This window comes from Lampetra fluviatilis, chromosome 2 (genome assembly GCF_964198595.1).
Source record: "Lampetra fluviatilis chromosome 2, kcLamFluv1.1, whole genome shotgun sequence".
Taxonomy (NCBI): Eukaryota; Metazoa; Chordata; class Hyperoartia; order Petromyzontiformes; family Petromyzontidae; genus Lampetra; species Lampetra fluviatilis.
In genome coordinates, this window is record NC_136276.1 from 29056814 (window position 1) to 29200992 (window position 144179).

Below are 144179 nucleotides of genomic sequence, written 5' to 3' on the forward strand. Positions count from 1 at the left end.
AAGTTATTGAATTTTGATGTTGAAACAACTATTATATGTGTACTTTGTTGAATTTATATTTCTCCCATCTTACCTGGTCAGGTGACACTGCAGTTTAAGCTCTCACAACTCGCAATACAAAGTCTGCAAGATAAATCCTCCGTGGGGAATTGACCCATCAAACACAATTCCAGGATATACAAAACAAATTCCACGTTTCTAGAAGGCAGCAGTGAATATCCGAAGATTAACCGGTTCCCACTGTGTGAACGTCTAATCTTGACCACTGGCTCAGGACAATCACTGGGGATAAGCAGCGGTGCCCAATGAATTGTTAGAATAACTTAACAGAAGGCTAAATGTGAGAAAACAGACCGTGAACAGATTCGCTAACTGATTGGAGATATCTGTCGGAGAGACACAAGTGGGAAACACAGTAGCATGTGTACATCTAACAACTACTGAAGATGGGCCAGAGCCAACATGATTAGAGGCAAATGAGAGCAGGTTTGAGTGCTTTAGGAAATCCGAATAGCATTCGGAAAAGCCGAATAGCAGTATGCCCCAAGAATAACGTTTCGTCAACATTGCGTCCTACTACATTAGCAAATGACCGTGGAAAAGTGCGTAAACAATTCGGGGAGAGATGCACGCTTGGAATGACATTAAAATACAAAAAGAAGAACGCATGGATTAGGGGCCGTCCATAAATGACGTCACGCACCTAGGGGGGAGGAGGCAGACATTTGTGACGATGTGTGACGAGGGGGGGGGTGAGAAATGTGACGTCACATCAAAATGCGCAGCTTTAAATAAATATAGACAACACGTTAGACTTAATTAAATAGACTTTTTAATAAATGTTTGCTCCTACAACATCAGAGTGCAGCGCCACATTAATACGCACTACAATGGCAATAGTTTAAAGCGATTTGAAGCATGTTATATTTTTGGGGGGGGGGGCAGAGCTTTGTGACGTCATATGAGGGGGGGGTCTGACTTTTTGTGACGCCGTGTGGCGAAGGGGGGGGGGTTCAAAAATCGTCCAAAATCGCGTGACGTCATTTATGGACGGATCCTTAGGAAACATACGCATGTGAGTTAGTGGCATCTTGCTTTACTGGAAAGAAGAGCTCGTGGGCTTAGGCAGGAGGCGTGGCTGCAAGGAGAGATAACCGATGGTCACGAAGGGTGACCAGGGAGGCAGCCAAGGAATGGAACGCGTCTGAGAGCACTCCCATAGAGGAGATGGAGCGATGCAATCCGCTCGTGTGCAGGTGCTTAGCGACTCGTTGAATCGTTGGTGATCGTGGCAGCCTAGGGAGGGCCTTCATCGAGCAGTGGATTTCAGCGTTACTGATGATGATGGTGGTGGTGGACACCAGCTCAGTTGCTCCTGTTTAATTAATTTAAACTGGACGCACTGTGGAATTACACAGGCGAGGGCAACCATTCCTAACAACAGCTCCCTTTCCAGGGGAATATCGCATGCTCAAAGCCAGAGTTTGATTAATTGTGCAACCGCCCTCACATTAATAACCTTCAGCCGTGTGCGCGAACATAGGAACACTGCTTATTGACACATTTCCCGAGCGATGACATTTATATTACAAGATACGCTGCTGGTTTTGGGTTGGTTTTTTTTCTGTTTGCTTTCTTACAAGGTGTTTTCCAACTATGCAGTTAATCGTGTCGCGAGACGAAGATATTTAAAGTCGGAATTCCCGCAGAGAAGCAGCGCATCGTATTTTGTGTCGGAGAATGGCCGCGGTGGTGACGTCACAATGGGCTTCTTGAACCGCGCTTAAAGGCACGCCGTGTAAGATGCCCTGCAAAAACCTGTTCGTCACATAGCAATCAAAATAATGTTGGGTTTTTTCATCTGCGATTACTAACAACTAAGTGACAACGAATGATTTAATAAGATTGGTGACTGGGCTGAAATCATCAATTTGCTGGAGACTGTACACTGAGAGCCTGATATAAGAAGCATGGCTGCCCCCAACTTAAAACTCAGGATCTGAACACTGCAAACTCGGTTTGCCAAACCACCGTCAGACCCCACACGCAGCACTCAGCACCTCCCGGCTGCCTACATTTATATGATTTCTCTGGAAGCATTTGGTGTCAGAGACGAAAGACAGAAAAAAAACACATTTAGTGTGTGTGTGTACGCGCCCGTTTGGTTATCATAAACGTCACGCATCTTTAGAACGCGTCCCTCGCAACTCAAATGTAATAGCATGGCCGCACTGACCACACGCAACGAACCGACATACGGAGTTCGTGTTGCATTCTCCGACGAGTCCACGTTGAAGCAAAACATATTTGAACGCTGTGCAACAAACATACAGCGGGCAACACGGCGGTGAACGAAGCGAGAGACTCTGCAAGCGTCGGATGCTCTAGCGACCACGTGCTGCTCACGTCAGGGCAATGTCGAGTCTCATCGAGAGGAAGAGCCGCGTGGAGGTAGAGCGATGATAGAGGCTGCGTACGGTGCGAGATTGACATCGTGTGGTGCGAAAGACGTTCAACAGATCTACGTACGTACCGCGCACCCTTTGATTATACACTGTGTAACACGTTTTTTTTGTTTCTGGGTTAGTAAGTGTTATTTTCTAATTGCTTATGCCTCAAAAGTACAGAAAATGGCTTCTTCCCCACAAACTTTGCTTTTGTGATCTGGACACAAAAGCAAAGTTAATAATTCACTCCATTCATAACGCTGTGTAACACATTTATTTCTTTTTTGTTCCTGGGTAGTAAGTGTTATTTCCTAATTGCTTATACCTTAAAAGTACAGAAAATGGCTATTATACCCCACAAACTTTGCTTTTGTGACCAGGACAGTGATATTTTGAAATGTACGTATTTTCAATAATAAAACTGGCGAATTTGTGTCTTTTCGTTCACAAAGTCAGAAGAAAAAAAACATACGAATCAAAATTAACATTTATTTATAAAAAAAATTACTACGAAAGATTTAGACACCAAGGCGCACTACCACAGGTGGGACTGGCCACAGCGGGCCGAGTTCTCCGTGGAAAAGAACAAATCTTTTGCAGTCATTTTTGTATTACTTTAGTATCGATACATTGACGATTTTTTATGCTATTGGTAGCATTTATACCATTCCTGAACCTGGTTCAGAGCGCAAAATTTGACTCCCGTCGTCGGTGACAAATCGGTATCTTCGCCATCCGGCACTGATCAGCGTGTGGCGGCGAAGTACGATCATCCAACATTCGTGGGGGAGGCCTTAATTCAGCCGTGGATTCGCAAAGGCCTGCTGAAGATGCATTGCGACTTTAAACTGTCACGATGCTCTCCGTTGCACTACCCCGAGTAACGTGACCTCAAGTCTCCAGAGACTAATCTTGGCCCGGCAGTCCCCCCCCCACCTCACCCAGCACAGACCCCCCCCCCTCTCTCCACGCTCGCTCTCATTCCCCAACTAACAAAACAAAGATCCCCCGTATAGCCTTAACAGACTGTTGGGTCAAGTGCGTGTTAGCGAGCACCTATGAAGGCCGCGATGGCACACGAAGGGGTGGGTGGCCAGCACCACGCCCGGCCGCCTTTATCTCCCTAGTACCGATCTTTACACAACGCACTAGGTACTTATTTGAGGCCGAGTAGACCTAGCGGAGGCCCAGCACCGGTTCAAAAAACAATAATCGGTCACTGCCGTTGATCGTGGGCGGTAATCGAACTCGAGCCCGCCAGGTTTCGTAGCGCAGTGGGGGCTGGCGGGTACACGACCGCTCCCCGAACGACACGCACCCCCCCCCCCCCACAGTTACATTGACATCACAGGCTTTGCTGTCCAATAAGGGTGCCCCCCCCTCTCCCTCCCCCCACTTACGCTCAGTGCAGAGCACGATCACGCGCAGAGGAGCACGCGAGGCTCGTCGGAACAGTTGACGGGACGGGCCACAGCACTGCAAGCAAAGCGACGGTGCAGCACGCAGACCCTCTGGTGTGTGTGGGGGTTGGGGGTTATGCAATATTTTGCTGTCTTTTCTTGGATTTTCTGTTTGCACATAGTCACTTTAAGATGTTTTCTTGTTCATGTTTTAGTTTTTTGGTTTGTTGCGGTTGCACCCGATTCAAGAGCCGAATGGCTCATAGGGCTATACCTAATACATGAAACTTGAAGTAGCAGCAGCTAAGGGAGGTCCCTCTCTGCGGAGAAATGTCTGTCAATAATTGACTCTTCATTTTCCTCACTCCACTTGCTCTATTGCATTTCACTTTACCTCCCCCCGCCCCCCTTTCTGGATGCTATGAACACGTTTGCTATTCGCGTACGTACACGCGTGCGCATACCTTCAAAGGCATTTTAAACTCTTTGAATTGCTTACATTTGATTTCTTGCATCGATTCTGCTTTCGGTGTTGCGGTGCTTGAAGAATCTACACTGGTATTAACATGCAACATATTTGATTCACGAATCGATGCGTACTTCTATACGCTGTGAAGTATTCGGGAAACTATAATCGATTGGTATTACATGCAGTTGTATTGCATGTATTTTGAGCAAAACAATCAATGTAAACCAATAAATGACCTCTTGTATCCCTAACATTGTATGTAAACAGTACGTGAGCTTAGAACATCTGAATCTAGAGCAGATGTGACGAAATAGCCGTGTTAAAAAAGTGTTGGATTTTCGGCCAAGTTTGGTTGACTGAAGAATAACATTCATTTACAGCCCCTTCATGGGTCTACTGCTGGATACAGACCTCTCCACGCAAGTGTCATTCATGGGGCTTGTTTAACCATACTTCACCATTCTAGTCAGCGCGCGAGCTGGTGAATGGTTGGCAAAGGCACCGGTTCACATATCCGCCTGCCACTGATGTTAACTGCGCCTGAAAATCAAAGTCAGGTCGATGCGATAACCCATCCCGTGCCGAGAATTTTTTTTTTTTAAACTCGAACTTACGACGTTAGTATTAAAGTGGTGTTTCATGCAGAGGCATTTGCGCTGCAGTAATGCTGGGGTACATTGACTGGGCACAATGAGTGTTGAAATGTATTATTAAATATTGCTACGGTATTGTTTTCCCTTGCCCTGTGACAGAACGAGGAGGGGGGGGGGGTGCTGCCCTCTTCTTAGTGGACCAGGCCACTCGAATGGTCCTCAGAAGTAGCTCTGTAATATCCTCTTTCAAAGGGTTGCACTGCTCTGGAGACATCCGAATGAGTAGTTCGTCAGATGCAATTCACTGCTTTGGGGAGGCAAGGGTTGGTGAATAATGCAGAGATGTGTGAACCTCCCAAACCCACGGGGCTGTTAGGTGACCAGGCGGTTACAGTACAGCAAGTGCATCTGTGAACCTGTTTGTGTGGACATTTGAGTGTTACTCCCTCGCACGTGCGAGCTTTCTCCAGGTACTCCAGTTCCGTCCCATATGCAAAAAACACTCGCCAATGGAATTGGCCAAACATCTCTACGCAGCAGGAGCCTCTTGCACAGTGGAGTCTCGAGACACAGTGATACTTCGTACCTTTCTATAGCTGTGGACAAAATAATGGCTGATAGCAAATATTCTTTTATGTGCATGATTATGTATTACTTACCCCCCCCCTTCCCTTCAGGAGGGGCCCCCCGCAAATTCGTGAACGATCGGAATTATCTTGACATTTGTGGTAAATTTTGTGGGCAGAGCAGGAGAGCCGATGTCGGACGTTTGGGGTGGGATAGATCGTAAGTAACGGGTGGGAGGAGGGGGCGGTGATGAGAGTCGTGGGCGAGTGGCAGAGGTCGCAACCGGGTACCCGATACCCGTACCCTACCCGATACCCGGCTACCCGTACCCGACCAGGTACGGGTACCCGTTGCGACCCTGGTGCGGCCGGGTACGGGTAGACCGTGAGTCACTGGTGAGTCACCGTTTGGCACTGATTTCGGGTAGGGTACGGGTACGGGTAGGGAACGAGTACCCGTAACCGGCCGGGTACCCATTTGCAACCCTGGTGCGGCCGGGTACGGGTACGGGTAAGGAATCATAACCCGTTTGCGACCTCGGGCGAGTGGACGGGTTGGAGGGGCGGTGGGGGAGACCGTGGGTTGGAGGGGCGGTGGGGGAGGCCGTGGGTTGGAGGGGCGGTGGGGGAGGCCGTGGGTTGGAGGGGCGGTGGGGGAGGCCGTGGGTTGGAGGGGCGGTGGGGGAGACCGTGGGTTGGAGGGGCGGTGGGGGAGGCCGTGGGTTGGAGGGGCGGTGGGGGAGGCCGTGGGTTGGAGGGGCGGTGGGGGAGGCCGTGGGTTGGAGGGGCGGTGGGGGAGGCCGTGGGTTGGAGGGGCGGTGGGGGAGGCCGTGGGTTGGAGGGGCGGTGGGGGAGGCCGTGGGTTGGAGGGGCGGTGGGGGAGGCCGTGGGTTGGAGGGGCGGTGGGGGAGGCCGTGGGTTGGAGGGGCGGTGGGGGAGGCCGTGGGTTGGAGGGGCGGTGGGGGAGGCCGTGGGTTGGAGGGGCGGTGGGGGAGACCGTGGGTTGGAGGGGCGGTGGGGGAGGCCGTGGGTTGGAGGGGCGGTGGGGGAGGCCGTGGGTTGGAGGGGCGGTGGGGGAGGCCGTGGGTTGGAGGGGCGGTGGGGGAGGCCGTGGGTTGGAGGGGCGGTGGGGGAGGCCGTGGGTTGGAGGGGCGGTGGGGGAGGCCGTGGGTTGGAGGGGCGGTGGGGGAGGCCGTGGGTTGGAGGGGCGGTGGGGGAGGCCGTGGGTTGGAGGGGCGGTGGGGGAGGCCGTGGGTTGGAGGGGCGGTGGGGGAGGCCGTGGGTTGGAGGGGCGGTGGGGGAGGCCGTGGGTTGTGGCGCGCACATGAGAGCGGGCGACGGGACGCGTTTTCCCAGAGCGAGAGGAGGGCTGCTGCCTAATAACGATGCCTCGAGGCCACGCTTCACTCTGCCTGGGCCAAAAAGCATTGGTGGGAAATGAGGTGGCATTAGCACACGGGACTTCTTACTCCAAACACTTTAACCGAGCTGGGCAACACGTAAAAATAACACAGCTGTTTAATAGTGGAGAGAGGGGGGGGGTGTCATTGAAATATATTTGTTTTGCACGTATTACTTTGTTTCTGTTCAACATCTTCAATACATACTGAACAATTTGCCATGCAGCTGTTGGCAATTTAAAATCGATTTTGGTCATTGCGTTGAAACTTTTGCACCGTTTTCAAGAGTGCAACAGCCTGAGCTTTGTTTTGAGAAATTCACTCGGAAGCTGTATTACTGCTGCTGTTGTTTTTGTGACGAACCAAGGCCATTGTGGACTTGTTTGGCATCAACGGATTAAACATTTATCAAGAGCAGCTTAAGATGTGCAACTTATTTTGAGCCGGTTAATTTCGTACCGTACTGTTGCCAGAATGCAACAGACACATTAATAGTTTGACATGCTTTTTTATTTTCGTGATAATAAATCGCTCTATTTAGACAGAGACATGTTTTGGTTGCTTTGTGGTGCGTATGTAATCATCGTGCCCGAGTCGAGAAACTCCACACATGTAAAGAGGTGATAACACCCAAACGTTTAAAACACATTATTCTAAGTCTGTACAATTCTGTCTCTGCTGCCCTTAGGTGACCACCTTGTAGCCAAGCAGGTTGTGAATCTTGCAGCATGCGATGTGATTTCTGTGCGACGATGGCTGAGAATAGAACTCAGGTCGCTGGCAGTGTGCCAACCAGAGGCAGAGTTTGACTTATATATACAGTACTAGCTGTACTACCCGGCTTCGCCCGGGACTTGGATCCACCACGCCCGGCCGCCTTTGTCTCCCCAGTGGCGATGTTCACACACCACACCAGTTACTCGTTTGAGGCTGAGTCGACCTAGGGGAGGCCCAGGACCGGTTCAAATAATCGTCACCGGTGGTGGCCGTGAGCGGGAATCGAATTCGGGTCACCGGGTTCGTAGCGCAGCGTAGCGTTAACCACTACACGACAATGCGTTACGCTTCCACATGCGCGGGTCACGTGACAGATATGACGTCACAGCTCACTTGCCGTGCAAAAAATATATGCATTATTGAGCTCCCCCCCCTAAAAAAAACTAAAGTGTATTTTTAAAAATTTGCATGGTGTACAGTCTGGAAAGTACCCACATGGCAAATTTCCAGTTTGTTGCATGTCGGGAAGTACGATAAACATTTTGAACAGACACACATTCACAACTTTGCCTTTTATATATATGGAGATTTGGGGGGACGGGGCAGGGGTTTGCTTCATCCCTCACATTAGTGCATATACCAGATTTTGTTTTATTTCAATTGTAAACTACTAAAAATGTATGAAGGTGTCCAGGTTGGGGGCGATTCCCACCCCCCCCCCCGTGCAACCCCCCAAACTCCGCCCATGGTGCCAACCACTTTACTGCAGCTCATTTAAGTTCTGTATGGTTTTACTTTTTCTTGAACACAGGGCGGCCAAGCGAGTAAAGGGTCAGGGCAATTAGTTGGCACTGTTGAGGTCCTATGTTCGAATTACCTGTGATTAATCTGGGTTCTCAAGTGTAGCGAGTGGTTCGTCTCAACTTGGTCACCAACGTCTGCACAAAAACACGAGTGTTTTTTTCCCACCTACATTAAAAGGTTGGCTCGGATTCTGAAAATAATATCTGTGTGCCAAGTGACAGATTTTTTTTTCTGGAGCAGGGCATGCTAATGTTTTCAGAAGTAGTTCTGCAATATCTCCTTCTGCGGACTGTTCTCTAACACTGCTTTGCGAGAGTTGCACATTAAATGGGGGGAGGAGGAGGTTGTTTCTCATGCCACGATGCTGAGATTATCATTGAAATGGGAAAGAAAAACATTAAACACTTATAAAACCGAAATAAATTTATAGCAATGTTTGAAAGAGATTCATTGTAACATTTAACCAGGGTAATAATGGCAATGTAGCAAATAAATAAACTAAAGAATTCAACTTTACTCAAATAAAACACCAAATTATGCTGGGGAAAAATATATTGCTGTTGGAACTGCCAACAACGTTATTACAAAGAAATTGGGAACAGTGTTGCTTTTCCTGAGGAGGCAATTACAAAACGCTTCAAGCACCATTGAAAAGAAGTGGGGGGGGGGGTTAAGCTAACCGGGAGTTCTGGGAGAGGCGTAACATTCTCGCTTTCCCTCCCGGGATTTCACCCGGCGTGATTGCGTCGTTTCCTCCACATACGTTTTACTTTCTGAAAGGGTCTTTATTAAGAGCTTTCAGCCTCTCTTCCGATGGTCGTGAAATTCAAAACACTTTTGGGGTAATGGGCGAGTGCGGCGGACGGAAGAAAAAGTTATGGCGGTGTGGCGGCGTGGGGGGCGGGGGGCGGGGAAATATCCCTCAAGGAAAAGTCAACTTCCCCTTGAACCCAACTTTAACAAGTGCCTTGTGACCCAGCTCAGATCTGAACACTTAAAGGCAATTGTTTTGCTATGCACGCATGGAAAAGTTCAAATGAATTTTCAGGGGAAATTAAGATGACTGTGGGAGGTTTTGGTGGGGGGGGGGGAAATGGTGAAAGTTGTAGACAAATGAGAAGTTGGGCCAGACTTTACTGGCGTTGAAGTTGAGAAGCTTTTGGCTGTTTTTTTTATTCAGATTCCGTGGACATTAGAAGCGATTTTTCACAGCTGAATGAATGCATTTATTAAACGATTGGCCAGCAATTTTATCAGCATACAAAAATCCAGGATATGAATAACTATTAAAGTATTCTCACAATGTTAGCCCGTTCAGTTTGACCTTTTTGAACGAGACAATTTACTCTTATAATGCGAGTTTGTGAATGCATACGAACAGTAACCATAACAAGGAACGCATTTTAATTCAGCCAATTGAAAATTGTGTTTTTGACGACATGACATTAAACCGCTCGTGTTATTTAACTTCCCATTACAGCATGCGATCACTCCGAAGGTACGTGATCAATGGTTTCAACCACATATCGCAATTCCAAACCTAAATGCATACACTTGAGGTGTTGTATGGATTTTGTTAATGATTTCCCTTGGATGTCACGTGCCCTGCGGATTGTGTGATCTCCCGCTTGTTTGGGTTTTGTCTCTTCCGTATTTTATTACATTTATTAGTATTATTATTAGAATAAAGGTGTTAATCCCATCAGAAAACAAATCTTCATCCTGCACCATGCCGTGAATCGTGGCCTTAGTTCCTTTGATGCGTGATAAGGATGACCGATTATAGTTTGCAGTATTGAGTGTGCATTTTTAATTGCAAATATTAAATTGTAAATCTTTATTTACACAATCTAACCCAAAAAACTCTATTATGTAAGTGTATAGTTCTTTATTATTAAGCGTTAATTAAATGAGTTGGTTCCTAACTCCAATATACCGAGAATGAAATTGTCAGCTCTGTGTAATTGTGATGTTTACTTCAGCTATGACGTATTATTAAATGATTCACAGTCTGCTGGACTTCCCTCATAACCAGAAAGAATCCATCCGCCTAAAAACGAGTCCAGCTTCGAGGCATTTTGCGGCACGTGCCTTTTGAGTGTCATCCTCATGCCTCAGCTTACTCGCCTCCCAAAAAAATCCTCCTTTCAAAATAAAAAAGGAATTTGATAACAAAGACACGCACCTCTAAAAAATTAGTCGAGACTGTGATCCGTTCCTGAATATACAAACGTAAATCGCATTGCTAGTATAATTCCATCAATAACCTTGCCTTCATTCCGATTGCCACGAGTCAATAAAACGGGCACCACTGTTTGGGAAGTTAACGGTGGTCATCCTTTGCGCCGTAGACAGTCCACCATCAGAGGGGCACGGGGCGTCGACAGCCGGCATCGTGGTTGCCAACACGGCGAGATGTTCCACATCGCCGACGTGGACAGAAAACCAGCTACAATTATTGCTTTTATTCTAAAAACACAAAATGCACGCGCACTTGCGCAGGCAAAGGTTGTATAACAATGCCACCCGCTCGACGACCCAGGCCCACCCCTTGAAAATTAGGCTCTATCCTGGTTTCTTCACTTGATCCTTATGGCGGTAGCCCGGGGTACCAAATAATGCAAAATGGGCGAGGCAATTACAGATTTTATTTCTGGGACACAATTTTTTCCAGGGGTGTACTCAACTCCGCGAAATCAGTGCTACTCTGCGATGTCGAAAAGCCAAACATTAGCATAAAAAATCCGGTATCGAAAATTTTAACTTTGAAAAGTGCATCGTGAGTACAGCTCGTCGAGATGAGTCGATTGTTGATGGTCGGCGATGCGGCAGACTAAAATTTACTGCATCACGGGGTACCGCCATAAAGGTTCAATTCTCACCTGGCTAAAGCAAATAAACTTGACTCGACTTGACCCTTAAATGCCGAGGCCACGCGATGGGTTGCTGGGAACACGGGTTGATGGAAAGATGGGTCCATTCTTCTTTACTGTAGCTTAGTCGAGTAACCCGATGCACGGTTTTTTTGTGTGTGTCCCAGCAGGCAGAGTGAGCGAGTGTCGTGCGGCACGGAAGTTCAGGAAGCACCCTCCTTTGGAGTGGATTTCCCCTGCAGTCGTGTTTACACATGCCCAAGGACAGCACTTCCCCCCCCCTCCTCCCGCCTAACAAATTAAAAGGCGCTTCCTGCTGTCGAACCGCTGCATGCGCACTCTGCGAGGTGGCAATCTAACCGCAAATCTGGCCGCCTGGAAACTGGAGAATCTGACTATTGTGGTGGTGTGGAATGCATGGTATTATACAAAAAAATCCGTCCTGCAATTATTATTGTTATGGCATTTGCGCTCTTGGCGTCCATGTCATAGAAAATAAGATGTGTTCACATTTTCGCAACTCTCGCAGTAAGTAGCGAACCACCTTGTGGCTAGAGAATGGCCTCTGGAAGATGGCAACATAGAAGCATATTTATTATTGGTTCTTTCGGTAAAGCCACGTAGAAGGGAAACAATGCAATCAAATAAAAAATATTGTTTTATATAAAATATTGTTTTATATTTTTATTATTTTATTGTTTCCCTTCTACGTGACTTTACCGAAAGAACTAATAATATTGATCCCTGCAGTCACGAAAGCTTTAAATCAAAACATGGAACCACTTCGGAACTGCCTTTAGAATTGCCTCTGGCACGCTCGCTGGTACACCGTCTGCTCGGAGAGATGATTGGAGCTGGGATTGGCAAATCAACTGGAAAAAAAGTGAATAATTATGGGGTATCTGTGCAGGAACCGATGAATGGGCTGAAACCATTGACTTGCTGCACTCCAAAACCCCGATGAAATCATGGGCGACTTAAACCAAGATTCGACCCCAGCATTCGGTGGTGCCAGCTTAATGTGCTAACTCTGTTTCAGCTCCTTTAAACACTCAACTGGCTCAAAACGTGCGTCAAAGTGGGGACGCATGGAGCAGGCATCAGGCGATGTAATTCCAATGTTGCCCCCATCTCCTGCCACAAAAGCACAGCAGTGATTTTTTTTGGGACAAAAGCTGTCAGACCCTCCCAAAGTGTTAGAAGCAAAGCTGTTTAAAATGAGGATAAGTTGAACTTACATGTTAAAAACTAAGCTACATCATCTATTTACATTACATGTTTTTGCTGGACTCATGGCCATACAAGTGTATTTGTATAATTTATAACACTTGAGATGCCAGCATGATGAGAACATGAATGCATGTAAAAGTAGCCAAATACTACACTTTAAAACTAGAACAAATATCTATTAAAAAAATCTCCAGATTACCAAATTGGCCTTGCATTAAACCCAGTGCTATTCTATCCAAATGTTACCACGCTTGGTGTGCTATTCATTTAAAAGTCATTACAGATTACAAAAGCAAAATATACACACGAGAAATAATAATAAAGCACTATTGATGCAATTTTAGGATTATTAGCAGAGGCCCAGTGCAATATCGTGGACGGAGACCAGTGTATCTATTGGACGTTGTCGAGTGGCTCAGGCTATCCCTGTCAGTGCACAGGACCACCAGAGCTCGATAACCTGGGTTCAACTCTGGGTTGCAGCCGCATGCGATTAAACGAGTTTCTCAAGGTGGGATGACATGCACAAAATACAATCTGGCTAAAGTGAATTTGTTTGTTTGGCACACGTCAGCTCTGAGAAATAAACATTTCATTCTAGATTTGAAGCTTTCGTGACTGCAAGGATTCATATTCTTAGGTTTTTTCGGTAAAGTCACGTAGGTCAAAAATGTAAATTAATAAAAGTAAAATAAAATAAAAATCACGACGTTTCGGAGGCAACACAAGCTTCCGATGTGACTGTTCCACCTGAAGACGGAAGCTTGTGTTGCCTCCGAAACGTCGTGATTTTATTTTAATTTTACTTTTATTAATTTAAATTTTTTTACCTACGTGACTTTACCAAACATTTCATTGTCATTGCTATGCGACCGACTCTTTCCAGGGCGTATAAAAAGCGTGACAGCTAGGTGTGGACAAGAGGCAAACTGAAGAAGTTCTATTCATCTTCTTTGGGTCTGTCGGTAAAGCCACGTAGATAGAAAAAATAATAACAATCACGACGTTTCGATCGCAACACAAGCAATCGTCTTCAGGTGAAAAAAGAGGGGGAAATCTGCCGAGGCAGACTGTTTAGAAAGACTTAGAGATGGGTGGGGCAGCTAATGTTAATGTAGGAGAGGTCTCCGTAACGATTGCTTGTGTTGCGATCGAAACGTCGTGATTTTGTTATTATTTTTTCTATCTACGTGGCTTTACCGCAAGACCCAAAGAATATCAATTCCTGCAGTCACGAAAGCTTGAAGTCAAGATTGAAGTCGTTCTGTGAAACATTATCTTCTGAGCTCATGATTCGAAACAAGGTGATGCAAAGCTCGCCTTCAGGTTTCCCCAATGGAAATTTTGGTCCCGTGGCACAAAATGACAACCACACAATTCTAAAATAAATTGGGATGGGAACAATAAAAACAATAACATGGAAAGGGAACAACAGTCCATGCATTCCTAGCTGGGCTTACCCTGCAAAACAGCACCGTTCGCTCACTCCTGGAATGCGTTCGACGGCGGGAAAGCTGCGACGGTCGTAATAGTTGGAAGCAAACCAAAAATCAACAAACGGAACAGGGGGGCAACACCCGTCTGGGTGCCAAGCCAGCCCCTAAGGATATTGACCGGTTCATTTCCCTCGGGTGTGCCATGCGCTTGTGTAGACATCCACGGGTAAGCAGTGGAATGGGGAGCAGGCACCCTTGCTTGGGAGATGACGAATCGTGGAAGCCAGGGAGGGCAATAGAAACAAAGACGGAATGAGGGCGGAATGGCTGGGAGCTTGAAAGGTCACATTAACCTTTCTCCATAATTCATAACTTCCCAATGAAAACGGGACCATTCTCCAAAATGGAGTGCGTGGAGTCTTCTACACCCCGTTTATGCAGACCCCACCCCCACCTTACAGCTGGTAAAGATGCTCCAAAACATAGCGAACAGGCAGGTGTGGCGTGGGATGCGAATGCTTGGTTGGGTGAGCTGGTGAGACATCGAGACGTGGAGAGCACAGAGGCAGGTGTTGGGTTAAAAAGTTTGGGGTCTGGAACAACACCGGTACACAGTTCACTTTCATTTGGCGACTCGGTTGAGTAACGTTCGGCCATCGACTGCTCTGCGAGACCAGGATAGTCTCATTTTCCAGTGGCGTAAGTCACCAAAATAACACTTCACCATGTTGGTCAGGGTGGGCTGGTGAAGGGTGGAGCATGGGACTGGCTCAGATATCGCTCGCTACAAATATTAGCCACAGCCAGGCGACCTACTGCACGAGTGTTCCTTTCCCCATCAGTTGTTTTTAAATCCTTTATATTAAGTTCGCTTGCTTGCGCGCTTACGACCGTGCAAATCTTTCAGTCGTTTTTTAACCCACTTCCCGTGATCCAATCGAGCTGACATTTTGCACACAGACTCGTTGTGCGTGACAATTTATTTTCCTGAAAAAAAATTTTCCCAAATTTTCCACTTTTTAGGAAAAATGTTTTTTCATATTTAATTTAAAATACCAATGTGATAAAAATGAAAGTCTTACTCAAGAAAAACAGAAATGAGTAATAAAATAAAACCGATGCCACGCATATAAAGGATTTATAGTGAAAAACTTTGTTTTTACGGGTGAATTTTTTTAATGTATGTAGACGTAAAAAAATAGCAATTGCTGACTTGGCAAGTGCATGACAACACTTCAAAATATGAATTTATCCAGCCACAATAGCCTGGATAGTGTAGAGTTAATAAGAGCGTTTGTTATTTAATTCTAATTTTGCTCCGGATTAAGAAACGGTGCATTTCCTAAAGCCACGTGGTAATTTCTACATGGAATTGTTAAAGTGTGTTATTTGCTGTGAGGGACCGTTGAATGGCAAAAAAAAAACGTTAATCATCGGTGTAAATTAAAATTAGGAGTGTGCGCTCATATAAAAAACTATTTTTGAAGTCAACATCGGCTCCAATCCACAATTCAGGGTCACGATTCGATTCAAAAATATTTGTTTTCTATTTTTCTCCGGTGAACGTAGTGCGTGTAGTGGCTGCAATGGTCCCATTACCCCATTACAAGCAACATGTATACGAACCAATGATTCAACGCATATGCTGTTAGCGTTACAAGTTATTTTAATTGACGAATCAATGCATCATTACATGCCTACTAGTCATATACACCCTTACTAAATGTGCAAAAAATTCCAGCTGAAGGTCAATTCTTCCATTTTCACTCATCATCTCGACTCCACACCAAAATAAATTTCCCCTCTTCGTATTCAACACATCCCTCCCTCCGAACAGCAGCGTCCTGAGGCAGTAGTATTTAGAAGGTTGTTTAAACCCACATTGGATTGAAATGTATTGTAATAATCGCACTGAAAATGCTTAACCATTCGAAGGGAGCGGGTGCAGGAAGGTAGGTGCGGGGGGGCATAGAGCCACGTGGGGGAGTGCCTAGGGTCACGTGTGGGAGTGCCTAGGGTCACGTGTGGGAGTGCCTAGGACCACGTGGGGGTGTGCCTAGGACCACGTGGGGGAGGTGGGGGCGTGCCTATGACCACGTGGGGGTGTGCCTAGGACCACGAGGCGGGGGGGGGTGCAAAAGGGCCTCGAGGGTGGAGTGGTGGCTGTGGAATTCAGGAAGGGCGGGAAGGCCCCAATCTCTGCAAGGCAAACGGACAACAAAGGCGACGTTTTCCTATTGCATTATGTGGCCCTCTCGACGTGGGTGCCAAAATTAAGTGTCCACTGTTCTGTCGACCCCGATCCTCATTACTCCCTTTTGATGTAAAGGTCAACGGCTGCACCTGAAGCAAAATAAACCGCATACATTTTTGCATTCCATCTACAGTCAAATTTAAAGTCTATTTATCCGGTAAAGTGGTCCGATAGCTCCTGCCCTTGGCTAATTACTAGGGCAATAATAATTGGTGATAAAGATTGTTTTTTCTAGGCAAGTCACTGATAAAACGGAGACTGCCGTACTCAAAATTCCTCATGCATGTAAAACACGAGATATGGCACTGGTTAGATTGCTCGACTCGCTATGAAGGCTGCCAGTAAAAATCCTCGTCTGGGTTAACTCAGGCAATGATCCCTGCGGGTTGGTAAAATTGGTGCAATTGTGTCGGAAGCTACAGTGGTCAGATTATGGAGAGACTGGCTCCCACCATGACAATGTGGAATTTACACTACTGGCTCAGTCCCATTAGTGTAGATAAGAGTTGCTCCATTGCTCGTTTGAGCAGTTGCATGCTTTGTTTTCCTTCTGTCGTCTTTGCTAACTCTTTTTTTTAATATTCTTTTTTGCTTTGCTCTCTAAATTCTATTCCAATGTTGCAATCGGTGTCTAGGTCACGAGATAGATGCATTTCCACTCGTATATCTCACAAGGAAAAGTTTATCACCTCTGTTCAGAGAAGTCCCCCAAAACCACAGAACAGAACTAGTAGAAAATTAATAGATCACGGCGTTTCGATTGCAACACAAGCAACCATCATGAGGTGAAATAAACAGCAGGAGAACTGCTGACGTGGGAGAAAGAGCTGCTGCAACAAGAGGTTATATAGGCTTTTGGTGGGCCCAACTCGATTAACAGATGAGATCAAATCACGGATTTTGTGTACTGTGTTCAAACGAACCTGGATCTTGTGTTTAAAATTTTTGAACAAAAAATTGGCCACCCCTGCTATGTATTGAAAGTTGATGTTTTTGATTGGGTCCTCAGATGGTTGTCTCCCCATCGCTGGAGAGACAGCTTTGTGGATTGTATGGTCAGGTGTACGTGCTCCAGCTCGCTAGCTAGGTGGTGCTGGTCAGAGATGCAATGGGCCCTATGGTAGTGTTTTGATGAGGGAATCCTTCTGGGCTGGATGGTGGTGGGAGTCAGGCTTTAGATAGGCATCTGTGTGGGTGGCTTTCCTGTAGACAGAATGTCCCAACGAGCCACCAGGTCTCTTCTCGATCAAAACATATAGGAATGGTAACTTGCCATCCTTTTCCACTTCCATAGTGAATTTGACGGCTGGGTGTATGGAATTTATGTAGTTGAAGGATTGGTTTAGTGCTGGCTGGCCATGAGGCCAGATGACTAACGTGTCACCTACGCATCTCTTCCACAAGGAAGGACGTAGGGTGGATGTCTGGATGGCATCCGTCTCAAATTTCTCCATGAAAACATTCACTAACGCTGGCGATAAGGGAAACCCCATTGGGGTACCTTCCTCTTGTTTGTAAAATGTACCATTCCAGGTGAAGTAAGTGTTGGTAAGGCAGTGCCTCACCAAAGTTGGCACGTCAGAAATCAGTCCCTGTTGGACCAAGTCTTCAATGATTGCAATGGTGTCAGACACAAGTACCTTGGTGAACAGAGAGACTATATAGAAACTGACAAGCAAATCATCTGGAGACATTGAGATGTCCTTGAGTAGAGAAACCAAGTGAGCCGAGTTAAGTACAGCTGAGGTGGTCTTGCCAGTGAATGGAAGCAGGGTCTCAGACAGAAATCGTGCCAGTTTGTAGGTGGGCGAGTTAATGGTGGAGACGATGGGACGGAGCGGTGTACCTTCTTCATAGATTTTTGGAAGGCCATAAAATCTGGGTGGTCTAGCAGCAGAAGGTTTTAGAGAGAGCGGTTTGGTTGGTTCGATTAGAGAAGTCGAGTTAGCGATGATATTGTTGGTTTTCATAACCGGGCAGTTGGTCGGATCTCTATTACCGCCCACTTACCCTTGGGTTGGGCCCACCAAAAGCCTATATAAAACCTCGTGTTGCAGCAGCTCTTTCTCCTACGTCAGCAGTTCTCCTGCTGTTTGTTTCACCTGATGGCGGTTGCTTGTGTTGCGATCGAAACGTCGTGATCTATTAATTTTTTTTATCTACGTGACTTTACCGAAAGAACCGAAGAGTATGGATTTCTGCAGTCACGAAAGCTTCAAATCAAGATGGAACTGTAGTAATTCTGTATTTCCTTGTATATTATACACTTCTTAATCGATCTGATCTAAAACACCGATTAGCTCACCTGCTGGTTACTAAAGCATACGGCTATGAGGGACAAAGCTGCTCGAGAGATTCTAACGATTCGCAAGTCAATCAGAAGGGCTCTGCTTTTGAATAAAATATCACTTCGAAGGGTCCTTGATCCAGTAAAGCCCCCACTGCATAAAGCCTTTTCCAAGAGTGCTTCGGGGTTTCCATTTCCCCCGACCGTCACATTTCCCAATTGTATTCCAACTGTGCCATCAGCATTGGAGCCTTAAACGCAGTATCCGTGCAGAACTATCACAAAGCAGCACGACAACCGTGTGTGTGTGTTAGAAAGCAGCCCACAGAAGCGGGTAGCACAGTTTTATTTTAGATGTCCCTGCAAGTGAGCTTGTACATTAGCAGACTGCTATAGGATGCAATGCCTTTTTACACATACCTTTCTGCAGAGAAATCTTAACTACATGGCAGTAAACCCCGTATTTATACTTTGCAAGATTAATATAATTAGTGACTCGGCTATGACCAGTTTCAGTACAGTTGGGATCCCAGTTTAACCATGGATAACCAAAACCCGCATTCACACCCAGAATCTGAACAGGATGTTTGTGATACCAGTCCAGGTCTCAGACACTTTGGAAAATTCAAAACGTTTAAAATACTCTTTGGTTCTTTCGGTAAAGTCACGTAGATAGAAAAAATAACTAAAATGTTCTTTATTTATCTATGGAAGTCTCATTGAAATATTTGTTAAATTCCTTTTTAAGCAGTGTATTGGATGGCCAGCTTTTCCAAGACCAGAAATTTAATTATGGAGAACACATCTTATTTACAGGGGCACTCTTTCCGTGTGTGCGTATGTACATAGATAATACTGCATCGAATGTATATACTGTGGGGAGCAGCGATGCAGCGATTACCACACAACGCTGAAAACCGACAACCCAAGTTGGATTTCTGACCACGGCCAACATCATTGGCGCGTGATAATCGAACCTGACCTGGGCCTCTCCTCTAGATATACTTAACGTTAAAATGAGAAGCTAGCGCAGCGCGTAAACATTCGCCCTGGGGAGACAATGGTGGTGGGACATGGTGCTGACCATACCACCCCATACTGGTCTTTATTGTCATTCTCGAAACAAACTTGCCCCAACAGGCTATACAGGTTAGGAGGGGGGGGGGGTCGTTGTATTTTTACGATACATATTTAAAAACAAAGATTATAATGGTCGAGAGGAAAACGTTTCTTTCTTTCTCCCTAGAGGGGAAAGAAAATAAAAGTTAACGTAACCGGTCATAAATGCCACCTCGGTGGGGAAGCCAAGTAGGAACTGCCTGGAACACACCTTGTTTAATTTGCAATTGTTAAAGCAGGAACCGAAATCCCAGCGAGCAGCGGTGACCCCAAAGCTCCTGCAGGAATCTATTTTTTTTTAAATAACAATAATAAATAAAAATTGAACTACAAATCAAAACGCTTGGGGAAAAACAATTCGGCAAACTTTTCAGTGTGCGTGGTGCAAGCATGTCTACGCTGTATATTTCGCTCATCAGCGTGCATCCTTTGTTAATATCGAAGTGTCCCTTGCCTCCGAAAAATCAAACATTTAGGATTTTTTTTTATTTGTTGTTGTACTTTCCCTCCTTTGTACACTCCCTTTCCTGCCAAAAACTCCCCGCCCCCCACATTAAAAACAAACCGTAATAACAAAACTATGTAACTGTGAAAAAACATGAACAAAGAGAGTCAATGAACGAACAAATTACACATGTTGTCAGCCAACTCAATATTGTTCGCGAGCACGCACACAGAACGCTGGGTGATAAATATCACACAACTATTCAGATCCAGCTGCACGAGACCCTGTTAGAACCACACGCGCAGACCTACTAGGACGAATGTACCTATTTATCAATGGTTTAACTCTAAGAATTAAACCAAATACATGAATATTGTTTGATTCTTTCGGTAAAGTCACGTAGAATAAAAAATATTTTATTTTTAATATTTTTATTCTACGTGACTTTACCGAAATAAACCAAAAGAATATAAATTCCTACAGTCATATTAACAAAAGGAGATCCAGATCACCAGATAAAATGTCAGCCATGCTAATTGCGCTTTCAGCACAAGGGTTAAATGCTTTATACGTTAGCGTGCCTCATGCAAGAGCAATGCCTAAAGGAAATACCCGTGAAGTGTGCATGCGTAGTTGCGTATACAATGGTGAACAATCCTGGTACATTCCAAGAATGGAAAAGAAACTTTGCTTACGTAAAAAATATATATCGGGGGGGGGGGGGGAGGTGGGATTTTTGTATATTCTGAATAGTTCCTATATACGTATAACAAGTATTAAAAAACACTATATATACAAATAATCCCAATCATAGCCTCAGACATGTTAGGGCGAGTATAGTTAGTGAGCGCCGATAAAGGCTGGCACGGTACACGATGACACATGTGGCCCACACCACGCCAAGCCTCCTTTGTCTTCCCAGTGCAGATGTTAACATACTACACCCCCCCAGAGTAGTTATTTTAGGCCGAGTCGACCTAGAGGAGGCACAGAACAGTTTCACATACCACGTTAGCAGTTTTGGTTTCAGCTGGAAAGCGAATTCGAAATTCTAATTTCATAGCGCAGCGAGCGATAAAACTGTACGGTCGCTCTCCCCTTTTTATCATCTCCTCGAGACACACACACGTCAACTTGCCATACACGAGGGGGTAGCCAAGTAGAGATAAGTCAGAAGCATACTTGTTGGACAATCTCTTTACAAAACACACCACCTGCTGCGCCGTCGTTAGGCGACTCGTGAGCATAACGCTTGACATCTCTTCATCCACCAACTCCACGTCGCCGAAATAGTTTTAATAGATTGCCAAACGTTGGAACCTCCTTTGCCAGTAGCAAAATATGATAATTGTATTTTTTTACCCTTTATCATATTTTGCTACTGGCAAAGGAGGTTCCAATGGTGTAAATGCTTACCCCGAGCTCTCATACTCTGATGGTGCATTGTCTTTGAGTTGTGCGCCTTTTGGCGTCATCTGGTCCAACACCATGTGAGACTAGGCTCTAAGGAAAGCTGTCTCGGGTGTGGACCAATCAATTTCAAGGACAGTGCATACATTATCAGAGTTGTGTTTTTTTTTGCATTCCGACTGCAGGTATTGTGTTCAATGCAAACGTGACTCCTTGTAAAAAAAGGTGTCAGTTTTGTTGCCAGATAAAAGGATAAAAAAAACAATTATCGCCAAACGTGGCTAGAATCTACATACAAGTGATATTGTAATATTATAATGTAGTACATCGATCCATTAATTTGTAGATATATTTACTTGTATAACCACCGTGTCGATGCACGTGCTTAAGTTATTATTATTAGTGCACCACTGCCTACAGTTCAGTATCACCGAATCATGTCTCACTTAAATGGAGATTTTTCGATTTAAAGCTTTCGTGACTGCAGGGATTCATCTTCTTGGTTCTTTCGGTAAAGTCACGTAGAAGGGAAATAATAAAATAATAAAAATAAAACATAATAAAGTAATTCTCACGACGTTTCGGCCACAACGCAAGCAGCCGTCCTCAGGTGAAGAACAAGTCTGTCGGAAAGACAGCGTCTGAATGAAACACCACCAGGCTTGGAGCGTATATTTAAGCTGGGTTGGAGGGGGAAGAGCGCCTTGCCTTCAACCCAGCTTAAATATACGCTCCAAGCTTAAATATACGCTCCAAGCCAGGTGGTGTTTCATTCAGACGCTGTCTTTCCGACAGACCTGTTCTTCACCTGAGGACGGCTGCTTGCGTTGTGGCCGAAACGTCGTGAGAATTATTTTATTATGTTTATTTTTATTATTTTATTATTTCCCTTCTACGTGACTTTACCGAAAGAACCAATTAGATAAATGGAGATTCTTCTGGCGATACATTGAGTGGAGTCGCCAGAGTCAAATGTATTTCATTCGATGTTATCTATTTAAGAAAACGAACATGTACACAATTATCTCAGCAATTGACGATGTCTGGGTCGGAGGAACGCATTTGGATGAAAAGAAACAGCAGAAAATGTGAACCTTGGATAGCTGTTGAAGGTGGGCCAGAATCAAAACATTGAAATTCAAGACGCGGTTTGAGAGATTTTGAGAAACAACCCCATAATGAAAAGTACCAAAGCAATATGGGGCTAAAATAGAACTTTTTAAATCGGTTTGAACTACTGTACCTCCTATGACATTAGGTACTGAAACAGGTCATTAACAGAAAATACTAAAACAAAAAAATTATAAGTGCACAAATCGTGGACAGATGCATGATTGGAATTGACATAACTGAATGCCAGCGAACAAATGTAACGTGCGTTCAACCAAAGAACACGTGGAGATGGAGCGATTAAATTGTGTCCACACATCTAATTAGATTATTCCATTGCAGCATCACGCGGTGGTTTTGGGAGGCCTTCATTCAACAGTGGATTGACAATAGGGCTTCGGAGGTATAATAATAATGATGGTGCTAGAATGGGTTCATGTGACCCTTCAAGCCCAACTGCTACATTCATTGCAATGTTAATAAAATAATTGATTATTGAAACAATTCAGGATCTTGAATTGCACCAATGTCTACAGTACCATTGTTTACACAGTGGTACACTCGATTATATGGCTATTGGCCCAGTGAATGAAACAGTTTTAAACATAACATAATTAACAAACAACATGAAAAGACCCATCAAGAACATTCAATTTTAAGGGCATTAGCTACAACATTGTGGTAGCAAACACAATAAACAAACAGTTGTCGTTAAGAATTTCAAAGCACTTGAAGTTCTGATTGTTACGATAAATAACTTTTACCCTGCAGGAGAAAACCTGCGTCAACGGAGGAGAGATTACGATTAAAACACCAGCGTAACAAACTCGCGAAAAAATGCATATACCGGCATAAAAAATAAAAAATATTGTTTTCCTCGTGACAGATTGTAACTTTGATAAAAGCTGTTCCTTTTTTTTCTAAATAAACACATATATAAAAGATTGTAAAATAAAAATGCGTTGTGCCCCAAGGCCAGGACACAATCCTTTTGGGAGGAAATCCCAGGCTCGGAGTCAAGGGTGGACCCGGCGTTTATAAAAGCATTGCGTCAGCCGTGGGTCTGGAAGCAATTTGGGCTGGCGTGTGCGCGCGTGTGCTCGTGTGTGCGTGTGCGCGCGTGGAAATGTGTGGCAGTTAGCACACCACGTTATGATCGCAATGACCCAGGTTCAATTCCTCCCCACCCACATCAGCGGTAATTATTGCCAGTACCGAATGTGAGCCCCTCTTCCAGGTCGGTTGGAACTAAAATAGATTTACCCAGGCTATAATAAAAGTAGACCTATGTGCGTGTGCTCGTAAGCACGTGCGTATGTATGTGCGTTTGAAGAATGAGGAGCGGTAGTGTTACGGTTAGCGCGCTGCGCTACGAACCCGGCGATCCGGGTTTGATTCCCACTCACGGTCAACACCAATGATGATCATCTCCCTAGTACATGGTGCGGTGTGTAAACATCGCCACTAGGGAGATAAAGGCGGCCGGGTGTGGTGCTGGCCACCCACACCCTCGTGAACTGTGCCGGCCTTCATTAGGAGGCGTTGCTCGATAACAGCACTTGCCCCAACAGTCTGTTAAGGCTATACACGGGGAACATTTGCCTTTGCGTTTGGTGATCAGAGAAAATGTACAGCCATACAACACCCCGGAGCCTGACTTCTGGCCACAGACACACCGAAAATTGTAATTATTATTCTGCATAACGCTTCGGGCTCATCCTGGTTGGCACGGTTTTAAAGGAGTACCTGGTGCAGTGTACGAACGCCTATTTATCCTACAGCGAGGTTCTGGCCATACGAACGCTTCTTGTGCCATGATGGCCCATATAGGTGCCCTCCTAACAGCAATTACCCAACGGTGTGCATGAATGTACAGCAGCTTTATATATGTGTGAGTATGCGCGTGAGTGTGTGCGTGCGCGTGCTTTCATGTCCAAGTGCGCATTGTGAAATTTGAATTTTGAAATCTGGTTAAAAAACAAAAAAATTGCACACGAGTGTTAAAAGTACTGCAAATTTAAAGCCAAGGCAGACATTCAAAAATCGTGTGCATGGAGGCATCTTAGGAAACGGACGTGTTGACACAAGGACAGCCAATTTAGCAGCAAATGTAAATCACCAAATTTGCACGCATCAGCCTTTCAAGCAGTGATAAGCATCTTCAAAACATCCAGAGGGAACAAAGTAATTAATTGTTCGAGAAAAATAAATTTTAAAAAGGTAATTGATGTGAACATTTCTCATACGTGCGTCTTCAACGTGCATTTCATTTACCTTCAGCGCTGCAATTCTGAAAAAAAAATCCATTTTCCGATAATGATAGAAAGGGAAACTTTAGATGGCGTTAAAGAGCCCAAAACAAGACACACATGACTGTATGTGCTCCCTGGCACATTTATTGAGAGGACATCGCATGCTACAACAAGGCATTCTTCGCACAGCACGTCTTTGGAAGGTTTTCCCACTACTTTTCAAATCTCAGACAACTTAATTTAGCATGAATGTTGGAGCCTTGGGCATATACACCGAAACGTAAGACATGTAAAAAAAACATGGTCTGGCGTGCCTTGCAGCAACTTACAAGTTTTAAATATGCAGGTTGCAGGCACTGTATTTATATTCGTTATCTTAGAACACGGTATGCGTTGTATAATCCTCATGCAGTGCACGATCTGTCGCACAGCCTCATCACGTGACTTGCATATTGCCATTTTAGATTTGTATGTATATCAAGCTGGATTTTTTTTGTAATTTGAGATAAACGACATGCAATTGATTTTGAATTCGCATCTAGAGGAAAGGATTTCCGTTTTATGTAAACCCCATGCCTGAATAAATAAGTAGTAACACATTAAACTTGCAACGCACACAGTATCCACTCACTTATTCTCGAAAAGACAGAATGACCCAGAGGCTTGAGGTGAAACCACAGATAAGCAGTCACGTGGTAAGCTGGCACCACTAATCACAGGTACCCAAGCTCTGCAGTCCTTTATATGTTAAGGCGTTTTCAGGAAATTAATGAGCGTTCCCATGTGGGAGGAAACTAGAGCAACTGGAGAAAATCCACAGGTGTGAGGGGGAAACACTATCCCATTCTAGATTTGACGTTTTCGTGACTGCAAGGATTCATACTTTGTTTTTTTTCGGTAAAGTCACGTAGGTAAAACATTTTAATAAATTAACTCACGACGTTTCGGAAGCAACACAAGCCTCCGTCATCAGGTGTAACTGCTCCAGAAATTTTACTGGAGCAGTTACACCTGATGACGGAGGTTTGTGTTGCTTCCGAAACGTCGTGAGTTTATTTATTAATTTTTTTTACCTACGTGACTTTACCGAAAAAACCAAAGAGTACTTTATCCCATACAGATGGAACAGGTTGCATCTACATTTTGTTTGCTCTACTTTATTCCCCTGGGCAGCCAGGGTTATTGGGGCATGTGGACACCCACGGGAAGTGAATTTCCGAAAGTTTGTGCGATCCACCGACCCTCGTTCGATGCCTCCACCGTGCTGGATTAGGGGGCATGCAGAGTAACTGTTGGGGGAGTCTCTCGTCTGTGGAAGAAAGTCAAAGTTATATTTTGAAAATCGGTTTGAGCGGCATTAAAATCGGCCTACCCAAAGTGCTTCTCTATTCACCAAGCTTTTATAACATGAATTGCATTATATTTTTTTCATCATTTGGTTGCCTGTTCCCCCTTGGGGAATGTTAATTCAGTTTTATGATCAGGGACCAGGATTGACCACTTAAGGTTTGTCGTACAATAATTGCCCTCAGGGGAGTCAGAAATTACTGTAAATTTCCCTTCTCTCTATTTATTTTATGAAGACTAAATTGAAATCATTTTAAAACACTTCAGACATGCGATTGTGGGCAATCAGTCAATTTGTGGACGGGATAAATTCTAGATGGCTTAATAGTTATGACTTAAATTTGTATGGTTAAACAACCCTCCCTGTGTTAACATTCTTAGAACTTGTATTTTACGACAGAAGATAATGTGCACACCATTTACAAATTTAACCCATCTGCTGGCAACCAGATAGCATATACAGTAGTCAAAGATTTGAGTTGTGAAGTCACCGATTATAATTTGCACCATTTCTGATGAATGCCGCTTGCTGAAGGTAGGCCTTTCAATATCTTCATAATTGTTATCAGGAGGAAGCTGGAGTCGTAGCTATAATAGCACACACACAACAAATGCAGGACAAATCACAACGCTAGCTTGTGCAACGTAACCAAAAGCTTAAGCTTTCCCATTGCAAGGAGAGATTATAGATCTCTCTTCTTGGTTCTTTCGGTAAAGTCATCACGTAGAAGGGAAATAATAAAATTAAAATAATAAAATAATAAAATAATTCTCACGACGTTTCGGCCACAACGCAAGCAGCAGTCCTCAGGTGAAGAACAGGTCTGTCGGACGCTGTCGGGAACAGACCTGTCTTCCCGACAGACCTGTTCTTCACCTGAGGACGGCTGCTTGCGTTGTGGCCGAAACGTCGTGAGAATAATTTTATTATGTTTTATTTCTATTATTTTATTATTTCCCTTCTACGTGACTTTACCGAAAGAACCAAGAAGATGAATCCCTGCAGTCACGAAAGCTTTAAATCGAGATTATAGATCTCCAAAGAAAAACCAAAACGTCCTGGGGAGAGAGTGTCCCTCCGTGGAGCAGGGTGGCCTGTGTGTGCACGCGTGTGTGCACGTGCGGCCCCTGCGTGAGTGCGTGTGCCAGCTTGTAAACAAACATGGGTTGCGGTTGGCGTCTCGGGGCAGTTTGGCAAGCGGGCGTAATGACTGAAGGAAGGAACACCATGGAAGTTTCAACCCGGCCTTAAAGGGCGTTTTTGCAGTATAGTGTGCCCTATCATCTAACGTGGGGGCAATCTGTTTTTTGTATTTTGATGATCAGTACTTTTTTTATGTACTTCTAGATGCGTCACTATGCTAGAGCCACCGCTTCCAGTGTTGTGCATCTGCAATTTCACTGTGCCATCTCCTTTCTGGCCACCTTCTCCATCTGCCACTCTACACTACCACAGTGTCCATTTATCACGTGTAGTTACACCACTAGCTTCTACGACATCTTGGGTCCCATCTCACTGCCACAACCAAGCCTGCACATCTGTAAAAAATAGCTTTATAGCTCATCGAATTCCTTCGGTATAAATACATATTCCGATTCGGATTCTGTCTGCAGATGACGTGTTCACTGCGATGGATGGATGAGTGTGCAAAGCCCGCTTTATCTCCACCCTTGTACAAACATGTATGGCCACACGCCTGAGTATTTTCATAATATCTACGATCTTGAGACTCGCATATGGCAGTGAGGTGGTGATGCCCGAGCTGTTATCATCCTCGTATTGATTTTAATTCTAAGGTTTCATTGGAAAAGTGAACCGCTATTTAAATGCTATTACCATTGTGCAATAGGTAACGGGCCTTCAAATGAGAACTCTGTCGCAGGGCAGTTCTGAGATATCCACAGAAGTGGATGTGACAGAACAACTTCTTAAATCCCTTCAAGTGACCTCGGATTCACACTAGGGGGCAGCACTTTTACACATGCCCTGAAATAAGTAAATGTTTATTGCATGACATTCACAAACCAACGTTCCCCCCCCCCCACTCAGAGCTGGAAACTTAACCAACTTAAGTGCAGAACTAAATTTAATACTATGGGATTTTTTTATCTAGATCTTAAGTTTTCGTGAATGCAATGATCCATACTCTTTAGTTCTTTCGGTAAAGTCACGTAGGTATAAAATAACATGAATTAAAAATAAAACAAATTAAAAATAAATCAAATCACGACGTTTCGGAAGCAACACAAGCTTCCGTCATCAGGTGGGACAGCCACAGCAAGAAACAAATTGCTGTAGTGGGCACAAAAAGCAGATATTTAAAAAAGAGTATTTATTTTATACCTACGTGACTTTACCGAAAGAACTAAAGAGTTTGGGATTTTTGTTTTCACTGCCGACAAATCTAAGACCATGAATTTGCTACTCTTGTAAACCCAGTTTAAATCACAGTAACAGATCAGATTCAAACTTAGAACACGTGTCATAATAAATCAATATTAGTATGAAAATAATTGCATTATTTAAATGAATTTCAATTCGTTTAAGACCAAGTAAGTGCCTATTCAGGTTGTAGTTGTTTTTCAAGGAATACACAGAGTTAAATGCAATGATCATTGACCTCTCCAACTTTAGCCATCCATGAATGGCTTATTTTTAGACTCAGTCACGTCAATAATTAAGTGTTTTTTTAATCTACTCATGAGTCTTAAGAATTATGTATAGGGTGCTGGTTTGAGACATTTGTCCATTTTCTACTCTAAAACATCTGTTCTTATTCTGTAAATTCAGATCTAGGCTCCATGTCCCAGGGGTGTTTGAAGCTTCATTAAAAATGGGAAAAGGAGGCGTTAAAAATGAATGTGTTGTTTCACATTCACGTATAACTCATCATATTCTGATTGCCATTTACTATATTTACCAAACGGATTGTGGCTCTTAACATCTTTAAATGGTTAGGAAGGACTCATTCCACAACACCCCATAAAGGCTCCCATTATGGTACCACTCAAAATTCAAGTTTGTTGTTTTCTGAATTTGCCTGTTACACCGAAGCAGTGCAAGTGTAAATGTAATCCCTCAATAGTAACTGGTTGCTCAACGCAGTTGAAAATTTTATTCGTGGGTACAGAGGAATACCATGGCCATAGACGCAGAGAAGAGGAGCGTATGCAATGCTGAGCAACCGGTCTATTTTTCCAACACACGGCTTAAACCATAAAAAGTAAGAGGAGGGTGTAATTCTAGAAAATTGAAACCTCGATTTTCCCCAAATGATTACTTACTTAGGGAGCCAGCACCATCACACCACCCCCACCCCCCGAGTTCGATTCCCGCTCACGGCCATCACCAGTGACGATCATTTCAACTGATCCTCGGCCTCCCCAAGGTCAACCTCATCCTCAAATGAGTACCTAGTGCGGTGTGTAAATATCTCCAACGGGAAGACAAAGGTGGTCGTGCGTGGTGCCGACCACCCACCCCCTCGTGTGCCATGCCGGCCTTCATTAGGTGCTCGCTAACATCACTTGCCCCAACAGTCTTTAAAAGGCTATGGGCGGGGGGTCTTTTTAAATCCTTTTATTAAGTTCACTTGCTTGCGCGCTTACGACCGTGCAAATCTTTCGATCGTTTTTTAACCCACTTCCCGTGATCCAATCGAGCTCACATTTTGCACACAGACTCGTTGTGCGTGACAATTTGTCGTGAAAATTTTTTTCCAAAATTTTACACTTTTTAGGAAAAAAATAATTTCATATTTAATTTAAAATACCAATGTGATAAAAATGAAACTCTTACTCAAGAAAACCAGAAATGAATAATAAAATAAAACCGATGCCATGCATATAAAGGATTTAGTGAAAAACTTTGTTTTTACGGGTTAATTTTTTATATTTGAGTTTCCACCACTTAGAGGGGGCGGGGGGGGGGGAAATCAGGGAGTTCGGGATCACGAGGCTCCCTGTAGCCTCTCACGGAGCCACGGTGGCGCTACACACGTGCCTCATCGGCAAGGGTAGATTTTAACAAAACAATGTTGGCAGCTGGCATTGGCGCCGTCCGGGCATGGCATTTAATCCGACGACACAGAGGTCATCCTGGCAGTTGGTGACGGAGGAGGAGGAGGGGTGGTGGTGGTGGTTTGTGCCAGAACACGTTCGACCGAAATATACAGCGATAACATCAACAACAACAACGCAATGAGAATGTGCTCCGTGCCATCACCCATAGAGATGAACCGGCCATCTTGTGCCCTTGAGACACCGAGCATTGTGTTTCCACTTGCCTTTTCTAATCATAGTTGCTATAAACATCGGCCGAAAGGTCTATGGTGCATAGCTACCGGAAAATAAGGAGCACTAGATGATAACGTGCAGAAAATAAGAACAAAGCAAAAAACATCGTCTGATTATAGCAAGGCGACATGTGTTTCTACATATTTTGCCAATATTGAAATCCAGAACAAAGAGTGTATACCGTATTGATACGTTTTTGCGGCCATGGAAAAGCATAGCTGACCCGTGCCGTGCCAAGCCTTTACTAGGCCTGACCCGCCATGGACCTTGTCTTGTCCCAACGCTTCAAAGGCCCAAGTGGCTTCATGTTGATCTCGGACCCCTCCTGCTCCATCATCTCCGTTTGTTGAACTTCTTTCGCACCGTACGTAGCCAACCGTGCTAACATCGGAGATCCACCATCAGCTTTCTTTCCCTCGGCAGCCAGAGGAAACCGATAACAATCTATAAAATGTAATTTTCCGCAGTTTTTTTTTTATACAAAAACACAGCCTTTAAAACAACTTCTTGCCACGTTGACCCTATGACGTCATGACTGGTACCTCGTGTCGGCCCAGGCAGTTCCTTTGAGGGAGCCACGTGGCTACTGACGACGACACTAAAATGCGTCTATGGACGGTGGCAGGTTTTAAATGTTGACTTTTGTTTTGTACATTGTTCAGGCACAAAGTTGTTTTTCACATTAGTTATCATGAAAGACCTGACAAACTGCGCACACGTGTGTTTGTGTGTAATTTGTGTTTTGTTTAGCCGCACAGACTAAAAACGATTGCTCAGCCTCTCGGCGTGAAACATGGGCGGGCATTGCAGGTGGACGCCAGCGTCAGGTGTCTAAAAAAATATATTTTTTTAAAACACGGAGAGTCGGAAAGCAAGCGCACAAATAAATAATTACTGGAAGCAGAATTTTTCAACAACACGGCACTCGAAATAATTCGACTAAATCCGCTCACAAGGGCTAATGGATATTAAATCTAGCCCCTGCTCAAGGCAGGAACATGTGCGCGTCGGTCAGCGCCGAGGCCCTCCACGTTGCACTTTCATTTTATATTCCGAGCTGTATAGCTGCAACTCTTACTGGTAGGAACCTCCTAGTTACACCAGCCCACAGGGGATTATTGTGTCCGTCTGTCCGTCGTGCATCCAAAAATGGGAGGGGTGGGGCTGGGTGGAGAGGGGCTGGGTGGAGAGGGGCTGGTCACCCCGTGGTGCCCTTATTAAAACTCAACGTTTAACCTTCTCACGCCGGCTTGTACCCGCCCTCGCAGTCGGGCATATTTGCAGAATACACCACGCCGCCGTTGACCCTGGCCATTGACAGGGCAACCCGACGTTCCTACCAGCTCCCTCCGCAGGAATGTGTTGTGCCGTCTTCAAGCGACTGGGTGGTTCTATCTGGGCATTGGGGGGTTAACAGGTCGGATTCAAGTGGTCGCGAGTCTTAAATGAGATGCAAAAAAAATGGGTTGACGACAAAGATGATTATCCTAAATATTGGAACTTGCTGGATGTTCCTTAACTTGCTCGACATAGTTTAAAGCAAAAAGTCGATTATCCAATCACCAAGTCTGGTTGAGAATATTTCAACCTCACCGGCGAACTGAAACGACACTAATAATTTCCGCTTTAATGCGTACGACGAGCGACAATTTAAATGTGGCTATGTTTGGTTGGTGGAGGCTCCTGCAACTGCAATTTGTCCAGATCATTTGCGTGCACCAATCAAATCAATTGTGAAGCAAAGTATTGCCTGCGAAAATCGAGGTGTTCAGAAGAAAATGACAATGTGCATGTGGAGATGCTGATGGAGGAGGATTTTATTTTGTACCGGGCTAAAGAAAAACTCTCCAGGTTCCTGGTTTCCCCCCCCCCCTCCAAATTTATAAAACGTGCGTTTAGAGTATCTGGGCGCTATACAACTCAACGCAATAAGCAACTTTGTTGGGCTATCATTTGTGGCCAGGTCGCTTCTGAAAAAGAGCTATATAGCTCAGGTGGGCGGGCTTTACCTGATAAAAAAAATTAGTTTATTAGGGTTTTTTCACAAATCAATGCGATTTATAAAAAGAGTCGGTCATGTGTAGAGAAAACCAAAACACATGACAGTCTTGATCCTGGACTTGCACATGATTTGTGAACATGTGATTGCTTGCTCATATGATCCACGCAGCGGTGCTCACCTCTCATTTATAGCACTGAGTCAGTGGTGGAAATTCCAAATTCCCATCATGCGGACGATTCTATTTATAGCACAACCGATGTTGAGTATAATAATAAACACACGCATGTGGATAATGACGTGTAGCTGATGCATAGCAAGTATGCATCATCGTAGTTGATTGTGATGAAGATGATGATGAGTCGGTGCTGATGAATGACAATGACACGAGTGGATTATAATGATGCTGGAGACGCATGTGCGTGGGTACTGACAAATGGGAATTCATATCAAATCGGCATTACGGGCCAACGCAGTGGAGACACCCCTGCCTTGTACACAGCGCGGCGAATTGTGGGGGTTTTAAAAATATTTTTGATAATGGGCGGTGGGGTTTATAGATGGCCGTGACGTCATTAAAGTATGCAAAACATTTGACCGCCAAGACTCAAGAGGTGGATTAAATAAGGCAACATAACAACCCAGATACTGTCAAATTGGTATGGATTTTTAACAGTTATCCCCTCTTATACATCGGGCTTTCTCTGGGTGTTTCAATTTTCTTTTGGGTGCCAACTACAAAATATGCATCATACTTGCGATTAGTACGGTTGGCTACGTACGGTGCGAAAAGAAGTTCACACCATGGCACATACATAGAATTGACCAAATATCTCAATCCTTGCGAGTCCTGCAAGAAAGGTTCTCAATGCAAACCCTTTATTGGGTAAATAAATATTATAATTATTATTATTATGGAGATATCGGAGGGTCCCGTTCAAACCGACACAGTCCCAGAAAAAGAATGTGTGAACGGCCCCGGCATTCTTACACGCGCGCGTTTGCGCATGTACACGTGGGGCGTGTGTACGCGAGCATGGCTGTGTACGTGCGCGTGCTCCATCAGTAATACGGCACACTGGCCTGACAACGGGGCTAAAATAAGCCGTGGGTACGTGCGGACGAACGTTTCCACGTGGTTGAATTTTTCCCGCAAGAGTCACATTTCTGGCTGGCATTAAATGAACGAGGGTGCCTTTAACCACCATGCTGTACGGCGATCAGCTTTGTGGCCTATCATGTGCAGGGAAGCAGAGTGGGAGTGCTCTCTAGCTGTATGCTTGGTGGGGTGGGGGCGATTTTCATCTCCAACTTACTAAAAATGTCAATAGAGGAATTGGCCAATCTGGCCAAATAATCCCAGTGCAGCGCCTTGTATTGAAAACTAGTTATCAAAACTTAAAAAATTATTCTTTGGTAACACTTTGCCAAGTTGTTGGTGCAGCGGTTAGTGCATTGCAGCGTTCGACTCCAGGCCACGGCAAATATTGGGTGGCAAGAATTATACGAACCGATCCTTCACTCCCCCCCCCCCCACGGTCAGTAACCTTCAAAATAGCCAGCGTGGTGAAGTACGGTCAAAATAGTGCCTGTGACTGAAAGACGCGAGGGGGCCCTTCATCTACCAGTGGATTAAAAAAAGATGGCAAAATGCAAACATCGGGAATAATAAGCTAACCGAACATCCCACCTAACCATCAGGAAGCTCACCGACCCTTCTATCCCCCACCCCCACCCCGTATCCGAACCGGCCACTGCAGGTGCAGCTACCTCCTCCACGAATGGAGATGAAGGGAAATCGCCCGAATGTGACCGTGACCTCGCAACAACAAACTGTGGAGCGCGTCGTGATCTCGTGTCCACTGCGAGCGTTATCTGAGGGCACGAGGAGCTCCTCGCTCGCTATGCTCCGAAGCCAGCAGCTGGAGTCACAACTCGGACGTTGATTTATACAGCACAGCATTCCCTCGTTATTCACGAACGGTGCGCTATCTGCGATTTTGGCTATCCGCGAAATTGCATCTGGAATTCTACACGACTGCATCGAGAGAAAAAAAATTAACCCTTAAAAACAAAGTTTTTCACTATAAATCCTTTATATGCGTGGCGGCTAGAGTCCTCTCGTCCTCTGGCTTGAGATGTCTGCCACCTATGGGTCAGATGAATGGCTGCCACCATTAAGCAATTGGTAATTAAATATAATTTATTTTTCCTAAAAAGTGTCAAATTTTGGAGAAAATTTTTTTCACGAAAATACATTGTCACGCACAACGAGTTTGTGTGCAAAATGTCAGCCCGATTGGATCACGGGAAGTGGGTTAAAAAACGACCGAAAGATTTGCACGGTCGTAAGCAAGCAAGCAAGTGAACTTAATATAAAGGATTTAATAAAAGTGATGAGAGAGAAAGTGATGAGATAAAGAGAAGCATCTGCAGATGTTGCACGCACGATATTCGGTGGCAAATATAATGATCCGCGAAATTTTCCATTCGCTAGCATCTCCGGAACATATCGCTCGCGAGTAACGAGGGAATAATGTACTTGCTACACAATTCAAGTCCATACGAAAGAGAGAGCGAGGGACCGTAGTGATATCACCCCCATATATTTTTTTATGTCAATTCAAGGTCGCCACTGTTGTGCCTTGACGGAGCACCTGGCCACGCTTTTAAAGAGTCTTTAATCTCAATGAAACTCCAACGGCGTCGGTCGGGCAGCCCAGGTACATATCTACAAAAGCTCCTTGTTTTCCTATTAAATTGGTGACGATACATGAAACAATAATCTATATTGACCCACTTGACATTCTAAAAATAAAAAAAAATATCTTGAACCTAAATATTCCAGTGAACAAATCCTGTGGTATCCCATGTTAAAGTAGCTCCCCGATGGAGTGTTTCCTCACCTCCATTGCTGGACCCGAGCGAGTTGTGGGAATATGCAGTGGAACTTCCCACATCATAGTACTCATTTTATCGACTCCGGATGGCCGATGGGATGACCAGGATTAGAACTCTTAACCCTCCAATCGCTGCGCTCTGAACCACAACACCACCCAGGCGGATATCCTTTCCAGAAGGGGGGGGGTGAGGAGGAAATTTGAAATAAATCCTCATTGCACCCTAAAGGAATGCTACGTTCCTCTGAGGTCCAACAGGACATGTCTGAAAATCCTACATGATCGCTTTGTTAGGGGGCAATGGTTAGGGGGTGGTCGTGGAGACAGGCAAGGTGGGGCCTGTAGCAGCAGCAGCAATGAGCATATATCCACAAGCATGGGCTTTCCTGAACTTCCTAAATTTATCTCGTGCAAGGCCACAGGATGTCGGGAAGTTTTGCCCTTTTTTGCCCTCCCCATCCCACCCCTGCTCGCCTTTACCTCCTTCCCTTCCCCCGGATTTCAAAGCGAGGCGCAGAGGCAGACTGGGCGGCTAGTGAATGGCTGATGCCAGCAAAATGTATTTCTGTTCTGCTCGTGAGCACCGGCAAAAATCGACGGGAAATAATCTCGCGGAGACGAGACGGGCAGGGCGCCTGGAGGGTTTGGGGCGAGGCACGCGTGCGACACGGGCTGGCTACGCACGAGCCCGGCTGGATCTGATAATCCGCGATTGTATTATCACATGAATTAGGCATGTAACAATTCAGCCCCCCCCCGCCTAGCAATCCCCCAACAACGCGAAGCATCGTCTTAATTTTGGGAGTGCAGTTCAGTTCAGGAATAATTAGATTAAAAACTTTGAACTGGCCTTTTGTACGATTTGTCATTTTGCACAGTTGTGTTCACTCCATTTGCCCACACATAACATCGGTGTACAATTTGAATATAATTTGCATACATCGTAAATGGACAAAAACTCCCATGCACATATCATGAGCATATTAGTCAATCGGGATTAATTGTGGAGACTAATGCCCGTTTGTGCAGGCCAGGTGCAGTCACATTGTGGCCACAGGGACAGCTGCGACTGAGGGTGCCCTTTCAAATATCCGAGATGAAAGTCGCGTATTGCTTGGAAAGCACGCGGACACATCCTGGCATAGAGGACGCTGTATCAAAAACAAATAATAATCTTCTTTATATTTAGCATATTCATCCATATGCAAATCAAACTCCCATGACAAAGCCGCGAGGGATGGTCATCAGCCAACAAATGAATCGATAAATGGCCTTACATTGTTAATATATAAAACAGAGGACTGCAGTGGTGTTGTGCATTCCAGGGGGCGACTTAATGCTTAGACCAAGATGCACGATCCTTGCGACGTCTTCCGTAGTCCACTTCAGCAAAGTATTCTGCATCGCACATGGAGTCTTTCCGACTTTAAATATTCCCACCGCGGCAAAACAAAACAGCCTCCCCTCCACCTGTTCCACAGCCGAACCTTATACCCTGTAGGCAATTCTAACCAGACCACGCCTCCTTGTCAATTGGACCAGGGAGTGGGGGAGTGTGGCCTGATGTGATTGTTCCACTTATAGCCCAACACGCAAAACGCACAAACACAAAGTGCCGCGCACGCCGGCGCGGTCACAATCATCCGTGGTGGCTCCCCACGTGCCCGCTCCTATTCCCACAGCCATGGACGCTCCTGCAAACAAAGGTACAGATAAAGATCCCCCGTATAGCCCGGGCAGACTGTTTAGGCAAGTGCTGTTTGCGAGAACCTATTAAGGCCCGCAGAGCACGCGACGGGGTGAGTGGCTAGCACCACACCCGGCCGCCTTCGTCTCCCTCTCCCTAGTGGCAATGTTTACACACTGCACCAGGTACTCATGAGGCCGAGTCGACCTAGGGTAGGCCCAGGATCGGTTCAAATACTCCTCACCTGGTGTTGGCCTTGAGCGGGAATTGAACTCGGGTCACGGGGTTCAAAGCGCAAAAACACACACATACACACAGGCTTGGTGCTGCGAATTTTGTGAAACCTGCCCAGCACGCGACAAACAAGCAGCCTGCATTCGTCCCACCGGGCATTCCGATGCGTCAAAAATAATGACAGCCCATTCTCAATCCATTGCTGTAAATGGGCCTTCCCCCTCCACCCAACATGCCGTGAGTCAGACCATACTTCAACAGGCTGGTTTGTGTGGGTTCGTTCAGGAGGGAGATTCTGGACCAGTTCAGATAATCACTCACGACCGATGTTATCCCTAGCAGGAAATTAAACTGAGATTGCTCGGTTCATTGCCCAATGTGCTAACCGCTGAATTCACCACTTGCGGCTCATGCAATAATTGTTGAATTGTGTTAACGCTGCCGAGTGACATTCATAAATGCATTAAACTATGAAGAACATCCTCTTATCTTAAAACCGATTATTCATCCTTCCCGTTATCTGCACACACCAAGTGGGCCTTATTAAACCGAGCCTGGTGTGGATAAGACACGTTAACCAAGAAGTATCGGAAAGTTTATTCCTATAATAAAGACGGAGCACAAATCACCTGGAAGTGATGTCCCGAAATCACAGCCTTCTCCCTGCGCTTTCGCGCCAATGAGAGATTTGGAAGTGGTAAATTCACCCTATTATTGCATGCGCTTAGCCTTGCTTTGCCACTCGCAGAAAATGAACGAAATGCAGATATTAAGTACAGATAACGGGAACCACCTATTACACCCCTACACATAAAATAGCATGCGAGGATTTTAACTGGAATAAAATGGTACGTGTTACTACTCACGGCAATGGCTGTTATGAGCACACCTTCCACCTCCACCAGCCACACGTGACTTTACAAGAACAGGACCACCGAGGAAAGCCCAGTGGTCATTCCATGAGTGACAAGCCCAATCCCTGCCACGGTAAAAAGCGTCATTTCAACCACCGGCTCCGTGACCTTCAGCGGAGTTACCGAGCCTACCCCAGTCACTGAGGAATTGTTGCAGGCAAATTAGGCAAGAGGCGGTGGCTACCAATGAAGGAGCGTGATCTTTCGGCGGGGGGGGGGGGAGACGTTAACCCCCCTCCCACAATGTCACGGGATCACCACGAGTCTCAGGTGGAGGGAGCGGTCGTGGGCGGGCGCGAGGTGTTTACGAGAGGGCTGCTTGACGCCTAGACAAAAAGGGGGGGGGGGGGCGGCTCACTTAGCCCAAGCTCTGGTGGAGAAAGGCGACGTGTACCTATGGGACGACGGGCAGCCGAGGCTGGGGTGGCACAAGGAGGTAATTTGTCTTGCGCGCGGATCGTATCCCGTTTCATCGCGCCCAGTATGGCTCGGAAATAGTTGCAAGCACGTATTAGTATTTCTACCCCCCACCCACCCCCCACCCCACACGCGTTTCCCACATTGTAAATATGGACACTTGTGTCCCAGCTGGTTTAAGATAATGTGGGATTCATGTTTTGGGAGCCAAGCGTGCATGGCCGCATCGCTCTCGGGCCGACTGCAGCTGCTGCCAAAACTTGGGCGGAGCCAAAGGTGTCATTTCCACAACTGCTCAGCAATTATCGCAGCGGGTTACCAAAAGGATGCGAAACAAAATCATTGTTGTGCATCATCAAGGGAGGCACCGTGTTCCCCAATGGCATGGCCAATTATTTTTTTGGTCGATTGACGTGGAACTATTCATTCCACATTTCCACAGGAAAGAGAGGTAGTGAATATCTATTGCATCTCACCTGATGAAATAAAGGATGCCGATTTCTAACACTCATGAGTTTAAATAATAATAGTAAATTGTTGAACAATCTCATTACATCTGCTTGGTTCTTTCGGTAAAGTCACGTAGAATGGAAATAAAATAATAATAATAAAACATAATAAAGTAATATAACATTTTATTATTGTATTTTATATAATCTTGTTATGTTTTATTTTTATTATTTTATTATTTCCATTGTACGTGACTTTACCGAAAGAACCAAGAAGATGAATCCCTGCAGTCACGAAAGAAGCTTTAAATCGAAATCTCATTACACCCCTCGGACAACAATTTCGCCGGACAGCAGTGGGGTAACTGTTGGAGGGACACAACTAGAGGACACGGCAGGGCCTTGTATACGTCTGGAGGCGAACGAGGATTTTAAAAACACAAATTAGAAAATAAGGAGGCAAATCAAAAGCATGTTGGAGTCGTTTTTGGAAATGTAATACCTACTCGAATCAGCCAGGAATGACCTTAACGCTCGTGACGTCACTCCACATCGACCAGCCCCCCCTCATTAATATTCATGGCCAGGTGACGTCCTCCAAATGCATACCCTCCCCACTCCTCATTAATGAGCTGGTGACGTCACTCAATACGGAGTACTCCCCCCCCCCTAATAATCATGAGCATGTGACATCACTCCACATCGAACAGCCCCCCTCATTAATATTCATGGTGAGGTGACGTCCTCCAAATGGACACCCACCCCCCCCCCATTCATAATAATTAGCGGATGACGTCACTCCACATGGGGGGGCGAGGCGCCTCCTCCCCCCCTCTTCAGCGTCAACTTACAACCCTCACTACAAAGGCAGAACCCTCACGTCACGCGATCTACGTAACGCTACTGAGACATCGAAGTAAAAAGGACGTCGTGATGAACAAGGGATTATAACCTTTAAATGAAATAGGTCTGTGTCACCGCGCCCTTACAAATTGGACACGCATTCGTGCAATGAATATCACGTCGTGGTCTTCTTTTCACTTGCCAGTTTCAGATTTACTGCGGCCGCTCGAAGGCAACACTCGGGATGAGCCGTATCTCCCACGTGAACAGCGTCGCGCCCATTACGGCGAGCACGCTATGTAGGACTTCTTTCGCACCGTACGTAGCCAACCGTGCGAATGGGAGGTGCTCCGCAAAAAAAAAACACTCGTTCGTCAGCCCATCGAACACGTGTTCTGCAGCGGCACGGTCGTTCCAAAACAGCTTAGGGTCTAAAAATAGCGGCAGCAGCAGCCTCGCTACGATACACGGCGTACACCAGGATCACGTGTTCACTCCTCCCCACGCCGGTCACAGGCGGTGGCCGCGTATACAGCAAACGTCGTGATGTTGTAGGCAATTTGTCGGCGTGTATTACGAGTGCGTAAGATAAATAAGCGTAACGCTAAAAAGGCCACGCGCAGCGAGTTCACGAAATAAAATCAAAATATTTCGTTGAAAGGGACGCAACTGGAAAAACGCATCACAACTTCTGTGTACCTACGAGGGAGAGTTTACTGCAGGTTGACCGGGATGACAATGGTGAAATTAAGAGGCGAACCGGTAAAGCATGCAACGTTGCGCCGACCTTGGCCAAACAGTAAAGCATGTTTAGGGGGAAGCGAGGGCAGATTGGGCGAGTTTTTGAAAATTGTACTTTGAGCATGCAAAGCCACACTACCCCACTGTGCATTTAAATAAAACACGATTTCAATTCGTGCCGATGAATGAAATATCATTGTACAAGTACAAAGAGAAAACAACTGTTTATGAAGTAGCCGGCTGGCTAACAGACTAACACATGGACTTGCTGACAAGAACAGAGGCGGGTCAGATGGTCAGACAAGAGATCGGTTATTTCGACGACCACTTGTGTTGCGATCGAAACGTCGTGATTTGTTCGATTTTATTTCCAACTACCAAAGAGTAAAGAGACCGACAGACACGGATTACCGACAGACAGCTACACAAACTGGACGGACACACGCAGATAGTTTCACACACACGTGACCGATTTTTTGTTGTTGTTTAAACTCGGTACACCTTCACCAAGTCACGCGTTTGCAACTTTAAATTAATTGGTGCACACACACTCGGGGTGTAAACACCACGACCGCACACCCACAGCTCTTGATCTTTACACAACACAGCACGGGAGGGGGGGGGTCCCCGGTGTGGCCTCAATTCTCTCCCAGGGCGTCCCACCACCCCAACCACCGCTCCACCCCGGCCAATGAGCCATGACCACGCACACACCTCAAAAACGGAATTATCCTGGCGTCCAAACCCCCCCCAACCCAACCCCGGCTTGCGCTTGTCACTCAAAGTGGTCAATCGGAATGCGTCGCTCGGGATCACATGTAGCCAGCCGCGCGGCCACTCCGGCCCCCAGTACTGGAATGGATTCGCTCGCGATCGCAAGAGGACACCGCGAGCCGTGCTGCCCACACGCCGCCGTGAGTTCGAGCTGCGGCCCAACGTCCGCGAACGGACGCGGTTCGCGCGTGTCGCCAAATCCACCGCATCGACCAGGCATCTTCCGCTATCCACCGTTAGACACCTGATAAAAACACGACCCGCTGTTCGCTCCCGTCGAGATGTATTTCCGTTAATGGACCTGTTGAGATTGCATGGAACTCCTAACAAGGCTGCATTCACTTTTACGGAGCTCGATTTTGTTGACGGACCTGTTGAGATGTCAGACATCTGCTAACACGAATGCTGTTGACTACTATTGATTACCTCGAAAGTTTTGGTTCGGGTAATTGCAATCGTGACAATGCAATGGAGTTTAATTGTTCGTGAAAGCGAGTAGCTTATTTTTGACTGATAGTTAATTAAGATGACTGCAATAAAACGTATGTATAAGGAGTGAAGGTGGGTTGCTTGAATCCATACGTCTCTAAAGTGGAGAATAGCAGTGACTTGAGTCGATTCTCCATGAATGTGAATTGCTAACAGAGATCTCTATGAAAGTGAATGGTGGTCAATAAAATCAACCGACTATTTTAAGAGCATTGTTTGTGATGATGTTAATGTTATGCACAATGGATAGTGGTCGATATAAGAATGCCTATTAACGTGAATGCAGTTGCTGTTGCCCGGATTGGGTCACGTGTTGAGCATTTGTTTCTCTCTCTCTCTGAAGCACGACTAACCGCGGGCAATTTCACACGAGTTGAAGTCTCGAGAGAAAATGCTCGATAACCCAGAAATCCGCACGTAGATTCCAAGCGGCCGCAAAACGCTTGCATGTTTAAAAAAAATTAGTGGATAAAAAAATTATGTTAATATCGCGTACTCCAGGTCGTAACGTATTTATTCCATTGCTCACGTTTCTTTAAAATGTTAACATTCGGTAAGACGAAAAAGCTGAATATTATGGTCATGGGGCGTGGGACTGAAACCGCATCATTCTAATATTTATCACATGCAATGTGGCAATGCTACGTTAGATTACAAACCGTTGAACCGATTAATACATCGTACAAAACCTTGGTCCTAGACCCAAGGAAGCCGATAGAAAAATTTGTTTTTAAATTATTTTATCCTTTGAAGAACGGTTTTTTTTCGAATAGAAAAAACCCTCACAAGACACTACGGTTTCGCGGTACAGATGCACATCCTCTCACGAGCCCGAAGATCACAGGACCCGAGATCCTTCGCCACACGAGCTCGGGAGACGTGCAGCAAACGTTCTCCGCGTACTGTGATTATGTCTAACAATTACATTCTAAAAGAGACGGCGCAAATACAGCAATGCATCGGTTTTTTTGTTGTATGCATAAGCAAAAAAAAGCACGGTGGGTTTCGCAGCTCATGTGCGGCTCTGGACGGGCAGGACGGAGGTCAACGTGGGTTACTGTGACAGACATTGGAATGGCACCGAGAGCTCAGTGACCCCATCGGCAGATGGCCAGATACTGTAGGATACTGTATAGAGCTGACCTCTGGGAGGTCAGACGCCGGACTGTGCAACAGCTGAGAAGTCGAGCAGAAGAAGGAAGTGGTGCTTAGATGTAGGTGGCACCAGCGGTATCAGCCATAACGACCTCTTTTTCCCCACGACCTTAACTTTTGTTTTGCATGCGTGAGTGTGGGTCAGGCTGAAACAATGTACTTATCTTCCAAGAAAAGGCAGGGCCAAACAAAACGTTAGGAGGGCGTCTTGCCAAATGACTTCATGAGCCGATTAGATACCGCCCGGGTGTTCGGAAACGAAAATGTCACCTTCCACGCCCAGTCGGGCTCCGTAAAATTCCTGAACAGCCAACAGTAGCAGGAGTGGCCATCGTCTGAAGAATTAGGGGTGGTGGGGTCTGGTACAGGCGGTGGGGGGTGGGGACCCCCCCAGCGTGACAGCTTTTATTGTCCAGAAACAACAGCGCCGGTTGAGTAGCGCCGTGCGGATCGATTGCCGCGCTGTGAAAATAAAAATCTCATTCGCCGTTTAAAACGGGCGTAGTGAGCGCGCAATGGCTTGCATGCACAGTACAATGGCTTGCATACACAGTACACGCAATTGGATGAAAACGGCTTGCGTTTCAGCTTAGGTGCAATTGAAAAAAATATGACCTGACAGAAGCGAGTGGTACCATAATTTAAAAAAAAGATATGCAGTTCAAAGTGCATATTGTATTCTCTGCAAATTTAAGACCAAAAGATTAACTTAATGGTGGAGTGGAGGCACGGTGATAAGCACACTGCGCAATGAACCCGGCAACCCGAGGTCCATTCCCAGCCACGGCTAACAGAATCAGAAGTTTATTTCCCAAGTGAAACCCAAAGGTCTGTTCAAGGACGACCCTGCCAGCACACAACATTGTCGCGAGTGCTCCTCGAACCGGTCCTGGGCCACACACCCTTTACCATCAACCCGCACTGAGCAGGCATTGTGAAATATGGTTAAAAATTTGATGAAATCCAGAAATATCTGAGGAAAACCCCACACTCGTAAGAACTGGCTCCAAGTGACCTCCACATGTTTCCAGAGCTAAGGAAAGCAATTTTTTTTTCTGGCAACTGTAGTGCAACGTGTGCTGTGAATCGAGTGGTTTGAGAATCAAGACCGGGTGTAAGCCACGTGTTGGCCAATGTTCCTTTTCGTCGTATTTTGGCAATAACGTGCCAACGTCTGCATTAACAATAATGGGGCCCAACCACCAAGGGTGATGCGTTTCGACCTTTCCATCTCGATGTGAACCCAGCTAAGTAAATACAAAAGGGTTCTCTCCCGGCAGGGAAGATTCTATGAGATTGGTGGTGAGATACTAAAGCGCCTGGTATAAAGGTGGTGGTGGGGTTCGATTCCGACTTTAAACTTGTATATTTGGAGTTTGCATGTTCTCCCCGTGGTCGCGTGGATTTTTCTCCTGGTCCTCCGGTTTTCCCTCCACATGTTAGAAACGTGCGTTTCGAGTATACTGAATTTGGCTGCAAAAAAATCCCACACAAGCCACTTAATTGGGCTATAATTTGTGGCTAGGTCGCTTCTGAAAAAAAAGCTATATCACACACTCAGTGGGTGTTACCTGGTGAAATGAAATGAAACATTGTTTAGTTTTAGAATAGTGTCGCGTTTCAACAAGGTCACTCGCTGCAGTCTACGTCAGACGACTGCTCTTTCCATTTGCCCCGTGCACAACTCCTTCATTAATGCCATCCGACCAATGCGGATCGTAAAGCCCTCCGTGCAGCATTACGTGGCTATTTAATTTGTTATCCTCAATAATCTCCTCTCTGGCCAGGTGGCTCGGTGCTTGAGCGAGCGGCTCGCAACTAGGTCACGAATTCAGATCTTTATTGGGGGGGGGGGGGTTAAATACCACTTTGTGAGGAAGTAAACATTGGCTGTACTATGGATATACTCACCCCCACCATAGGAATGTGGAATTGAAACCACGGACTGAGGGCTCTTAACAGGAGATGAGCACCATCTCAATGCTCATTTGAACACGGCACCAATTTTGAATCGTTGACTTAACCAGCATTGACCCTTGAGATTGACATGACATTGCTAAGGAGGTCTAAGGGCAGCCAGCCGTTCAACACCACAATCTTTAGACGTTAAAAAAACACAAGCAACATTCTTGAAAAATCTAATTCAGTGAAAGCGAGTAACTAAGTGGAGACCACTGCTCGGCACTTAACTTTGTAGCGACATTTTTTCACCTTTTCGATACGACTCTTATCAGGCGTGTTACCAATCCCAATATTAGACTGAATGAGATTACTCTTTTGGAATAACGTTTACACGAACGCATGCGAAGAGTTGATACCCCCCCTCCCACTCCAGCAACCCCGAACCCTCGGAAGCTGAACTGGCAACAAGCGAAGGTGCTGCCCAGGTGCCGTCCGTCTCTTTTTATTGGCGCGATTTTGTTTTTCCGATTTTTTGGGGGGTTTTTGTTTTATCCCCGGTCGCGTGTTGGCAGACGCTCCTTTTCATCCGATGATGAGCAAAAGCGTTGAAACATCCCCAGGACAAAGGGTGGAGGAAACCCACAGCGCCTCGTGAGGATGTGAACCCGGCCATTTCACGTTCTGACAAATGCCATTGCCAGAAGCATCGTCTGCAATGTGTGAAGAATGCAGTAAAGCATACATTCAACATTTATAGGATTCATACTCTTAGTTTTTTCGGTAAAGTCACGTAAGTAAAAAATTTAATTAAAATTAATAAAAGTAATAATATAAATAAAATAATTTATTATTATTTCTTTTATTAATTTTAATTTCATATTTCACCTACGTGACTTTACCGAAAAAACTAAGAGGATGAATCCTTGCAGTCACGAAAGCTTCAAATCTAGAATTTATAGGATTACTTTACATTTTTATAAACTTGTACACACGTATGCACTATTACCGTATTTTCCCGCATACACATATACCCCGCAAAAATTTGCGTTGTGTAAAAAAATTTCAGATAGCCCGCACCTCCATATACCCCGCATGCATTCATATATTTAACGTCGTTACCGCAGCTTAACTCCATCATATTAATACGAAGTTTACATTTGTAATACAGTCCACTATCAATTGTTAACATTCAAATCATAACGTGCACAAAGAAAACAAACTAACCGGAAACGAGTGAACTTCAAACAGTAAAGTAACAAAAGTAAATATCCAATAAATAAGTAACACATAACTATTAATAATAATTAACATGATTATTTCCATTATTTTTATTATTTATTTTTTACTTTTTCCTACGTGACTTTACCGAAAAAACCTAAGAGTATGAATCCTTGCAGTCACAAAAGCTTCAAATCTAGAACACACAACTGGTAGATAAGTACAGTTTTAGCACTGGTAGATTGCGCACTGCGAAGATAATAGCGGCACTACGGTAACGCCATTGCCTCGCCCCCCACCTCTCTCTCCCCGCAGGGTCTTGTTTTGTTTGCAAAAAGTGGTATACCCCGCGGGTTATGTGCAGGGAAATATGGTAAATGCATGTAAAGAACATACACCAACTTGCAACATTTTGACGAAGGCTATACTTAACAGGTGCAATAAACGGGCAATATCCAGAATACAAAACAGCATTTGTGAAAGTTAACGTAGATGTGTGTAGCCAAAACTGTAATCGGATCCAAAATAGATTGTTGGGTTAGGCCACGTACCGATCTTAACATGGTCGGATTAATGTGTTTATCTGCATCCTGTGTCGAGGGGTTTCACCCTCGCATATCTGGCCAGATCATCTGCACGACTCAAACTAAAAAATAAGTTAAATCGAGCAATCATTAAATTAAATCTTAGAAAACAACCCCACAGGAACAGTGAACGTTTCAACGAATCGACGATGTCCCCTGGCTACACCACTGACAACTACTACGGGGGCTGCTTGTCCAAGTGTCAAGAATTACCCCGCGTGTCCCGTGGGCTTTTATAGCCACTGCCCCTGGGGTATTCACAGGAGAGGCCTGGCCCCAAAAATAATCCCGGTGCGAACACGTGCCACACCACGCCATAATGGTCACATCACAACACGATGCCATTCCTCTCCATGATGCGAGACCACGTAATGCGGCTGCCGATACACCACAATGGAGAGAGAGAGGCTTGGCTCGAGACTCGACAACATACATCGTAGCGGGGACAAAAAAAAGTTCTTGCTACAACAAAACAATACAACCGCACAGTTTCAAAAAAATCACGAGAACAGGTGCTCTTGCTGTTGGGTCCCCGCACCTTTCCACACACACACATTCGAAAATTAAAATTAAAATCTGCCAGGGGTTGCGGCCCCGGGGGTCGAGATGGGATGGAGGGTGGGAGCAGAAGCTCCCCCCCCCCACACACCACAGTACCGAGGAGTTCGCGTCACTTGCAAATCAAAACAAAAGGCGGAAATGTTTGGGAGCAGGCCGGGATGGCGTACAGCCATGCGGGAAAGGCATCCGAGCATGCCATTTGGCCGGAGAGCCATTTCCTGCGTGCACACACACACACAACTCGAGAAGGGGGTAAAGATAGCTCCTGCACGAGAGGAGGGAGACCGGGAGAGACCCCCCTCCCCACCACCACCACCACATCACCTCCCACACCGGTTCGCCCTTCCTCCCCACGCGTATAAAGAAGAGGGGGGTGCGGAGTGGCTCGATCATTCGGCGCGTGCGTTTAAATCTCACAGCGTGCACACCGGAGGGGTGCCACCACCAACTTCAACCTGAGCCACCACCAACTCCAACCTGAGCCAACACTAAAGCTGCCAACGCGAGCCCGCTCGTCATTGCCGCCAAGCGTCACGCAGGGAGCTCTTTTTTTTTAAAAGGTGTGTCCTGTTTAACGGTGGAGATTGTCCGTAACTTTGATTCCCCCCCCCCACCACCAAACTTTCACCTGTCTTGACTTGTATATGTCGGAGTGCTACGCGTCTACTATATATATGAAAACATGCATGCGTATCTAAAAATAAATCGGTGCTCGCGTTCATTGGAAAACCCCAGAGAGCAGTGGTGAACAATTCCACGTTGCTATGGCGGGGATCAGTCGCCATTAGAGGGAACCGCTTTTGTTGACTTCCCACAAAATTATTCAAAGTTTATCTAACGGAAACTTATAGTTCATTTACGTAACAAGGAACGCAGAATTTTACTGCAGCTGTGCAATTGACGTTGCTGAAATAGTTTTGCGCGACGAGTTATCCGAAGTTAGTTTGATAGTCGCCTCGTGTTAAATCGCAACATTCTTATCACAATATTGTTTTATATAATTTAACCATTTATCAACATGCGGTGTGTAATGGGTTGACGATGCTGGGCCGAGCTGAACCCCGACCGGGATGTGAACTTGTGAACCTTTCGATTGCGAGACAAAATGTGCCGACCATCGCTCCAACATGCTGGATTAATTTTTTTTTTATGAAAGTATTTTTCCAGCCAGGCGGTTCCATCATCCCTCCAGCGTCAATAAAACCGAGGATCGTGTTTTTTGTAGGGAAGGCAACGGTGACAGTCACCCTTGCAGATAGTCACCCCTGCCCATAGGAATGTGGAATGTATGCCACCGAATCAAGGCTTTAACACAGGAGATAAGCACCGCCTTGATGCTCATTTGAGTGGGAAATCAGTTGACCTTTTTTATGTATACGGAGTACTGTGTCAATCCACTGCTGGATGAAGGCCTCCCCACAGATGTCGGTCGGCACGGTTGGCTACGTACGGTGCGAAAGAAGTTTACCGTACATACAAGTCCGCATTGTTTTGCCAGTTTGTACATATTACATAAATAATTGTGTCATTGCATTAAGTTATTGTTATTCTGTTGTCATGCATGGCGCAAACTCACTGGGGATAATTATTTCGTAGTGAATGTACACATCGTATATTCTTCATCCCCAGTCATTCTATTCTTACTTTGTAGACACACGGCCAGTCTTAAAATAAACACCGAGCGTGACTGTGCTAAATGCAGGAAATTGTCGCTCCAGATATTCTTCCAATGCAAACGCCAGTTCACCACAGTTAAGTAGTCCACATCCTCGGTCACTTGACTCCCTGACCATCCCAGCACAATCCATCTTGACACAAACGAGATCCAGTCACTGCTCTAAATTCTAAGCCATTGTCATGCCCCCCCCCACCTCGACCGGCTTAGCAAAGCCGTTTGAGTTTAGCAACGTATAACGTCTTTCACACCGCACGTTGCTAAACCGTGCTAATCGGGGGTGGGGGTGCGGGGAAATAACAAACTAAACACAACAAGCAGTTCCAAAGAAACGAGTTTCCAAGCGAGATGTAAAAGTGCATAGCTCCAGTGGCGTCCTAAAGCTTCGGCATGACCCTTCTTGGTTCTTTCGGTAAAGTCACGTAGAAGGGAAATAATAAAAATATAACATAATAAAAAATATTATTTTATGTTTTATTTTATTATGTTTCATTTTTATTATTTTACTATTTCCCTTCTACGTGACTTTACCGAAAGAACCAATAAGATGAATCCCTGCAGTCACAAAAGCTTTAAATCGAAACTTCGGCATGACATGAGGATTTGCATTCGTTCGGCGCTTTGCGTACAACACGCGGCAACTTCAAAAGCGTTGCAGTAAACAAAACCACGAAAATACACTAACGTGACCGCTGTCACGGAGCTCCACTCGCACATGACATGCAAGACACATTGCGCACTCTACACCTCACGCGGCATGGCCGTTTGTGAAGAACTGTAAATAACAACGTTCGCGTGACGTGTGCTTCCAGGAAAAGCACTGGGATGTTTAGACAGTTACATTTCATAAAGAGGTGGTTTTATTTTCTCTCAAGGAGCAGCAAACATTGTCTCGTATTTTTTTAAAGCGATGATTCTCGCTTTTTTGTATTTTTTTCTGAAAAGTATGCATTTGCAGCTGCGTCATTAACACAATTGCTGGAGGATTGTTCTTCAGGTGTTTGTACCTGTTGCCATCAAGATGGTGTTGTTTTAAGGCTTTGGACACCACATTTTCTCATCTAAATGGGGAGGTCTTTAGACAAAACATTGACAGTTCGGTTTTTGATTGGGTCCTTAGATGATTGATATACGGACCGATCTCCGATGGAGCCTCTTAAAAAAAATGTGACGAACACTGGTCCTTCTAGACACAATGCACTGCATATCGCACCATCGAAAAGGAGGGCTTTGTGGTTTTGCTTTGAATGCCACGTGTAATCACGGGAGGTCACACACCGTCCAGTGGCCTCACACCACCTTGCACCCAGTTGCAAGGCCTTGCATGACATTTGCTGAACAAATGCTTTGAACGGTTTAAGAGTGAGGCGATGGAGACTGGGGGAGGAACGAGACGGAACAGAAAAACACAGTGACCGCAAGAGCCAAAAATAAAATGATGCATTTGGCAAGGCACGGCCATTACCACGAGGCTCAGCAATTAGATGACAGTTCAGGTGTTGGGTTTCCTGTACTGCCTTGAAGGGCAGTTTGTATAAAGGTCTGGGGGAAATCTTAAGGTCCTGGCTACAACGCTTCGACCCAGATCGTTCTGAAAGCAAAAACAAAAAAGGTCAGCTTTATTAGCAATATTAATAATAATTTCAACTTGTAAAAAAGGCACCGCACACAGTATTTGCTCGCTCTCGAAGAGAGAGAATGTATTTGGGACGCATGCTAAACTTCAGAGCCACTTGCAATTCATGTTCCTCCGTCTCCCCCCCCCCCTCTGTGAATCATCCGAGCCTCTGCCCCCCCCACGTCTAATCATTAAGGGTGTGACTCAGCGAAGGCTTAATGGGAACCAGTGGCGCGTGCAGACGCGGAGGGCGCGTGCGCGCTCGCCGCCGCCTCCTGTAACGGATCCATTGTCAACAGCGAAACTGACGCGTGATTGATGCCTGGACGAGAGTCTAGATTTGAAGCTTTCGTGACTGCAAGGAATCATATTCTTAGGTTTTTTCGGTAAAGTCACGTAGGTAAAACATCGAAATTAATGAAAATAAAATAAAATAAAACAAAAATCACGACGTTTCGGAGGCAACACAAGTCTCCGAAACGTCGTGATTTTTGTTTTATTTTATTTTATTTTCATTAATTTTGATGTTTTTCCTACGTGACTTTACCGAAAAAACCTAAGAATATGGACGAGAGTCATTTGTGTGGCCCTATTGTTGTTACAGAGAGGGTCACCCCAGCTGCCCCAAAAATAATTCGCTCTACCCAGGACTTGTCCAACGCGTGTGTGTGGGGGGGGGCTGCGACGTAGTGGTTAGCGCTACACGCTGCGCTACGAACACGGCGACCCGAGTTTGATTCCCGCTCGCGGCCAACACCAGTGGCGATTATCTCAACCGATACTGGGCCTCACCGAGGTTGACTCGGCCTCAAATGGAGTACCTGGTGCAATGTGTAAACATCGCCGCTCGGGAGACTAAGATGCGTGGCGTTGGCCACCCACCCCCTCGTGTGCAGTGCCGGCCTGCATGAAGCGCTCGCTAGCAGCACTTGCCCCTACTGTCTGTTAAGGCTATACGGAGGGGGGAGGGGGTAATATTTGTATTTTTTGTGTGCTGACTAATAGCTTTCACCTATGAAAAAATATCAATTACCCATAAAAAACCAAGCTGTACTCTTAAGTATAGTTGTTCATGAGGGTGCTGTATGGGGATATTTGGCTAATTCCATAAATGATCGGTTGGCCTCATGTGCAAGAAGACCGGAGAACCCAGTGAAAGTCCAGAACTGCCATATCCTTGGCCACCTCGCAGCCCATTTCGCTTGAGATTTGCGGGCTTTCGAACACAATGCAAGGCATTTTGCACAAGCAATCTTTCGGGTAAATGGAATAAGTCTCGTATGCGTCTAGCAAGCAAAGTGTAGTTTTTTTTGTAAATTATACAACAGTGCTTTGGTGCCCACGAGGGCAACATCGCCATTACGAAACGGCAACATATTAAACAATGATAGTCTGGTTATTATTTCCATTGGTCGAAATGGAAACGTAGTAGTGAGGGTACGAATGTTATTCAAAATCAACCTCAAAGCCCACGTTCACCGCCGCACGCCGCTCTGCGAAAACGTCGCAGTACAGGGGACAGGACTCGAGTCCTAGGAAAAGTGCCAGCACACACGGTTTGGTTTCACTCCAAGCACTGGCGTCATGTGGCATAGCATCATCCAAATACCGCTACGTTTCGACCGCTAATCATTCATCTTCGCTTTGCAATTTGTCCACTCGTGGCAGGAGCAGAGGAGTGGCGCCTGCGCTACCGTCGACGGCTGCGCGTGCATGGCCACGCGGTCCGGACGAGGCGACCTCTGCCAGGCGCAACACACCTGAGCCCCCCCCCCCCCCCCTACGAGCCCCCACAGAACGCGCCTTCCCCACCCTCCTTCCCCCGCCACGTCCCGCTCACGCGCCTGCCACCGCCGCAGTCGGAGGGGGCGGCCAGAGAAACAAAAAACGGCCCGCAAGTAAAATGGAAGAGCTCGTCATTTAGGCGCTCGCCGCTCTTCATCGCCGTTGACAACCTCGAGCGCAGATCGCTCGCCTTCAATGTATCGGCAACTCGAGCGAACGAGCAAAGCCGGCGGGAACGAGCGCCGCTTTGTTTGCCCGGGCGACCGGAGAATGGTTGCAAAGTGACGGGCCCCGACACCCTACACTTCTTCGTGGACGAAACGGAAACGGAAAGGGCGCCGTTCCGTACTTTCGCGGCGCTGTGGGTGAATTCGGCTCGGAGGTGCGGAGCTGCGCCAGGAGAAGGGGAGGGTGGTTGCGCAATGTGAGCACGGCCAGGATCGCCGGCTAGGTCGAAGCGAAGCAGCTGCTCTTTGGAGGCTACGGGTGGGGTGGAGGTGGGGGGCAAGGGAAAGTTCAAATCAAGCCGAGACCGATCGAGACACCACGCCGATTACGTAAATGTGAACTTGAAAATGTTGCGGGCACTGAAAGTGACGTCTTGAAGTCTACGCGAACAGGTTTCTGAAGTTGCAATTTCAATCGGAGTGAAGCACATTATATATTCATTACGAAGATACCATACACCGAGTTTATAAAATATCATTTGATTTATTGACATAATAATAAAAAGAAGAAGACAATGGCAAGAATGAATCGACCAGCACCGGTGGAGGTCACGTACAGGGAGATGAGGTTTCTCATTACCCACAACCCCAACAATACCACGCTCAACAAGTTCATAGAGGTGAGCATACCAGACCATAATAACAACAACCGCCATTCGCCACTAAGTGGCGGTGACGTCACCACGACGCTTGTGCCAGGCCATGTGCACCTTGAGGCCACGTGAAATGTCGAACGCCCGCTGGCAGGATATAATAATAAAAAACACACACACACGCCCTTACCGAGGACATCACCACAGAGCCTCCATACTATTTTCTAATGGAGAGTTCTGCGCATGTGACGTTCTGTCCATTGCCCTTTACAGACCGTGCTGCAAGTAGGAGGCAACCAGAGTAGCTGCAGAAAACCGAAGCTGATAAATAAAACAAGTAAACCCGTAAAAACAAAGTTTTTCACTATAAATCCTTTATATGCGTGGCATCGGGGCGGCTACAGTCCTCTCGTCCTCTGGCTTGAGATGGCTGCCACCTATGGGTCAGATGATTGTCTGCCACAATTAAGCAATTGGTAATTAAATATTTAAATTTGTTTTCCCTAAACAGTGTAAAATTTTGGATTTTTTTTCATGAAAATTAATTGTCACGCACAACGAGTCTCTGTGCAAAATGTCAGCTCGATTGGATCACGGGAAGTGGGTTAAAAAACGACCGAAAGATTTGCACGGTCCTAAGCAAGCAAGCAAGCGAACTTAATATAAAGGATTTAAAAAGGGGATAACACCCCAAATGGCCCACACAGAGGGGTCAAACCCATTTTCGCTCTAGCACCATCACCAGGCCGTCTTGTAACCCCACGGCGAGTCCAACAGCGCACGGCAATCCGTGGTGTCCACAGACCCTGCCGCCTAAAACACTGGATTACAGGAGAGCGGGAAACTGGGTAATGTACGGGAATTACCAGTCGCGTAATGGATTTTCTCCCCAGCCAAACCCCCTCCATCTTGCATCACTCGGAGAATTGTAAAAGTTCAGGGTCACGAATCATTTCGAGAATATTCTAATTTGTTCCATCTCATTTTGTAAAGTCACACTCCACGGGCCCAACAGATGACACGAGCATACAATCCGCAAACAGTTCATTTGCGCGATTAGAAACCGTATTATGATTATTATATTATTGTATTTTATTTCATTATTTTATTATATTAGTTTATTATATAATTTAATTTTTATTATTTTATTATTTCCCTTCTACGTGACTTTACCGAAAGAACCAAGAAGATTAATCCCTGCAGTCACGAAAGCTTTAAATCGAAATTTAGAAACCGTCAAGCTCGGTCACGTACAAACTGTTGCACGTAGTTACGGCGTAAGAATCGATGACAATCGTCGCGATGAGTTGTCGTTTATGATTTCACTCAAACCAACGGCATCGTTTTTGTGCGACTCCTGTGCAGGAACTGAAGCAGTACAGCGTGACGACCGTGGTGCGCGTCTGTGAAGTGACTTACGACAAGAGTCCGCTGGAACGGGAAGGCATAAGCGTCATAGTAAGTCGAGCCAAGACCACAAACACTCATCGCGACACTCGCCATACCACACCTATCGAAGAAGGCCGGGCACAGCGCAGAGGGGGGATGGGTGGCCAACACCACGCCCAGGTTGCCTTTGTCTCCACAGTGATGATGTTAAACACATCACACCAGTTACTCGTTTTTTTAAGGTCGAGTCGACCACTCAGGCAGGCTCAGAACTAATTCAGATGTGACTCACTGCCAGGTTTGTCGCGCAGTGTGCCAACAACCACTTACTCTACCGCTTCCCACCAAGAGACACTCACCGTGAGACACTCACCGTGAGACACTCACCGCACACGTTCCCCTTTCCTGCACCAAAAGAACCGAGTTGGCCAAAATTATCTCCAAGTTGAACCCTCCTTAAATTATTATAAAAAAATCAGTGTGGTTTTCCCGGGTACACAAATACATTCCTAAAGTAATTGGACGTGCACATGAGCAGGTGGATTAAGGTGCCAATTCGCTGTGAGAGCGCCAAGCCAACATTGCCGAGCCTCTGCGTTTAAATCTGCGTTCCAGCCACCCACTACTAAACCGGGTTCTTAATTGTAGCAAGATGGGTCTGAGCCTGGTCTCCAACGGCTGCATAAAAAAAAACTCACCGGTTTATATTTCGATCCTTGCTTATTCCTGCTCTGAGGATTTACACGTCAACGTGGCTGTTAGGCACACGAGGTGGCCCACCAACCCGTGTGGATGAGGCACTTTCGAAGGGAGACTACACACGTAGTCCTGCTCACCTTGAGAACGCCTATTACCACAACTGGAATAGAAATGGGGAGAAAATAAATATGACGCTTCAAAATTGCAACTGGGATATTCAGGCAACGGGGTACAACTTTGGTTAGCAACTGCAGTAAATGAACAATAAACCATGCCTGAGCCAAAGCCACCTGAAGACGGAGACTTGTATTGCCTCCGAAACGTCGTGATTTAATAGAGTTATTTTCATTTATTTATTTTTTACCTACGTGACTTTACCGAAAAAAACCCTAAGAGTACCAAAGCCACATTGCAATCCACTACGAGCCCTCTAGAAGCAGCTATTATTTCATTAGAATAAACTCAGGCTAACGGCGCACACACACACACACACGCGCGCACTTGGTCAAACAAGTGTGACGAGTGCGCATGCGTGTGTTTTGCTCTGGCAAAACAGCCAACTCGTAAAAATTTACACAAAAAATCCCAACACTCTCTCCAACACAGTTTTGCGCCGCACCCAACTACAATGACCGATGGATGCACTGTGGTGGTGGTGGTGTTGTGGGGGCTTCATCGCCCCCCCCCCAACCCTCTTCTTCAACTGCGATTGAGGCTTTGACAGCGAGCAAAGCACAAAGTAACCGCAATTCAATATTGGCAGACAGGGCCTGTGATGTAAGGCAATATGTAAATTATCGCGGTGGCTTTTATTATACGGGCCGCCTCGTTCCACTGCCTTGGGCAGTTTGGTGCAATGACGCAGAAGTGGCCTTTATCGGGGCCAGTGATCCGACCCGCGCTGCGTGTTCATTCTTTCGCTCGTAACGGCAGCTCCAAGTATAGTGTTGTTTCTTTGTGCGGCAAAAGCCTAATAATTTATATAGTTAATTCTTTGTTTACCCGGGACAGTTTCAGCGAGCCTCAACAGCCTGTTTTCGGAGGGTCCTGCGTTGGAATGTTTGGGAAATGTTTCATTGGGAAAAAAAAATCATCATTTAAAGAAGGGGGAAACCAGAGTACCCGAGAGAAAACTCGCACATGACGGGGAATTGAGAAAAATGCTCCAAACCCTACAAACCTACTTGCCGTGCTGCTGGTTTACCGAAGCTGCCCTCTAAGCTGGGGCTCCATCTCTGTGCGATCCGCCAACCCGACTCGCGTGTGCTACCACAACACTCGGTGAAAATGCTGTTGGCTTTCTTTCCAAGCTTTTTATTTGCTTCTTGTACCCTGGGCACAGATTGACGGCTTTAGAGGAGAGGGTTCGTCGCGATTACGAGTCAAGATTGAATGTTTTTGCATCGTTTTCACCATTGTATTATTTCACTTTTTTCCCCCCATCTCATCACGACAATTTGTTTCACTATCGGCCTAAATATAACCTTAGCTACTCTTTGTTTACCGACGACAATTCTGCATTGTACAAGACACGGGTTCTGTATCCTACGAGATGAGTATTCTTATTGGATGAGTTGAGAGTTCTGTATCGAATGAGCGACAACGATTGCATTAGTCGCCTTAGCCATGTGGCATGGGCTGGTATTAGTGGTGTATTGATGCATGGATTAATTCACCTTGATGCTTAACCTCCTGTTACATTGTATGAGAAGTCAGACCACCGTCCCATCATGTATGTTGTCTGAATTGGCTTCAGACTCATGCAGCAGGGAGAGGGCACTACATTCACCGCAATCCAATTTAATAAATCGACGTTTCATTCAATTATGACCCTGAATTTGCAATAATTCGAGTCGCTGGGTTGGTTAACCATTACACACCTAGCAAGACACAATTTCAGCACACGTTGGATTTTTAATGACGGAATCGAACTTTGCTCGTATCGAAGGAGACTTTAAAACAAACTGTTTAACGATTCGGGGTATGGTCGAGTGGTAGTGCGTTCACCCCTCGTTGCAGAGGTTCACGGCACGAGCACGGAGGCTGCCCTGGTTAATACTGCGAGCATATTATCCGCAGGCACGCGCCGTCTGCTTCAGAGCGGCCATTAAGGATCTCGCGATGTCATTTGAAGGAGAGTATGCCATGTGTGCCGGTGTCCTGGTTCAAGTTTTCCAAATTTGAACAAAAAGTCTTGCAAATTTCCAGATTGAGCAAAGTTACACATGGTAACATCACATAATAATAATAATCAACACTTGTTAAAGGGTATTTCACCCGGAGGTCACAAGGTGCTGTATAGACAAATAACAATGTGGAGGTCTGCTAGCCACGACGAGAGGATGACTACAGGAGAAAGTTAGTGTCGTTTTGCTATTTCACCTTTGAAGGAGCGCAGGCTCCGGGTGTTTGCTACTTTTGTCGTCCGTTAGCCTTCTCGCGGTGGCCCACCTGTGACGCGTCTTCACGTTACCTCACCGCAACCAACACCGTACAATATCCAGGCGAAAATGGACGCCATTACTTTGAATGCAGGTGCGGGCACGCCCATTAAAATATGTTTGTGAGTACGGTTGGCTACGTACGGTGCGAAAGAAGTTAAACGTAAATTACACGTGGGAGTGCCATTATTCTAGAACCAATGCCATCCCATTGCTCATTTAAAAGAGGAAACGGGGAAGGGTTTTGGGCTTTCAAATGCTGTTTTCTTACCTAATTTTATATGACGAGACGAAGTTTTACATTTGGGTACTCTCCCAGAGCAGAGCATCGCCCTCTGCATTAGGAGGGAATGGCTGGCAGAATACCATATTACGGACTTGTTTTGGGAGAATCCTTGAAGTGACCTCCTTTATCCACACTTTCAGGTACTTCACTTTCCACCCGTGTGTGCTTGAATTGGAGAAACATTCATTGCACTTTTTTTTTGCATTTTTAATTCTCAGGAGCTGGAAATCTAAACCAGTGAAAACTAAAAACCTACGCTTTAGTTTTAATGTGTTTTAGGGGGCGAGGTTGAGTCACTGGCGACTTGGCATAGACGAGAACCTCGCTTAGATCACAGGAAAAGACGACATGTTCACCATGCCAAGTCACACCGAGCTGGTCACACCGTCTTACGAAGCGATGCATTTCACGCAAATTAAAACTGGTTTCAAGTTGTCGACTCCATATCCTCGGATGCCAAAATCTGTCAAACTCAGAACATGTGGGACAAATGCTCAGTGCAACGGAGCTCTGGCTCATCTCTTCTTTGTCCGCATTTGAACTTCGGTCGGTGCGCTCGTGGGCATGTGCATGGGGTGGGGGGGGAGTGGAATCATGCCATAGTGGTTTGCGCGCTGCGCTAAAAAGATCTTGGCCACCCAAGACCAACTCCTAACCGGGGATAAACATCAATACCGAGTGATATCTGAACACGTTGTACGAGCCCCCCCTTAAGTTGACTCAGCCTTTTCGAAAAGGAGTAACTCGTGCTGTAGGTGTGTGACACAATCAACTGGGGAGACGAAGGTAGCCCAGGGTGCTTTACTGGCCACAGCAACGCATTGTGTGCTTTGCCAACTCTAACGGGTTCACTAACAGCACTATCCCTAGCAGTCAGAGAGAAGAAATTTGAGGCAGTGGGTGGGTCATTGTCTAAGCCTATATACAAATGACCCTGAACGCACCCAGTCTCGTCAGATCACGGATTAGCCTGGTTAGTAATTGGATAGGAGACTGCCTGGGAGGACGTTGTATTGTGAACTCGATGTCTGAATGTATCTGTAACCAGGTTTTTGACTGTCATATCCTCCCCTATGCATCGGGTTTCTCCCACAACAAAGCCAAACGCTCGTTATTTGGAATTGTAAAAATATCACAATGCAAGGTACCGCTGAAAACGAGTCTTGGAGACCGATTTCAGACTTTTCCGAAGTGCAATTCTAACAAAGAGCATTATTGTTATTCCTGGGGAGGGGACGTTTATTGGTTAGACAGTCAATCTCACACCAGTTTAAATTAAATTTCGATTTAAAGCTTTCGTGACTGCAGGGATTCATCTTCTTGGTTCTTTCGGTAAAGTAACGTAGAAGGGAAGTAATACAATAATAAAAATAAATAATTTTATTATGTTTTATTTTTATTATTTTATTACGTCTCTTCTACGTGACTTTACCGAAATAACCAAGAACAGTTTAAATTAGTTTTAACTTTTCCGAGGACTCAAAAAACGTGATGTTATCGCGTTTGGAGACCTGTGTCAAATCCAGATGCACTGTCCGGCAGGCACTTTGATGCAACGCAGCGTTACAGCGTTTGTTCAGGGGGGGGGAGGAGGGGGAGCTGCCTCTGGGGAGAGCGCCTATTTTGGAGGGTGGCCCGCACGTGGGATTTATTTACCACATCGAGGGAGGTGAAAAAGTTCAATGCACGCCCTTTTACATCCTTCCTCCCCACCCAGTGAGAGCGCCTTCTTCCCCACATCTGTCTGGCCTCGGCGTTTAAAAAAAAAAACAGACTCAAGCTGCACGGCCAGGCCCTCTGGCCTGCCCGGCCTTCGCCATCGTACGTAAAGATGAGGAGGGCGTGCAAGAGGCAGACAGAGGGGCGGGCGGGCGGGGGGGGGGGGCACAGTCGGGGCCTATAAATCTTCACCCTCGGCACCTGCGTATTGTTACAGCTGGAAAAATATTAAATGCCTTAATGACAATGGGAAAACAGTAGCGCGTGTGTAAATATTAGATTGTGGAATGTTAGGATCCACATTTTTGGGTCACCCCGTCTGTCTGCGAGCCCAAAAAATGAGGTCAAATGTCTGAATGTGTTTTTTTTTGTGTGTAATCAGCAAACTCCCCAAAAAACTGCCAAATAAAATGTTGTAGCTTTGGCCTATTAAGAGCATCGGTTTAACAAAAAAAACGTTGTTATCAACTCCATTGCTCACGCAAGCCACAATCAACTGTATGAAATGTGCCGTTCAACGAGTTGGCCACCCTCTCCCCGATTCGCCAACGACTCGGCACAAAATACGCGATCGATCACGTCATATTTGATATTAGCATTTAAATCTGCCTAAATTCAACCTATTATTTAAAATCTCCTTTTTACCGTGCTGTGACAAATCTCAATCAGAGACTGTGGGAAATACGACCCCTACTGTGTTAAAGGGTGAAAGGTACATTTAGAGGGGTTTTTCATAAATCCTGTGAAACATCTAGTTCTGATAAACGGGTGTGCCACACTGAGATTTCCCTATGGATTATTGGTCTCTTGGCATATTCTGACATCACGGTTGGAATCAATTGGGCTGGTGGACAGTTTTAGTTTGAAACCCAGAACAGAAAACTCCACTTGTTACTCAAACTTGACATCAGAGGCCCCCTTAAACTTATATTGCAGATCAATGTTACACGTTAAATTTACTTAACAAATTCAAATAAAGTTACATCGTTTCATTTGCATAAGCAAAACGCTCGCTTGGTTCAAAATGGGATTTAATTCGCACTTATCACCGATTTAGTTTAAACGGTACTCCCACGGTTGTGTGAATGAGATTCCGCATCTGGTGCCTCGAACACTCCCCCCCCCACTCCTCACAGTGGGGCCCCCACGCTGCCTTGAACACACACGTTGTGCCAGTTACACAAAAACGACAGAAAATTGTAACCAACACTGCGAACCCCAGCAGGGTACACCCACGTTGGGCGATTTCGTTTGTTGCAAAGCGGTAGAAGGCACCGCCACTTAGTGGCGTACGGCAGTTGTTGTTGTTGATGATGATGGCAACATGAGTGCATGCAAAACGCGTCCTTTAAATTGTGAGCAGAAGTGAACGTTGTCATCACCGCCCACTCAATATTCTCCACAGTGGTCCGGATACATCTCCGTTGTTACGGCAGCAAATGTGCTCGGCCATGAAATCACAGGTTCAAGTTCCAGCCGGTGTTCAACACGGCCCCATCAATAATCACAATCATCATCAATGATCACCATCATAATCGTGAGAACCTAAAATGTACTAGTCTAGTCAGACCCGCATTTGTAACGGAAATCGCATACACAGGACATTGTATGCGTGCTGTGCATATTATTTGCTCCACGTAGGCATGGAAAAGATGCATAGAAGAATTACGTCTGAGGCAGATAATTCACCATCTGTAGAAATCCAAGGCTCAAGTTATGTTTAAGCTCAATGAGTGACCAAAATCGTACAAACGAGACAATCCAAATAAAATGGGGGGGGGTCAAAAATATTGTATTTATGAATTCAATTGTACAGTAAACTGCCAGATGTTTATAGTTAATAAGGCCCCATATCTAAGAGGGTCCTTTGTCTATAAACATCTGGCAGTTTCACTATCATTGGTTCAAGCAAGGCCCGATTCTGCATGTTGTTGAAACCGCCTCAGAGTTTGCGTGTATTAAACCAATGTTCCCGAAAAAAACGGTCAAAGCCTTCTGGGATGTGTAAAAAAAACTCTCATTTAGGTGGAGAAACAAATATGGGAAGGAAGCATCCGATCAACTTATTTTGTATCATTCCCATGTTCCCCACAACAACGCTAATGTTGTGTCCAACTAGGTTTAATCAAGCTTGACTGCTGATGAGACACTTAATATCAAAACCAGTCGAGAGTGTGCTTTTATTAAACCAATGCTGCAATAACAACAAAAAACACGTACGAATCGAGGATTCAATGAAAGGGGTCGTGAGTTTAAGTATTGATTTTAAATCGATGAATCAATGCAACATTACATGCCCACTGTTCATATATACCTTCCAAAATATGCTAATAATCCCAGATGGGGTGGGGAGGGAATTCATCTCTCCCATTCCTCCACAGTCGCCAAAAACCAGAACCCACTTTGTGTGGGAAGCCGACAGTGGTTGTCCCCCTATGCACAGTGGCCATTGGAACGGAAATGTTGAATTTCCATCGCCAGCTCAGGTAGACAGGTAGCGAGAGAGGGTAGCGCCGCGGTTCGCTCCGAGTGGAGCGGTGGTCTCCGAGGGGCAAGCCCAGCGAGGTCGCTTTGGCAGCGACACAGCTGTGAAAGCAAAGTCGCTCTTCCTGTTCTAGGGCCCTGCCTGGAATACGAGCAGCAGGCTTCCTCTGAGAAGAAGCCAAACCGTGCGCAAAGACCAAAATAAAATAAAAAAACACCGCGACCTTGGAACACGGGCGCAAAACTAGCCGTGTAGAATTAGATGGGGGAAAAAAACTGGTGAAAATGTTTGACTAAATAAAAAGCGCCACCACATTTGACGCTATTTTTTTATTTGCCAGCATGCAAGGTGGCTTTTTTTAAAGTGTTTGGCCATTGCGGGGGGGGGGAAAACACCGGGTCGTGTTTCGTCTGTAAAGTCCCGGCTCGTATAATATAATGAGAAGAGTTTAAAATGACAGTGCGCCCCCCATTTACCAGAGTGGCTTTGAGAGGGTTTTTCCCTTCGCAGATCTTAGCACAGAACAAAGGAGCGGAGCCGGTTTGAGGATGGGACCGCTGAGCATTTTGCACACTTGATTCATCTTCTTTGTTCTTTCGGTAAAGTCACGTAGAAGGGAAGTGATGAAATAATAAAAATAAAACATAATAAAATAATTCTCACGACGTTTCGGCCACAACGCAAGCAGCCGTCCTCAGGTGAAGAAACAGGTCTGTCGAGAAGACAGCGTCTGAATGACACGCCCCAGGCTTGGAGTGTCTATTTGAGCTGGGTTGGAGCGGGAAGGTGCGCCTTAACAAAATAATTTGCATATCAATAGGAATTTAGCATATTTATGGGAAATGCAGATATGCCACTTGATTTGTATTCGGGCGGCTTTAGATAATGGTGCATTGTGGGGGTTAAATGATTTGTTTACGTGGACGCAGCCCTTGTTTCGTTCAATTCAATAAGCAAACGGTGTGTAGGTCAAATTTCGATTTAAAGCTTTCGTGACTGCAGGGATTCATCTTCTTGGTTCTTTCGGTAAAGTCACGTAGAAGGGAAATAATAAAATAATACAAATAAATCATCATAAAATACAATTCTCACGACGTTTCGGTCACAACGCAAGCAGCCGTCCTCAGGTGAAGAACAAGCGTCCTCAGGTGAAGAACAGGTCTGTCGGAAAGAACGCGTCTTTCTTTCCGACAGACCTGTTCTTCACCCGAGGACGGCTGCTTGCGTTGTGGCCGAAACGTCGTGAGAATTGTATTTTATGATGTTCTATTTTTATTATTTCCCTTTTACGTTACTTTACCGAAAGAACCAATAAGGTGTGTGTAGGTTACCAAGAAAAGTGGAGTTGAAGAGAGTTGTCACCCTTTCGCGATTCAATGAATTGGCACAATTCAGGGCCAAGGATTCAACTGTAATATCCATTTTTTTTTTAAACCCATAATTCATGAGCAAGTGCACTTAGCCCTTAAACTACACTTGCACCCGTATTATTTTTTTATAGTGCATTTGCTGGCTGCATAACCTATGCCGACGAATGGATGCAAAGTTGTCTATAAATCAACGGCTACGGCTCTCAACACGTAGGTCGTGCCGCTCTGGGAGCTCGCGATAACCTTAGCATTACAAAGGTGGAGAATCAGTCCTACTTGGTTTTCATTTCCCGCCCCCCCCCCGATTTAACCGAAGTTTTGCCACAACGGCTGCCAGCACACATGAGACTAAAGTAAATATTGTAGGGGGGCGTTGTTACGCCGGGTTTGGAGAAGCTCAGCGGTATGGGGGTGGGTGGGTGATGTGGCGGATTGGGGGGCAGAGAGCTGAGTGTGAAGTGGAGGAATGGGCTCCGGTGAAGGCATGATCTCTCCACCACTCTCACCTTGCATACATTGATCTCTTGTTTATGCTTCCGAACCGCGGTCGGTCACCTGGATCAGAGCAGCACGGCGAACCACGAGCACACGTACGCGCAAGTCACCCCCATTCGAGGCAGACTCACGCAGAGCAGGGAACCCCCTCTGTGAAGAAGGCCCGAAGCCTACGCCCACAGAGGGGTGCCTCTGTGGGGTTTTTTTAATGTCAGCCAGTTGCAGCTGTGTTTTCTCAGAGAAGGGTCTGCCCTTGTTGTATAAGGCTGGCAGTGATAATAGTTTTTTTTGCCCTTCTATCTGGCAACAAAACTGACACTTTTTTTATATAGACCACAATACCTGCAGCCATAATGCAAACAAAAAACACAACTCTGATAATGTATGCACTGTCCTTGAAGTTGATTGGTCCACACCCGAGACAGCTTTCCTTAGAGCCTAGTCTCACATGGGTTGGACCAGATGACGCCAAAAGGCGCACAACTCAAAGACAATGGACCATCAGAGTATGAGAGCTCGGGGTAAGCATTTAACACATTGGAAACCTCATTTGCCAGTAAAAAATAAAAATAAAAGGTGTCAGTTTTGTTGCCAGATAGAAGGGTAAAAAAACCAATTATCATATTTTTTACTGGCAAATGAGGTTCCAATGGTGTAAAGGCTAGCAGTGCTACAGTAACAAAACGGCCTGTGGCTGAAACACGACGAGCCTTTTTATCCGACCGCTCACAGGTCCAGTGGGAAGACGGCAACGGAGAGACATTCACTCTCACTGCTAACCTCACCAGGTGAGGCCAGAATTCCAAGCCTCCGCGGTCAGTTACCCAGAGCCCTGGTGATACCCACTGTTGTGGAGTCTCGTCAACTTAGCGCAAACTCATTTACAGTCATTATTTCACGGACAAAACCTTGTATTTTTAACCACACTATCCGGTAAATGTTACCTCGCCAAAAATGGGATTCTTTCCATTATCAGTATGCGGGGGGGGGGGGCATGCATTGGTCAGTCCTCGTCGATAAGAATGTTCATTTGGGACGATGGTGTGGCCCAGCGGCAGCTTATAGAAGAGGTTCCGATTCAAATACAGCAGGCTGCCCTGGTTAATATCTGTGGGTGTATTAACCACAACATATATATACGCGCTGTCAGCTTCACAGTGGCCGTTAAAGATCCCTCCCCCCGATGCCATTTGTAACGAGCGAGACACTCGTATATCAGTTGTGATCACGTGACGCTCGGCAGACAAAGCGTATACACGTACTACTCGTATTGCAAGACCTCGCTCGTTTATTAAAATAGTATTTAATTACAATTTGTGCTCGTCTTGCAAAACACTCGCAGACCAAGTTACTCGCAATCCAAGGTTTTACTGTATTTAATATGATAGGGCACATAAATTACGAGAATGTTTATGGAATTGGATTTTTTATCGAATGAAATATTATCATTCTGTCTCTGCCGGTGTTTGTATTTGCCCTTGTAACCTAGGTCTCCTTTTTAAAAGTCACCTGGGTCATAAATATTCTGCTTGTGTATCTGGTGGAGACAATTCCCGTTTTCTAACACAACAGGAAAATAATTCTGCAATTGTGGATACATACAACCCCTAACGCACATGAAAGAGGGAATGTGGATATTCAAAGTAGCCCGTTTTTACCCCTCTGCGCGCAGATTATAAAAAAATCAACCCAGCACTCCCCCCAATATAAACACAGCATCGCCAGCATTATTACCCCGCTCAGATAAAGACACGCAGACGCGCCCGTCCTCATCGGCAGAACACGGAGCTGTGACATTTAAAGGGCAGGTAAGGCCAAGAAATACCAAGACCATAATTAGAATGAGTTTAAATACCCACGTGGCCCCTGCCCAATGTGCACATCTGCCAAAGTGGTTTATCTGCGTTCACCCGCGCGGCGATTTACAGCGAAGTAAGACGACTCTCTCGCACGTGGTGACGAGATAATACATTTCTTGGTTCTGTAGGGGTCTTACGGAGGGAATATGCGTCGAGCTGATATGTATGGGATCCAACGGGAAACTAGCACAGTGGGCGGGGCTACGTCAGTGCACGGGCAGGTGCCCTCTACGACGTCCGCGCTTCGGACGTTACGATCCCCCGGGGCCCCACCCCTCAGGGAGGGGGATGTATAAAAGGGGAATGTATCGGGGGGCTAGAGAGAGTTGGGTTAGCTAAGAAGAGAAGACGGAAGACGTCCCAGATAGAGCCCTGGTCTCCCCCTGCTACGCCGTCCTTGTCAGGACCGCGCAGGCTCGAGCCAGTGGCGTGGTGCCAGAGCCAGAGCCAGTGTTGGTCTGGACTCTGAGTACCGGGCCCGACTGACCAGTGTCGGGCCAAGATAGCCTCCCCTAGTCCACGAGAGGAGGACTCTGAGGCAGGCTAGGGTTAGCTAGGAGGTGTGTCCCCAGAAAGACGGGTGAGGGGGCCGATACCCCCTCAAGTGTGTATGTCACGACGGTTGTTGTAATAAAACTCAGTGTGCCTCAACCCCGGGTGTCGACCTGTATTCGACGGTACTACATCTGGCGTCAGAAGTAAACAACAACGAACATGGACACGCGCCGAACAGCTCGGGCCGGGGTGCAGGAGGCGGAGGACACCGCGGGAAGTGCGGTACCAGAGACGGCTGATGGGGCCAACGAGCAGCCGGGACCGAATGCGTCCTTACCGGGCCATCGGGAGGAAGGGGAGTTGCTGTCCGACGGGCTGCGGCTGGCGCACGCGAGGTTGGCGGAGCTGCTATACGCTGCTACCGCCACACTCGAGACCATCACTCGGCTGGGGGCTGCTGGACCACCGCGAGGCGAGGACAGCCGACGGCCGTTGCACCTTCCCGCCATTTCTAACGACGGCACTTTTGAAAGTCCCGCCATCGCCGCAGCAGCTGCCGAGGGCGTGGCCAACCTCAACTTGGGGTCCGACATCGACTCCGCTGGAGCTGCCGCGTCACCGCCTTCGGACGGAGCGTCACTATCTGCGCGACAGGCAATTACAGCTGCCGTTCGTGCTGACGCTCGGCCGAGTCGCGGGGACATCAAAGTGCGGCCCTCCACGGGGGTCGCGGCACTACACCAAAGACTACCCCCGCTGAAGGAGTTCGTGGCTGAGGAGGGCGACTGGGGGGGATTTCAGCGGCGCTTCCTCGCGCATCAAGAGATGGCGGGGTGGTCAGACGACGAAGCCCTCTGCGCACTACCGGCGCTCCTTGACGGCGACGCCCTCGCCGCTCTTACGTCCGCATCGAGGGACAAGCGCTCTACTCTTCAGATGGCGCTGCAATTGCTGGCTGGGGTTTACGGACCCTCGGCGGAGTGTAGGCAGCGATTCTACGACCGCCAGCGGGGTGCGAAGGAGTCGCCCCTCGCCTACCGTACCAGCCTTCTGGCGCTCGCAAAGACGGCCTTCCCTCGTATGGATGACCAAGGCGTCGACGCCATGGTCACCGAGAAGATCCTTCTGCTGGCGGACGACCTAGACGTCACCATCGTCGCGCAGGAGGACGTGGAGATGGGTTCCCTCCAAGCGGCGCGCCTCCTCCACGCCAACCTCCTGTCGCAGCGAAGGAAGGCCAGCAGGGCAGCTGCCGGCCGTACGGTGGCTGCCGTCACCTCACCGACGGAGGAGGTCTACGCCGCCGACTTCCGACAGCAGCAACGGATGGGAGCGCGGGCGGACCGGGATGGCCCGACCCGCCCCGACCGCCCGTCTTCACCACCTGCGCTCCCGCGCTGCTATAACTGCGGCGTCCGGGGCCACGTCGCCTTGGGGTGCCGTTCCCCTCGACAGCGGGGGACGACGCCTCGCCGGGACGCCGGCCCTCCTCCTCCTCCTCCCAAGCTCCACCGACATGACCCGGCGAGTCGCGGCACCCCACATGTTTGGCCAAAGCACACACCCGTTACACATGTACACACCGCAACGAACGGGGGGCCAACATTGCACACCATGGGGCCAACACGAACCACTATGGGGACCAAATTCGAACCAGCCCAGTGGTCCGTGTTGGCCCATCGCGTTCTAGCTGCGCCGTCGGGCTCGTCGGCCATAGTAGGGTATATTGACGGGGTCGAAGTGCGTATCCTCGTCGATACAGGTGCGTCGGCAACCATCATTTCGGAACTAATATACAACATTCTCCCTGTCCAAAGTCGTCCCTTGCTACCGGTTAATGTGCCATTCTACGCTGCTAACGGGGGCTCACTGGGTATCATGGGGCAGATTCGCGCGCAAATTTCGATCGGTGATATTAAATTGTCCGGCCCTATTTTTGTGTCCTCCTCGCTGGCGGTTCCGTGCCTGCTGGGGACGGATTTCTTGGGCAAAATGCCGATTCGGATCATGATTAATCAGGGTTGCATTGAACTCCCGTCGGGACGGCGGATGGCGTTTTTGCCTTCCCCTACTACGGATCGTTCGGCGCTCGCGACGGTACCCGCGTTTGTAGTTCAGACGGTTCGCGTGCCGCCAGGGGCACAAATGTTGGTACCCCTGAAGCTTCGTAGGCCCTTCGCTAAGGGTGTTGGGGACCAGGGTGTCCTGCTCGGCCCATCTAGGGCTGGGGTTAGCGGGCCGCATTTGATTCCCGCTCAGACCATTGTAAGGGGGGACGGGGACCCCTTCATCGCGGTCCTCAATGTGGGGTCGCAGGCCGTGGTAATTCCCCAGGGGACCGTGCTTGCTCACGCAACGCCGGTGCCCTGTGAGGAGTCTGTCGCAAATCACGTGCATGCTGCCACTCTGCCGACTCCACATTCGGACACCGATGAAGGGTGGTTTGAGGCGCTTTGTGCGGGATCGACGGACCTGTCGGATGTAGAGCGTCAAAAACTTAGGACACTATTGCGCGAATTCGCCGATGTGTTTAGTCAAAACAAATTCGATCTGGGCTGCACCCATTTGCTGCGTCACCATATTGATACTGGTGACAGCGCGCCCATACGCCAAAATCCCTTCCGGCTGAGTCCCGCCGAGAAGGACCATGTCAAATCGGCTGTTGATGACATGTTAGCCGCCGATATCATTTCTCCCTCTACCAGCCCGTGGGGAGCACCGATCGTTCTGGTAAAGAAACAGGATGGATCGTTGCGGTTTTGCGTCGATTTTCGCCGCCTCAACAAAATTTCCGTTGCTGACGCATACCCGCTTCCCCGTATTGATGAATCACTCGACGCCTTGGCGGGGGCGCGATTCTTCTCCACATTGGATTTGCTTTCGGGATTCTGGCAGCTTCCTCTGGATGATGAATCTAAGCCTAAAACCGCTTTCCGTACGCCACATGGTCTCTTCCAATTTAACCGGTTGCCGATGGGATTACACTCGGCGCCGGCGACTTTCCAGCGATTGATGGAATTGGTTTTGGCTGGATTGCAGTGGGATTCGTGTTTAATCTATTTGGACGACGTTATCGTCTTTAGCAGAACATTTGACGAGCATCTCCAGAGGTTGCGGGCCGTTTTCCTCAAAATGCGGGCTGCTAATTTGAAATTTAAACCCCAAAAGTGTCATTTGTTGCGCGAATCGGTACGTTATTTGGGGCACATCGTAGGGCGCTCGGGTATTGCTACCGATCCCGCCAAAACGCAGTGCGTCAGCTCCTGGCCGACTCCCACCTCGGTGGGAGAGGTCAGGAGCTTTGTGGGTTTCGCGTCATACTACCGACGTTTTGTCGCGGACTTTGCCACCATTGCTAAACCCCTGCACGCTTTGACGTCAAAGGGGGTCCGTTTCCATTGGGGACAGGAGGAGGAGGCTGCGTTTCGCTCACTTCGGGACGCTCTGGTTAATGCCCCTCCCCTGGTTTATCCAGATTTCTCAAAACCCTTTGTGCTCGATACTGACGCGAGCAACACAGGTATTGGGGGCGTGCTGTCCCAGGTGGTCGAGGGCGTCGAACGGGTGGTCGCGTACGGTAGCCGAGTGTTGTCTCCAGCGGAGCAACGATATTGTGTCACGCGTCGGGAACTGCTGGTAATTGTCTACTTCATCCAGCAGTACCGGCCGTATCTGTACGGACAGTGTTTCACCGTCCGTACAGACCATGCAGCGCTACAGTACGCCCTGCGAGTCCAACAACCATCGGGACAATTGTCTCGATGGCTGGAGGTTCTCCAGGATTTTGATTTTCAGACCACGTACCGTAAGGGCGTTCGCCACACCAACGCGGACGCCCCGTCACGCATGCCGACCACCCCCGAATGCGCATGCCTCCTGGGGTCGGGTCGGTGCAGGCATCCTGCTGAATTGCCTGTCCCGGTCTTGGCGGCTGCTGATGACGCAGCATCAATGACTAATTCTATCGCACAACAGGGTTCTGATTCCCTGTTGGGGTTGCCTGCTACGGAATGGGGCCGGTTGCAAATGGAAGATACTTCCCTCCTTGCGTTGCGCCGCCGCGTCAGGGACCGGGGGCGGGGGAGGGGTGATGCCGACGCATGGGAAATGCTCGGTGGGTTGTTAATGCATTGGGACGGGAAATCCCATCGCCACCGGCTAGTGGTCCCTTCGGGGTTACGGGGTAGGGTGGTGTGGGCCGCTCACGAGCGCCTCCTCCACCTGGGTACCCAAAAGACCCTGGCCTTGCTCCAACTTGATTTCTTTTGGCCGGGCATGACAAGGGATGTCGGGGATTTGTTAGCATCGTGCCCTAGATGTGCGCAGCGCAAACCACCAGCGAAGGAGTCGAACCCGCCCCTGCAATCTATCAGGGTTTCCCGGGTGAACGAACTCGTCGCGCTGGACATTCTAGGACCGTTCCCCGCCACCCCTAGGGGAAATAGGTATTTGCTAACCGGGGTTGAATATTTCACGCGCTGGCCTATGGCCTGGCCCCTGGCCAACCAGTCGGCGGCAGCCATCGTGGAGGCCTTTGTCCAGGGATACGTCCTTGACAAAGGTGCTCCCGAGAGGCTGCTGACCGACCAGGGTAAAAAATTTTCAAGCAAATTGCTCAAACAGGTCTGTGACATCCTTGGCACTAAAAAGATTCGCACCTCTCCATATCACCCACAAACCGACGGGATGGTCGAGCGGTTGCATCGTACCATCACGTCGATGCTGTCGCAGCACGTTTCTGACTCACAGACGGATTGGGATTTGAAAATTCAGGGGGTCCTGTCAGCATACCGGTTGGCCCCCCATACTGCGACGGGATTTTCCCCCTTTTTCCTTATGTATGGCCGCGAACCGGAGCCACCTGTTCAGGCCCAACTGCAGATCCCGGCGCCGCAAGGAAAAACTCAATTGGCCGAACACGTTAAATTCAACCTGGAAAAATTAACGGAGGCTCGGGATGCTGCCATGCAAAATTCTGCCAGGCGGCAGAGGGCTAATGAGCGCCTCAGAATGGGTCGCGCGCATGAAATACAGTGGAAGCCGGGGGACAGGGCATGGTTGCACTGTCCCCAGGTACCGCTCGCGTCCTCCTCTAAACTGCTGCGACCGTGGCGGGGTCCCGTCGAGGTGGTTGAGGTCCTGAGACCTCAGTGCGTGCGCATTCAATGGGGGAGGCGCCGGTGGTTTGTACACCCTGCCAGGCTAAAACCCTTCGTTGCGGTGCGAGATCCCACTACACACGCGCGTGGCCAAGCATGTGGGGGGGCGTCCGACTCAGAGGGGTCTTCCCCGTTGCTCCCGCCTAACGTGCTGCCGGCTGTCCCACCCCCAGGCGCACCGGGAGTGACGGGCTCACGCCCGACGACCCCCGCAGGTGATGCTGAGGGTCTTGCGACGTCGGCAACAGACTCGCTCTGTGATGAACACCTGCCGGCCAACGACCTGCCGGCCGACGACCTGCCGGCCGCGCCTGTCCCGTGTGACGGGCCGGCGGCGAGGACGCGCGCAAAAATGCGCAAACTCTTGTGAAAAAAAAGAGAGAAGAAAAAAAAAAAATTTTTTTGAGTCTTTTGTGGCTTCTCTTTCCGGTGTACATTCGCATGTTGTGCTCACGGTGTGGGGCGTCCGTGCTGTGTTCCCGGCACGTGCCGCGCTGCGTTGTACGATTATTGTGTGTGTTGTGTGTGTTGTGTGTGTTGTGTGTGTTGTGTGTGTTGTGTGTGTTGTGTGTGTTGTGTGTGTTGTGTGTGTTGTGTGTGTTGTGTGTGTTGTGTGTGTTGTGTGTGTTGTGTGTGTTGTGCGTCTTCTGTGGGGGGCTGGAGGGGGACTCCAGGTAAAGAAACACGTGTATATACGCTCGTCCTACGGTTTTCGTATTTATTCGCGGGGGGGGTTCGTCGGGTTATTTTTTTTCTTTCTTCCTGTTGTTCTGCTCGTTGCGTTATTGTTGAAAAAAAATTAGGCACACGCTGGGGTATCGAGGGCTGAATAAACTTTTATTGTCGATGTTGCAGCCGGGACGGCTGCGAGCTGTACAGGGGGGGGTGATGTAGGGGTCTTACGGAGGGAATATGTGTCGAGCTGATATGTATGGGATCCAACGGGAAACTAGCACAGTGGGCGGGGCTACGTCAGTGCACGGGCAGGTGCCCTCTACGACGTCCGCGCTTCGGACGTTACGATCCCCCGGGGCCCCACCCCTCAGGGAGGGGGATGTATAAAAGGGGAATGTATCGGGGGGCTAGAGAGAGTTGGGTTAGCTAAGAAGAGAAGACGGAAGACGTCCCAGATAGAGCCCTGGTCTCCCCCTGCTACGCCGTCCTTGTCAGGACCGCGCAGGCTCGAGCCAGTGGCGTGGTGCCAGAGCCAGAGCCAGTGTTGGTCTGGACTCTGAGTACCGGGCCCGACTGACCAGTGTCGGGCCAAGATAGCCTCCCCTAGTCCACGAGAGGAGGACTCTGAGGCAGGCTAGGGTTAGCTAGGAGGTGTGTCCCCAGAAAGACGGGTGAGGGGGCCGATACCCCCTCAAGTGTGTATGTCACGACGGTTGTTGTAATAAAACTCAGTGTGCCTCAACCCCGGGTGTCGACCTGTATTCGACGGTACTACAGTTCTTTCGGTAAAGTCACGTAGAATGGAAATAATAAAATTATAAAAATAAAACATAATAAAATAATTCTCACGACGTTTCGGCCACAACGCATGCAGCCTAAACGTCGTGAGAATTATTTTATTATGTTTTATTTTTATTATTTTATTATTATTTCCATTCTACGCGACTTTACCGAAAGAACCAAGAAGATGAATCCCTGCAGTCACGAAAGCTTTAAATCGAAATATAATAAATATCGTTACGTGAGATTTAAACACGCAGGTAAATGATCGGCTGCTTTTTACCACCCACTGCCCCTGCATTTCCCATTCCCTGCAAAAGGAATGATGCTGCTGCTTGCGTCTACCTGGCAATAACATTATTTGGAAGCCACTGAAAAAGCGAACACCCCTTCAACGTTTGAGAGTTCAAATAATAATGATAACAGCGTTTCGTTTGTATATGTAGCGTTGTCGTGCGTGCAAATTGCATCTCGCAATCTCCGAAGAACCGCAGACGATCCGGAAGGCAGCTGCCAGGCAGTGAGCTGGCACCAACAAATTTCCAAAGCTCTGCAGTCCTCAACATATTAAAGATGTTTTCAGCCACTTCATGAGCGTGTATAAGTGGCATGAAACTGGAGAAGCCCCACACCTCGACCCCATACAGCTTGCACTCTGCTCGCCTGCCTTCTCCTGGCAATCCCAGGGTATGGCGACCTCGACGCTCACGGCAAGGGGAGTTACGCAACATTCGTGCGTGACATCCACCAAGCCTCGCTGCTTCTCTCCAGTGCTGCATTACAGGAAAAGTGCGCCTCAGGATGTCGTGGGTTCGATCCCGGCCCCTGTATATTTGGAGCTTGCATGTCACCCCCCACCGCCCCCCCGTGGTTGCGTGGATTTTGTCTGGGTCCTCCGGTTTTTCCCCCTCCACATTTAGAATCAAAATGTGCTTAGAGGTTTGGGCTGCTATAAATTTCCACATAAGCCACTTCGCCGAGTTGTCATGTGTGGCCAGGTCGCTTCTGACAAAGAGCTATATCGCTCAGTGGGCCTTACCTGGTAAAATTGAAAACATAGGTTTGGTTTAAGTGCAATGGCCACCACCGTCCCAGCTATCTGGACCGCAAACTTAAGGTGCCATTTTGTGCAGGGGTTGGGTGACCGATTTGAACTTTTTCCTTTGGTGTCACAGACATTGTTCGGGGCAAGGCGAGATATAAATAAAAAGGGAGCGTGTTGATGTTTTCGCTGTAACCAGGACTGGCAGTTTGACGACGGCGCCCCACCCCCTGGGAAAGTGGTCGACGATTGGCTGAGCCTTCTCAAGACAAAGTTTCGCGAGGACCCGGGCTCGTGTGTAGCAGTCCACTGCGTTGCTGGTCTGGGCAGGTAAGCATGTCTTGCAAAGGATGACGACAAATAGCTCAGCAACGGCATACGTAAACACGTGTATAAAGCAGAGGTCGCAACCGGGTACCCGATACCCGTACCCTACCCGATACCCGGCTACCCGTTTGCGACCCTGGTGCGGCCGGGTACGGTAAGGAATCAAAACCCGTTTGCGACCTCTGGTATAAAGACAAATTTTGCATCTCGCAAGATACACAGTATCTAAATGCTCTCATTAGATACTGTGTACAAAGACAAAGATTTTCCCCAGTATAGCCTGTAACAGACTGTTATAGGGCAAGTGCTGTTAGCGAGCACCTATGAAAGGCCGACACGGCACACGAGGGGGTGGCTGGCCAGCACCACGCCCGACCGCCTTTGTCTCCCCAGTGGCGATGTTTACACACTGCTCCAGTCAACCTAGCGGAGTCCCAAAACCGGTTCGGATAATCATCACTGGTGTTGGCCGTCAGTGGGAATCGAACTGGGGACACCGGGTTTGAAGCGCAGCGCGCAAACCGCTACACCGCCGCTCCACACACGTGCGCGTGTACACAAATACGTACCTGCATGCATACAAGCACATGTAGGTGACATTTCGCAGATGGATTCTTATTGGCCGAATTTCACAGATAAAGACTGACCCCAAATGTATTCTGTCATGCACACAAGTTACCCATAATTTGAGATAAATCCTATTGTCTGCCTTTATCTGCAGATGCTTACCCAGAAGTGCGAATGTTATCCTATTATCCTTGTTTTGGTGGCTAAGAGGCGTAACCCAAAATGATTAAACATTCATTGTATTATCCATGCTTATCGACGAGTAACCATGAGGATTTCAAGAGTTATCTTGCTGATGACAAGAGTTATTTTGGGAATGGGTGCCGATACTAGAATCCACCACCCCCACCCCACATTCAGGCAGTTAAATAGAATACAGTAAAGTATTTGCATTCAGCCGCAAATGAAAACCTCAAGAAGCAAGATTTCATTTATTAGTAGGTTTTTACCCTTTCAACTGGTACAAAAACTGACACCTTTATACAGGGCATCATGTTTGCAATAACCACAACACAAGCAGTCAAAATGCAAACAAAAAGAAACAACTCTGATGATGATAATTATATGCACTGTCCTTGAAGTTGATTGGTCCACACCCGAGACAGCTTTTCTTAGAGCCTAGTCTCCATTGGTGTTGGACCAGATGACGCCAAAAGGCGTACAACTCAAAAACAGCGCACTATCAGAGTATTGAGAGCTCGGGGTAAGCATTTACACTATGAGACCTCCTTTACCAGTGGCAAAATATATTAGTAGGTTTTTACCCTTTAAACTGGTACAATGGGTTAAAAAACCTGAAAATATTCTCCCCCCCCCCCCCAATTGCTGGTATATGAAAATGAAAAATGTTGTCTTTGGATTTTACTATCTGGTGTTTAACCTGGATGCAGTGCCTCTTAAAGCCATCCACATGCGAAAGTTCACAAAAGTCTGGGTTCAACAATGATACATTTCAGGAGACCTGGAAATCTTACATTTTGACTTTCATATTTTATCATTTCAAGCGGAGCCTCGACTACATTTCTGCCAAATTTCAGCTTTTTAGACCTAGATAACCGCAAGCATTTACACCACTCACTCACCGATGACCAACAACATACCAGACAATAAAATATATTACTGAACTATGAAAGCATTCCCAACAACTGTGTGGAAATTATGCAAATGACACCGACATAACAAAAACACAATTCCACAAAAAACTGTGCACATGTACAGGCATCGCATGCTACCAATAAGGCGGCAGAGCCCTGTTGCCCATGCTTCGTTCCATTTTCACATGTTCCGTAACGGCGTGGTTAATTCACACAGGCTTTTCACATCACCCAAAAACAAGGCGACGCACGCGACACACACAAAAACTAAATCACGAGTACAAGCACTCGTGCCAAAATCGTCGCTTGAAAATTGTCCCCATCGACAGCAGAACTGTTTTCCTCCACCTTCATCACAGCCGTCACGTTTTCCCTAAGTGCCACGTGCTAAACAAGGCCACTTCACCGCAGTGCCTTTGATAAGCGCTTGGGTGTTGTTTTTTGTTCCAGCATTATCATCTGTCCCCATTAAGGGATTATTAAAAGGCAGTGTCCGGGGTGAGTCGAGGCAGGCCTTTCCACACGGATTACTTGTGGTTCGCTGGCCTAGTGGAAACCAGTCCACGATTCAATCGAGAAGTCCAAAAAACAAAAAATAGATCTCTAAATGGAATTGAGGGGAATGGGGTAGGGTGATGTTACATAAATCACGATGTCCTGGCTGCCACCTCCATCTGTCGCAAATGCCGCGTGGTTTTCCGTGATTCGAGGAAGGAAGAGGACACAAGCTGCAATCAGGGCCTCTACAGTCTTTGCGGAGGATTGTTGGCACAATAATTAGCACACTGCACCATGAACCCAGCAACCCGAGTGTGATTCTTAACCAAATATCAAAAACGCACAAAAACAGTGGGCCGAAATTTTTAAAAGTACGGGTTTGATTTAACGATTTCATTTTATATTGTCACCATTCAAAATATCCAAATATGAAAACTTCCATAGGCTCAGATTTAAATACAAAAAAAATTCAACATTTTTGTAATTAATTATGGCAGACTCAAATTTACACAATTCTCGTTTTTAGGATTTTGTTGGTCATAGGCTTATGTTGGCACCATATTTCCGATTTCTAGCCATTCTAGATCATGATAATTTAAATACGTCACAGCCATGAACATTTGTTAGATACAGCATTAGATCTGAACATTCCTTAAACGTCACCAAAATACTACAGTGGAGTGGTGGCACAGTGGTTAGTGCATTCTGCTGCGAACCCAGCGAGCTCAATTTCATTCTTGGGTCATGGCTAACATCAGTGGCGAGTGATATCTGAACCGATCCTGGACCCTTCACCAACGCGCACTGACCATCACAGTAAAATGTGGTAAATAAAAAAAATCCCAAGGCCAACAGAGCAGTGAATTGAGAAGGGCCGAAAAAAAATATGTACAACCACTTAGTATTAGTGTCGGTACAATAATACCACGTGCAGAAAACTAGGCGCCACATATTTTGCTGCTAAACCAACCTTTTATCGGGGACAGATTTATTTATTTTTAAATGACTTCAGATGCAAAGCGCTGTTGCTGCACCCCCAATTCGTCCACGCATAACCTGCCTTTATTCCGATTGGCTGTGGTCCGTCCCACAAGTCTCCTCTTGTGTTTGCCCACATCACAGCCTAATACCAGGTTCTCCTACAGCTACGTTTGAACCCACAAAGTAGCACTGTGTTCCCATAGCTTAATAAGGAACTGCTATGATTAAGAAAGCCCCATCAATGCTTGCAAGGACTTGTGCCAACGTTTAAAAGTGGGCGGGGTGAAAGGCACACACGTAAACATGTGCACACGCATACCTCTGCTTTAAAACGCAGCTGCAGTCCATTTTACTTACACAATATACTATAATTTAGTTGCCCCATCTCTCTCCTTGGATTGTCCCTGTTTAAGCACATTACTTCCATTGGCTGCCGTTAAAGTTTGCAGTCCCGACTAGTCACTTGCCCTACCCAAGTCGGACCCCCTTTTTTACGAATGCGATATCCCACATTCGCGTCGCCACTCTCTAATTAGAGTCTCCAGACTAAACGCATCTCTCGGGAGTTATTTCAAGGGTTGTAAGGAAATAGGATAACGCTCCATCCGCTCCACTCCATAACACCCCTCCCTACGCCAATCCTCACTTGAACCAGACCCCGTCTAACCCAACTCCACTGCCCCCCCCCCCCCCATGAAGGGCCCAACTATTTCACAATAGCCAAGCAGCATTGACAGGCCTCTAACCTCTGAAGGGGCAGCAACACACCCATCTAGGGGCCAGGTGACCTTAAATCCTCAAGAGAATGGACTCCCCCCCCCACCAACTGCTGTAAAGTGAAGGAGCATTCTGTTTTGCATTGCACACGGGAGCACGGTAAATACTGCAGGTGTTGTCAATCCACGTGGGACTCTGGTGTAGTGGTGCCTGATAATTTTTACAGGGATCGTGCACAACTCAGCTTCCACAATAACGGGCTGGGTTGGTGTCTGTGGGTCAGGAGGCAATGATGAAAACAATCGGATTATTATGCTCACAATACCATGCATCGAATTGTGGGTGTACGAATTTCTCATTTTTATTTCACGTACGGCCACGCCACGTGTTCGAGAATGGAAGCTCCTCTCGATTTTAGGTAACAAGCTTCAAGGGCAATGAATAGACTCTTGAATTAAATCATAATCAGTTAATTATTACCCGGCCTTTGTCGACGATTTCACTATTTGTCTAGGTCATTACAATACCAGCTTGTGATTACAAAAAATCAAGTAACCTAGGTCTTGTTTTATACCATATTTTTTCTATTGTCCATCTTGCATGTCCCCATTCATTGTCAGTCTTCTTCGTTTCATTAGCCTCGAGTTATAGCAATCTACATATGAACCTTATGGCAGGACCCCGAGGTCCCATAAGCCACGGCTCTCGCATAAACTGCGTTGCAACGTCATTTTATGTCCGTTGAAGACGAACGATACGGCAATCAATTCCTCTCAACGAGCTCTACACGATGCGCTAATCAACGTTTCAAAGTTTTGTTTCTTCTGCGCATTAATCCTCGCTGCGCTTGGACGACACGACAACAGAATGATCCGCGCCAGATGGGTCGCTGCGTTTATGTGCGCGGTGGGACGGAGTCGCCAAAAAATTATCAATTAATTACGATTTCGACTTCCGTTTATTCAGGACCTCGGGGTCCGACCATGAGGTTCATATGCTTAGCGCACAGATGCACAATCTGTTGCACGCGCCTTCACAGTCGTAATCACCGCGTGCCTAATGGACACGTGGCACACAACGCAACTCAAGTTCTGATTCCGAAGAATGGCATCGACCAGCAGTTCTCAATCCGTGGGGCGCACCCCACCCCTGAGGGAGGTCGTGAAGGCCTTTCAGGGAGGTCACAGGCTGCAGCATGGACACCGTGCAGGAGATATTATGAACGTCGGCGGGGGAATGTCAAGCAGCACATTGCAAAACACACCAATACACAAAATAGCACGCATGTCTAACCGGTACCGCATTGAATTGGAGGCAATATCATACAAATTATGTTTAGTGTTGCCTTAGAAATGTGGGGGGTGGGGGAACCACAGGGACCAGTGGTCTTGATTGGAGGCGAGGGGGGGGCACGCAAATCCAAAAGAAGTCGAGAACCACTGGTATAGACCATTGCACTCTGAATACGCCATTGGAAAAGACTCCGTTGTAAGTCGAGCATGTCTGCTCTTCAACCTGGCACCCGAGACTTTTCCAATTAATCAATGCAGAATCGCTAGAGCAGGTAAATAAGCAGCCCACGGCTCGCAGGCAAAGGGAGCGTTGCGATTGAGCCGTGGATACGTCGCGAGGGAGGTGCTGGGAATCTGTGCGCTTGGATCAATCGGACAAAAGGAAACAACCCTCCCTGCCCTTGGAGACTTAACATCAATTCGGCACACAGCAGAAGTTCAACGCTCGCCCATGACTCGCTCTTACTTCCCATCTGAGCGTCCGAAAAGTACTTTTTGAAAAATAATAGGTTTTTCCCTTTTCTTGCAATACAACAGGTGACGATATTCAAACACCAAATAGAAACGTTTTGCAAGGAATTAAGTCTGCATTAACCACACGTACTAGTGATGAACGTGCAAATAAACATGTTCTGATAATGTTTGCATCGTCCATGAAACCGATTGGGCCTACACCAGACACAGCCTTCTTAGGGCCGAGTGTCACCATTATCAGACCAGGGAATGCCAAAATGCGAACAGTGCAAAGACAATGCTACACGAATCAGAGCATTCATAGCTCAGGGTGAGCAGCTACATCATGTGACCTTTCATACTTAGATACTGGGAAAAAGGCACCATTATCGAGTGCTTTTTTATTGCAAACTCCTAATGCGCGCTACATCCACCTACAAAATCACCACTACAACGCCTCCGATTAGCACAGTTGGCTACGTACGGTGCGAAAGAAGTTTAACATACATACCCACAAACTGGTTTTGAATGACACTCATTTTAACTTGAGATATGCATTTCCACTTTGCTGGTGACGTGACGGGCTTTGCCGTGTTCACTCTCAGGGCTCCAGTGTTGGTGGCGTTGGCGCTGATCGAGAGTGGGATGAAGTATGAAGACGCTGTACAGTTTATCAGGCAGTAAGTCCGCACATCACGATGCAATATTCGTGGCTTGGCCTCAAAAATGTCATTATTCTCTTCATCCCGGCCATCAATCAGGTGTCCTCAAATCAACAGTGCAAGAGGACACCTCGTGTAAAACAAGTCCAGTAACAATTAGATCTGTCAGAGGGGCAACTGCAAAATGGGATTCCTATGGCAGGTGATTGGATGTGGAAAGATTCAAATAAGGGGCCGTCCATAAATGACGTCACTCACCTGCGGGAGGGGGGGGGTCAGACATTTGTGACGATGCGTGACGAGGGGGGGGGGTGAGAAATGTGACGTCACATGAAAATGTACAACTTTAAATAAATATAGACAACACGTTCTACTTAATTAAATACTTTTTAATAAATGTTTTCTCCTACAACATCAGAGTGCAGCGCCACATTAAATACGCACTACAATGACAATTGTTTAAAGCGATTTGAAGCATGTTGTTTTGGGGGGGGGCAGAGCTTTGTGACATCATATTTTAGGGGGGCCTGACTTTGTGACGTCGTGTGACGAGGGGGGGGGGTCAAAAATCGCGTGACGTCATTTATGGACGGCCCCTAATGAAATGAAGGAGGAGGATGAGAGAGCAGGTTGGGTGTGCTTTTTTTTAAACCCGATGCGAAAGCAGCATGCCAGTGTGTAAACAATGTTGGTGTTTCTTACCCGCCAAAACATGGCGATAAAGAAATATGGGAAGGTAATGACGAAAAATGGAACAAGTTCTAGAAGGGTGCGCAAAAGAAGCATGGCGAGATGCACGCTTGGATTTGCACCGATAGATAAAATGAGGAACACATGGATTTGATAATATATAGGAGTCTAAAAAATAGGGGGGGGGGGGGGGTTGGTAAGACGTATCACTAAAACAAACGGTTTGACGCCTGGTGGGGCCGAGAAACACAATGGAATGGGAGGGAAATGGAGATGGAGCGATACAATTCTCGTCCGCAGGCGCGAGGTGAATTGTGACATCGTCGGTACCTTGAGAGAGCAATGGTCGCAGCTTAAGGAGGCCCTAATTTTAGCAAATTAAATTATGTTTGGACTGTACTGCCGTTTCTAGATTTGAAGCTTTCTTGACTGCAAGGATTCATATTCTTGGGTTTTTCCCGGTAAAGTCACGTAGGTAAAAAAATTTTTTTTAATTAATAAAAGTTAAATTAAAATAAAATAAATCACGACCTTTTGGAGGCAACACAAGACGGAAGCTTGTGTTGCCTCCGAAACGTCGTGATTTTTTTTATTTAATTTTACTTTTATTAATTTTAATTTTAGTTTCGGAGGCAACACAAGACGGAATCTTGTGGTTTCTCCGAAACGTCGTGATTTTTTATTTTATTCTTATTTTACTTTTATTTATTTTATTTTTACCTACGCGACTTTACCGAAAAAAATCCAAGAATATGCACTGCCGTTATTTGATTTTGTCATTCCCCTCACCACCGAGACCGAGTTAATCACCGCCGGTGTGGAGGCATCGGTCTCTTGCCTCGAAGTTTCGTGCCAGAGCGGTCCAACACTGCCCCCTCGTGACTCTTTTTCCCCGCTCATCTCAACTGGCAAGCTCTGCGACAGTCGTGGAAATTCCACGTTGCCATGGTCGGGAGCAGTAATTGCCGTCGGGCAGTCAATCATCATTGGACTACCCACAGAGGTGGTGTTAGCTCAGGAGGTTATAGTGGCCTCGTTAGCCAGGTGTGGCAACCCATGCCTTCGATGCATTATACTCGTTGGTTCTTTCGGTAAAGTCACGCGACTTTACCGAAAGAACCAAAGAGTATGGATTCTTGCAGTCACAAAAACTTCAAATCAAGATCGATTCATTATGTTGGCAGTGACGGTGGATAAGGGGACATGTGAAAATTCGTTTAAATTGCAACCCATTGAGCTGCAAGGTGGCCAGGACATAAGCACACGAGCAAGTGAACCGAACACATCTGTCCAGAGGTTTGACCGATATCCCCTCGTGTGCGAGTTTTCTCCGGGCGCGCTGGTTTCCTCCAAACACGCCACCTCATTTAGAATGAAATTGGCCAAAAAATTACCCTGTAGGACCCCCTCCTGAAAATAAGTTAAGAATCTGTAAGACGTTGCCGGGATTAAAACAAAGCTGCACTTTTTTTTCATAAGACCAAATGGAGCTTCTCATTGGCTTGGGAGTAAAATGCATAACGAATGTTGAACTTGAACTTATTTCGCACCATGTGTAGCCAACCTTGCTAAATCGGAGGTGATGATTGCCCTCTGGTTACTGCCCCTACAGAAAACGACGAGGGGCTATTAACAGCAAGCAGCTGCTGTACCTGGAGAAATACCGGCCCAAGATGCGACTGCGTTTCAAGGATTCTAACGGCCACAAGAACAGCTGCTGCGTCCAATAAAGAAAACAACGACGACGAAATGTAAAAACGGACACTTGGGAAGTGCCGGAAAAGCGAAGACACTCAACCCAAGTTCAGCGGGAGAAGAATCAATTCAAGAAAGGCTGGAAGAGGAGACCACAGGCGCTCTGCCACTGCTTCAGTTACGGTTGGTGCAAAGAGCAGGCTGTCAACCGGGAAGGCGATATGAAATGTGGACCTTTAACAACAACCAGCATTGATTATGCAATCAACAAGTTAACCTGAAAAAAAAGATATGGCCCTCTAGAAAATTAATCCATCAAAAATTGACAAAACCCATAGTACCGGTGTAATTCCACGAGCAGTTTGCTTCAAGCAGTGTTTGTTGTGAATGTCGAATTGTGGAATATGAATGAACGGAGGAAGGAAGAAGGTGCATGCCGTCGTCTGCGGGTGGTCACACCGTTGTGCGGCAGCTGAAGGAAACACTTGACGCAAAGATGATTCGCCTGCCCACTCCATCAGCTTCAAGGTTCTCTGCAAAAACTCTACAATCGAGAGCCCCCCTCCACAACTAACATCATAAGGATGTCTCAAAACACTTTGCTTCACTTCTGTACTGAACATTTTGTTGATCAAATCAACAAAAACAAGTTAAAATCAGCAGCCAGTGGACGAATTGCAAGTAAAACGCATTTCAAAGCGGAAAGTGAAAAGAACTCTTAAAATTCTACACCAAAATGTAAACTAAAAGGAGCCATTTTTTTAACAAAGACTGCCACTGCTTTCTTGTCGATGCGTCCGCAGAAAAACGCATTTGTATTTCAATACCGTTCTGAAATATCAAAACATTTCAGATGTTTTTGAATAAAACAAAGGGCCATAAACCTTGTCATATTTTTGATAATGTAATTGAGATGTGAAGGAACAGGTATGTGAATAAAAACTGTTATTTTAACTGTTGTTTGATATCAGACTATGAAATGATATACATGTAGTGACGTTGCCTAATACTGTAAATCTGCACTTTTTACGTATGTATTTTTAAAAGCTCAAATTGTTTTAAAGACTGACTCAGCTATTCAAAATAAAACCACACACACACACTTGTGCCTTCCATGACGATATCATGTAAAACAGCGTTGCAATGCAATTTAAGAGCGAGGCTGCGGGGGCGCAATTCAGTCTGTGTGCTCAAGCTACTCGGGTCAAGAGGTTGCGAACATTCGGTACTGTGAGAGTTTTTAAGATTTAAAAGAACTGGGACAGCAAAAATGCCAACAACAAAAACCCGTGGGTGGAATTCGGATTACATTATTTGTCCATGTGCTACTGTATCAATGGCATGATTGATGCTCTGTCTGGAGTTTGCAGGTTAAACTAATTATCCAGGTGATACTGCGTTGGCAGTGGTCCACTGACTTTGCTCATTAACGCCACCTTAAAAAGTACAGAATAGGAGGCGTTTCGGCACATGTGCTGTGAAGAAGGCCCATTGCCCAAATCGTCACCTATGATATACTTTAACTTTTAAGGCCACTGTGTTGGACTCATGTGTTGAGTTATTTTTGTATTTCACTGGGTAGACCACAAATGGTCCATTGGAAATGCTTAGACAGCGCAATTTCAATTTATAAAACGCAATAACATATGTACGTTACACCACAAGTGATAAAGAAATGCATTGTCAAATATTTAATAGGTGGCTACCCTAACATTCAGAAGGATTGCTGAGTAAAGGACTCCCCCCATGCTGTATGGGTTATGCGACTTATCTGATCGTACTTCACCATGCTGGTACTTAACAAGACTGAATAAAAAAAAAAGCAAATCTGCATGTTTTATTCATTAGGCATCGCCTAAAAAGTAGCCAATGCGATCTTGTGACTCGTGGTGCTCACAAGATGCGCCGGTCAAAGCTTGGATCGGTAGGCAAAAGTGGCTCCGATCTTTTACTGGACTTGAGAACCCCAGCCAAAGCGAAGGGCTCACAAAACACACAGGCCACACATACTCCCGAGACCGGAGTTTGAGCCCCGAGCGCGCACCAAATGACACAATCCGCTTCTCCGGTATCAGCATGGTCACTGAAGTACTCAAAAACAAAACAAACACACCAAAAAAGGTATAAAAGAAACAAGTTTTAAGCCATAATAGGCAGCCAATTGACACATTGCAAATAAGTTGTCAATGTATTTAAATTATATATTTGCATTCTAGATTTGAAGCTTCCGTGACTGCAAGGATTCATACTCTTAGTTATTTCGGTAAAGTCACGTAGGTAAAAAATGAAATTAAAATTAATAAAAAATAAAAAAAATTATTTTAATTTCATTTACGTGACTTTACCGAAAGAACTAAGAGTATATATATTTGCACACACACACTCTCTCCTGCAAGGCTTGCAGCGCAGGTCTCGTGGTTTGGGCAAGGTAAGTGCTTAAACCGTTAATTAAGCAGACGCCAGTGTGATATTACTATGTCAACGAGGCATGCGACTGCTGTCAAGGAGGTACAAACTGAAATAGACGTTGCGCCTACATGCGGAAAGCACGGTTGAAATGTCAACGGGGTTTAAAAAAAAAACAGACAGTCAGACACGTCTCTTCACATGCCACCTCCAGCACACGCGCACACACACACACACGTGTGCATGTTCGCAAGCCTTTGGGCTAGTCTGGCCGGTGGCTCCCCTTTGCACTGCAGAACTCTGTATAGATACCCCCCCCCCGCCTCAAACTACTTAGTAGTGCAGAGGCCACTTAACCGAAAAAAAGTCCCCGTAGCAAGGGCATCTGTAAATACTAAAAAAACACTCATGGTCTGACACGAGCATTTGGCTATCAATAACCGAACTTTGAAGGGTACACGCAGATGGTGTAAACGGAGCGTTGTGGGAATCACAGACAAGACATTTCCTCCGCTTGCCTTCAAATTGCTTGCCCTTGATAAATGAAAAGAAAGCGTGGAACAGATCCATCGATTTCATATTGACTCTTGCGCTCGGGATACACGCGTAGAATTTGTGCGAGTGAGAATCGATTACTTTGCTGTATTTATGATGTGTGTGCATAAAAAGTGAGTGATGGAGCAAAGGCGATTGTACAAAAATGGGACGGGTGTAATGGAGAAACAATACAAAAGGAGATGGCAAAAAGGAGAATGTTATTCTCGTATGTTACGACGACCTTGATTCATGACAATTCATCGAATGGGGGGGTGAATCGTTCAAGCGTGTAGTGCAAAAAAATACGTCGAGTGCTTACAGGGTCTGTTTTCAAATCGGTCTTGTGAGTTGCACGCAATAACGGGGAGGCCTCAATAAAGTCGAAGCTTGTGTCAAAGGCTTGTGTGTACACACGCAGTGCATTCTGGATCTTTTCTGAGAGGCCACATCGGGTCAGAGATACTTTAAAAAAGAAAAAAAAATCGCTCAACTTGCAGCAATCGTTTTACGGATGCTCAATGAAGCACCAACACACACACACATATATGTATGTAGAACTTCTTTCACACCGTACATATGTAACCGTGCTAATCGGAGGTGCGGAGGAAGGACAACAAACAGGACAAAAAGCACCAGGACGGTTTAGCAACAGGCCATAATCACTCCTTTCTCAGCCCCGTTCGAAACTAAAAATATCTTGGTTCACTGTCGCAACATGGTAAAAAAAAACTCCAGCCAATCGTAAGCCAGCTTGCCTTCATCATTAAAAGCGGTGCACGCGGTTTATCGCAGCCCAGCCAAGTTTGGTCTGCACTGGTATTTCGAACACAATATAAATGGCTCGTTAAATAATCGTCGGGAGAAGAGGAAACGAGCAGGATGTCGCTCGCGTGTAGCGGCGAGTTTGGCAAATCAGCTGGGCTACCAATTGCGATGGAAGTTCAATTCCCGGTCAACCAAGATGAGACTCCTGAATGACCTCCAGTCATGTCCCTGGGACGGTACAGGTTTGCTTTGTTTGTTAACATGCTATTTAGATTACTGCTGTACAATTATTAAAATTTCAAACACCCCTTAGGATTTATTCGTCCGTGTGTTATATGTATTTATAAATAGCAGGCAACAACAAAAAATATTTATTAGCCGCCTAAAGGGATGGCCAAACATTTTTGGGCAACTCGCCTTCAGCAGAGCGTCAGTGAATTTTTACTTTCTTTTCAGGAGGGTTCTACATTGGGATGTTTGACCGATTCCACTGATGAGTGTTCGTCAAGTGGGAGAAATGACAATGAATGTAGAGAAAACCAATTCACTCCACACAGATAGGTTCAATAATCCATTGCTCTACCGCCATCTAAAAATGGGCAACTCTACAACTCTCACATTGAAAAATCAGTGGTAGACCTCGTCACAGGAATGTGGACGTTCAATTATAGGCACCACTTGAAGCTGATGAAACTCGGGAGAAAACCCACACTTTAATAAAAAAGAAGCCATGCCAATCCAAAAACTATTATGGAAGCCATGCCCATGATTGTATACGGTACATAAAAATAGAATTGCCTCCTATGCACGAAACAAAGCCAAGCACGAGAGTGCAAGCTTTTGATCAAGCACTTGGGGAGGCACGGGTTGGTGGTTCAGACTTGGTGAAAATACCAACGTTGGACTATGGAGGTAGCCGGGACATGGCAGGGCATCAAAAAGAAACGTGAATCGTCTGGGCGACGCGTAAGGTGGTTTTCCCCCACGTAAGTGTAAGATTTGCATTGTGCGTTTCCGACCCCATGCAAGACTAAGTGAATGTAATTGTTCAAAAAGTCCTGAAATTCATTTGAGATTTTTCTGACTTAATAAAGGATAAAAAATAAAACAGTTGATTTTGAATATCGACACTAATACCATTGCTGTGGAAACATTCCCATTGTAGGGGTAGGGAGGGGACACGTGAGATGCTTTGTCTGTATCGGTGGAGACTTTATTTGGCGTCTAATAAATAAATAAATGTATGTTACTTGCTATTTCGAAATATGTATAAACACATCGACGGTTAAATCCTAAGGAGTGGTTGAATCAAGGCCATAGCCATGGAGTCAACATTGGGGGGGGGGGGGGGGGCAAATCTTCCAGGGTGTCTGGGGGTCCCAACCCAGAAAATTATCTAAATTTGAAAACTCATTTCCTGCCTAAAATATTAAAAAGTTCACTAACACATGGGATGGACTTTTTTATTTTTTTACAATGATGTATAATAGTGTATTGTATTACATTGCTCTGTTTTTACTTTTTTACCATTTCTTGCATGTTTCATTGTATGTAATGGCAGAGATTAGAGATTAATAAAGTACAACCATAACCACAATCATATAAACAGAAATCTATGCATTGATTTATATAAAGACAAGTCCAGATATTGTGGCCAAGGTTTAGCAAATTGTTGTTTTTATTTACATAGCAATTTTTTTATAGCAATGTATTGGAGGGGGACATTGAGCATATTTGAATATTGGGGATGCGGAGATGCGCCCCCCCCCCCCCCCCCCCCCCAATATATATTGTAATTACGGCCTTGGATTGAATGCTAAGAATTGTACAACACAAGTCTAAATAGCATGTTTTCTTTTTAAACCCGTACCGTCCATTGATATTAGATTAGAGTAATTAAAGCGTTCAGCACACTGCTTAATTATAAACAGAATAAACAATAGGTGAAATTGAATACCGACCCGAAGAACGCACATTATGCAACAGCCCAATGCGATGGTACAAACAAATCATTTCAAATATTTATTTTCTTCTTAGACTTGTTTTCGCCCAGGCTGCATTGTGATTTCAACCGCTCCGTGTGTCATGATCGCGAGTTTTCCAAAATTAGGCGTGGAGGGACTTTTTGTTTTTGTGATTAACTATTACTTTGTATTCAATGTGTGGAAATACTTTGTCTTTATTTGATTGTGTGTGTTTGCTGTGGGGTGGGGTCCGATGTTGTTTCTCTTCCTTCTGAAGCAACCAAATAAAAATGAGAGTTTATAAATACACACACAAAGACAAAGAGATCCCCCGCGTTTAGCCTTCAGGGGCTGTTGGGGCAAGTGCTGTTAGCGATCGCTTAATGAAAGCTGGCACGGTACAGAAATCTGAATATTATATATATATACACTGGAGGAATCCGATTAGCTGCTATAATAAAGCTCTTTTTCACAAATGTCCAGTAGGGGCAGGTCAGAACGTGACAACAACAGGGCCACGCTGGACCACCACCTTTGCCTCCCTAGAGGTGATGTTAACGCACCACACCAGGTACCGATTTGGGATCGAGCCGACCGAGCCGAGGTCCAGGACCGGTTGAGATCATGGGCACTTGGTGCTGGCCGTCGTAGCGCGGCGCGCCAACCACTGTACCACCACATATATCAAAGACAAAGATCCCCCGTATAGCTTTAACAGACAGATGGGGCAAGTGCTGTTAGCGAGCACCTATGAAGGCCGGCACAGTACACGAGGGGGTGGGTGGCCAGCACCACGCCCGACCACCCTTGTCCCCAGTGATGATGTTTAAACACCGCAACATGTACTCATTTGAGGCCGAGTCAACCTAGGGGAGGAGACCCAGGACCGGTGCAGAAAATCGTCACTGGGGTGTTGGCCGTGAACGGGAAACGAACTCGGATCGCCGGGTTTGTAGCGCAGCGCGCAAACCACTACACTACCACTCCCCACATATATATCACACACACACTCCTGGTTGATGACATTCAGTCAGAAATGGTGGCGCGCGTCTGTGATCTAGCACTTTAGAGGCAAGGGTTGGTGGATTACAACGACAATTGTGAAGCTGCTGCATTCACCGGGACGGGAAGTGGCCCAGCAGATGTCAATACAGCACACCGAGTCCCGAATCAATGTGAGTGGACCTTTGGGAGATAGTCCCTGGGTTTTCTCTGGGTACCCGGGCTTCCTCTCACTTGCCACTCATTAAATGATGTTGGCATCCCAATGTAAAAAGGCGTGTCTGAAAAAAGGTGCCTCGGGACGGGGTGAATATTTCCTGGATAAACAAAGGGCATTGTTCATATTTTTCAAAATATACCATCCATATTAATAGATCAGAATCAGTCAGTCATGTTCGTCATGTAAACATTTAAGCAGATGCATTTTACACAGGAGACCTGAATGCATTGGCCATGTCAAATTATTATTTTTTTTAAACACATTATATCCGTGGGTGCATTGATAATCATGTACTATTTACATCGGAATGCCTCGTTGTGTCTCAAGAATAATTTTCTCGAGTTTCTGGCCTTGCATTGTTTCCCCAAAACACTTTTTTTCGTTTAGGTCGAACTTTACTATTACATGCCGGAGCAAGTTGAAGTGCCTAGGGAAACTCTGAAGTACGAGAGATGACGAACTTGCTGCATTGCCTTCTACAGACACCTCACATCGTCTTGTTCTGGGTGGCCATCGATCAGGCAATGGATGAGGGGGGTTGAGCCTTCAGTAGTGGGAGGGGGGGTGCAATCCGCTTTAGCCCCCTATGTACGTATGTAAACATGTTGAATTTCTTTCGCACCACATGTAGCCAACCGTCCTAATCGGGAGGTGCGACGGTGTTAGGATAACAAACTAAAAAACAAAAAGGCAGTTCCAAAGAAATTAGTTTTCAATCTGGATGTAAAAGTGCACAGCTCCGGTGGCTCCCGAATATCGGAAAGGAAGAGCGTTCCAGACGGCCGCAGAAGCGCGCACCTGAAAGCGCGCGATGCAGGTGAGAGTTCTTTGTTCGATGGCTTAACAAAAGCCGCTGCTGTTGCTGCTGCGATGACGCCTGGAAGTTTGCGTGATGATTTATGCTCCCTGACGAGATCAGCGAGAGGCATTGTGGGCCCCAAAGGGCTTACGGGGGAGAGGCAGAGCCTCACCCCCTCCACCTCACCCAGATCATGGCGACTGCAACTCTTTTGACCCCTCCCTCCGTGGTTACCCCTATAACCCCGTGCCCACAGAAGCCATTGCCATTGTCACAACACCCAGAGAGAGAGAGACGTCAAGAAGCTCAACGCCAGCATCACCTCCTGGAGATGCGGTGCTTTTTTTTGTTTGCCCTCGTCAGAAAATGTTCTCGCTCTCCACTCTCATCAGTCATCGTCGCGCGCGCTGCCAAGAAATGCTTTAATCTGCTCCTCGTGCGATGATGGATTTGCAGCTTTTTCCAAGTGCAGCGAGAATTCATTATTAAACAGAATGCGTCCACGACAAAACTAGGAGGCTTAAAGCATTATTTTAAAACTAATTTTAAACAACTTATTTTTCCTTAAGTTACTAAATAACACTCCATGATAAAAAAAACAAACAGGGTGTTCCATTAATAAAATGCGTTTGTGAAATATTGTAAATTGTAAAAAAAAAAATCGTAATAACTGCTTTTGGCAATGTTGTGGTGAAGATGGGTAGCTTACAAATTGAGGCCTGAAATCACACAGACTTCCCATCTTTTCACGGCTGCCAGTCTTCTTCACCTCCCCAAGGAGAGGAGGTACCCCTTCAAATGGGTCTACCGGTTATAATCGTAGGGCATGGAACACCAGACCCCTAGCGCTCTTGTGAATCCTGAAGTTGAAAAGCAATGTTCAATAGCTCTCATGCAATTTGAATTAGACGTGTTGAATCCGACTGTTTATCTAATTTGAAAATGCCACTCAACCACTGTCGTTTGAGCAAACTTAACTTATGGGTATTCGAAAATGCCACTCTCCAGACTTAGAAAGTAGACGATTGGGTCCTCATAAAGACAAACACAACCAGTTAAAAAAAATGTGTCCCTTTCACAGGACATCGAATGCTTAGTGTAAATGCTAATAATCATACTTTTCACAATTTAGAATTTAATAAAAAATATATTGTTGCAATTCTCAAAATGCTGCAGCAAGGTAATGAATATTTTTTTAAGGTCTCTTTCAGAGATGGTACGAGCTGCAGTGCATAGAAGAAATGTAGCCGGTGGGTACGGCAAGGTGTGAATGACAACACTTCATAGGGAAGAGCTGCAACTACGCTGGATTAAGGTACACGTCAACATGGATTAACGTCAGATTGGAGGTACTCGCCCATATGGCAACTGCAGAATTACTTCCTGTTGTAGATTTAAAAGACTCCTTTGAAATTTCGCATGTTATAGATATTTGATGTAGCATGCTTATATAAACAAAACTGGGCACACCCCAGCTTTGGCGAGAAAAGAACCCAACAGTGTCATGGTTATAAATCACACCTTATATTCCACTCAGGAATCCCATCCCTGAAGCCGAGTACAACAGCATTCGCAGCAGCGGGGAGCAGCATTTGACGCATTAGCAAGATTAGTCCATCGGCATGGGAATTCAAGCAACACGTTGAGATTAAAGGAGGAATGTTCATCGCTTGGCCCACGCGGAGTCAGTCACATTTTTTTTCAAATACACTCTGCGAACGGGTTCATTTGAAACTAAATATTTCCCGGTCTCTCTTTTTTCTTGTACACCCGATATCGTTTTCACCGACTGTCCACTGCAAGGACATGCACGCCGGATAACCGCATCGGGGCTTTTCAATCTCAAATCGTATGGCCCTCCCCACCACAGTCCACGCTCTCCATTGTACACTTACTTTGTGTGTGCATTTCGTTTGTGGTCCTTCCCCCGCACATCCGATTAGCACGGTTGACTACGTACGGTGCAAAAGAAGTTCAACATACATACCTAAGGGTTCGTCAGTTTAACACGTAGGCTTTCGCGACCAATATCATCCATATTATAGGTTTTTTTGGGGGTGGTTTTAGATTGCATAAATATAAATGTGTGGATTTGCTCTCCAACACACCGCTGTGCTGTACTAGTAAAGAACTGGCATGTTCCGTTTAATGACAAACCTTACTGATTGGCTATTGGGTGGTGGCGGGTTTAACGGCACATTTGTATTTACGTGATCTAACCCAATAAAACCTCAATAATGAATACATACCTAAGACTGCAAAAGACTACGGCGACCACAAAGCTGAAACCATGCAACACTAGTAGGCGACACTGGCCCATGATTGAGAACATCTGAAAATGAGCGCTTTTTTTAAGTAACAATATTGTTTTACAGATTTTGCAAAGACTCATCATCCGTGGATAGTGAGCACGAGGATTGCAGCTGTTAGTTCGACGAGGCTCAACTAACATCGAGCACAGAAGTTAATATCCCAGTCGAGATAAAACTCAGGCGTATTATCGATTCAGCTAACGTTATGCTCAGAATGACATTGGCAAAACCCAATACAAGTATACAAACCGTGGGACAAATACAAATCAAAGGTATCATATATTGGACTGGAATGGATGATTCCCGCGATGAAAAAGACCGTGAGCAATGGGAGCTAGAGAAGAGAATGCACCGCTGAGGACGCAAACGACAGAGATGGAGCAACGAAATTTGCCACAAGTGCGAGCGCGCTCGATGAATTGTGGCATCGTAAAATCGCGAGAAAAGGCGAAAAGTGCGAGGTCCCCTGTATACAGTAGCGAAAAAACCATAGATGTTGATCCTAATGTCCACATCTACATCACCCAAGGGTCACTCACAAGAGCAGCACCTGGGTGATGTCAGGAAAACTGGTTGCCATCACAGGAATGTGGAATTTCCACAATCAAAGACAAGCACGACACGGTGCTCATTTGTACACGAGAGGACACTTATTTAAACGTTGGCAAGACTACAAGCTTGACAGATTAATTGACAACAGTACAATTCTAGATTATATATAAACACAAAAATGACAATCTTGATTTGAAGCTTTCGTGACTGCAGGAATCCACTCTCTTTGGTTCTTTCGGTAAAGTCACGTAGTTAGAAATAAAATGAAATAAAACAAATCACGACGTTTCGATCGCAACACAAGCGGCCGTCATCAGGCCTGGCAAATCTGCAAAACACGACCCGCTTGTGTTGCGATCGAAACGTCGTCATTTTTTAATTATATTGCCAACTACCTGACTTCGCCACAAGATTTGAAGCTTTCGTGACTGCAAGGATTCATATTCTTAGGTATTTTCGGTAAAGTCACGTAGGTAAAAAAATTCTCTCACTTGATACAGCTATAGTGCTGTGACGGTTCCACCTGAAGACTGAAGCTTGTGTTGCCTCCGAAACGTCGTGATTTTTATTTTATTTTTATTTTACTTTTATTAATTTTAATTTTTTTACCTACGTGACTTTATAGAAAAAACCTAATAATATTCGCCGAAAAAACCAACGAGTACAAAAATGACAACACGCGTTAAATGCCCTCTTCTCACTCCACTCCCGTAACTGGTCACCCACCAGCGAACCCTCCCCCACCACAGTTCCCCAACGGAAACCTTCGGCCCCCGTGACCCGCCCCCCCCCCGTCTCGCCTCAAACGTCACGCGTCGCGGGCAACGACCCCGTGAACCGGACCGCTGGCAGGGGTCACGCAGCTGACAGGCGAACACGGATCAGTGGCGGTGTACACACACCGGTCTGCTCGGTCAAATCGTGCGTCCTCGCTCTTTAACAACAACAAAAAGACAATTTGCCCCCTGGAAGCATAGCAAACATAGCTTACACCCCACCACCCCCACCCTTACGCTTTTCGCCTACCGGAACCCCTAGGACGTGAGTCTGTGATGTGAGGCATTGGCCACCTCGTGTTAACGCGAACGCAAAGCGAGACAATCAGCGCTCCCGGACGGACGAGGGGATGGGCGTGTTCACGCGACTGTGTGTCCAAACATGATTTATGGAGGAACCGATTTGAACACTTCATTTTTACGCAAAATGTAGACGTCTGCTCCTAGGCTTGCGCATGGCAATATGTTCTGGAGACAAATGTCTGCTGGCCACGATGAAAGGGCTTATTGAGCTTTACCTGGTAAAGTAAAAAATTGCTTAGTTTAATTTTTTTTATTAGTTTTAATCTAATTTTTTACCCACGTGACTTTACCGAAATAACTAAGAGTAGGAATTCTTGCAGTCACGAAAGCTTCAAATCTAGAATTAGTTTTATTTGTTTTACCTTGCCTATACTTTACACTTCTGTCTCGTTGTTGTATTGTTTGTTGTTAACGTTCTGACCCCGTGCCCCTACTGGACATGTGAAAAATAGAGCTTCATAGCTCATCGGATTTCTCCAGTATAAATAAATATTCTGATTCTGCTTCAGGAGAGACTTGGTGAACGTTTGCTGTTCCTCTTCTTCTTGTTTCTTTCGGTAAAGTCACGTAGAAGGGAAATAATAAAATAATAAAAATAAAACATAATTAAAAAAAAATATTTTATTATTTCCCTTCTACGTGACTTTACCGAAAGAACCAAGAAGATGAATCCCTGCAGTCACGAAAGCTTTAAATCGAAATTTGTTCCTCTTCTGTTGAAGGAGCGCCGACTACATTGGTTTACTGTGTGGTCCGTAGTCTGAGTTGCGTGGCCACAATCACATTCATGAGCAATCAAATACAGTAAAACCTTGGATTGCGAGTAACTTGGTCTGCGAGTGTTTTGCAAGACGAGCAATTTTTTTTAAATAAATATTAATTTGATAAACGAGCGAGGTCTTGCAATACGAGTAGTACGTATACGCTTTGTCTGCCGAGCGTCACGTGATCACAACTGATATACGAGTGCTTTTATTTACGAGTGCTTTGGATTACAAACACGTTTCCGGAACGAATTATGCTCGCAATCCAAGGTTTTACTCTTGTTGTTTTATTAATTATAACAATGTATTAAGTAATCATAATTTTATTCTCAGCCATGGCCAATCGACTGCTGAATTAAGGCTTCCCTACGCTGTCAGGTTTAACCATACTTCACCACATTGGTCAATGTGGGTTGGCGATTTTGGATATAACCAGTCCAGATATCACTCACCAAAGAGATGTCTTTAGAATTAGGTATGACGTATTTAAAAGAGACGTCACATAGAAGAGAGATAGGGAAGATATACATTTCAGAAGAGCGATAAAAGAGGAAACAGACAAGAATTATTTTAGAATACATATACGAGTTGGAAGACACGTGACAAGAATGAAATCAGAAGATGAATATGGCACAGAAGGGGGGCACAGTTTCGCAGTTGTCAGCTCACTTAACTCGACGAACGAAATTGCATTGTTCACCAACTAACAATGATTGTGAAGCAAGGTCAAACAATCCCCCACAAACCCGTGTATAAGAAGACCTACATCCAGCAGTAGATATACGTCAATTTTCAACGTCTAATACGCGTACATTACTTCAGCGACATCAACAACACTGATGCGACGCAAGGATTTCACTTTGAAAATAAAAACCGCTCCATTCACACGAGCGTCTCGCAGACAAAACGAACTGCTGCTCGTACAGCTACAGCTGCTGCATGTTCACGAAACGCGCTCAGTAGCACATTGCGCTGTGGGACACAAATGCGCGCGTTCGTTCGTGGAGCCTATAGACGCGTCGTACCTGCTGCTGCTGCTGCTGCATGGAGTTCCAATCTGCCAGGGTCCGGATTGTTCCTTGCGAACGTTGCCGAGTGAATTCGGGAGATGTGCGGCTCCTTGCCTTGTTGCCACCCTCGTAATAACGAAGTTTTAATCTGCCAGGGCTATGCCCACTCTCGGTCCCGATTGCTTTAGCAACCCACGTGTTGTTATTTAGTCGGTCGTCACTCCGCCCCTCCACACACCTCCCATTAGCACGGTTGGCCGCGTACGGTGCGAAAGAAGTTGCCCGTAACTTTACAGACACGCTGCTCTGTCTGGGTTATTCTCCTTGGGTGGTATTAATGCAAAGTGGTTGATTTGTTATTGAAATGCAGTAACGTTGAAATGAACGCGTGATTGTCGTTAACTCCATCGCTCCTCGGCATTAGGAATGGCGAGTCACGCGGGGAGTGGCACATGCCGCCAATTGCGATTTCACGGCGTTCATTTGCCGGCAGCGGCCATCTATCGTGACACGTGCTGGTTTTCACTATCAACAATTGCCATCAACAAGCGTGCCACGTGCTTGTTTTCACTATCAACAATCGCCGTCAACAATTGTGACACGTGTTTGTTTTCGCTATCAACAATTGCCATCAACAAGCGTGCCACGTGCTTGTTTTCGCTATCAACAATTGCCATCAACAATCATGGCACGTGTTTGTTTTCGCTATCAACAATTGCCATCAACAATCATGGCACGTGCTTGTTTTCACTATCAACAATTGCCATCAACAATCGTGGCACGTGCTTGTTTTCACTATCAACAATTGCCATCAACAAGCGTGGCACGTGCTTGTTTTCACTATCAACAATCGCCATCAACAATCATGCCACGTGCTTGTTTTCACTATCAACAATTGCCAACAACAATCATGGCACGTGCTTGTTTTCGCTATCAACAATTGCCAACAACAATCATAGCACGTGCTTGTTTTCACTATCAACAATCGCCATCAACAATCATAGCACGTGCTTGTTTTCACTATCAACAATTGCCAACAACAATCATGGCACGTGCTTGTTTTCGCTATCAACAATTGCCAACAACAATCATAGCACGTGCTTGTTTTCACTATCAACAATTGCCAACAACAATCATAGCACGTGCTTGTTTTCACTATCAACAATTGCCATCAACAATCATGGCACGTGCTTGTTTTCACTATCAACAATTGCCAACAACAATCATGGCACGTGCTTGTTTTCGCTATCAACAATCGCCAACAACAATTGTGCCACGTGCTTGTTTTCACTATCAACAATCGCTATCAGCAATCATGGCACGTGCTTGTTTTCGCTATCAACAATCGCCATCAACAATCATAGCACGTGTTTGTTTTCACTATCAACAATCGCCATCAACAATCATAGCACGTGCTTGTTTTCACTATCAACAATCGCCATCAACAATCATAGCACGTGCTTGTTTTCACTATCAACAATCGCCATCAACAATCATGCCACGTGCTTGTTTTCACTATCAACAATTGCCAACAACAATCATGGCACGTGCTTGTTTTCGCTATCAACAATTGCCAACAACAATCATAGCACGTGCTTGTTTTCACTATCAACAATTGCCAACAACAAGCGTGGCACGTGCTTGTTTTCACTATCAACAATTGCCAACAACAATCATGGCACGTGCTTGTTTTCGCTATCAACAATCGCCAACAACAATTGTGCCACGTGCTTGTTTTCACTATCAACAATCGCTATCAGCAATCATGGCACGTGCTTGTTTTCGCTATCAACAATCGCTATCAACAATCGCCATTAAAACAATCGCTATCAACAATAGCCATCAACAATCATAGCACGTGTTTGTTTTCACTATCAACAATCGCTATCAACAATCGCCATTAAAACAATCGCTATCAACAATTGCCATCAACAATCATAGCACGTGCTTGTTTTCACTATCAACAATTGCCAACAACAATCATGGCACGTGCTTGTTTTCGCTATCAACAATTGCCATCAACAATCGTGGCACGTGTTTGTTTTCGCTATCAACAATTGCCATCAACAATCGTGGCACGTGTTTGTTTTCGCTATCAACAATTGCCATCAACAATTGTGGCACGTGCTTGTTTTTGCTCTCAACAATCGCTATCAACAATCGCCATTAAAACAATCGCTATCAACAATCGCCATCAACAATCGTGGCGCGTGCTAGTTTTTTTACGTATTCGTGCCACGTGGGATTTAACAACTGCCCCTTTAATCACCGATCGACCCGTTCGATCAATCATTCAAGATTCCACTTTAGTATTTTAACTGCTAATTGAATGTGTTGCAATAGAAATTGGTCCACGCTAAAATTGTTCCCTTGCAGCTGGCGAGAGAAGCTACACGTTACGGTATTGGGAAAAAGCAGAGTGACATTTTCCATTGTACAGGTTGCTTCAAAACAACGTTAACACTTACATGGGACTATCGTTTTTAATGGAAAACATTGCTCCCTCCCCGGATAAAGTTTTTGAAATGGCACTTTGGGGCCGGCCATAAATGACGTCACGCACCTAGGGGGGAGGGGGGTCAGACATTTGTGACGATGTGTGACGAGGGGCGGAGGTTTGAGAAATGTGACGTCACATCAAAATGCGCAACTTTAAATAAATATAGACAACACGTTCCACTTAATTAAATAGACTTTTTTATACATTTTTCTCCTACAACATCAGCGTGCAGCGCCACATTAAATACGCACTACAATGACAATGTTTTATTTTTTGGGGGGTGGGCAGAGCTTTGGGACGTCATATTTGAGGGGGGGGGTCTGACTTTTTGTGACGCCGTGTGACGAAGGTGGGGGGGGTCAAAAATCGTCCAAAATAGCGTGACGTCATTTATTGACGGCCCCTTTGACGTTTTGGGTCTTTTGTGCTCGGCAACGGCACCGCGTGGCTTTCGCTACCAGCCATTGGCAGCCCAAATGTCAGCACTTTGGAAAGACAACATTATTTTGAGTTTTGAATTATATCGTTTTGCGTCCGGCTCTGACCCATGCCTCTAACATTACCAGTCCAAGCAAGCCTGGCTGCTGATGAGACAATCAATATCTAAACCAGACAAAGATGCTTGCGCGTGTTAAAAAAACAAAGCTTTTGAAATAACGCACTTCCAGAATGCCACGTGGCTGATGGGATGTGTGAAAAATAAAATGTCAATTGACAGATCGGGTGCTCAAACGGAGAAAGGTTTAGGTCTAAGTACGCTTCATGAGCCTACACATCCAGTGCAGTCCTCGATAGTATAGTGGTTAGTATCCCCGCCTGTCACGCGGGAGACCGGGGTTCAATTCCCCGTCGGGGAGAGCACAATTTTTATTTTTTTTATTAAGCAAACCCTCCTTCTATCTTTAATTTCACATCCGCCAGAATCCATTGCGCTTCACTGTTATATATTTTTTTTACTCCAGTACGAAATTAGTAACATTTAATGATACACCAAGTATCTTGTATGTGTAACATATCCACATCAATGCAAAGGGGGCGAGGATAATTTGTGTAGATTCGACTTTTATCCAGCAGAGGGCGCTGAACGAGAAAATGCAAAGAGCCTCCAAATTCTCACGGTTCTTGGCCTCCAGGGACACAATACAGGACATTGGTGTTTTTTTAATCCATAATGCCGGACCCAAACATTCCAAACTAGTTATGTTTCTTGGAAACTTCTGTCCGATGACTGTGTTGTGAATGCCAGTGGTCGAAATTATTCAATTATTCAACCCCACCAACGAAAAGTTGTCGACAGGACCAGAAAAAGGTCGGCTTTAAAAATAATACATTCGACCATTTAAATGCTCGACTTCAAAATGTATCATTAGACCTCCTTTGCTAGTACCAAAATATAATAATAGGGGTTTTCCCCCTTTTTCTGGCAACAAAACTGAAACCTTTTTACAAGGAATCATGTCTGCATTAACCACAATACTTGTGGTCTAGCACCAATTGAGACTCAAAAGAAAGCCGTCTCTGGTGTGGACCAATCAGTTTCAAGGACAATGCATATATTATCAGTGTGTTTTTGTTTGCATTTTGACCACAAGTATTGTGGTTAATGCAGTGACATGATGACTTGTAAACAGGTTTCAGTTTTGTTGCCAGAAAAAAGGGGAAAACCCCTCTTATTAAGAGTTCACAGCTTGTACATATCTTATGAACATGAGCCTATAAATTTCGATTTAAAAAAACATGAGCCTATGTGAAGGCACGCGAGACCAGATTGGTGCTACGGTGGCTAGATGTTAACTCTCTCGCCTGGTATGCAGGAGGTCGTGGGTTCAATCCCGACCCTGACGCCTGTTTATTTGGAATTTGCACGTTATCCGCGTGGATTTTTCTCCGAGTCTTCCGGTTTTTCCCTCCACATTTAGAATCAACATGCGTTTGGAATATTTGGCTGCTATACATTTCCACATAAGCCACTTTGTTGAGCTATCATTCGTAACCAGGTCGCAACTGGAAATATATATATAGCTGAGTGGGCATTACAGTACCTCGTAAAAATATCGGTTAGATTAAGCTAGAAAGTGTTGACCACTCAATGTGAAAGTTGAGCTATCATTCGTAACCAGGTCGCATCTGAAAAAATATTTAAATATCTGAGCGGGCATTACCTCATAAAAATATCGGTTAGATGCAGCTAGAAAGTGTTGACCAGTCAATGTGAAAGTTGGATCAGTACTTAACATGAGATCGTGGAGAATATAACAAAATAGATGAGCATACAGGATAACATCTCCTTCATATATCTCTCTTGCCACCTAAACAAACTCTGGACCGCTTTTGACAAGCAGCGTCTCATCAGCGGTCAGACTTGCTCGATCTGGTGACATCTTCATCGCCACTGCATCTGGTTAATGGTACCAGTGTCTGTCAGAGGTCGCAACCCGTACCCTACCCGATACCCGGCTACCCGTACCCGGCCGGGTACGGGTACCAGTTTGCGACCCTGGTGCGGCCGGGTACGGGTAGGCCGTGAGTCACTGGTGAGTCACCGTTTGTCACTCATTTCCCAACGTCTTGTCTCTTCTCACAATTCAAGTTCCTAGAATCAACCCACCCGCGCCTGCAACATGGCTTCATCCCAGAGGTCGCAATCAGGTACCCAAATACCCGTACCCTACCGGTACCCGTTTGCGACCCTGGTGCGGCCGGGTACGGGTACGGGTAAGGAATCAAACCCCGTTTGCGACCTCTGGTGTCTGTTGTGGAATAGTTTGGTGACTACTCTGAGCAATGAAAGCCCTTGTACTCTATCTTTCTTCACGTGATTCGGTTAATTAAATTAGTTGCAATGATATGATCCTCATGTATAGTCAAGGGTTCATGGTGACACAAATGCAACAGGTACACATACTCAGCCAACGCCTTTAAGAAAACATCCAGCAGTGAGTTTATTTCAATTGAAATCAACAATGAATAAAAACATTACACGTGCATTGTGCTCTAGAACGGCTCTTATAAAACATCGCTCCGTGAAAGCTCTTCGCCATAATCTGTGCACATGGGTAGCTCCTCGCCCGTGTGTATTGCACGATGCTTTTTTAAATATGAATGCTGTGAAAACCCTTTCCCACACTCCTTGCATACGTGTGGCTTTTCACCCGTGTGTATTCTAAAATGTTTATTTAAATCGGATTGCTGTGAAAAGCCCTTCCCACACACATCACACGTGTTCGGTTTCTCACCCGTGTGCGTTCTAGAGTGTTTATTTAAATCGGACTGCTGAGAAAACTCCTTGCCGCACTCCCCGCACACGTGCGGCTTCTCGCCCGTGTGTGTTCTGGAATGCTTCTTTAAATCGGACAGCTGTGAAAAGCCCTTGCCACAAACACTGCACACGTAAGGTTTTTCACCAGTGTGTATTCTGCAATGTGTCTCTAAAGTGTAACGTCGTGAAAATCTCTTCCCACAATCCTTGCACTCGTGTGGCCTCTCACCGCTGTGTATTCTCGAATGCGTCTTTAAATCGGATTGCTGTGAAAAGCTCTTCCCACACTCTTCACAAAAGTATGGCCTTTCGCCGGTATGCGTTCTGGAGTGCTTCTTTAAATCAGAATGCTGTGAAAAGCCCACCCCACACTCCTTGCACACATGCGGCTTCTCTCCCGTGTGCGTTCTCACGTGCCGCTTTAATTCACAGTGATATGAAAACCCCTTGCCACACTCCTCACACCTGTGCTTCCTCCCATCACTGGCACCTGTCATGCTCAACGCGGTGCCTTCAAGTGTCTTCCCGCATTGCGTACAGGCACGCGGAGCCTGGCCGCCGCCGCATTTTGCTTCGGCCACTTCAGTTGTGAAGCATCTGCCCAGCCCGCACTCCTCGCACAAAATTTCCGTGTCTTTGTCTGCATCGTCTGCCACACATTGCACACGTATAATCAGAAAACATGAACCGTGTTCTATCAGCGGCTTTACGAAGGTCTCCCCACATCATCATCACCATCATTCATGGTCTTACGGTGTCACAATCCACCTCACTTGCTACACACGACTGGATATCATCGCTCCATCTGTAGTGGCCGACTTCATGAGTATTCCCTGATTTGGCTGTCAATCCATAACTAGTCTGGTCCATCAGCCATCATCCCTTCTAGCCAGGATGGGTCCCGCAAAGCCCAATAACTTTTCAAAACAGTCTACGGCTCCAACTTCGATGTGTTCTCTAATCCATGTGTTTCAATGTTTTGTCTCTCAAGTGAAATATCCGGCATCCATCATTCCATGCTTCCTTGCACTTTTCAGATTTTGTTCTATATTCTTTTCAGGTCTCCACATTTCTTATTCATATATCACAGGTAAGCAACACGAACTGAACACTTAATTCTCTAGGCAGAAAAAGCACCATATTTCCAGATGGTTGAGCAAGGCCTTTCAAATTATTCCACAAATAGTTCTGTGGTGGGATTGTCGACAGCCGTTCTGATGTAATGCGAGGCTCTACTCAAAGACTTCAATCGTGAGTTTTTTTCATTAGTGATACAACAGTAATAGCAGCACAACTCTGAGATGATTGGTGAATAAAACAATTGCTTATTTTCTTCGTAATGTGATCAAAGGGAACTCACCTTCACCAATGCCCTCCTCCAATAACTCCGTCTTGATAAAGGTCTGGTCTGGAGTGGCCAGGCAAACATGGGAATTTCTTGCATCCACTGGTGTCTCACTTGCTCCTTCAACTTTAACAATCTTCAGATCCACAGCTGTAATGTCAACATCATCATGTAAATGTACTGCGCTTTGTCAATCCACAAATGGATGAGGCCCTCCCCACTGGCGTGCGGGTCGTAGGGATTATTTGCCCCGTGACTTTACCATGCTGGTCAATTTGGGTTGGTGAAAATGAGAAGCATAGGCATAAGAGCACACAAGTACAGTACAACAATGCATTGTTCATGCACGGCCTTTGTTGTCCACCACGTAGCTCCACAGCCTATAACACCTGTTATGCATGGTGGTCGCCCATCCAAGCACTGCTCAGCCTCAGTCTTGCTTAGCGCCCGGGATCTGACAAGACTCCATGGTTTGGTCCCAGGCTCATTATTTCATATTTCAAATGCACTTCACACGTCATCATATCTAAAAAGTGCATTTAAGCTGGTTTACCATGTGAACCAAACATCCATAGAGCTATAAACACAACATTAACCAATTGGTTTAGATATACAATACAAATAAAATATCTTAACCCATTTAACTCATCCTCAGCGTTCTCCTTCACCATCCCACACTGATAAGTATGAAGTTCTACATACATACAAACATGAAGAACTGGATCTTGACTTAAAGCTTTCGTGACTGCATGAATACATATTATTTGGGTCTTTCGGTAAAGCCACGTAGATAGAAAAAATAAGAAAAATATCACGACGTTTCGATCACAACACAAGCAATCGTCATCAGGTGAAAAACACCGTCGTGATATTTTTACCGAAAGACCCATAGAATATGAAGAACTGGAGTCAAACCTCCATTACCAACACAGCGTGGGGAGGCCTTCATCAAGCAGGGGCTTGATGATCGCGATATCGAGATATATATAAAACAGAGGGACTGTGTGAGAGCATCCAACAAATATGGCACGGATGTCGTACATGCCTTGCTGTACAGTCTTCATTGTAATTTCCTGCAGAAACTCAGAGCAGGACATTTCCTCAAGGTCTTGCTTGCTTGAGAGCACTTAACGAATGGCAGCACAGGTACGGAACGTATGTAAGAACATGACATAGTAATAAGTATAACCCGTAAAAACAAAGTTTTTCACTATAAATCCTTTATATGCGTGGCGGCTAGAGTCCTCTCGTCCTCTGGCTTGAGATGGCTGCCACCTATGGGTCAGATGATTGCATTGCACCATTAAGCACTTGGTAATTAAATATATTTTTGTCCTAAAAAGTGTAAAATTTTGGGAAAAAAATGTCACGAACATTAATTGTCACGCACAACGATCCTGTGTGGAAAATGTCAGCTCAATTGGATCACGGGAAGTGGGTTAAAAAACGAACAAAAGATTTTCACGGTCCTAAGCAAGCAAGCGAACTTAATATAAAGGATTGAAAAATAATGCCCATTGTGGCTGACATGTAAAATTATTAATATTCATGTGATTCATCAACATCGTTCACCTCCTGCAGTGAGGACAGCCCAGTGGTCAACACGTTCCCCAATGAGTCCAGTTTGCAAGGTGGATGGCGGTGAATGACTGCCAAAGCCATCTGGACATGTTTACATCATCATCCCAGTGTCAGTGATGATGGAGATCTCAACATCGCAGCGAACAACCATTCTATCCCTAACTTCCGATTTCCTTGATATAGTCCCAGTACGCAGTCTTCTTCCACTTCTCTAAACATCGTATCCTTTCATGTTGAGAACCCGACAGACCTGGTTTTCACCTGAGGACGGCTGCTTGCGTTGTGGCCGAAACGTCGTGAGAATTATTTTATCATGTTTTCTTTTTATTATTTTATTACTTCCCTTCTACGTGACTTTACCGAAAGAACCAGGAAGATGAATCCCTGCAGTCACGAAAGCTTTAAATCGAAAGTTGAGAACCCAGTTCAATCTGGTCTCTGCTGAGCCTATTCTCCAGGGACTGTCCTCCTACATCTGGTGAATGATCTCTTCTGAATAGGACCCTCCTGAAAAAAGTATTTGGAACTCAGTGAGCCTATCCTGGGTAAAGCATAATAAAAAAAATAATGAATCCTCTCTTCAGACTGTGAATCAATCTCACTCCTCACTCTTCCAGACCTCATTGCTGCCCAATGAACAATCCAGAACCCTTGACAGTCTTCCCCGACTACAGAAGCGGCATCTGGAGAAAAAACATATTTCCATTATTCCGCTTTGCCTGCCCGTGTGAAAGGGTCTTACCGTCTTCCTCTACTTCAGATTTCACCAAAATCTTCAGTATCTCAGTGCCCAGAGTCCCTTCGTCTTCGTGCTTCATGACTGACCCTGCACACGTGCATTGTGACATTTCGACTGTTACGGACGAATGCCGTGGCGAGAGAAGTGGTGGGGACAGTGGTGGCAAAGTGGCTCAGGGTGGGGGGGAGCTAAACACCACGATCAGAGGACACTGAACCAGCAGCTGAAGAGGTCCTGGGATTCTAATCTGGGTAAAAAATTAACCCGTAAAAACAAAGTTTTTCACTATATGCGTGGCATCGGTTTTATTTTATTATTCATTTCTGTTTTTCTTGAGTAAGAGTTTCATTTTTATCACATTGGTATTTTAAATGAAATATGAATTTTTTTTTTTCCTAAAAAGTGGAAAATTTTGGGAAAAAATTTTCACGAAAATAAATTGTCACGCACCAGTCTGTGTGCAAAATGTCAGCTCGATTGGATCACGGAAAGTGGGTTAAAAAACGACCGAAAGATTTGCACGGTCGTAAGCGCGCAAGCAAGCAAGTGAACTTAATATAAAGGATTTAAAAACCCAGAATCTCGGGTCGTAACGTCTCAGTACTCTGGACTTCTGAGATACCTGGCCACATAGACTATTGGTGATGTTTACCAACCTCACCATCTTCACGTACCAGTGCTTCTTTGGAGGCGCGGCAAACCGTGTTACAAGACCGCAGACAGAGTATTATCACTCAATACAATGTGTACATGCTGCACAACTTTTCCTTTAATATTTAACATTTTCTTTAATTGCTACAAAACAAAACAAAAAGAATACGTACTGTATTGACGGCAATATAAATTCAGTGCAAGGAACACATTTAGTTGACTCATTTCTTAAAGAAAAAAAAAGTCAGTAAATTTGGTTTATTTACCAGACAATTGTTTCTGCAAGATAATTTCTTTCAGAGACGCTAACTGCGAAAGCTTCACTGGCTCAACATCCTTCTGTGCCTCGAGCCACGTCATCACAGTTCTTAAGGCGTTCAGTGCGTCCCGAGCAGTCGGCAGATCGGCAGGCTTCGCATCTTGATCCTCCGACTCTTGGCGACGTCCTTCTGTTCGCAACAAACGACATTTCCCCCCCCACCACCACCCCCAAGCAATTTCGTATATCCTTTGAAATAAAGCTGCACGCAAGACCACCATGGGTATTGCCACTTTCTTTCAAAGTTAGCCCCGTTCTAGACATTTAGAAACTTTACTTTCTGGAGACAGCAAATGTTAACAGCAGCTAGCTCCCATCTGTAGTTAACTTTGAAAGTATGGATGATCCCCTGATCATGGGGCTGGATTAGGGGACATGGTATTTCACAGGAGACGCGGAACCTTTATCTTTCCATCCTTGGACATGAGGTTCCAGCAGGTAGGTGAGCCGGACACTTATCTATAAAAGCAGCGATGTCTTTGCTTCCAGGTATAACTCTTTTTTTTTTCAAATGCTGGCGCACCAATGGAACAACACATTCCTGCGGAGGGAGCTGGTAGGAACGTTGGGTTGCTCGGTCAATGGCCAGGGTCAACGGCGGCGTGGTGTATTCCGCAAATATGCCCGACTGTGAGGGCGGGCACAAGCCGGCGTGTGTAGGCTAAGCGTTGAGTTTTATAAGGACACCACGGGGTGACCAGATCCTCCCCACCCAGCCCCACCCCTCCCACCCCCCACTCAGCCCCACCCTCCCCACCCAGCCCCTCCCCACCCAGCCCCTCCCTGCACGACGGCCGGACACAATAATCCCCTGTGGGCTGGTGTAACCAGGAGGTTCCTACCAGTAAAACTGTCTTGAAGCCAGGTCAATAATACGTTTGCAGTCAGTCGGGCATTTGAGCTGCTTGTGTATTCCATGGAACGTTTTTCTTTTTTAGATTTATAAATGTAAAGCATCACGGACTCTTACTTTTCCCCGATACACAAAGGTGGCAGCTTTATGCGTTCCCGCTTTGTTAAAACAAAAGCGGGCGCTCCGTCATTGCTTAACTTCCAAGCCTGCTTTGTTCTTGGCTGATTTCAGGTCCCAAAGATTATGTTGGTAGGTAGCATTCCAAGATAACACGGTAGATTTCATGGCAACTCTACTGAATCTAGATTTGTTATGTAGACTAGCCGTAGTTTCAGCCGCACCAACCTTACCATAATAATAAAAAGGGGGGCTGTCCTGGCTCCTCCCCCCTCAAACAGTATATATACGGGGTCGGATCTCTTGGAATTTCTCATTTACTTGATACAGCAAGCGTGCTGTGACGGTTCCACCTGAAGACGGAAGCTTGTGTTGCCTCCGAAACGTCGTGATTTTTATTTTATTTTTATTTTACATTCATTAATTTATATTTTTTACCTACGTGACTTTACCGAAAAAACCCAAGAATATGAACTCTACTGATGCTCGTCACACTATAAAACGTCCCTCTCAATGACATATTGGAATTCTATCGGGACACGGCGGAGCACTTTCGGTCTCGCGTGACCTTTCAGACTCGCGTGACCTTTCAGACTCACCGGCGAGAGATATGTCCCCAATGCCATGGCGTTTTTTCCAGCGCCAAAGCCACCCGTCGCTGGCACGAAATTTGCCTTCGAGTTTGAGGTCACAGAAAAAGGTCTCAGCTTGCGCCTTCAGTGCGGGTCCCGACACCGGCGATCCCAAGCTGCGCTTGTGAACAAACCACGCAAATAAACAGTCGTCCACTATCTCGTTCTTGCTGAGCCTCGTTTTCTTCCTTTGCAGTGCCGGAGCTTCGTCCAACTTGTCCAGGAACCAACGTAACCTTCCTTCTTCTGCGATCCATCCACGTATCGTGCCCTCCGGGATACCCAACTCCCTATGAATGTGCGCCTTTGAAACCCCACTCTTGACCCGTTCAATGATCGCGAGTTTTTCCTTAATGGTGTAGGACTTTCTCCTATTTACGTTCGCCATTACCAACAAGCACATCTAATCATACAACACGGCACAAATAGTACCGTCGGATAATAATAAGAACATCAACAACAGGCCGCTGCCACTGAAGACTTAACCATAGCCAAGGCACCACCACCACAGACGATTGTACAGTGAGCGGGGAGGGGAATGGCAAGATTCCTCGCTGGGCGAGACCACTGTGGGGACGGCGGTGGGGGAGGTGGGGAGAGACCCGCGGTATATCCGAGTCCGCGGTATAAGCGACGGCGTTATAACCGGGGAGCGCTGTAGTGATTTAAGGCTGAGTAGACCTAGCGGAGGTCCAGGACCGGTTCAAATATTCGGCAACGTGACGACTGGCGAATGGTCGTGGTGAGGGTTCGTGGCGCGCTAAAACCGCAACAACACCGCTCACCCCACACCCACAGACACACACACAGACACGCACACACACACACGCAGATACACACACACAGATAGACAAGACAAAGATCCCCCGTATAGCCTCAATAGACAGAAACACAGAGACAGACACAGAGACAGACACAGAGACAGACAAGACAGAGACACACACAGACAACACACACAGACAGACACACACACAGAGACACACACAGACAACACACACACACAGACAGAGACACAGACAGACACACAGACAGACACAAAGACACACACACAGACACACACAGAGACACACACACATACACACAGACACAGAGACAATACAGACACACACACACAGACACAGAGACAATACAGACACACACACAGACACACACAACACACAGACACACAACACACACATAGACACACACACAACACACACACCGACACACACAACACACACACAGACACACAGAGACACACACAGACACACAACACACAGACACACACAGAGACAGACACACACACAGAGACACACACACACAGACACACACAGAGACAGACACACACAGAGACACAGAGACAACACAGACACACACAGAGACAACACAGACACACACACACCGACACACATACACACAACACACACAGAGACACAGAGACACACACACAGACACACACACAGACACAGATACACACACACAGAGACACACACACAGAGACGCGAGTGTTGAACTCGGCGCTGCCCCTGTCGATGGCAGAAGCGTAGCGCCGCTCAGCTGGCTTGGAGCGGCAAGATGCAGGGCACAACGTGCTCACAACGTGCTGAACGCTTCAATTCAGGTTCAGTGATGCTACACTTGCTCTATTACTATAGTACTATACTGCCTTCAGCTTTTATGGACGACTGGGTGTTTAAGGTTGTCGTATTATCTGGCTGCATAGCAAATAAAAAAAATACAACTACTTTACTATGTGTCCGAAACTTCGTGAGAATTTTATTTTAGTTTTACTTTTATTATTTTATTATTTCCCTTCTACGTGACTTTACCGAACGAATCAAGAAGAGTAAAAAAAAAGTTTTATTATTTGTGTTTTTATTTATTTAGAGCCCCTTTATAGCATAATCATGCTACAGGTCCCGCACAAGTTTAATACGGCACTGAGCAAAGCCATAAACTAATTTATTTTTAACTGCAGTCAACCGTGGTCATGTTAGTTCCCCCCGACCGCCTTTGTCTTCCCCAGTGTCAATGTTGCCTGGCCAACGACGTGCGCCGTGGAGGAGGGGTGGGGGGGCTGCGCTAACCGCTGCGCCACCGCTCCTCGCGCCGAGTCAACTTCAACGCTCGCATTGCGGATTCTTGGAGGTGAGAGAGGAGAGATCAGGAGGAGAGAGAGATCAGGAGGAGAGATCAGGAGGAGAGAGGAGAGATCCGGAGGAGAGAGAGATCAGGAGGAGAGAGAGATCAGGAGGAGAGAGATCAGGAGGAGAGAGATCAGGAGGAGAGAGAGATCAGGAGGAGAGAGATCAGGAGGAGAGAGAGATCAGGAGGAGAAAGAGATCAGGAGGAGAGAGAGAGATCAGGAGGAGAGAGAGAGATCAGGAGGAGAGAGAGAGATCAGGAGGAGAGAGAGATCAGGAGGAGAGAGAGATCAGGAGGAGAGAGATCAGGAGGAGAGAGAGATCAGGAGGAGAGAGAGAGATCAGGAGGAGAGAGAGAGAGATCAGGAGGAGAGAGAGAGATCAGGAGGAGAGAGAGATCAGGAGGAGAGAGAGAGATCAGGAGGAGAGAGAGCAAGCGGGTGAGGGAGAGAGAGGTCGCGCTTCGTTTGAGCTCCTGATTTTCCTATTATATATCTTAAAAACCCGCTTCTAACTGCTTTATTTCTTTACAGATTTTACTCAGTAAGAGTAAGTATTCTGCTTCTTGCACACACAGGTAGTCATATTTGTGTGGTTTTCTATTTTTCTTTACTTTCTGCAGCTTAACAGCTCGGGGTGAGGCACAGCCTTCTGAAACACGCTGTTGTTTCTAAGGCGCGGTGGTCAACCCCATAGTTTATTCAAGAATCGTTTTCATAATTTACAGGCTTTTTATACTTTGCTTATTGTTCCGGTATTTCTTCTGCTTATGTTGTTAATCTCAGTTTGCGTTTCTCAAACTATTTAAGATTTGTTATAACTTGTTTCTTGTGTGAGCATTTGCCGTTAAACCACAGAGTTAAAGCCACACACGTTAATTTGAACACTACTGTTGACTTTGCGGATTAGGCAGCCTAATGGTTAATGATTAACTATTGGGCTCCTTTCGCGCAGGTACAGATTATTTATTTATCACGTAAATTTATAATTCGATCTCCATTTATTATTTATTTGTACATAATCTTTTTTCTCAATAGGTTAATTTATTCAATAAATAATAAATACATCTAATTTATTCAATTAATTAATTTATTCCTTTTCCTAACTTGCTTTATTTTCTTCAACGAGGATTACTTCTTGATCCTCAATTTACACTCTCGAAGGGAGCTCTATATAGAAGCGCTACACCACAGTCAGGCAGCGTTTGAGGGTAGGAGGAACTAAATGGCCACCTACGCACAGGCCGCAGCTGCCAATCTGCCCGGAGCCACGAGGCCCCCCACTCGGGCCTCTGCTCCAAGGCCAACCCCCCCAAGCGCGCAGCAAACATTTCCGCCGCGCGAGAACGGCATCCGCTGCTACGCATCGAGCTCCGTCACGATCGAGGAGTACGTCGTTGCTCTGGCCGCCATCGTCCCGCCAGGCACCGTCGCCCACGCCGCGAAGCTCAGCGGGAAAGCCGTCTTCTTCCTGACAACGAAGAAGGTGGCCGATGCGGCCGTCGAGAAGGGGATAACCGTGCGGGGAGTGTACGTCCAACTGGAACCCATCGTTTCGGTGGCGGCGCGAATCGTCGTTTCCAACGTGCCGCCCTACATCCCCGACAGGGACATGCTGGAGCACGTGTCCAAGCTGGGCACGGTCGTGTCACCAGTACGTGCCCTGCCGCTGGGGTGCAGAGACCCCGCCCTGAAACACGTCTTATCTTTCAGGAGGCAGGTGCAAGTCCTACTGACTCCCGGAAAACACGAGGAGGGATCGTTTGTGATTGTCTATGCAGGCATTGCCCATAGACTGTTTTATGCCAAGGATTGCATCAAATGCAATCTTTGCAAAGAAGAGGGGCACTTCCGAAGGGATTGCCCTAAACCGACGATACCAAGGGTCGGAGAAAAGAGTGGGGAGGAGGGAGGCACAGCAAAGGGAGGAAAGCAGCAAGAGCCCCCACTGCAACAAGGCCCCCAACAGCCCACACCGGACCCGCCAGCCACGCAGCCTCCTACACCTGAGGTAGTGGCCCCAACATCGCCACCTCAAGGGACTAATCGCAAGAGAAAAAATACAGAAGAAACTGGATCGCAAGGGTCTAATTCAGAGGAGGAACCCCTCCCAGACCTAGAACCGGAAGAAGCGGTGAAACCTCCCACACCGGGGGAGGAAGCAGAACAGCTGCCGGACGCCGACGACATGGTTTTCGCCATCCCGGACGCCACGCCGAGTGACGCGCGGGTGGCGAGGAAGAAACTCGTCAAGAGGAAGAAGCAGCGTGTGTCTGGGGACGGGTTTCCACAGCAGGAGAGCGTGGACGATGAAGGCGACATCGCCACGGAAATTGACCCGTCTACTGCGGTGATAGAGACTCACTTCCCACCAGCTATGCATGAAACGATGACAGATCCTATTGGCTCAGCCCTCGACCAAGAGGAGGAAGTCGGTGGAGAGTCATCAAGCACACTCGCCGAGGATGAAATGGATGGGTATGACGAGGAAGGTCCCCGTCCCACTGCTGACCCAAAACCAGTGGAAGAGACACCCCGGGGCCATCCACCCGAAGAGCCTGAGCAGGAGACATCCCAAGTCGTCCACGACACTGGGGGAGAGGATGCCGCTGGGCCATGCGCCAGCCCAGCAGCTGCAGCTCTTCCAGCAGAGACGGACGCCGAGGAAATCGACTCAGATCGGGACGACTGCCTCAGTGTGGGGAGCGAGAGCAGCCAGGGGTCTACAGTCCTTGACTCTCAGACTTGCCTGGTCTCCTTGGAAGATCTCTGCAAATTCCTTGACGACACCAACGTGAGGAAGGACAGAGCGAACATTGCCACGGTTCGATGGAAGGACAGCAAGGCATTAAAGGCCTCTGTGACTCAAGCCGACAGAGTCCTCGCCAATCAGGGACTCAAGTTCCGGGGCAAGGAGAGGGCAAGGCTGAGATATTTCCGCAAACAAATTATTAAGTGGGAGGACGTGGAGGCAAGTAAAAACCAATGCCTATGTACATCGCCTCCCTAAACGTGAACGGCTGCAGGGAGGCAGTGCGGAGGTTTTCCGCAATGTCTCTTGCGAGGAAACACGCTGCCTCTGTCTTCTTCATTCAGGAAACGCATCTCACGGTCGAGGACGAGGATGACTGGACGAAGGAGTGGGGAGGGGACTCCTTCTACAGCCACCTTGACAACACCTCCTGTGGAGTCGCGACCCTGTTCGCTAAAGGGTTTCATCCCGAACTCATCACCCAGACCGAAGTGGTGAAGGGAAGGCTGCTCGCGGTAACGGTCAGGGTGGGCGATGTTACCACCCACCTACTGAACGTGTACGCGCCGGTCAACAACAAGGAGAAGATCCCGTTCCTGCACCTCCTGAGGAGGCACCTGGCTGGGATCCCGGACGACGAGTGCGTGATCGTGGGTGGCGACCACAACTGCACAATCGGCGCCCTGGATCGTTCGGGAAGGCAGCAGGGGGGAGTTGGGCCGAAGAGGGAGATGCAGGGACTACTGGAGGACGCCGCCTTGGTGGACGTGTGGCGCATACATCACCCAGGCCAACGCCAGTTCACGTACACGAGGACGAGGCGCGATGGCTCGGTGACACAGTCCAGGCTCGACAGATTTTACATCTCTAAGAACTTTGTGACGTGCGCCATAACGTCTGGCATCAGGGCGGCACCCTTCACGGACCACAACCTCATCGTGCTCCGTGTCAAGCTGGAGAGAGCCCGCGAGGGTGCGTTCCACTGGCATTTTAACAACTCGCTGCTGGGGGATGGCATCTTCATAGAGATGTTCGAGGACTTCTGGGAAGAGTGGAGAAAAACCAAAACGCAGTTCGACTCTCTGGCCCAATGGTGGGATATGGGCAAAGTGCACACCAGGCTATTGTGCCAACAATACACCTGGGGGAGCACCAGACTGAAGAACGCGGACATCACAGACATGGAAGCCCGGGTCCTCGATTTGGAGAGTCGCCTCGCCGAGGACAGTGACCCTGCTCTTCTCCGAGAATACGAGGAGATTAGGGAGCGTCTCAAAGGCCTACAGGAGGAGCAGACGAGGGGAGCGTTTGTGCGATCCCGGGTGAAGCTCATCACAGACCTCGACACGGGATCCCCGTTTTTCTACTCCCTCGGGAGGCAGAACGGGAGACGCAAATACATGGAGTGCCTCTTTGATGGTGACGGTGTCCTGGCGCACGAACTCCAGCAGAAGTCGACCATCATCAGAGACTTCTACGGCAGCCTGTTCTCCCCTGAAGAAACATCGGCAGCGGCCCAGGCGGAGGCATGGAGCGGTCTACCCACCCTGGAGGAAGACGGGAAAGAGCTGCTGGAGCAAAAGCTCACCAGGAATGACCTTGACGCAGCTGTAGGAGGACTGGCCCCAAATAAATCCCCAGGGTTAGACGGGCTAACAGGGGAGTTTTATGCCGCTTTTTGGCCATCCCTACGGGAAGACTACAGAGAGGTGCTGGAGGAAGCCTCTGTCACCGGGGTGATGCCTCAGTCTTGGAGGAGGGCGGTGCTCACTCTGCTTCCCAAGAACGGAGACCTGAGGCACCTACAAAACTGGCGTCCGGTGTCCCTCCTGAACACCGACTACAAAATATTGACGAAGGCTCTCTCCCTGCGACTGAAAGGGGTGATTGCACAAGTCGTAAACAAGGACCAGTCCTACACCATCCCCGGACGATCCATCCACGACGGCATCTTCCTGGTCAGAGACCTCATCGCGATGTCCCAGAGGTTGGGCATCCCAATCGCGTTTCTGGCCCTTGACCAGGAAAAGGCTTTTGACAGAGTGGACCACAAATACCTGCCAAATACCTGCTGGGAACCCTCAAGACCTTTGGTTTTGGAGATGGGTTTGTCCGAACGATCCGCCTACTCTACACCAAGGCGGAGTGCATGATCAAGATCAACGGCACCCTCACTGCCCCCGTCAAATTCGAGCGAGGAGTGAGACAGGGATGCCCATTGTCGGGCCAACTTTATGCACTGGCATTAGAGCCTTTCCTGAGTCTCATAAGGCGGAGACTCAGCGGCCTGGTGCTCAGGGAACCAAGTGTCAGTTTGGTCCTGACGGCATACGCCGATGACATCCTCCTCATCCTTCATTCCCTGGAGGTCTTTTCGAAGGCCTCCTCATCCAAAATGAACTGGCAAAAGTGCAGCGGCCTGCTGGTTGGAGCGTGGGACATGACCGAGTGTCCGGAGAAGGCAAAAACCATCAATTGGAGCACAACATCGCTGCACCACCTGGGGGTGTTCCTGGGACCAGAGGAGGAACCACCGCAAAGGAACTGGGTCGAGCTGGAGGAGAAGGTGAAGGAGCGGCTGGGCACCTGGAGTCGCCTGTGCAAGTTCCTCACCTTCAGGACAAAGACGTTGGTGGTGAACCAGCTGGTGACGTCCATGCTGTGGCACCGACTCTTCTCCCTGCACCCCCCCATGAGCCTCGTCAACGCACTTCAGAAGCGAGTCCTCGACTTCTTCTGGTCGGGCAGAGGACACCGGGTCGCGGCTGGGGTCCTGGCCCTGCCACTGGACGAGGGCGGTCACGGCCTGGTGTGCGTGCGGAGTCAGCTGGCCACCTTCCGACTGCAGGCCGCACAAAAGTTCCTGCACACCACCACCCCTGCACCAGCCTGGAGCGTCACGGCCTCCTTCCTACTCAAACAGCTGGGGGGTCTGCAGTGCTCCAAACAACTATTCTATATGGACCTGCAGGGCCTCCCACTGGGACAGCTGCCACCTTTCTACAGGAGCGTCCTGCAGACGTGGAGCTCCCTCGCCGTCAGGAGGCTGAACCAGCCGCAATCGGCCGAAGATCTGGTCTTCGAACCGATCCTCAGGAACCCGCAGACAAAGCTGCCGTCCACCACCGCCACCCCCGGCATGGAGAGGCGCCTCACCAACGCGCAGCTCACCAGGATGGGAGATCTGGTGGAGCCTGGAACACGGGGCCGGTGGCTCGGACCAGCAGACATGGCCGCAAAGACAGGGCTGCAATCGCTCCGGGTGGCTGCCCGGATCCTGGCCTAAGCCAAGGGGGCCTTCTCAGCGGCAGCGGGGAGAACGCCCCCCATCGGCGTTGGGGATGACGAGGCCCCTCTCGGTCCCCCTCCACCGGAGCTATCCGTCGTGCCGCTGCATCGCCAATGCCGACAAGCGAAGGCGGATCACAACCTGTGCCGGCTGGAAGACCTACCAGAGGTGGCCTTCGCAAATGTCAAGAGGAAGGTGCTCTACTCCTACATGGTCCGGTTTCATCAACAGGACACCCTGAGGAGCCACAAGGACCATGCCTGGAGGAAAGCCCTAACCTGCATCTCTCCGGAGAGGCCTCGCTGGAGGCAACTCTACTCCAGCCCGACGTACAACCGCATCGGCGACCTCAGCTGGAGCATCGCCCACGGCACCGTCACCACCAACGCCTCCCTGGCGCGCTTCACCGACACGCCCCCGGAGTGCCGGTTCTGCGGTAAAGTGGAGACGGTGGCGCACCAATACGTGGAGTGCAAGAGCCTGGACTCGCTGTTCAAGGTCCTGAGAAACATCCTCCTAAAGTTCAGCCTCCACTTCACAGAACGAGAGAGAGCGAGAGAATTAGCGACAGAATGAGAGAGAGAGCGAGCGAGCGAGTGAGTGAGAGAGTGAGCGAGCGAGCGAGTGAGCGAGAGAGCGAGGGTTACATAAAGCCCCGTTTAAAAAAAAAAATGTTTACGAAATAATGAACGAAACAAAGTGCCGAATACACCGAGCATCTTCTTGTTTCCACTGATCGTAAAAAAAAGAGAGAGAGAGATCAGGAGGAGAGAGAGAGATCAGGAGGAAAGAGAGATCAGGAGGAGAGAGAGATCAGGAGGAGAGAGGACTCACCTCCCTCTCCTCTCTCCGCGGGATCGAGACGCGGACGTGAAGCGGAGGCAGCTGAGAAAGAGGCGACGAGATGCGGGCAAGATGAGACGAGAGACGAGGTGTGGACGACGAGATGAGACGAGATGTGGACAAGATGATACAAGAGCCATACAGACCCATAGAGACCCACAGAGTCCCATACAGACCCACAGAGTCCCATACAGACCCATGATAACCTATACAGAGGCCCATATAGACCCCACAGAGACCCATACAGACCCTACAGAGACCCATACAGACCCATAGTAACCTATACCGAGACCGAGACGAGATGCGGACAAGATGAAACAACCCAAGACAAGATTGTACATGAGCAGTGGACTGTGTACTCTATCTGGCAATATGCAGGCGTCAAGCACAAGATGACGGGCAGGGAGATCGAATCGAACGGTCAACTTCTGGATTGCAAGTCCAATGTGCTGCGCATTACAAAGCGGCATCATCCGTAACTTTTTATTGCACTCTTTTCATTATTTCGTAAATATGTCACTACAGTGTCAAAAATTTTAATGGATTTTACAAGCATAAAAACAAGTCTAATAAAGTCGTTCATATAAATTGGTTTAAAAAAAAATTATAGTTTACATTATAAAAGTGCAATAATATACATTATTATTGGGAACAGATTTTGTTGACCCAGGAAAAACTCGCTAAAGCCCCAATTATCTTATTAAAGGATGGTCCTGTTACGTTTTCACAGTAGGGGGCGACAATTGCTGTGTTTCATGTTTCCCCAATTAAATTTCGAGTACTGTAACTTACAATTAAATTTCGAGTACTGTAACTTCAAAAAAAATTGTACCATGACGCCAGCACACATGGCCGCACTATTTTATTCTCCAAATAAAGTCACAAGATTTGTAACGTTTACTGTTATGCAGATGGCGAATAATTGTTTTGTTAATACACACGCAGTATTTACCAGGGTGGCCGTATTATCGACACTTTATTTCATGCAACGAGCGACATTCTACTGGACATCTCTGAAAAGGAACTTCATAGCTCATCGGATACCCCCAGCATAAATAAAGATTCAGAACTGGCTGCAAGCTGGGCCATAAACATCGAGTGGATTGAAGTATTACTATTGTAGAGGTTTCTCACAATAGCAAACATGACTCTAATTATATATTACAGCTCTACATAGTTTTACTGACAACTATTCGTGATACCATGCTCCCTCCCTCCTGCAACAAGCACTGCCCAGGGTGGTAAAGCATAATTAAACATCATCCACGACTGACACGGTTTGGGGAGGCCCTTCAACATTACGTTATCGGTATTATGTATTCCCAGTTGCATGAAGTTCATGCAGCATTGAGTATAAGATTCATGTGAAATGGCCTGAAACCCTGGAGTCATATTGCATGCTATAGTTGTGTGTGTGTGTTTGTATGTTTGTGTATATGCGTGACAATTTACAAAAAAGGAGTTCGTATGACCGAGTGGAAAAATACAAAGCTCCACGCTTGCCACGTGTGCCCTTTCACTTGCTTCCAATGCTCCTTGGGCTCTTAATGTCACCCACGTGTCTCCCGTTGCGTTGCGCAATGTTTTGGAAATAAGTTGGCACGACGCCTCTTGATGGACGCAGTTTTTCTCTGCTCTGGGTGGAGGTGGATGAAGTGTGGAACGTTTGGCATTTCCACTCTCAGCCATTATACGCGAATTCCCCTACCTAACACTTGCTGTGCTGCACATACAATCAATCTAGATTTTCAAGTGCTCGGTGTTACCGGACTGACTGTTCGATCTCATCCACGCTGTGCTCAACCACGCACACTGCAGGTCACAACGACGACGAACATCCCTCGTGTAGTCTTAATAGGCTATTGGGGCAAGTTCTGTTCGCGAGCACCTGTGACGGCCGGCACGGCGCACATGGGGATGGGTGACCAGCACAAAGCCCGGCCGCCTTTGTCTCCAGAGCAGCGATATTTAATTGTCCACCAGGTACTCTTTTAAGGCTGAGTCGACGTAGGGAAGTCCTAGGTTCGGTTCAGATAATCGTCACTGGTGTTGGCCGGCCGTGAGCGGGAATCGGACTCGGGTCGCCGAGTTCGTAGCGCTAACCGCTGCGCCACCGCTCCCCACATGTCACTTCCCTTACTACTCGTCTTTGGAATTCCATCACATCGTCGCTTTTCCCCAAGTTCTATATTCTTGCTGACTTCAAGAAACGCATCGCGTTATATCTATTACACATTTAACAGTGACGTTTGTTGCTGGCCGTGTGGCGTTTTTGGCCAGTGCGAGTGACCGTGATTTAATATAAACATGTGCTGTGTGTGTGTGTTGCGCAGGTAAACGGAAAAGCGACAGTGTAGCGGTGAACACGCTGCGCTATGAACCCGGCGGCCCGAGTTCGATTCCCGTTCACGGCCAACACCGGTGACGACTATCTGTCGACTCAGCCTCAAATGATGTGTAAACATCGTCACTAGGGAGACAAAGGCGGTCGGGCTTGGTGTTGACCACCCGCCCCCCTCGTGTGCCGTGCGGCCTTTATAGGTGCTCGCAAACAGCACTTGACCCAACATTATGGTAAGGCTACAAGGGGGATCATTGTCTTTGTTAAACTGAAAGAACTGCTTTGGCATACATTGCACGTGGTGAAACCCATCACCACAGCGAAAGAGCTTTAATTACTCTACCGTATTAGCCGGTGGAACGGTGGTGCAGCGGTTAGCGCACTGCACGACGAGCGTGGCGACCTGAGTTTGACGTCCCAGGCATTGGCCAACATCAGTGGGGAGCGAATATCTGAGCTGGGCTCGCAGGAACCTCGCATTCACCACCAACCCGAACTCACCACCGTGGTTGAAGTATGGTCAAACCACCTTCATGACCTCGTGAATACATGACATACATTGGAACGTACGTGCATATAACACGTGCAATGCTTGCAAACTGTGTGTGTGTGTGTTTGCATACGACACAGTAGCGTTATGAGCAAATGAAGAGTAGTCTATCGGAATGGTTGATCTTGTTCTATGCCACAATCGCAGCCACAAATGTTACCCCTGGAGTCTTAAAGTGCCGGCGTTCATATGTGGCAGAAATGAATTGTCGGTAGTAATGTACGATTTTACGTTGGAGAGATGTCACGTTCGCTTAAACAAAGGCATCGCAACCAAGTCACGCTTACAAGCAACAACAGGCGCGCACACGCACGCGCACGCACGCGCACACACACGCGTGTCTTTCAGCGCGCCTTGGCGCTACTTTGCCAGATTAGAACCTTGTTTAATAGCGCGATGTGCGCCGATAAGGAAGCCCACTTATCACTGCGCCCCTCTCCTTGGGTTTCCAGTGGCAGACAAAACATGGAATGGGCCCACGCACGCACCTCGTGATTGAGGCCCAAAGCCAGAACGCCACGTCCTCCACACCCTCCACCGCTCTGTACTCCACCTCCATCATCTCCTCCACCTCCTCCACTCCACCACCTCCTCCATCTCCTCCACTCCACCACCTTCTCCTCCATCTCCACCCTTTCCCCTTCACTCCGTCCACCACCCTCTCCTCCACCTCCTCCACTCCACCACACTACCCTCCATCTCCACCCCCTTCTCCTCCACCCTCTCCTCTACCTGCTCAGTCGCCATCGCTGGGTCAGTATCCTGGAGATCCCTGGCACGAACAATGTTGTGGCGGCAGTTTAAGTAAAAGGCCAACAACCACCACCTCCTTCTAACCACCTCCTCCTTCTCACCACCTCTTCCTCCACCACCACATCTTTCTCACCTCTTCTACCACCACTACTACCACCTCATCCACCACCACTTCCTAACCACCTCCTTATCACCACCTCATCCACCACCTCTTTCTAACCACCTCCTCCTTCTCACCACCACCTCCACCACCCTCTTCTCATCTCCTCTATCAACCACCATCTCCTCCACCACCACCTCCTCCACCACCTCCACCACCTACTCATCACCTCTTCAGTAGAAGGTCAACCACCTCCTCCTCCCACTCAGCGCATCTCGGAATGGGCAATACATCCCGGATAGCCAGCGACGCCCACATATCGAAGGGTTCAAAACATTTAAAATTAAAATCTGCTGCTCAATCAACTGAGCTACATCACAGCTGCCTCGGGAAGATGAGGCGTATCACGTCCCCATTCAAAGGCACATTCAGAGAAAGAAATTCAAAGTGCTTCTCTTTCTCATTGCAGAGGGTGACTTGTTTTTTAAAGAAAAGCCAATCAATATCACAGTACATGGATGTAAACATTTCGAGTCAAGCAGGTCTCTTACGAAGCACTATGCATTTAACGTCGATTTCTATATGACTGTTGAAGACCTCTCTTCAAAAGCACTACGCTCCTGATGAGGGAAGCATTATGCTTAGAGGCATAAGTGGACTTGGACAACGCACATCGCGAGAAGGGGGTGATGGCGGACGGACAAGACTCGTGACGGAATGGCAGGCACAAGAGGTGACGAGGCCCAGAGGATGGCGAGCGCAGAGATGAAGCGATGAGATCCGTGCACGGGCACGAGCGACATTGACCGTGGCATCGTGGGACCACGAGGAACGATGACGGCATGGGGAGGCCTTCATCCAACAGTAGATAGCACGTGGCTGATGATTGTGGTGATGATGATGTAAAGGGCAGCTTTAAAACATATCATAGAGAGCGTCTTTAAAAGACTCCTACGAAAAGCACTATACATTCCTAATGAGGGATATATTATGCGACCACTCATGTAGTGCGCTGCTGATGCAGTGTATCGCTTAATAAAGAGGCCCCTTTATTAATATATGTGGAGTGTTTTACTCACGCGTATAGTCTGCGACAGTGGATTTTTTAAAAGCCACTTCCTGACAACTAGAAATTGGAGTAGGCCATTATGCGTCCGTGTCTGGGCCCAAATCCCAACTCCGACAATTGCCCTCGACAGTTGTGAAAATGACACGTCGTTAAGTTAATACGTATCCAGACACGCCTATAGAAAGGAATATGTATCAATGGAGTCTCAACTCCAGTGAAACTCCAATTGCCAGACACCCTTTTATCCCGATTCCCATACTATTTCTACTCGCAGTTAATCCGCAGAAAACCTCTTATCCACGAATCCATCCTTAATATTACCCGTGCTTATCCGTCGATTAGTCACCCAAAAGTGGCAACAAATGAATACCATTATCCGTGATTATGTGTAGATCCACACGGATAAAGGAGTGATTTCCTGTGGATGGACACGCATAATAGGATATATCCACTGCAGTTTAAATAGAGGGACCATTATTTTGAAATGTGCATGGATGACCATGAAGATCATCCATAGCCTTGACAATTCACACTCCAAACACTGCATTTGTATGAAGCTGCATTATTCCACATGGAATGGAGGTCAATACTGAATAGTACTGTATTACTCATATAGCTGCCATATACAGAAGTAGGTAGCCAATTACCGACTGTAGTTTCAGTCTTGAGAAAATTAAGCATTTCCATGTAACTTAATGAACAATTACTATGTAAAGACTTGCTCAGCCTCTGCAGCTTGCTATATCAATACCGAATAGGCAGCACACAGGCTGCTTGATCAGCATTTTAGTTTTTGTATTATAAGTCACAATTACAGTCGCACTGGTGGCCCCCTGGTGACCCTTAGTGCGGCCCCTGACGTGTGCCCCCACCCCCCACCAAAAAATACACAAAAGTGAAAACACCCCAACATGCTGGTTTCAAAACGTGTGGCGGCCCTCACACTGATGATGTCTTATCGGCTACATTGCCCCCCCCCACCTTCTCTGGGATTTTTGCACACAGTGTTGGTGTACGGTGCTTTTTCTGCAATATTTTGCTGTCTTTTCTTGGATTTTCTGTTGGCACATAGTCACTTTAAGATGTTTTCTTGTTCATGTTTTTGTTTTCTGTTTGTTGCGATTCAAGAGCCGAATGGCTCACAGGGCTATACCTAGTAAATGAACTTGAACTTGAACTTCTCCCTCCACTCCCCCACTCTGAAAATTATTGAAGCACACTGCACCGGACTGTCTGGCCCCCCACACTGCAGATCTCTCTCTCTCTCTTGTCCCATCGTGGTGCAGTGTTCACAAGCGATGCTGCTCCCCCATGCGCAGCCGTGCAAGCGGTGATAGAGGCGGCGCACCTGCGAACAGGCAGCCCGGGGCATAGGGGCGGCAAAGGCACACGCAGGGGGATGTTTCTGTGTGGTTTTTGGGTTTAAGTTATGAGGGAAGGGGTGCATTTTATTTATTAATATTTTTATTATTATTATACGTACCCTTTGTAGCTACGCATCTTTGAAGGGCCATTAGCGAATGGTAAAAACAAAAATTGTCTCTTTGGGTTGTTGTTTACATTGTTGGGATTTTATTGAATGGGGACAGTTAAACCGGTATTGCTATTAAGCCTAATAACACTAAAAATAACGTAAATCATTACTTTATTGAGGTTAATGCCAGACTGGTTTGAGTTACTTATTGGATCGAGTCTTTGGATGGAATCATTAAGTTCGGTATTGTATTCACGGGTGAAGGTCATTGTCAACAACGTCAGTTTCGTTTCGTACTATCGGTTTTCGCTGTGCTCCTTAAGAATGGCGCCGTTCGTCTTCGCACACTGGCACTGATGATTATAAAGCCAGAAGCAACCGCAGCACAAGGAAGAACAATACACAAATAGTCTGCATTCTTTTTTTGAATGCCCCTTTTTACGACAAATATGCCCCTTTTGAGAGAGCGTGACCTTATCCTAGAAAGAAGTCTAATGTGCAGACATTGGTTGGGTTGATGGTTGTCATTACTTGCGAGGGACGTCAATTGACGGATGGCTGAATTTTTTAAAAATTGGTAAGGTTCCACGATTGATTTATCAAAGGACACGTGTTTCCTTCATCATCATCATCGTTGTCGTCACGGTTTGTCCGTCAGTCCATGTATAACTCAGGCACCAAATGTGGCGCACGGATGAGCCTCTGTGCACTCAGTTGCCTTGCTGCGAAACGTGGCCGTAGTGGAAAAAAACGGTGCCAACGCCTCCACCGAATGTGGCATCCACAGTACGATGGTGGATGTATACGGCGTCTGCTGCATGTTCAGCGCATCTCCTCCACGCAGTGCATCAAAGTGAGCATATTTATTTTTTATTTAAAAAAAGACGTGCAGTTCTCGGCAGATGAGAAGAGGAAATGTCTTGAGCCTGGACTTGAACTGGGGCAGGAAGTCGACAGCACGGATCGCTGGGGGAAGGGACCGTCTGGTCAACAGAAGAGAACGAGCGACCTCCCACTGAGTGAAGATTCAATGCGGGGCCTCGACAGATGATGGCATTGGTTGCCAGAGTTCAGAGAGTACGGAGGGGAGTAGAGTGAGACGAGAGGAGACCGGTATCTGAAGGCAGTGAGTGCCAGGTCCACTAAGGGTCTTGAAATTGATCCGTGACTGGATCGGGAGCGAGTAGAGGGATCGTGGTATTGGGGGTGGCTGGTGAGAAGTCTGGCAGCAATATTTTGTATCGCCTGGAGGAATTTCGGGAAGAGTTGACGATTTGTAAAATTTATTTCCCCCCAAATCTTCCGTGCAAAAAATCCCTTTGCTGCCCTAATTGCACACTTCAGGTTTAAGCGAGCGAGAAAGGTTGAATTTGTACACGTTATATCTGGATGTTCACCACAGTGGGCCACAGTGTACAACACACCAGTGTTGTCGAGCGTAACTTGAATGCACAAAGAAAGCGTAATAACTACTTAAGCCATCAACGTTGTGCTAAGTGAGAGAGATAAATATTGCACTGCAGTTACATTGGACGGGCAATGTTATGCGCACCGAAAAAGGGTCTCGTGTTTAACAGAGAAAGAGAAAGAGGAGATTGTTTTTAAACGGTTTGGTTGCGTCTGACTATGCACTCGCCCGCAAACTATTGTTGGGAATGTGTACCCTGTCAAGTGTGATTCTCACAGGGTCTCTCGTTCACTCGCGTCCTGGATGCATCATTTGAAATTACATCATCAGCAGCAGCAGCAGCAGTCGTAATCAGTCCACTGCTGGATGAAGGCCTCCTCCGCAAGCCATCGACAACGCTCACGGCTGCTGCGATGTAAGATTCCATCTATAGGCTCCGTCGCTCCATCTCCGCGGTGTGCGCTCCTCTCGCAACGCGCTTGCCTCGTTCTCGGATGCCACTCCGAATACTTTGCGTGGCGTGTGTGGCTGGAGTCACCTGGACGAGAGCCGTGCGTTCCCCACGCCAGGTGAGTTTCTTCCACCGACCCGCGTAGATCGGCGTAGGGAAGTGTCGTCGCAGTAGAGCGGCTTGAAATGACGGATACGGACGCAGTGGTGACCCCCGCTTAACGTCGGGGGTAGCGTTCGCCGAAATGCGCGACAACGAATATCGAGACGACGTCAATCCGAGCGATCTACAGGGTGGAGGCGACGCCTTAAGCGACGGGTAACGAGACGGGACGCGGACGATGCTGTATGGGGGTTGAGGCCACGTGACGACGAACTCGCGAAACGACGTCAAATGGGGAACGACGTAAATCGGGGAATTGCTGTACGTTTATATCATTCTAACTATGTAATCAATTCCACGGTCACGGAATTACGGCAAACACACCCGCAATAATCGTATGTGTGTGTACGTAATAGAGGGGGGGGGGGGGGGTTGGGGTTTGATCGCGTAAATATAAATATGTGTCGTTAAAACCCGCCACCACCCGACACAGACAATTAGTAAGGGTTGTCACGTAAATGAAACATGCCAATTAGTTACGATTTCAGCATACCTGTGTGTTGGAGAGTAAACCCACAACATTAACAATTGGAGTATATTGAAACCCCCAAAAAACCCTCTATTATGGATAATATTGGTCGCGAAAGCGTAAGTGTATGTTGAACTTCTTTCGTACCGTACATATAACGTTTAACATGGAGGCATCACGTGAGCTATTATTATATCTGCTCGTACATAGCAGGCTGGTGTCAAATTAAATATCTCTTTACACGTTCGTGTGTAATCCGCCTGGATTGGTTGAGTAATCCCGTTATCACCTTGGAATCACCTTGCTCTTGAGAAGGATTTTATTTTGATTTAAAGCTTTCGTGACTGCAGGGATTCATATTCTTGGTTATTTCGGTAAAGTCACGTAGAAGGGAAACAATAAAATAATAATAAATTTAAACAATAAAATTCTCACGACGTTTCGACTGCAACACAAGCAATCATCATCAGGTGTGAAATCCACAGCAAGAAAATTTGAAACCGCCACTTTTTGCAATCGAAACGTCGTGAGAATTTTATTGTTTTATTTTTATTATTTTATTGTTTCCCTTCTACGTGACTTTACCGAAAGAACCAAGAATAAGGATGTATTTCTTCAAGGGTGAGCGGTGGCACACTTTGCAATGGACCTGGTGATCAATCGGTCACGCAGCGAGGGTGGGGTGCTGATTTCTTTGAATTGAAATAAAAGTGGTGGGGGGGGGGTCAATTGAGAATTGTTGAGCAATGCGTCTTCTGTTTTCCAGGCGAGTGCATGGTCAGTAAAATGTGCGCAGTGGCTGGCCAGCAATAATTAACGAACGGGACAAACCCGTGTGTTACGGGTTAATTCTAGATTTGAAGCTTTCGTGACTGCAAGGATTCATACTCTTAGGTTTTTTCGGTAAAGTCACGTAGTTATGGGTTACACAGAATAACAACCCTTGATCCATCCACTGCTGGATAAAAGCGTCCCCCAACCCCCATGTCAGTGCTGGGGTATTGATATTTACAATACTCCACCACGCTGCTCAGTGCAGGTTGGTCAAAGGGAGGCCATGCCCAGTCCAGATATTACTCACGGCTGACGTTATCCAGGGAGCCACGGTGGCTAGGAGATGTTAACTACCTCGCCTGGTATGCAGGAGCTTCCTGGGTTCGATCCCGACCCTGACGCCTGCTGCTGTATATTTGGAGTTTGCGTGTCTCTCTCCCCGTGGTCACGTCGATTTTTTTTCTTGGCCGCTATAAATGTCCACTTGATGAACCATTTCGCTGAGCTATCATTTGTGGCCAGGTCGCTTCTGAAAAAGAGCTGTACGGCTCAGTGGGTCTTAGCTGGTAAGAACTTTATTATAGTTTAGTTTATTGGTAGCTATCTATCGAATTCAGGTTGCCGGCTTCATAGCGCAGTGTGTTAACCACTGCGCCACCGCTCAATCCCGAACAGAATGTGTAATGTTGATGTGACCAGTAAAACCTCTGGAAACTCGTTCTCAGGAGAATCCTGCATTGAGGACATATGGCCATGTTACGTTTGCGTGTTTGCCATGTGGGAAGGAAATTGTAGTATCCGGAAAAACCCCACCACGTATACGAACGGGTAACAATCAAAGCTCCACAAAGAGAGATTCGATATAATCCACCGCTATTATTTTGCTATCTCAGGCCGCTCCACAGTCTGAGTGGACAAGAACACCGTGAAATTCCCAGATACCCGACGAAACCTATAGAGATCTGACGATTTCAGACGCATTTGGGATATAGTTTGTATGGACAAAGACAAATACACCCCCCCCCCCCGTATAGTATTTAACAGACTTGGGACAACTACCTATATATGTATGTAGAATCTTCGCACCGTTACGTAGCCAACCACGTTGTTAACGAACACCTATGAAGGCCGGCACGGGCACCCGAAAGATTAGGTGGCCAACATCACGCCGGGCCGCCTTTGTCTCCCCGACGCTGACGTTTACACACCGCAACAGGTGCTCATTTAAGGAAGCAAGGGAGGCCCAGGAGCGATTCAAATATTCGCCACGGCTATTTGGCCGTCGCGAGCGGGAATCGAACTTTTCATGCGCTAACCACTACCCCCCCCCCGCAACGCGTTCGTACGTACTGACACACACACACACAACGTGCATGCAAGCGGGCTGCCTTTGAAGTTATTCACGGGCACCCAGAGCGCGAGTGAAGAGCGTCGCGGGCTATTACCTCGCCTATCGTTTGTATTTTACCAAAGCGGCGTTTCAACTGCGAGACAAAGGGAACCGTTTATGTGCGCGTGTGTGTGCGCTCTCTCTCTCTGCTCTCTCTCTCCTTTCTCTACTCTCTGCTCTCTGCACTTGCGCGCGTGTCTGTGTGTGTGTGTGCGTGCGTTGTTAGGGGTTGTGGGTTGCGGGTTGGAGGTGATGGGGCAGTGGTGGATCATCATCATCATCATCGCCTGATGCTGGCTGGCAGGCAGTGTCGGCAGAGAGAGAGATGGATGCGGAGTTGTTGTTTTTTGGTTGTTGCTTTTAAGCCCCCGTGTCCGGCCCTTTGTGGAGAGGGAGGGACCTGTGGTGGCTTTTCGTCAACAGCGGTGACCTCGCCACAAGGCACCGGGAGCTCTCTCTCTCTCTCTGTGTCTCTCTCTTCTTTTTTACGATCAGTGGAAACAAGAAGATGCTCGGTGTAGTCGGCACTTTGCTTCGTTCATCATTTCGTAATTTTTTTAATTTTTAAACTTTGCTTTATGTAAACCCCCACCTCTCGCTCACTCTCTCGGTCACTATCTCGCTCACTCTCTCGCTCTCTCTCGGTCACTATCTCGCTCACTCTCTCGCTCTCTCTCGGTCACTCTCTCGGTCACTCTCTCGCTCACTCTCTCGGTCACTCTCTCGTTCTGCACGCAGCCCTTCCCGCAGTCCAACGGCCTCCGACGGGTAGCTCATAACTGCATGCAGAGCTCCCCGTCATCTGCCACCGAGCACACGGCCTCCTCTCTCTCTCTCTCTGTGTCTCTCTCTGTGTGTCTCTGTGTCTCTCTCTGTGTCTCTCTCTGTGTCTCTCTGTCTGTGTCTGTCTGTCTCTCTGTGTCTCCACTGCCGCTAATGAACGCGACAGGCGAGCGCGGTGGCACTGCAGGGCAAGGCAACGATGTGCACTCTACTAACTATTAAGGGGCCGCTGCTGCTGCTGCACTTTCTCTTCTTACCGGGCACGGTGTCACCCCATGCATGAAAGACAAAGATCCCCCCCCCCCCGTGTAGCCTCAGACTGTTGGGGGCAAGTGATGTTAGCGAGCACCTATAAAGGTCGGCACGGCACACGAGGGGGTGGGTGGCCAACGCCACGCCTGGCCGCCTTTGTCTCCCCAGTGGCGATGTTTACACACCGCGCCAGGTACTCATTTGAGGCTGAGTCGACCTAGGGGAGGCTCATGAGCGGTTCAAATAATCGTCACTGGCGTTGGCCGTGAGGGTTCGTAGCGCAGGACGCTAACCGCTACACTACCGCTGCCAAACACCATACACACAGACGCACACGGGCACACAGACGCACACGTGCACGTCGACACGTACACACCAGACATTGTGATGCGCTTAGCGCTGTTGGAGTTACTTTCTCTTACAAGACAAGGACCCCCCCCTCTCCCCCCCTCTCTTCACGCCCCCCCCCCCCCTCTTCACCCCCCCCCCCCTCTACACCCCCACCCTGCCCCAAGCCTTAACTGGCTGTTGGGGAAGCTCAAGGGATGGGTGGCCAGCACCACCCCGGCCGCCTTTGTCTTTTAAGGCTGAGTATACCTAGACGAGGCTGGTTCAGATATTGTACACTCAAGTTGGCCGCGAGTCGGGAACCGAGCCCAGGTGGCCGTGGTGTTGTATTGCCTGGCTTGCAGCGAAGTACGTTCATCACCACGCTCCCCACAGATACATACACATACACACACAGAGACAAAGATCCCCAATATAGCCTTCAACAGGCTATTGGGGCAAGTCCTTTTAAGCGACCAGCTATGAAGGCCGCTCCGTCACAAGAGGGGGTGGGTGGCGAGCACCACGCCCGGCCGCCTTTGTCTCCCCAGTGCTGATGTATATAGAAACACACATACAGGTATGCACACACACACACACGTGATCTCGAGATATGATCGCACTTAGTCCCTTCACAAATCCAAACACTATGAACACGAATGGTATCTGTTGGTGTGAGTAGTGGGAAGTAGCTTTACACTCGAGATTGTATTGGGGTTGTTTTTAATACTGCAGACGGTCACGATATTTTTGTCAAATGCACGTTTCATTCATTGCGCGTTTCATTCATTGCTCGTTACGTTCATTGCGAGTTGCATTATACTCGGTGTGACCAATCGACTGCGTATACACAATGAACACACTAATTAACAGACTAATTAACACACTAACTAACACACTAATTAACACACTAACTAACACACTAATTAACACACGAATGAATACACTAATTAACACGCTCAATTAACATACTAACTAACACAATAATTAACACACTAATTAACGCACTAATTAACGCACTAATTAACACACTAATTAACACACCAACGCAACGCAAGTTGCTCCAATGTGCTATGTCTAAGTAGGGGTATATGTGTATATACAATAATTAGTTGTATACACTTCCCATACAATGGAAACGTATATATGTACATTGTGCAAGATAGCAGGTACTATGTACGCGTACGCGAACGTTACATGTTGTAAAATAAAGTTAATGTGTGTGGATTATTATTGTTGATATTGTTGCTATGTCATACTGTCATATTGTTGTTGGATATATTATAAAACTAATATCGTTGCTGATGCTGTTTATGTTATCTGTATGTCATATTATTGTTGTTGTTGTCGATTGAAGGTGAGACCGGCGAGTGTCATTGGGAAACAAACAGCAGGAAATTCACGTCGCTTGCAGTCCTGTTGAGTTATATCCCACGCGATCACGCGGGCAGTACAAGCAAATTGTAAACACGCCGAGGAGACATTTTAAACAAAAAAAAATTTCAGTTGTATTAGCTGTCAAGGACATTGTACATAAAACGATATTATCGTGCGTCCGCTAAGTTTGGTTACAGTTATTAACTTTTTTTTGTCATGCCCCGACTAAGCTAAACTTTCATATGTGTGGAACGTTGAATATGTGTGCTGTTTGTTGCTGGCGAAGTCTGTTCTCTCCATGACCAATCCGCTGCCGGATTGAGAACGGGTTGGGCAGTATTATTATTATTGTATATTATTACACATACATGTTCAAGTAATCATTTGTAAATGAGTTTCTTATGTAAATAAAATTGCTATTAGGCATGCTAACAGTAAGAGCGAGTGAACAAAAGTTTGTGTTAGCGCGCTGCTTGTATACAAACAAATACACAAAGACAAAGATCCCCCCTATAGCCTTAACAGACTATTGGGGCAAGTGCTGTTAACGTGCACCTATGAAGGCCGGCACGGCACACGAGGGGGTGGGTGGCCAGCACCACGCCCGACCGCCTTTGTCTCCCCAGTAGCGACGTTTACACACCGCACCAAGTTGTCATTTGCGACCGAGTCGACCTAGGGGAGGCCCAGAACCGATTCAGATAATCGTCACTGGTGTTGGGCCGTGAGCGGGAATCGAACCCGGGTCGCCGGGTTCGTAGCGTAGCTACGAACACACACGCACATTCATTCACAACGCACATAAAATTCGCCTGATATAGACCTGTAGAACAGCACGTAAATGTATATGTTATGTGGCGTGTGTGTGTATATATATACTGTATTAGGTGTTTGCGAACAGCATTTGCCCCAACAGTCTGTGAAGGACATACGGGGGATCTGTGTATTTATATACTGTATATACTGCATACACATACATTTGGATGTAAATGCGATGTGTGTGTGTATATCCTGTACATTCATATTGAAGTTTGTCAATGTCAACATTCGCTGTGGGTCTACAGCAGCGTGCACACCTATGTAATAACGCGGTGTATTAGTGTCCAGTACTTGACAGATTCAACACACGAACAAGATACACGTTGGCACGTGCACGTTCTATAGGACACACGTATTTGAATACTATATATAAATACGGCATACCTATATACGTCTATGTCCATACGCTGTAATTACGCACCATGTATGTGTACGTGCATTTTTTTGGTGGAGCGATGTCACATCGGTTAGCACACTGCGCGATATCAACCCCTGCCCCGCCAGAGTTTGAGTCCGGGCCACGGATAACATCAGTGGCGAGTTATCGGAACTCGTCTCTCCCCCCCCCGTTCCTCCCAAACCTTCATGAACACGCAGTGACCAGCGCGGTGAAGTATGGCAAAAAAAATCGCCATGACCGACGCAGTATGGGAAGCTCTCGATCCAGCAGTGAATGAACACGTGGGCTGTGTGATACTTGATTAGACCGATGAAAGAAAGAAGAATAGATACCAGCAAAAAAAAGGTCCCATCGATGTTATTACACTATCCCTCCCCACCCCACATTTGTACACACACAAACTAGTTACATGTTTTTATACTCCATACGTGTAGCAAATAGAGTAGTGTACGCGCGCGCGTGTGTGTGTTTGCGTTTGTAAGTACATCTTCTTTTTGTCAGTACATATTCCATATTTAAACGCGTGCTTGGAATTACACCGAGAGACAAAATAATGACCGCGGTGCATGCGCGAATTATCAACAATCAGAACCATCATATCGGCAATTTAAGTACATTGCCAATTCAAATATATTGGCAATTATCGGGCATTGGGCCGTCACGGCGAGTACGAGTGACGGAATGGCAGAGTAGTCCGAGAACTTTGTAATACGACGACCACCACAACACATTCGTACGCGGTGTGCAACCACGACAAATAATGGCTCCGTAGGTCTTTAGCAGGCGGTCGAGGCAAGTGCTATGAAGACCGACACGGCGCACTAGCGGGCGAGTGGCCAACACTACGCCCGGCCGCCTTTGTCTCCCCACTAGCTGATGTTTTCACACCGAATCAGGTACCAATTTAAGGCTGAGTCCACCTAGGCGACGCTCAGGGCCGGTTCAAATATTTGCCACTGCGGAAAACGATCTCGGGTCGCCGGATTCATGGCGCAGTGCGCTAACCACTGCACCACCGCTCCCCACACATTGCATATCTATATACACACACGCACAAATGGTAGCGCAGGTCGGGTGCATGTGTGGCCTTCCACAGTTTTTTTCATTTACTGCATTTACTTATGTGGATGTAGATCAATTGTTAATACTCGTGTGTGTTTTTTTTACAATATACTGCGCTATCTACCACAGCACGCGTCTTATCCATGGCAAATTGCCACTTGAGCTGAAATACGCCACGATTGCGTCTTGTTATTGCAATCTCTTGCGTGCGTCTCGCCGTATTGCTCATTGGTCTATAATGAGCCCAATTTTATGGGCAATTTAAATAAGAGAGACAAAAAATTACACTCCTGCGTGGAATTGTTGAGTATAATTTCGGCTTACATGTTGTTAAGTTCCCTTTTTAAATTGAACTATAGGATCAAGTTGTTTACCTCGGTTTGAGTAAAATCGCTCAACTCATTCGTGTCCGTCTCGTATTTTGCATTTTGAAATTACCGTATTGTATTTTGATTTGAACTATATTTTGTTTCGGTTGTGGAAATGTATAGCAGCCAAATGCTCAATGCATGTTGATTCTAAATGCGGAGGGAATAATTGGAGGACCCAGCGAAACAGTATTTATTATTTTACCAAGTAAGGCCCACTGAGCTACATAGCTCTTTTCAGAAGCGACCTGGCTAACACAAATGATAGCTCAACGAAGTGGCTTATCATGTGGAAATGTATAGCAACCAAACCCTCTAAACGCGTGATGTTGATTTTAAATGTGGAGGGGAAACAGATGAGGTCTCGGAAAAAAAATCCACGCGATCACGGGGAGAGAGAGACACGCAAACTCCAAATATACAGGCGTCAGGGTCGGGATTGAACCCACAACCTCAATGTAACAGTTAGTCATCGCAAGATTAAATTTAAAACGGAAGCAGCATTGCAGAACAGTACTTATCTATAAGATATAACGTACAATATGAACGCTATTTTACAAAACAGCATGTAATAAGGATGATGCCGTTGGGTAACAGGTTAGCAATAATCGTCGCTGGTGTTGACAGTCAGCGGGAATGAAACTCGGGTCGCCAGGTTCGTAGCGCATGGCGATAACCACTGCGCCCCCGCCTTTGAAATGTGGAATTTCCCACCAATGGCTCATTACTGTAGGTCGCACTCATTACACACACAGTGCTTGCCACAAATGAACCACACAATACCTTGCTGATCGCGTCAAGGAGCATAAACCATCACACAAACTCCGGTCACCCTCGCAGCGACTTTTGGCTAACCATCGAACAAATATGGTCATTTGCGCTTCTCCGGCCGTCTGGAACGCTCTTCCTTCCGATATTAGGAAGCCACTGGAGCTATGCACTTTCAAATCTAAGTTGAAAACGTATTTCATTTAGAACTGATTTTTCCGTTTAGTTTGATGTCCTTCCCCCGAACATCCGATTCGCACGGTTGGCTTACGTGCGTTGCGAAAGAAGTTCAACATACATACGTACGTACAACTTAAACGCTGAGCACAAACAGAACAAGCTCTAAACGCCAAGCGGCCAGCAACAAACGGCGCTATTAAGGGTGAAATAGATGAGCGTGTAAAAATAAATACTTTACTTGCATTGAGCAAGGTTATACGAACTTGGGGAGAGAAATAAAAAGAGACTGTGGGAGCGAAGTTCACAGCCCCCGTCGTGCAAAGGATGAAGCAAGCAACAATACACGTGTGTTGACCTACACCTGACCTGCAGGTGACCTGCACATGTGACCTGCAGGTGACCTGCAGATGCGATTAAACCAGTCCCGGCCCCTGAATGAGATTGGGGCCTAGTCGACCCTGGCGAGGATTTGAACTTATAATGTTTGCATCAGTCTGCTGTCCCACCCGAGTAGCACATATCTACTTAAGATTCGTGCTGTCTGTGACTCAGAGGCGGATCTCGAACCTTTATTTAAATAGGGCCCTACATTAATAATTAATAGTTGCATTAAAACATTGCATTTATTTTTCTCTGGTACATATCAATATCGAGGTCTCAAGCGACGGCCGCCACTACGCTCCCCCACCCACCCACCCATCCGAAAATTGTATTTCCCAAAAATCCGAATGTTCCCATTAAGTATCCCAAAGATGACGTCCCGTAGGTTGGTTGATCGGTTTCACTCATTGGGCCGGCTCAGCCTGACGTACCACAAAATGCTTCAAGTCTCGTGGCCAAACACTTCCGATCCTCGCCATGAGTGAAGACAATCGCACGCCTCCAGTGGAGTGGTGGCAACTGCTACACGACGTGGCGACTTAATCTTTCGTGTGGCTTTTGTCCGAACAAAAAAGCAACGCCATTGGCATGGCTACATTGGTGTGTTATCGTTGTAAGCCATTCCACGGCAGCATCCAGGGTGCTGAGTGCAGTAGTCCGCTTGCTTCACCAAAATATCGCTGCCGTGCGTGTCACGGTGGTGAGATGTTAACCACCTCGCCGGGTATACAGAAGGTCGTGGGTTCGATCACGAATTCTGACGCCTGCTGTATGTTTGGAGTTTGCATTTTTTTCCCCGTGGCCGCATGGATTTTTCTCGGGGTCCTCCAGTTTTTCCCTCCGCATTTAGAATCAGAATCCGTTTGGGGCATGTGTGGCCAGGTCGCTTCTGAAAAAGAGCCTTACCTGGCAAGATACAAACAAAATATCTTCATTGTTTAGTTTATCCGTGGTTAGCTATCGAATTCAGGCTTGCCGGATTCACCGCTCAATCCTGAACGGAACGTGTGATATTGATGTGTATCCAGTAAAGCATCACTGAGTTTCCACACTCGTTCTCGAGAATGTGCGCGATTGTATTGGGTGGACAGTCGTCCGTGATGTACGCCTCATGGCTAGCACCTCACCCCGTTCGCAGTTTGGTGGAGTCCTTGATCTTCAATTTTTGGAGTAAATGTCCACACCTCCTTCTTCTTATTCTTCTTCCTCCGTCGCGTGGTGTACGGACAACCTCATGATACTCACTCGCAACATAAAAATAAAAGAGCGGGTCCCATTGTCATCGGAGCGACAGAGAGAAACCAGACCGTCCCTTCGTCGGGTGCTCAGTAAGCCTCGTACCACGGATTCATCGACAGGTAGATGTAGCGGTCTTAGAAAAAAGACAACAACAATAACAACGAGCGCTCCTCCTTCTACCCCACCCATCCCTGTCGTGTCCCCTCGACCCAAGCAGGTGGCTCCTCCCGTCTCTCTCTCCAAGTGGCCTCTCTCGTGACACGCTCTCACATATAAACACTCCCCCGCACGGAGACACACACACACACACCTGCCCAGCGGGCACACACAACACGGTGTGCTCTACAGAGTCAATAGGTGGTCGGCGTGAAGAGGTGCCCGCGACTTCGTAGAACGGCGCGCGTGGAGATAGAGGCACGGACCCGATGCAAGTCGTGACCAGGGCCTCACTCTCTCTGTGTGTGGCTACTCCGCCTGCCCGCTCACCTGTGCGGGTTTCACCTGCTCGCGCTCAGGACAGCATTGACAGGCGGGCTGCGAGCACAGTTCTGTGTGGTGTGCCTACAACGCGTGTGTGTGTGGTGTGTCGTTGTCTTGTCCACGTGTGTGTGTGCGTGGGTGTGTACACGTGCGTGCGTGTACACGTGTGTGTGTGTGTGGTGTGTCGTTGTCTTGTCCACGTGTGTGTGTGCGTGGGTGTGTACACGTGCGTGCGTGTACACGTGTGTGTGTGGTGTGTCTTGTCCACGTGTGTGTGTGCGTGGGTGCGTACACGTGTTTGTGGGTAGACACATCACTGCAAGAAGCGAGGGAGCGGCTATCGGGTTTCTACTGAAGGTAGGCATAGCAGTTGGGGTTGGTGGTCCATGCCAGCCTCATGACACTCACTTCCAGTGTGCACCACGAACCCACACACCCGAGTTCACTCGTATTGCGCACACACACACACGGGCGCGAGATAACAAACTGCGGACTATCATAGTGTAAGCTAATCAATGTATAACCTTAACGGAATGTTGGGGCAAGTGCTGTTAGCGAGCACCTATGAAGGCCAGGACGGCACACGATGGGGTGAGTGACCAGTACCACGCCTGACCGCCTTTGTCTCCCCAGTGGCGATGTTTACACACCACTCATTTTTTTAGGCTGAATCGACCTAGGGGAGGCCCAGGACCATTTCAGATATTCGTAACTGGTGGTGGCCGTGAGTGGGAATCGAACTCGGGTGGGCGGGTTCGTAGCGCAACGCGCTGACCACGACACAACACACACGCATTGCGGTACAATGCCCTCGTTTTAGTAACCAGAATTGGATAATATTGGTGAGGCACTGGCACACACACACGCAGCCCAGATGCACCACAGCAGTGTCAGGCTGCAAGAATTAGTCAACGTTCTCAGACACTATGTTTCTAGGAGTTAATCCGGGTACTAATCTATCGATTTAAAGTATTCACTTGTTAATGTGCGCACGCTGCAGATTGTATCGTGTGCAAGTCAATATTTGCTCCATTGTAGTACCAGATTTTACGATCTTGCTTTGTCAATTGGATGGCCCAGGTCACTCTTACAAACGAGACGACTGTCCTGGTCTCTCGATTTCTCAACTGGTTCAACAAATAAACGTAAACTTAACAGTATTGTATTGCAAAGACAAAGATCGCCCGTATAGCATCTAACAGACTGTTGGGGCAAGTTCCGTTTGCGAACACCTATGAAGGCCGTCACGGCACGCGAGGGGGTGGGTGGCCAGTACCACGCCCGGCCGCCTTTGTCTCCCCAGTGGCGATGTTTAAAAACCGCACCAGGTACTCATTTGGGGCTGAGTCGACCTTGTACAGACACACACATAGTAGAGCTGTATACCATTCATTGTGTACGGACTGGTATTAAATATAAATACTTGATGGCATAGTGTCAGTGCTAATGTGATATCTAGCTTGGCGAATGAACGCATGCTACGCGTTGTTAAGCATACAGACCAGCACGGTTTATAATTGCATACGTGGTGTGGCGTATGAAACGCGTTCAGTCGACACGTGCTATTCATCATTATCATTATGAAACTTGTTTAGCTAAAAAAAAGTCTCACTGAGTCTCATGACTCCTTGTTTACGAGGCTCCTGACAAGTTTTCGTAACGAGGGGCGATAATTTGCTACGCATAATGCCACTTAAGGAATTCGCAGCAAAAGTTTTTTTTTTCATTTGAGAAAAATTTGGAGCACGACAGCGGCACACAATAGCCTCCTCTTGTCACTCGTGTCGCGGGATATTTAACCTTCACTTCGTAGCATACGGCGCTTATTCTATGATAATACATATACATACACCCGCTGCGCTAATAACCAGGGCGGCCGCTGGTTTCGAACCGTGACCCGTGAACCTCTGGGGGCGAACGCGCTGCCACTGGGCAATGTCACCACTAGAACATGCCCCGTCAGTGCAAGACTGGACATGTTAGGGATATAATAGAGTTGATCAATGTACTGATAATATATAAATTCTATCGCATGATGATTAGTGATATAATAAATGTAATAACGAGAATGCCCTTACTCCAGTGAGAGCCTCACTGAGCGTTCATGGTTCTCTCTTCTCAGGAGGGTCCTGCCACACTGGGATGACAGTGTTTGGCTTGCCTAAGGACGTTTCAGTGCCCGGTGAAGATCCAACGCGCATAAGAGGAGGTGATACTGAACGCTCAATGCTTCTCACAAATAGAGTCAGTCATTCCTTTGCTCTACTATCATCATATCGATATGCTTGCAGCGAAAGCTTTACACCAACGGGCTATGTAAATATGTTTGACAACTGTGTACAGCTGTGCTATAGAGTAAACTGCATATCCTAGGCGGTCGGGCGTGGTGCTGGCCACCCACCCCCTCGTGCTCGCTAACACCACTTGTCCCAATATACTGTAAAGGCTATATGGGGGACCGTTGTCTTTATCGGTGTATGGATATCTTGATATCGCTTTCTATACGTTATTATAGCCGTAGACGTTTGCATTGACTGAGTATGCACATACACAGGTGAACATACCTTTGTACGACATGCATGTGCACCTGTACACATACAATGCATAGTCTACTTGCAAACACACATACCCATGCATACGCGTGTCTCCATAACGCACACGCGGACGGCTACATACATGCGCGCACCTGAAGATCGGGTGGTGGGAGACTTGTCAGCGCCGATCTTGGAGGTCGCTGTTTGCGTCTCGTGTACAGCTACGGGGGGCGGATCTGGCTGGTGGCAATGAGGTTTCGTGGTTACATGAACGGCACTGGCCATGATGACACATCGCCCCTTGACCTGAGCGTCTGTGTGTGTGTGTGTGTAGCCGGACGACATTAGCATCACCATCATCGGCATAATCAGCATCATCAGCATCATCACCATCATCATTGCCATCATCGGCATCATCGTCGTCATCGGCCGCGATGCTGAAGTCGGAGGGTGGCCACCCGTCTTTCCTGGATCTGGGTGACGAGGTGGACGTGACCGGGCAGGGCATGCGCCTCGCGTGGGACATCAACGACCCCAAGATGCCGCAGGTGCCAGGAAGGAGGCTGAGGAATCAGAGACGCTGAGCCAGACGGCAAACACCGAGAAGCCTGGATTTTCAAATTTGGGATTTGGCCTCCCGTATTCATTGATGATGATGATAGTAATATTTTGCAATTATATGGGGCTTAAATATGCACTATAAATAAGGGCCTTTGCCCGAAACGTCTCCTGGTATATGTTTTTCCCCTTTCAAGGCCACAGTGTTAGTTACGAATGTGGCGAGTTGTATTGTTGCTGTTAATGTTGCTTGTGCAACACTGCCAATGCAACATCACTAATGAAATAATAATAAATTTCGATTTAAAGCTTTCTTGACTGCAGGGATTCATCTTCTTGGTTCTTTCGGTAAAGTCACGTAGAAGGGAAATAATAAAATGAGAAAAAAATTAAACATAATAAAATACAATTCTCACCACGTTTCGGCCACAACGCAAGCAGCCGTCCCCAGGTGAAGAACAGGTCTGTCGGAAAGACTTCATCGAAAGAACCAAAAAGATGAAATAATAATAATGTCCATTTAAAAAACAGACACGGCTCAAGCCACGCACACGCGTTAAGGACCTTTCTTTTGGCCAACCATTAAACAAAGACGGCCACTGCATCGCGCGCTTTCAGATGCGCTTCTGCGGCCCTCTGGAACGATTTTCCTTTCGATGTTAGGAAGCCACTGGAGCAATATACTTTTACAATCTAGGGTGAAAACGTAATTCTTTAGAAGAAGTGCGGTCGCCGCATGTACGTCTCTTTATAAGGAACGAAACAGGTGGACTTCTCCACAAATCTGGCCGTCGCCTAATGAAGCTAGTTGTAATTACTGGCGAAGCGTCGTACTCAGATTGTAAATGTTGTGGCTTGGCTCTCCAACACACCAGTGTGCTGTTGTACTAGTGACGAATTGGCCACGTTCTGTTTACGTGACAACCCTTACTAGTTGGCAGTGTCGGGTGGTGGCGGGTTTAACGACACATTTATATTTTTACCTGATCTATCCAAAGCAAACCTCTATTATGGATGATATTGGTCGCGAAATCCTGCTACGTGTTAAACCTTTTTAGAACAACTTTTTGTGTTTATTGTTTCTGCCCTCTCCCCGCATTTTCGATTAGCAAGGTTGACTCCGTACGATACGAAATAAGTTCAACATACATATATACACACACAATCAACTGCAGGTGCCTGTTGCTTCCAAGTTGTAAAAGCGAGCGGCCGATTGAGATCGAGTGTTCGTGTACGTACGTAAACTTAAACATACACGCTCATCTCAATGTCATTAAAACTTTAAATCCTTTACAGACGTTGAAGAGACGTTGCACACTGTATATATACACACAGCATGTTATTTTAATAATTATGATACCAAACACACAGGGTGGCTGAAAAGTCAGGACACGTAGGGTTATTTCTTTTAACAAACGACATGCGATCATGAATTGTATTTTAACAAATGTTTACATTGACTCCCATTAACATGAATGCACGCACGAATTCCTTTTTTGAAATAAATGTAGGATTATTTTTTTCTTCCCCAAACGAGATTACAAGGCGTGTAATCTTGTAATATTAATCATACATTTTTATTACGATTTTTATTATTGTTGCTGCGTTGTCGCAATTCATTCAGGCATCTTCTTAGTCGAGTTTTGTAAACTACAGATTTGAGACGAGCCCCACTGGGAGGCAGACCCAGCAACGCGGCCGTCTGGAACTCTCCTCCTTACCGATATTAGACAGAATACCACTGGGAGCTATGCAACTTTGAAGTCACCCAGATTGAAAACTAATTTCTTTAGAAACGTATTTTTGCGTTCAGTTTTTTGTCCTTAACCCCGCGCCTCCGACGAGCACGGTACGGTGCGAAAGAAGTTCAACGCACGTGCTCCATACACTACACGGCACCAATGTGTCCCCCCCCCCCGCTCCGCTCTTCGTTCACACCGCGGTGCCTGCGCAGTGCATCAAGCAGCCCGACGCGTTCAAGGAGTGGCCGGACGGCTACGCGCGCTTCGTGTACAGCTCCGAGGACAAACACGCGCAGCGCCACCTCAGCGGCTGGGCCATGCGCAACACCAACAACCACAACTGCGCCATCCTCAAGAAGTCGTGCCTGGGCGTCGTGCTGTGCAGCCGAGGATGCCTCCTGCCCTCGGGCGCCCGCCTCTTCCTGCGCCCAGCCATCTGCGACAAGGCTCGACAGAAGCAACAGAGTAACGCTCGCACGATCTCACACCGCGGGGCCTTTTCGTCGTTCGACGTCTGGCACATCGTCCGATGAGGCCGGGTTGTGGTAATCACCGGCGAGACGCCGCCGTGCTTGAATGGTAACCGTGGGTTTACTCTCCAGCGCGCCGGTGTGGTGAATTGGCAGCTCGTTGGCACGATTTTTGTTTACGTGACGGACACAAATTGGCTGCGTCGGGTGGTGGTGGTGGTGGTGGGTTCACGACGCGTTTATATTTACGCGATCTAAACCCATAAACCATGTATGATGAATAACGCTCGCACGCACGCACGCCCGCATCTCGTTCGTTCTCTCGTTCTGCAACAGCTCTCTCCTTCACGAGGCTCCGTCCCAGGACGGTGTATAAACACGCTCGTCGCCGATTGCCTGAAAACATCTTAGCATGTAGAGGACCGCAGAGCATTTGCTGTTAGCGCTGGCTGGGTGGGAAAAACCGGAGGACCCGGAGAAAAATCCACGCGACCACGTGGAGATTTGAAGGCCATTGTGTGCCACCGGCATATCACCCCCACCGAATGTGGTTGTCAGCCTTGCTTTGGCGACTGTTGTACCCCTCCACCCACCCCTCTTGTTGAATGTTTTTTCAACCTCCCTTGCCTGACCCAACACGGGTCTGATAAATAAATGTACGAATAATAATGAGCATCAAATATTCTCACCCGATTGTCCCTTTTGTGAGGTATCCTGACGAGCGAGTAACTTGCAAGCGAAATTAAAAAAAAATTAAACGGACGCTCTGCTTGGCGTGACGTTATTTGTTTGCGCTCGCTGATTACCCTTGGAAACCCGCGTTGTTTACGATCAATGAGTTCGGAAATATCTTTAAGATCGTTCGAGGTTACCACGTGGAATTCAATGTTATCGTAGTTATTTTATATTTGCATATTCACACGTGATTATTCACCAATGACTCTCATGCACGATATAATTTCACGCGTGTACCGCCTGAGACATTGACACGTGCACCCCTGGTTGAACATCACTGCACGGGTACCAACAGACTGTCGTCGTGTTAAATGAACAACGGCGACGCGGTCACTGGCTGTAAAGTTTGAGCTCATGACCTCAGCTGTATCGATGATAAACTGCATGCCTGTCCACCCACACGGTTTACCCGCATTCTTGTACAAGGAAATTGAGTTGTGAGGTCCACACGGCGTACAGCCATTTTAACACGGGCAGCCAAAGAAATTTTGTCTATTTGTTTGTATTTCTCGCTTGTGATGGGACTTGGTAGAATAAACGTTGAGATTTATAAAGGGCACGGCATGACCAACAAGGTCTGAATTGGTCTGTAATAAGGTAGGGCACTGATAAGGAGTTGACAGGTTATGTAGTGGTGAGTGTACTAGTGGTAATTGTTTTTTTACCCTTCTATCTGGCAACAAAACTGACACCTTTTTTACAAGGAGTCATGTTTACATAGACCACAATACCTGCAATCATAATGCAAACAATAAACATAACTCTAATAATGTGCACTGTCCTTGAAGTTGATTGGTCCACACCCGAGACAGCTTTCCTTAGAGCCTAGTCTCAAATGGGTTGGACCAGATGACGCCAAAAGGCGCCTGACCCAACACTGATAAGGAGTTGACAGCTATGCAACTGTGGTGGTGGTCGTGGTGGTGGTGGTGGTGGTGGTAACTCGGCGTGTGCTGCGTGGTTAAAGCGATCTGACGACACTGCGGGCAGCGGGCAGGCGCGCTGCGTCCGCTCCTCGTCACCAGAGCGCGCGTGGCCTTCTCCCCCGCAGAGAAGATGTGCCCCAGCTGCCAGGGCCCTCTGGAGCTGGTGCCGTGCCGTGGTCACAGCGGATACCCCGTCACCAACTTCTGGCGCCACGAGGGCAAGCTCGTGTTCTTCCAGGTACCGCGCGCGGCCAGCCACCTGCGCGAGCCGTCGTGAGACACGCGTTTTAAATATTGAGCCGTGGTGAGCCAGACTGAAGCGGTGGGCCACAGCG

At 46.9% G+C, this 144179-nt stretch overlaps 2 protein-coding genes and 1 non-coding gene across 7 annotated transcripts; 2 read left to right on the forward strand and 1 right to left on the reverse strand.

Annotated features, from left to right (window-relative positions):
* The first annotated feature begins 3872 nt into the window (after window positions 1–3872).
* Window positions 3873–84185, forward strand: PTP4A1 (protein tyrosine phosphatase 4A1). 2 transcript variants are annotated; one of them, XM_078866125.1, is made up of 7 exons: window positions 3875–3961; window positions 47742–47882; window positions 52284–53247; window positions 54586–54678; window positions 74314–74444; window positions 80649–80723; window positions 83008–84185. In XM_078866125.1, exons 3-7 carry the CDS (start codon window positions 53143–53145, stop codon window positions 83123–83125), a joined length of 522 nt encoding a protein of 173 aa, XP_078722251.1. In that variant the 5' UTR covers window positions 3875–3961; window positions 47742–47882; window positions 52284–53142; the 3' UTR covers window positions 83126–84185. The 2 variants fall into 2 exon arrangements, with proteins under 2 accessions (XP_078722261.1, XP_078722251.1); XM_078866135.1 differs by lacking the exon at window positions 47742–47882 and having other exon boundaries at window positions 3873–3961.
* Window positions 84186–99785: 15600 nt separating this feature from the next.
* On the forward strand, window positions 99786–99857 carry TRNAD-GUC (transfer RNA aspartic acid (anticodon GUC)). Its single transcript has one exon. It is a non-coding gene; the product is annotated as a tRNA-Asp (tRNA).
* Window positions 99858–101928: 2071 nt separating this feature from the next.
* Window positions 101929–117673, reverse strand: LOC144944981 (uncharacterized). 4 transcript variants are annotated; one of them, XM_078873129.1, is made up of 6 exons: window positions 117494–117673; window positions 106842–107024; window positions 105928–106011; window positions 104650–104730; window positions 103620–103754; window positions 101929–102908 (listed from the first exon to the last, which is right to left on the reverse strand). In XM_078873129.1, exons 2-6 carry the CDS (start codon window positions 106933–106935, stop codon window positions 102007–102009), a joined length of 1296 nt encoding a protein of 431 aa, XP_078729255.1. In that variant the 5' UTR covers window positions 106936–107024; window positions 117494–117673; the 3' UTR covers window positions 101929–102006. The 4 variants fall into 4 exon arrangements, with proteins under 4 accessions (XP_078729255.1, XP_078729237.1, XP_078729247.1 ...); XM_078873111.1 differs by lacking the exon at window positions 117494–117673 and adding an exon at window positions 108464–110703; XM_078873121.1 differs by lacking the exons at window positions 104650–104730; window positions 117494–117673 and adding an exon at window positions 108464–110703.
* Window positions 117674–144179: the final 26506 nt, after the last annotated feature.

Bases quoted from the DNA above. Each gene is read 5' to 3' on its own strand.
- PTP4A1 (XM_078866135.1), top strand. From the start codon at position 53,143: ATGGCAAGAATGAATCGACCAGCACCGGTGGAGGTCACGTACAGGGAG. The intron at 53,248-54,585 runs GTGAGCATACCA...ACTCCTGTGCAG, and splicing joins CGCTCAACAAGTTCATAGAG to GAACTGAAGCAGTACAGCGT. The intron at 54,679-74,313 runs GTAAGTCGAGCC...CGCTGTAACCAG, and splicing joins GGGAAGGCATAAGCGTCATA to GACTGGCAGTTTGACGACGG.
- LOC144944981 (XM_078873111.1), bottom strand. From the start codon at position 108,899: ATGTGCTTGTTGGTAATGGCGAACGTAAATAGGAGAAAGTCCTACACC. The intron at 104,731-105,927 runs GTAAGACCCTTT...CCATTCGTTAAG, and splicing joins ATCTGAAGTAGAGGAAGACG to TGCTCTCAAGCAAGCAAGAC. The intron at 103,755-104,649 runs GCATGTACGACA...TTGACATTACAG, and splicing joins AATGAAGACTGTACAGCAAG to CTGTGGATCTGAAGATTGTT.